At 39.5% G+C, this 121,737-nt stretch overlaps 12 protein-coding genes and 1 long non-coding RNA gene across 26 annotated transcripts; 10 read left to right on the top strand and 3 right to left on the bottom strand.

The window, feature by feature from the left end:
- Nucleotides 1-5,159: 5,159 nt before the first annotated feature.
- On the top strand, nucleotides 5,160-8,652 carry si:ch1073-303k11.2 (LRRN4 C-terminal-like protein). Its single transcript, XM_067599428.1, has 2 exons — nucleotides 5,160-5,634; nucleotides 6,511-8,652. The coding sequence occupies exon 2, from the start codon at nucleotides 6,513-6,515 to the stop codon at nucleotides 7,278-7,280; it is 768 nt and encodes a 255-aa protein (XP_067455529.1). The 5' UTR covers nucleotides 5,160-5,634; nucleotides 6,511-6,512; the 3' UTR covers nucleotides 7,281-8,652.
- A 306-nt stretch (nucleotides 8,653-8,958) lies between these two features.
- tstd1 (thiosulfate sulfurtransferase like domain containing 1) lies at nucleotides 8,959-11,232 on the top strand. The gene is made up of 4 exons (XM_067599429.1): nucleotides 8,959-9,065; nucleotides 10,153-10,281; nucleotides 10,574-10,736; nucleotides 11,022-11,232. Exons 1-4 carry the CDS (start codon nucleotides 9,059-9,061, stop codon nucleotides 11,074-11,076), a joined length of 354 nt encoding a protein of 117 aa, XP_067455530.1. The 5' UTR covers nucleotides 8,959-9,058; the 3' UTR covers nucleotides 11,077-11,232.
- Nucleotides 11,233-11,969: 737 nt separating this feature from the next.
- Nucleotides 11,970-19,879, top strand: zgc:195212 (DUF4554 domain-containing protein). Of its 4 annotated transcripts, XM_067599432.1 has the most exons (9): nucleotides 11,978-12,678; nucleotides 12,880-13,003; nucleotides 14,205-14,258; nucleotides 14,379-14,503; nucleotides 14,719-14,802; nucleotides 14,889-14,944; nucleotides 15,452-15,523; nucleotides 15,722-15,880; nucleotides 15,994-16,111. In XM_067599432.1, the coding sequence occupies exons 1-9, from the start codon at nucleotides 12,658-12,660 to the stop codon at nucleotides 16,025-16,027; spliced, it is 729 nt and encodes a 242-aa protein (XP_067455533.1). In that variant the 5' UTR covers nucleotides 11,978-12,657; the 3' UTR covers nucleotides 16,028-16,111. The 4 variants fall into 4 exon arrangements, with proteins under 4 accessions (XP_067455534.1, XP_067455533.1, XP_067455532.1 ...); XM_067599433.1 differs by lacking the exon at nucleotides 15,994-16,111 and having other exon boundaries at nucleotides 11,970-12,678; nucleotides 14,205-14,257; nucleotides 14,420-14,503; nucleotides 15,722-15,972; XM_067599431.1 differs by lacking the exon at nucleotides 15,994-16,111 and having other exon boundaries at nucleotides 15,722-15,972.
- Nucleotides 19,880-20,608: 729 nt separating this feature from the next.
- Nucleotides 20,609-28,149, top strand: pola2 (polymerase (DNA directed), alpha 2). Of its 2 annotated transcripts, XM_067599437.1 has the most exons (19): nucleotides 20,609-20,692; nucleotides 20,795-21,013; nucleotides 21,522-21,646; nucleotides 21,815-21,903; nucleotides 22,028-22,085; nucleotides 22,370-22,479; nucleotides 22,990-23,189; nucleotides 23,556-23,644; nucleotides 24,069-24,221; nucleotides 24,627-24,689; nucleotides 24,862-24,913; nucleotides 25,145-25,263; nucleotides 25,388-25,426; nucleotides 25,601-25,674; nucleotides 26,003-26,108; nucleotides 26,505-26,611; nucleotides 26,790-26,846; nucleotides 26,945-27,071; nucleotides 27,464-28,149. In XM_067599437.1, the coding sequence occupies exons 2-19, from the start codon at nucleotides 20,929-20,931 to the stop codon at nucleotides 27,614-27,616; spliced, it is 1,806 nt and encodes a 601-aa protein (XP_067455538.1). In that variant the 5' UTR covers nucleotides 20,609-20,692; nucleotides 20,795-20,928; the 3' UTR covers nucleotides 27,617-28,149. The 2 variants fall into 2 exon arrangements, with proteins under 2 accessions (XP_067455538.1, XP_067455537.1); XM_067599436.1 differs by having other exon boundaries at nucleotides 20,631-21,013.
- Nucleotides 27,718-32,258, bottom strand: LOC137189521 (uncharacterized). Of its 2 annotated transcripts, none has more exons than XM_067599435.1 (7): nucleotides 31,993-32,258; nucleotides 31,158-31,667; nucleotides 30,883-31,024; nucleotides 28,730-29,626; nucleotides 28,487-28,645; nucleotides 28,366-28,400; nucleotides 27,718-28,277 (listed from the first exon to the last, which is right to left on the bottom strand). In XM_067599435.1, the coding sequence occupies exons 1-7, from the start codon at nucleotides 32,078-32,080 to the stop codon at nucleotides 28,189-28,191; spliced, it is 1,920 nt and encodes a 639-aa protein (XP_067455536.1). In that variant the 5' UTR covers nucleotides 32,081-32,258; the 3' UTR covers nucleotides 27,718-28,188. The 2 variants fall into 2 exon arrangements, with proteins under 2 accessions (XP_067455536.1, XP_067455535.1); XM_067599434.1 differs by having other exon boundaries at nucleotides 27,718-28,280.
- Nucleotides 32,259-34,805: 2,547 nt separating this feature from the next.
- Nucleotides 34,806-39,889, top strand: zdhhc24 (zinc finger DHHC-type containing 24). The gene is made up of 3 exons (XM_067599438.1): nucleotides 34,806-35,425; nucleotides 36,862-37,139; nucleotides 38,336-39,889. Exons 1-3 carry the CDS (start codon nucleotides 35,121-35,123, stop codon nucleotides 38,626-38,628), a joined length of 876 nt encoding a protein of 291 aa, XP_067455539.1. The 5' UTR covers nucleotides 34,806-35,120; the 3' UTR covers nucleotides 38,629-39,889.
- Nucleotides 39,890-40,148: 259 nt separating this feature from the next.
- On the top strand, nucleotides 40,149-45,824 carry LOC137189527 (protein KASH5-like). The gene is made up of 12 exons (XM_067599444.1): nucleotides 40,149-40,317; nucleotides 41,513-41,560; nucleotides 41,675-41,833; nucleotides 42,395-42,506; nucleotides 43,464-43,514; nucleotides 43,780-43,857; nucleotides 43,960-44,016; nucleotides 44,154-44,213; nucleotides 44,923-44,987; nucleotides 45,090-45,225; nucleotides 45,386-45,450; nucleotides 45,589-45,824. The coding sequence occupies exons 2-12, from the start codon at nucleotides 41,538-41,540 to the stop codon at nucleotides 45,785-45,787; spliced, it is 1,005 nt and encodes a 334-aa protein (XP_067455545.1). The 5' UTR covers nucleotides 40,149-40,317; nucleotides 41,513-41,537; the 3' UTR covers nucleotides 45,788-45,824.
- Nucleotides 45,825-45,959: 135 nt separating this feature from the next.
- LOC137189524 (sodium/potassium/calcium exchanger 3-like) lies at nucleotides 45,960-60,637 on the top strand. Of its 2 annotated transcripts, XM_067599439.1 has the most exons (18): nucleotides 45,960-46,859; nucleotides 46,965-47,562; nucleotides 47,866-47,964; nucleotides 50,111-50,187; nucleotides 50,295-50,369; nucleotides 51,461-51,545; nucleotides 52,558-52,661; nucleotides 52,807-52,881; nucleotides 53,424-53,449; nucleotides 53,583-53,636; nucleotides 53,835-53,971; nucleotides 54,261-54,430; nucleotides 56,527-56,797; nucleotides 57,976-58,142; nucleotides 58,233-58,347; nucleotides 59,072-59,184; nucleotides 59,411-59,476; nucleotides 59,741-60,637. In XM_067599439.1, exons 2-18 carry the CDS (start codon nucleotides 47,454-47,456, stop codon nucleotides 59,849-59,851), a joined length of 1,854 nt encoding a protein of 617 aa, XP_067455540.1. In that variant the 5' UTR covers nucleotides 45,960-46,859; nucleotides 46,965-47,453; the 3' UTR covers nucleotides 59,852-60,637. The 2 variants fall into 2 exon arrangements, with proteins under 2 accessions (XP_067455540.1, XP_067455541.1); XM_067599440.1 differs by having other exon boundaries at nucleotides 45,960-47,562; nucleotides 54,261-54,349.
- Nucleotides 60,638-61,982: 1,345 nt separating this feature from the next.
- Nucleotides 61,983-72,713, bottom strand: LOC137189525 (zinc finger protein ubi-d4-like). Of its 3 annotated transcripts, none has more exons than XM_067599441.1 (11): nucleotides 72,480-72,713; nucleotides 70,567-70,727; nucleotides 70,060-70,167; nucleotides 69,692-69,888; nucleotides 68,343-68,435; nucleotides 68,010-68,094; nucleotides 67,397-67,531; nucleotides 66,626-66,757; nucleotides 66,058-66,170; nucleotides 64,994-65,075; nucleotides 61,983-63,916 (listed from the first exon to the last, which is right to left on the bottom strand). In XM_067599441.1, exons 1-11 carry the CDS (start codon nucleotides 72,509-72,511, stop codon nucleotides 63,831-63,833), a joined length of 1,224 nt encoding a protein of 407 aa, XP_067455542.1. In that variant the 5' UTR covers nucleotides 72,512-72,713; the 3' UTR covers nucleotides 61,983-63,830. The 3 variants fall into 3 exon arrangements, with proteins under 3 accessions (XP_067455542.1, XP_067455543.1, XP_067455544.1); XM_067599442.1 differs by having other exon boundaries at nucleotides 69,692-69,885; nucleotides 72,480-72,711; XM_067599443.1 differs by lacking the exon at nucleotides 67,397-67,531 and having other exon boundaries at nucleotides 72,480-72,676.
- A 12,538-nt stretch (nucleotides 72,714-85,251) lies between these two features.
- LOC137189529 (high-affinity choline transporter 1-like) lies at nucleotides 85,252-101,866 on the top strand. Of its 5 annotated transcripts, none has more exons than XM_067599446.1 (10): nucleotides 85,252-85,331; nucleotides 85,691-85,818; nucleotides 96,111-96,420; nucleotides 96,900-97,013; nucleotides 97,935-98,090; nucleotides 98,655-98,803; nucleotides 99,090-99,233; nucleotides 100,108-100,261; nucleotides 100,347-100,564; nucleotides 100,653-101,866. In XM_067599446.1, exons 3-10 carry the CDS (start codon nucleotides 96,237-96,239, stop codon nucleotides 101,223-101,225), a joined length of 1,692 nt encoding a protein of 563 aa, XP_067455547.1. In that variant the 5' UTR covers nucleotides 85,252-85,331; nucleotides 85,691-85,818; nucleotides 96,111-96,236; the 3' UTR covers nucleotides 101,226-101,866. The 5 variants fall into 5 exon arrangements, with proteins under 5 accessions (XP_067455547.1, XP_067455549.1, XP_067455548.1 ...); XM_067599448.1 differs by having other exon boundaries at nucleotides 85,254-85,331; nucleotides 85,757-85,818; XM_067599447.1 differs by lacking the exons at nucleotides 85,252-85,331; nucleotides 85,691-85,818 and adding an exon at nucleotides 88,799-89,011.
- Nucleotides 101,867-102,298: 432 nt separating this feature from the next.
- ttc9c (tetratricopeptide repeat domain 9C) lies at nucleotides 102,299-106,191 on the top strand. 2 transcript variants are annotated; one of them, XM_067599453.1, is made up of 4 exons: nucleotides 102,299-102,400; nucleotides 104,334-104,691; nucleotides 105,012-105,194; nucleotides 105,645-106,191. In XM_067599453.1, the coding sequence occupies exons 2-4, from the start codon at nucleotides 104,355-104,357 to the stop codon at nucleotides 105,800-105,802; spliced, it is 678 nt and encodes a 225-aa protein (XP_067455554.1). In that variant the 5' UTR covers nucleotides 102,299-102,400; nucleotides 104,334-104,354; the 3' UTR covers nucleotides 105,803-106,191. The 2 variants fall into 2 exon arrangements, with proteins under 2 accessions (XP_067455554.1, XP_067455553.1); XM_067599452.1 differs by lacking the exon at nucleotides 102,299-102,400 and adding an exon at nucleotides 102,847-102,939.
- A 137-nt stretch (nucleotides 106,192-106,328) lies between these two features.
- si:ch211-168f7.5 (uncharacterized) lies at nucleotides 106,329-118,713 on the bottom strand. The gene is made up of 4 exons (XM_067599445.1): nucleotides 118,099-118,713; nucleotides 111,584-111,803; nucleotides 110,152-110,394; nucleotides 106,329-109,918 (listed from the first exon to the last, which is right to left on the bottom strand). The coding sequence occupies exons 1-4, from the start codon at nucleotides 118,357-118,359 to the stop codon at nucleotides 107,370-107,372; spliced, it is 3,273 nt and encodes a 1,090-aa protein (XP_067455546.1). The 5' UTR covers nucleotides 118,360-118,713; the 3' UTR covers nucleotides 106,329-107,369.
- LOC137189532 (uncharacterized) lies at nucleotides 118,318-119,423 on the top strand. Its single transcript, XR_010929654.1, has 2 exons — nucleotides 118,318-118,459; nucleotides 118,709-119,423. It is a non-coding gene; the product is annotated as an uncharacterized lncRNA (long non-coding RNA).
- The last annotated feature ends 2,314 nt before the right edge of the window (nucleotides 119,424-121,737 follow it).

The raw sequence follows: 121,737 nt of genomic DNA on the forward strand, positions 1-121,737 counted from the left end.
GCACAAAACTGTACAAATAGTCATTTTTTTCTAGATCTGGGTACAAGAAGGATCGAATGCAGGTATCATTTGACTGGAGAAGTTTCAATGCTACTTGGCACTGGGTTATTTTGGTGGATACCTTAAAGGCATCAAGTACCAATTCCCAGCCCTAGTAACACCTGTGCTTTTCCAACTATGACAAGTCAAAATGTCTGTTAAAAAAGGACATTTTGTGTGCCCCTGTACCCTGATTATGGTGATTATGGTAGGTTGTAAGCCAGTTGTCATATTACTGCATACTGGTGTGTCTAGTATTGCATGGCATCAAAATGACAGGAGTCACAGGACAAATTAAACTCATGATTTAAAAAATTGATTGATATAAAGTAGGTGGGTTGAAGATGTAATCTAGTGAGATCAAACACCAAAAACGTGCTGCAGTAACATGTACTGTAAATATTGATTATGACCTAGCAGTCATGCTGCCAGGTAACAACACCTACACAATGGCCACCATGAACACGTTCCACACAGAGCTCGTATTTGACATTGTGTAATCTATTTGAGATGTGACACATCCTGTTACTCATCAGAAAACATCCGAGGCATCTCAACATTGTCCAAGTTTGTTGAAATAACTTCACAACACTCAAGACAGTGTTTAATGAGTTGTCTTGTATATCAACAATAAATAAGATAGATAAATGGTCCTTCAGCTATTCTCCTCCCCCTGAAAAAGGATTTCTTTGATCACTATGCCACTTCTACTTCTACACTTCCACTTCAATTCTACACTGTTTATGAGCACACAAAAATGCACTAGAGTTAGGAATGTGGGACTTTGTCATCAAATGGTCGCGCTTCATCATCACACCACGGCTGTTTCCAATTATCCTCAAGAGGAACTGCAACATTTGCACTGCCTGCTCTATGTCCACAGTGTTTTTTAGCTAAAAATAGCCGTTCGCACAACTTCACAAAGTCTAGTTACAAGACTACCCTGAGATTTCTTTTGTGAGCTGGGAAGTCAAAGGTGATGGGGGACATAGCCAATAGTAGCCTAGAGCTTCCTGTTTGAATTGGAATTCTTTAAATCCTCAGAGAGGTGTGGGTAGCAGAGGGAATGAGCATCTGCGTACTATAAGTGGAATGTCAGGAGGCCCCACATTTCTGGGCCTGAAAAGGGCTTGTTGTCACTGTCTGAGAGATGGAGGCTGACTGTCAGAGTGAATATGAAAGTTAACTCTTTTTTTGTTTGTTTTAACTTGCTCATCAGTGGGTGTCGGGGAATTCCTCCCTTAAGTTACTAGCATTTTATTGAGTTTAGAAATAAAGATATTTAGTTTTTTAAAGAATTCATATGGTGAAACTTTGGCGCTATCTACAATCAAATGATGGTGGTGGTGATGACATGCTGAGCAGCATGCTCAAACATGCTGCAGTGGTGGGAGGGATGAATCTGCACTGGCAAGCAAGTCATTATCTAGAGTAGCATGAGTCATAGTCATGGACCTTGGAGCCACAGTTTGTACAAAATTTCTGCATGTTGGCCTATTTCTGGCAGCGGAAAACTATATATAAAAAAAACACTGTCTCCTTAGTGATGTCGCCCACCTTCAAGAAAACCATTGAAGCTTAAATGTGAACACTGTGACAGCTTTACTCATCAGCACATGCAGGCATGTAGGAAAACCATTGAAGACAAAACAATCGTATCGGTGGTACCATCTAGACACAGTTATGCGTCTGCCTCCTGTGCTGTGCGTCGTTTCACCTGAAAGGTGTGTCTACACATTCATCATGACCAACCTGCCCATGACCATGAGTGAACAAGGAGCTGTTTATTAGTCACAGACATGGCACTGTGTACATAAGATATGGCATAACAGAATGAGATTTTTAAAGTAGTTTGAAATGTCCAGAGTCCTTTTGGTTTTTGACTGAGATGAATGATAAGGACATGACAGCGAGAGCCAAAGTACAAGGGACAAAAAAAGTCGATTAAATACAGATTGTTTGTGATCCATGTAAACATTTCGTATACTTGTTTGGGTTTGCCTCTGCTTTTTTTCTGTCCTTATTTGAACAAGAGAGGAACTGTTTATTCTCCAGTACCCCAGTTTACATATGAGCTCACTCATACAAAAAGAATATGAGCCTGGCAGCGTCTATCAACCATAGACTAATTTTGTACTAACAGCAGAAACCAATCAATGTATTTGTATGTGTGTTTCTTTGTATTTGAAACTTTGTTTGTTCAAGAAAACAGGCTGAGATGGTTCAGCATTATTAGTGTCATAAATCCAAGATTAAAACGATGCAGTATGCTTATTACAGTCAGAACTTAAAATATTATGGGAGGAAATGACCATATAAAGCTGGATGATGAAATGCTTTGCTAATACTGTGCTGTGAATGTGAGAACATTTCTTTAAAGAACAAAGACTTCAAACTCAGAGTTCCTGGAGATGGATTGTCTTGTTTAGTAATGAATGCTGAAATGAATCCCTTAAACCTTTGATAAGTCACAGCAACCTGTACCACCCACTTACAGGCTTTTGAAACTTATCAGCTCCTGGTGTTGTGTGGACAGGAGAGCACATATGAGGTGGAAGAGATGGTTGTCTCATGCAGCCATAACAACCTGAAACTCAAAGCTTCAAAAAAGCCGTTGAGTTGAGGGCAGACTAAAGGAGAAGCCCTCCTCTATCTGTACACTTGGCTATAGATTATCTGTGTTTCAGAGTTTTCCAAGTGTGTTGCATGATAATTTTGAGGTTTGACAATGAGAACAAAAATACACAAAGGAGTTAAACAGCTACATATTTGAGTCCAACAATCAACACTGTAAAATCTTTAAAATTACTGGAAACTATGGTCCTAAGATCTGAAATGTGGGAGTGATATCAGCTTCATGCAGACAAATTAAAGTTAAAAGGTTCAGTCTGTTGGAGGAAGTGTAATTGTACTTTTCTATTCAGTCCATCTGTTGTTCTGTCTTGATGTTTGTTTTGAAGCCGCCTCCAGTCAGGTTCCCAAGTTGCATACAGGCAGCGCTGTCAGTGTTGTCTTTCACAACGGCCACCTCCTTTTACAAGCATTCTCACATATTTCAACAGAACTTCAGCGTCTAGAGCGTGCCTCGTCATCAGAGACAAAGATCTTGTCATTTCTTCTGCCTGGATTTATTCATACTTCCTTCAGTGATGCACATATTACAGTTTTGGATATTAGAAAGAATCCAAATTGCGAAATGGTTTACCACACACTCAACTCAGCTGTAGAGCCACTCAGAAATTGTAGTTGTTGATTTATTTCAGCAATTTTGCAAGTTCTGAAAGGGCAAACAACATGTCCTGCATGAGCTCAAGCTCAATCATTTTTTAGGAGACAGATTATAGATGTGATGGAGATAGTTTTGATGTTTGAAATACCTTTTTTATTTTGGATTCTTTCACATTCAATCTTAATCTGTACATCTGGACAATATATTCATGCGTGTACACAACTGTACAAAATATACATGCCGTATATTGTGTGTAAACAGAACATTTATACATAAAGTACAACTCTGTACTTTATGTCCATTTCCAGCAGTATAATTTGGCTGTTTCTTCAAAGAGTTAATTAGTCTCTCATAGTTTATTGTTTCTGTTCACTCAGCCTCATTCTGTGTATATATACTATTAAATCATTTTGCTTCCATGAGAACACAAGTTGATTTATACATGCAAATATACTTTCTCACAACCTCACTAACGTATTTGCTGTTGTAAAAGAAAAATTCCTTGTGTATGCATGTGAATTTAAAATATACTAAGAAGAAGTCTGATAAATTGTCAGTTAAAATGTTCAGACTGTTGCAGGAAGTGTAATTGTACTTTTCTATTCAGTCCATCTTTTACTTCTGTACTGATGTTTTGCTTGAAGCAGCCACCCAGTGTGAGAGAGCAGTGTGTCATCTTATTCAGAAGAAAATTTTAGTTGGATTTAATGTGCCATTCAGTCTCGATCCCAAGTTGCATATAGGCAGCGCTATTACTGACATCTCTCACAACAGTCTCCACCTTCTCCGAGCATTCACAGAAGTTCAGCATCTTTCCTAGAATCTCACATATCACCAGAGACTTTTCCAAAGAAGCAGCCATTTATTTAGCTTGGATTTAGTCATACTTCCTTTAGTGATACACATATGTTACAGTTTTAGACATAATGCAGAAGAATACAAATTGCGAAAATGGTTTACCACACACCCAACTCAGAGCCACTCGGAAATTGTAGTTTTTGATTTATTTCAGCAATTTTGCAAGTTCTGAAAGGGCAAACAACATGTGTTGCATGAGCTCAAGCTAATTCATTTTTTAGGAGACAGATTATAGATGTGATGGAGATAGTTTTGATGTTTGAAATACCTTTTTTATTTTGGATTCTTTCACATTCAATCTTAATCTGTACATCTGGACAATATATTCATGCATGTACACAACTGTACACAATGTACATGCCGTATATTGTGTGTAAACAGAACATTAATACATAAAGTACAACTTATGTCCATTTCCAGCAGTATAATTTGGCTGTTTCTTTAAAGAGTTAATAAATCTCTCAAAAGTTTATTGTTTCTGTTCTCTCAGCCTCATTCTGTGTATATATACTATTAAATCATTTTGCTTCCATGAGAACACAAGTTGATTTATACATTCAGATACACTTTCTCACAACCTCACTAACTTGTTTGCTGTTTGTTAAAGAAAAAATCCTCATGTATGCGTCTGAATTTAACAAAAACTGATTTTAATTCCACTAAATTCAAATTTAGGCTATTCTGAGAAGAAGAAGAGAAAGAAGAAGGAGAAGTGAATCCTTTGAGATTAGAAGTTGGGAAAGAAAGAGACTCTTGCCCTGTTTTTTTCGTCCTCATCTCTGCGGGCACGGGTACTTGGAATAAGAAAGAACTCGCTTACTTTGCCAGCTTTACCCCATAAAAGGATGAGAGAGGAGAGAGCCTTTATCGTCTCCCTCCAGCTTGTCACAATGGGGGCTTCAAGAGGTGGAGGGGGTCTATAATAAATACACATGCATGCATTCTTCACCCCCCACACACATAAACACACACTGAAGTGACCTTGTGTTCCTGTTCGTTTCACGAGAACACCTGCGGAGTGTGAAGGAAGTTTGTAACTTTTAAACAAGTAATCAAAAACGGACAGCTACACCTTAGACTTGCACAAACACATTCTGCAACAAGCACAAGCCTGCCTCCCCACTGCTACTAAGCAAATTAATATGCTGAGCTGCACACAAACACATGGCGACCGTACCCCCCTACCCCGCCTTTCCCAGCACACATTCACACAAAAATTCCACACAAAGAAATATAAAAGAGCAGCGATAGCTGGGTGGAAGCCCTGTTGAGACAGAGAGAGAGAGGCGAGAGGTGAAAAAAGACAGAAAGGAGAGAGTATGAAGGGGAAAGAAGAGGAGAGAGAGGCACTGGGTTGAGAAAAAGAGGGGGTGTTGAGGAGGAGGAGAGAGTCTGAAGGCAACAACTTAAAACAGTGAGAACAGAAGACGGAGTGGGTAAAACGCTGAGAGCAGACGGAGTGGGAACAAGAAAGAAAGAGAGAATAGACTTTTATCGCCATCAAACAGGTACAGTAAACCATTTACAGCTCTTTGCTTGCTTTGGTTTTCGTTCTCTCTGTCGCTACAGTAATATATCTATTGGCCAGATGCAGAACACTGAAGTGATTACATGTTTATTCCTAGAGATTCAGTCATCTTCGTTGTGTTACGTGTCATTCAAACGAATGAGAAAAGATCTTCTGACTATTACAGTGAGTGAGTCCTTTTTTAAAAAAAAAGAGAAAACAGAACAGGGTGTAAACTGAAAATCCATTTTGCACAGTCTGGGTTCCCACAGAAAACATCTGGCTTGCTGCCAGGAGAAAACTCAAGCGCTGACAGGCTCACCCCAATAGTTGTATTTTATCTCCCGACACTTCATATTTATTTATCTAAATCGGTTTCAGCCTGGAAACTAGAACATGATGAATGTTTGTCTATTCACAAAGTCATATAGGAGCTATAAATGTTAATGAAATAGCATCCAGGTGGCTCAAACCTGAGCAGAGAAGTTTATTTTTTTTGTCTTATCATTGCCAACAAACCTTTCTTGTCTTTCTCAACAGTGACATATTGAAATATCTAAAGAGAAAAAACATCACTGTGGATCCCTGTTGGCATGTCTGTTTTCTGTCACCATGATAACTACTACAACAATAACTTCAGCTTCTTGATTTCAGTTCCTTATTTCAATCTTTTTTGGCTCTTCAAACACCATCTCAGAATTGGCCTCAAGATAAACTTTTAATATAAACTACAAGGTCAATTGAGAAACAATCAGTGAAGATTTATCTCTTCACTTAGACTGAATGGATGAACATAATTGCACGAGTTGAGGATTCATTTACAGCTGTATTACTTTTGTACTTACCGTCTCATCACTCCTGTCATTTCTGTCCACAGAGATGATGTCACAGTGCAGGAACCTGGCTTTGCTTCTTTTTCTGAGTGTCTCACCTCTCCTCCACTCCCACCTATTCACTCACGCCGCCTCTACTTCCCCTCCCGCCACTCATCCACGGATCATAGTGAGAGATGATTATTATGACTATGATGACACAGACAACCACAGCACTCCTCCCAAAGTGCTGACCCCTGTGAAAACTCCAATTCTGCGGTCCCAAATCTGCCAGTACAACCCCTGCTTTGAGAATCAGGAGCCCTGCTCCGAGCTTTCAGCCAGGACTGGGTGCCTCTGTCCTGGGCTCAGCGGGGATGACAAGCCTCCTCATGCTCCACGCATCCAAGACCTGCTGCTAGTCAAACAGGGGGACAACAGAGGGAAGGTAGAGATCCAATGGTGTGCTCCATCTTCTAAGGTGTCTGGGTACAGAGTGGTGGTCGAGAGGAGTGAAGGAGATGTCCTGGAGTTTGGGGACACTTCGAGACGAGGTTTAGTGGGGCATTTGGAAGTTGGAACCAAGGTGTGCGTGGAGGCGGTGAACAAAGCAGGACACAGTGAGCCCTCAGAGTTCTCCTGTAAGCGGTATGACCCTCCTACATCTCCAGACCATAAACTGCTGGCGGGGATAGTAGGAGGAGGAGTCGCCCTGCTTGTGCTCCTCATCATAGCAGCCGTGATCCTCTGGCAGTATCAGATGTTCAAAAAGGCAAAGAGAGACTCCAATGATGGACTTGGGAACCCTTCTTATAGCAGAGAGGGAACTCTGTGATCCAGTTCAGTACTGACAATCCATCTCATTCTCAGCAACACTAAACAGGCCCTTTGAGACAGAGGGGGATGACAGTGTGATCAGGAACAAAAGCAAGTTCTGAGGTGATGTTTTTATTAATTATAGAGTCGAGAAGATGTTTACATTCATGTTTCAAGGAATATGTAAATATATTGGAAAATGAGCTGAGGTGATCAAGGAATACCACTAACAAAGAATTAACTTTGGTTATTTTAGGGCTCGATCTACGGGTTTATTTGCAGGCAAATTAACCTCTGTAGGTTTACTTTAGTGTTTTTAATTCTATTGTGGCTCTATTTAATTGTAAATATTATTTTTTAGGATATAACCTTAAGACTAAAACTTTTGTAATAAACTAAAACTTATTTTAATAAAACTGTGTAAAATGTCTTGGTTGAATCTTTGCTTCCACTAGAAAGGTTTTGCAGATATACTGTGCAACGTAACATGCAATTATAGGAAAGTCTCTGGAGCTTTACTAAGGTAGACCTAAAGATATTCTTTCATTTGTGTTTGTTTCCCCTCTAATTTATTCAGATTTTAAGTACACTTACTCAAGCACTGAATTAAAGTGCAATTTTAAGGCACTTGTACTTTACTTGAGTAATGTAATTTTATGTTACTTTGTACCTCTATTCCACTGCATTTCAGAGGGAAATATTGTGCTGTATTGTACAATTATTTAATAGCTATAGTTTTTAGCTATTTTGTCAGATCACTATTTTATGCATTAAATATAAGATCAGGCTATAAAATATGTGTTGTTATAGATTAGACTACCCAGTAGTTTAAGTTGTTAAAATTAGCTTACACATTAAAATGCTGCTTACATGTATATGTCAATGAATCAATATTAATATTCCAGTTATGTTATATATATGATATATAACTCTCTAAAATAGAATCTATTCGAGCTTTGATGAAGGCTGCTCAAGAGCTCAAACTACTCCTTTAATCTTTCTTGTGTAAACAAATTTGGAGGGCCAAGGAGGGGAGGAGGGTTCAGTTTCTTTGATATGCTGTTTTTCCATCTGGGTGATTGGACTGGGGATTTCAAGATCCTGTATACTCTGCAACAGTAGACATATGCTATGTATCTAAATATGTGTGTACAAACAGATGATATAAGCTTGGCAGCTACACACTATGGTTTTTGTTTCTTTCCTTTGTTTTTTTCAGTTTGTTTCAGCTTGTGGTCAGAGGCCGCTCTTTGTTGAGTTGTTTTAGTAATGTAAAGACCCTGGACAGAGATGTTGATACATCTGAGTTTTTGATTAATGTAGAATATTCTTTGTATGATAATTGCTTTTGTGTTGTGTGCCCTGTATCCTTACCAAACTACATGGAGGGGGGAGGGGGGGGGGCAATAAAGTTGGTCACAAAAAATATATATAACTCTCTAAATGATGCCATTTTGCATAATGAACACTGTTACTTTTGATACTTGAAATACATTCTGCCGCTGATACTTGTGTACTTTTACCTGTAACAAGATTTTGAATGCAGGAATATTTTTTCATCGTGGTATTGCCACTTTTCCTGACGTAAAACATCTCAGTACTTCTCACTGTGTAAGGATATCAAAGCTGCCACCACCAGTGTCATGTGAAAACAACGCTAGTGAGAGATTGATCTTATTGGTCATTCAGGGTAAGTCCCGCCTTCCTTCGACGTCTAAGCCAATGATTTGTCACCAAACAACGTAACCAGGAAGGTGTAGAACTTCTCATTCATATACAAAGCTTCATGCTGCCAGGATGGCAGGTGAGTTTACAAATGATATTTTACTCACTTCACACACTGCTACAGTTCAATCTTAACCAGTTTTAGCCGTTGAGTTTTATGAATGACCTGAAACGTCCCTAACGTTAGTTGAGAAACTTTAATTAGCTACAGCTAAGTAGTTAAGATAGCTAACATCTGTAATTTAACTGTTATAGTCGGTTAATAATAAAACTACCACAACTATTGTGGCATTAGCATTATTTTTAGACTGCGTTTAAGGTTATGGTTTGTTCACTTAACTATCTCGCGCAAGAATTCCACATTTTAAATGAGGAAACAATTCCTTGTGTAAATAATAAGTTATTTATTATGCATATATACCCGCTTCAGCATGACTCAGCAGACAGCAAAGGTGTAGATAAGCTGAAGCCGGAGGCAGCTGCTAGCAGCACCATACAACAAACCATGTTCATAATTTTACCCTTAAATGAAGCAAAACATGATAAGTGCTCGCATACCGTGCATCAAATGACTGTGGGCATTGTACTCCCCTTTTCACACACACACTCACTACTAAAAAATGTACCAACATGAGGGAGCAATCTTCAGGAGTAGAATGAACCCTCTAAGTGGAGGTGGGTGCCAGGGTTTATCTTGTATATTTGCCTGGTTCAAGATTTTTGGTTATTTCAGCAATGCAAGCACAGCCAAGTATGAGTAATGAAGTGTGATTTGGTCTCCTGTTTCCAATAAACTCAACTCAGGACATCTGCTGATACCAAACACTGATCAGATACTAGTGCTGTCTTTTTCCTCAAATTCAATGTGGATTGGTCATGTAATTGGCTGAAACCAATGCACTTATGGTTTGGTCCATGCCTAATTATCCAGCTGTTTGTATCCATGCTTGCAGCTCTTTGTGCAAGGACCCCACAGAGCAGGTCTCATATTAGCTTTACACAATCACACAAACAATAGTTGCTTCTCTTTACAAAGGGCGGTTGATAATAAAATCATGTCTCAGACTGTTTTATCGCTCAAAGCCTAACTTGAATGGTGCAATTTTATGGAAGCATTAAACCATTGAACCATTGAGCCTTTCATGTGGTTCCTCTCTCATTACCAGTCACCAAAGAAATCTCCTACGAAGATCTGAAAGGGCTTCTGGGAAAAAGCCAGAATCTCCTCCTGGTTGATGTCCGCACTAAAGAGGAAGTGGATAAAGGCCGTATTCCAGGATCCGTCCATATCCCAGGTGAGCTTCTTTTAAATTGTGTTAAAATAAAATGGTGTGTAGCACAGCCTCATACTGAACACAGATGTTTTATTCCCTCAGCGTCACCACTTATCATTCTCAAGTTCTCCTGAGTGTCTTGTTGATCATACTGGATTATGCAAAAATGCACAGTGGTGGATAAGTCAGTGATCTGTTGTCTGTTTTTTTTTAGGTTCTGCATGTTTTGCATCAGTTATTAATGTTCATGTCTATCTGTTTAATTTTAAAATACTTTTATGCCTCTCCTCCCTTCCTCTCTTCGAACATTCAGTCGATACAGTAGAAGCTGCTTTTGCAATGGAGCCGGAAGAATTCAAGGCAAAGTATGGAGTAACCAAGCCGGCGCTGGACGCCCCAGAACTGGTGTTTCAGTGCCAGATGGGCAAGCGAGGGGGAATCGCCACAGCCAAGGCCCACGAAATAGGATATATAAAGTAAATAAGTTGTGTTGCTATGCATAACACTCACAGCCCATCATACTTTAAAAGAGACAGTCCAAGTCTCGTACAATAATAGCCCTCGCTGTTTTTAGATTCATGATGCCCCAACAAAAGACTCCCACACACTTGAGACTCAATTTCTCCTCTGTTCCCTCACAGGAAAAAAAGTCTTTGACTGTCTACATGCATTACTCTGTGTTCTTAAATATTTATAGATGTATGTATTTCATATGTAATGTTGACAACTTATACATTCTGTGTCTCTGTCTTGTGTTTCAGTGCACGTAATTACACGGGAGGATACAGGGAGTGGTCTGAGAAAGAGGGAAAGTGATTTGTGTTGAAGGAGAACCTCATATAATATCCATAATATAAGTAAATATGTAAGCTAGACACATAATACAGAGATATTGTGGTGTTTGTTTTGTTTTCATAGTTCATCACTGTATTTTAAATGGATGAATAAAATAAATTATGTTATTTACTCAGATTTATGTGTAGTGTCTATCTAAACATGTAAAAACTGGGAACATCACTGACTGGAAAAGGTTTCACCAGACTTCCTATGTGTTAAAAAGATGTGGAGCATCAAATCCACAACAAACACACAGTATTTTTCTGTTATAGGTGCCTAATTACAGTGACTCATGGTCATTTTACACAAAAATAAAATATTAACGTTGGTATTTGCGGTGAACTCACACATTTAACAAAACTTGTGCTATGGGGGTGTAGAAAGCTTTAATGCACAAAAATATTCCTCTTCTCCAGTGATATAAAGTAACCAAGTACATTTACTAAAGTGCGGTACTAAAGCACAATTTTGAGGCACTTGTATTTAACTTATTTCCATTTTATGCAAATTTCAGAGGGATATATTGTACTTCTTGCTCCTCTACATTTACTTAATCGCTATACCGTGATTACTTCTCATTTTGGTTTTACATAAAAACATGATTAGCTAATAAAATATGAGGCAGTAATACAAATTAGAAGCTCTGCATACCCACACAGGTGTTTCCAGTTATTGTGATTCATTAGACTTACTCAAGTTGGAGTTATGCACGGCTATTTAATGTTTTATGTGAGATAACCAATCTCTATGTGCTTATAAGAATAATAAAGGCGTAACTTCACCAGCAACAAAACTAACAAAAGTGAGAAACACATCAATCAGGCCCAGTCTGTGCACGCCCACACAGTCCTGAGTAAAGCTTTCAAACAAAATGAATGAAAATACTTGTGGGATTGGACCATGACTGTGCAGGGTCTGCGATACTAGCAGTTTATGTAGATAGATAAGTGTATTTTGATAATCTCAATTGGGAGTTACAGCATTACAACAGGCTTGAATCACTAAACAAACAATTGAACAAACACTCAACTGAATAATGAAAACAAAAGTTAATAAAACTGAACCACAAGTTAAAAGTAGGACCAAACCGTAGTGCCAGGTCCTTGATGTGAAAAAGTTTGAGAACCACTGGTGTACTCTATTTGTGAAAACTGAAAATATGTGGTCTAATTTGGTCTGGATGGGATAAAAAGTAGTAAAATCTCCCTTTTTCAGTTTCCACAAATAAAATAAGGTTTCACAAATCGGAAACTGTTTTAATGAATCTTTGGAGTCATTTGACAAGACTAAGTGTGTGGTTTTTGATCTGGATGGGAAATAACAGTGAAATTACCATCTTTTCTGTTTTCATAAGCTAAGTAAAGGTCTCATAAATCTGAAACTTTTTAAACAGCGTTAAGGCTTTTGCTACGTTGTTCAACATACTTTCACAAGTGTAAGCGGTGGAAAAAAAACTGAGAATCAGCCACTAAATATCATATTTATCTGAAGATAACTTCAGCTTCTTCCTCCTTAAGCCAGTTTGCCGCGAAGTTTAGCTAATGTGTCCAAACACTGAAGATGCTCAGAGAAATACAGCAGGTAAGTTAATGCTGAAGGGTTATTCTAGCCAGAAACACAACGTTACAACGTTTAGACATAAAAAAAAAACATTTGTTATTAGATAGTGGATCCGAACTCATTAGAAAATAGGACTGACCCATCTAGCGAAGGTTTGAAGCTAATTAACGTATAGCATGCTAATGCTAATGCTAAGCTAGCAGTTTGATATGACCTTCCCAGGTGCTGCGGTTGGTCATGATTTTGAGAAAGCAAAGACAACAGCAGGGTGTGAAGACTGCTGGGGGGCTTTTGGTGCTGCTATGGCCTGAAACAGGAGCTCCAGTTCAAAGCCTGAACTGCACTGGTAAGTTTTTAGTGTTTGAGTGAGCTAACAGTGGAATAAAAGTGCCTAAAAGTGAGATATATCAGAATGTCTGGTGGGAAATATCTATCAAAAGAGACACCAAATGTGCTTCAACAGAGGTAAGTTGTTTTATAAAGTGACATAGTGCATTATGTCAGGAAAATATACATTTTACTATCACTGTATTTATTGTATATAAAGGCAAATCATTCTGTTAAGTGGAAGAAGGCATCAAAACGTTGATACAATGAGTTTCCTTATTCGTAAGCACATATATGTTTGTTTAATGTTTGAGAGTACAATTATAAACACCTATCTTAAAACACAAGCGGGCACCATGCCTGATTTCAGGCATAAAGCAGTTTTAAATTCATATAATAGTTAATTCAATACATTGTACACATTTCCTCCTGGACAACTTTTCAGGCTCACAAATCTTTTCTTACTTTAATCCCTGCAAGCAGAAAACAGTTGCAACTAATGATAATTTTCATTATCATAGATATATCTATTTTAATCAGTATTTGCCTGGAAACCTCAGAAAACAGTAAAAAAAATGTGCATCAAAATATCCTGGAGTCCAAGGTGATTTCATCAAATGTCGTCTTTTGTCCGACCAATAATCCAAAAACCCAAAATATTCAATTTACTATCATTTAAGACTAGAAAAAGCAGCAAATTCTCACATTTTACCATCAAATATTTTGCATTTTTGCTTTAAAGATGTCATAAACGATCAATCAATTATCAAAATAACTAGCTAATGTAGTTAAGTTGTGATTAATTGACTTATTGTTGCTAATAAGATGTTTTTACAGTATATAACCAGAGCTACTTTCCACAACTCATGCTTTTATGAGTATTATAAAGTAAGCAATACATTTTATATTGTTTCTGTTTGAAAAATGACATTGATAACATGATTATTAACCATCCATATAATAAATAAAATGAGATTTCAGATAAAGATCTGCAAGATAATTTCAGAGAAATCTGACAACAAATTGCAATCCATCCAGTAAGTACAGGTTTGGATACATTTCAAAATGACTACTGTAACAGTGGAGGAATATTATAGCTCTGAATTTAGTTTTATTTAACTCTGTTCTCACGTTGTAAAAATGATTCAAATTGAAGTGACATTAATGTGGCCGGCAGCTGTTAGCATTTCATTCTGACAGTTTTCTCATTCGTAACGCAGTTGCAGCTGCTGGTCCATGGTGCACAGGGATTAAAATGGAAGCACTCCAAGCTGGCATGTACACACACACACACACACACACACACACACACACACACACACACATCTAAACACATACTGTACATACATCCTTAGTTTGTGTATATACTGTATAACCTCTCTTTGTTGCATTAGTCCTCACAGACTTGAAGGAGAGAATCATGTTTCCCTGTGCGGGGCCGTGTCCTGAACCTGACCCTGAGGAGCTGTGTGCCTTCACTGATCTGCACGGTTCCCTCAGATTACTGCTGTCCTTTCAGGTACAAACAACAGTGATTAGTTACAAGCATCTTATTGGTCTGGATAATAATTACTGATGTTAGAGGCAGATCATTCTTAAAAAATTTTAAGCAGTTCAGTAATTCTCTCATCTAAAACAAAAAAACATTAACTGTAACATTTTTAAATTGAATATACTGTCTTTCAAATGAGACTTTTCATAGATGATCACACATTATCTTTTTACACTATACAGATGAAGGATGCAAGACTTGTCGGTCCAGATTGGCAGCCTCATATTGAAGCTTTCCTGCACACATTCAGTTTAGCTAACGCCGGGGTAGGATCAGTTTCCTTCTGACATCTTTCCACAGTATTGTTCCAAAAGTATTGTTCCAAAAAGTTGACTGTCCTTCATTTTCACAGATCAGAATACACCTCAAATCCAAATTCAATCAGCAGACCATCCAGCAAGAATTTAGGTATGACTCAACTATGTAGGCAAAGCTCTTAGCCTCCTTTTCTGGTAAATCTAGCAAATCTCCCACCCTTCTGGTAACAGTTTATGACACTTTAATCTCTTTGTTTTTTCCTTATTTATAAATTTGGCATGAATTATATATTCTGTAGTGATTCATCCAGAGTGACAAAGTGTAATTAACAGAATTTATCTATTTGTTTTATAAAGTATGTGTTTTATAAATTGTAGGGCTACAACTAACGCGTATTTTCATTATCGATTAGTCTGTCAGTTATTTTAAAAGTAAACATTTACCTCACAAACAAAGATGTAGATCAGATTTTGATAGTGGCTACTGTGTTTTTGGCTTGTGGCAGTTACAACATAATAACAAAAATAAGATAACAAGATAACAAGATAAAGGCTCACCAGTTAAATCCCCTCAGGTGTAAGACAGTTCGTAAACTTTAATGACCAATGGGAATGTCTGTTTTTATGAATTGCTAACATTATGTTTATTGTCTTGCAGAGTGAAGATCAAAAGTAAAGTTGCTCGTGCAGTCCAGCCATCACTGCTCTTGGATGTCACCAGCAGTACACAGTCAGTAGTGCTGGTTGTTTGTGTGGATCAGTGTTGTGTTGATTACAGAACCCAAAAGGCTCACGAGTATAACCAAACTCAACTTTATCTTCATGTATGAATGCTACAAAAACATGTTGGAAATCGTGCTGTCAACAAGTGGACTCTTGGCTGCAGAACGTTTTCTCTCTCTCTCTCTCTTTCTCTTTCGATTTGAAGTCCCCCGGTGCATGTGAAGAAAGGAAACTGGTGTCAGGGAGGTCATCCTGTTCTTGGAGGCAGGTTTCCACTAAGTATCCCACCAGAAGCCATGGACCGAGGCCTGTACGGAGAGCTGAGCGTCCAGTTTGTCACACTTCTGAGCCCTTGCGTGCAGCAGTACCCTAATCTGGCAACGCGGCTCACTCAAATACAAATATCCTTTGCTGATTGTATCACATAAGAAAACAGACAAGCACACAGATTTTTTCCTTGACTTCACATGTGTTCAGGTGTTGGTATACAGCCCCAGTAATGTTCCTGTAACTGGCCCCTCCGCCTTCTTCCAGAACCTCCCTGCTCATCTGGACTGTCAGGAACTGGGCCTGCAGGGCCTTCACTGCTCCTCCTTCACAGGTAGACCGCAGCCACTGCAGGGTAACACACATACTGATGGTCAGGATAGATTTAGGGTCTTTTGCTAGAGGGATTGTAATGGCCAGTTTTCCTGGACAGTGTGGAAACTGAACCTGGAGTAGGTCCTAAATACAGAATAGGTAAACCAGTCTTAAAAAGTGACTTTCTGAAATACTCAAATTTACTTCTTGAATATGAGGCCTGAGTTGCACATGACTAATGTGGACCATTTGTGTTTATTCCATCGAGAGAGAATGTGCACACAGCCCAGCCTGAAGCTGCTCATAAAAACTTTAATGGACCACAAAAAAGCCAGTAATCTGAACCAGAGGAATAAACAAGACAGAACAATGGAAGTTGAAAAAAAGAGCACTCGCACAACACAAAAACAAGTACCTTAAAGTGACCAGCTCTTGGAGTGGTGACATGCTTTCCGCTCCGAGACAAAAATGCAAGTCCAGGCACCAGCAGGGAAACGTTCACCGCTGATTTGTACAAATGTGTCTCATGTGAATTACATTCATATGCAACTAATCTGCACTGATTCACATTGAAATTCACAATGCAAGAAAATAGAGCAGAAAGTTTGGTGGTGAAGTGGTTTACAATGTATTTGAGTTGGTTACAGATTTCCATCCCGTTTTATACCAGAAATCAGTGTTTTTAATTGCCGTATTTAATTTCGACGATGACCTTTCTTTAATTTTAAATAAGTGGGTTCAGCTGGAAACACCTAATTATACTTCAATCTTTTTTCCGTAATGGATTTTGTAAGATTTACAGATCGGAAAAAGTTGAACATTTTGCAGATGTGATCATGTGAATGTTTTGTTCAGTATTTTGATTCACAAAAAGTCATCTGGATAGTATTAAATTTCCCCCAAAGGGTGTGGAAAATAGTTGAATATCAATGTAATTCTTGTGTAAAAGTGTAAAATGTTCCATTTTCTTCACACATGCAAAATGGTTTTGGAAAATTCAATTCAATTTCAATTCAATTCAATTCAATTCAGTTTGTTTTGGATAGCACCAAATCACAACAGATGTTATTTCCGGCACTAGACTGTACTCTTTAATATACACAAACCCAACATTCCTCTATGAGCGACAACAGGAAGAAACCTCGAGCAGAACGGGGCTCTGGGTGGACGGCCATCTGCCTTGACCGGTTAGGTTGAGAGAAAAGGAAGGAGGAGGAGAGGAGCGAGAGAGACACAGAGAAGCACAACAACAATAACAATAACAGCGATAATAAAAGTAGAAATATGACGAATAATAATAGCAGTGGCAATGATTTAAATGATTTAATCAGTATTACTGAGTGTGATTCTCTCTACTAGCTGGTGGTTGGTCTTCTGTGAAATAGTTCAAATAATTCTTTAGTGTCCAGTCAACAGTCAGCGTATCTAACTTAACTTCTGCCTTCTTGAAGGTGTAATGTAAACCTTCATTAAGTTCAGTTAATTCAAAACTAATCTAAATCTAAGTTGGTTTGGTGAACTGGTTTACTGTAAAGAGACACTTTACTCTTGAACTATGTAAAATAGTTCAAGAGTAAAAAAACTATTTAAAATAGTCAAATTTAAGAATTGGCCTGATTTCTCAGAAACTGTTGTTGCATAATGCTAAGTGTTTCTTTTCCTTGTACTTTACACAATGAATCACAACCACAAGCAAGACCACAGATCTACATTAATCACAAGTAATAAATTCATTCCTTCACACAACATAAACTTCTCACACTCTTTGGCCCCCAGAGATCTTCTATCACAAACATTATCGTAGTAAAGGTTGGTTGACCTGGAAATGGGTCACATTTTGAGATGCTAAAGCTGTTATTTCCCCACTTACATATAACATCTGCTGAATCACTGAACTTGAATGAACTCAAGACACTAGAGCTGGAAAACCAACTGTCAAAACAATGACCTGCCCAACCCAAAGGTTTACTTTATCATTACCACAATGTTAAATACATGTGCATTTTCTACAACCCACTGTTTTACCCATGTTCCTTCAGCCTGTCCAGCCTTGCCATTTGTTTACAGTTTGCAGTGGATTTCATCACCAATAATTATGTTTTTGTTCCTTTTCCTTCAAAATTTCTATTGGCAAAAATATATTTTGGCCTTTTACTGGAGAGTCATGCAGTGAGACAGGAAACAATGAGAGAGAGGGGTGTGACGTGCAACATGGGTCTCTCGGCTGGCAATCAAACTGTGGATGTTATGGTTGTGGTATGTGACTTAACCATTAGGCTACCAGGGAGCCCTGCAAAGATGTTTTTAACCTTTGCATTTTTCCCTCTGCAGATCTTGCCCATAGCAGCGGCATTGTGTACACAGTAGAACAAGAAAACTGTGAGGAGCCACAGCGAGAATCAAGTCTTCTCCCCATGAAACAGAAGCTCTTGATTTTCCTCTTCCTGCAGCACAGCGACTCCTTCATCTCCCAGCTCTCTGATATTATGGGTTAGAGACAGCTGCAGTATGTTTAATCACACAGTGCTGCATTGAAGCTAGCATTTGGTCACTTTTGGTATCCTTCTACTATGGCATAGTACAAGAAGAAGTTACCACTGCAGTTGTGGTATCAACTGGGTTGTCTGTAATCCTACTATAGCTACTGAGGCACTGATAGAGCACCACCTGGAGGATATTCTGAACAACAACAGCCGAGTGGTCACAACAGCACTTCAGACTGAGCTGAAGAACACACTGAAAGCCCAAAATCACAGAAATAAGGCAAGCAAAGTCTGAGATACACAGACACACACTAACTGTAAGAGTTGAAATGTCTCTGCGGCTGTGTGGTTTTGAAATAATGTAGTGTTTGTTCCTATAATAGCGTGTGTTTGGGTGTTGTGTGTGTGTGTGTGTGTGTGACATGTAAGGACCAAGAGAAGCTGCAATCAGCTGTTGAAGTGATTCTCAGTTCGTCCATTGGTATCGTGAGCTGCAGCAGTAACGTGGACTTCAGAAATGCCTGCCTGAACAGCATGAAGGTGTGAAAATATTTGAAAATATATGTGTGGATCTAGTCAATTATATACAACATAATTTGACATGACTGGCAAAGATGTTATCAGGTCATCTGATACACTGCAAATATACCTGTTACATACAGTACAGGGATACATGTATATGCGTTGATAGCATGACAAAAGTCAGATGTGCATCCATAATGTATCTGTTCGTCAGGTGCCTGACACTCATGAACTGTCGGCCTCCCTCCATGAATCACTGCGGACGGTGACATCATGGAAATTCATTCCCAAGGGCAGGTGTCACACTGCTCAGGTGAGCAAGATGAGATTGTTGATCACCAAACTGATACTAAAAAAAAACACTTTAATCCTTCTAGATGTTGGATTTTGAACGTCACCAAAAATGTGTTATTTCATTGCTTTTACAGATGGAAGAGCATCCTGAGAGTGATGAAGAGCCCACAAGAACAGAAATCTGAGAACGTTGTGTGTTTTAAAAGAGTTCTTTTTCTGGTTGAAAGCTGTTAATATAATAATATAATATATCTGCAATTTAAGGCAGGTAGCAATGCATTTAGGAATTGTGCTGAGAATAGAAATATCTATTTAACTTTTAATTTTAAACAAAATACATCTTTTTCATTATAGTTTGTGTGTTACAGTAGATATCATTGCTTTAACATAGTTTTAAGACCAACATTGAACTGCAGTTTTGGATTTTTTTTTTTGACATAATCCTGTGTTGATACCCCTAAATAAACAATATGGTACAATAACATGAGTATCTGTACAATATAATGTCCTTTAATACTAGTTGCAGGTTTCATGAAGTGTATAAAGCTTTACTGAGACTGTAAGGTTGTATTATATAGTAATGTAAGTTGTGGTATTGCATCTAGGTTCAAAACAAGTTAAACTGGGATATCAAGACTGGTTAAACAAATATATTTCATTGCTATGAGGGCAAAATTAGAATAAACACTAACAGTAAGCAGCAGCAGTGGCTTTTTGTGGCGCTGTGTCAGACTCCCGCCAGGCCATGGTGATTAAATATAGTTGATGTGGCGAGAAAGCTTTTGGATATAGTGGAAATTCCTGGATTACAGGAAGTGCAGGAGCTGTTGAAAGAGGTTTCCAGGCCCTCTCAGAGCCTAGAGTGAGAAGTTACATTAGAGAATGGGATGAGGGGTGGGGATGAACTTTATTTTATTTTATATATAATGATTTAGATATGAGAATTGAGTCTTACTTTCAATCTAGTAGAAGGCAGTAAAGCAACATTTTATATGCAAATCGCCTCTAAAAATCAACAAAGAAGAAGACAACAATTACAGGTTCAAAGGGCTTTATTTAAGTATTTAAACAAAACAGGTTTCATGTCCAGAATATACCTTCTTTGTAATGTTTTTTTTTCGTTTATTTGTTAGTTTTTGTTGTTTAAAGTAATGATGTTACACACTCCGGTACAGTAGGTGGCGGCATGCACCTCTAACTTTGGTTTGTAGTCCGACAGTAAAACCACAGAAGAAGAGCATTGTTTCGGATATGACGTAAATTCCGGCCGCCAACAGCGAGAGCCGTTTTTCGCGGTAAAATGAAATTATGTTGAGATTTACTCCGAGCTCTTGTTTCCAGCACTTAACTCGAAGCTAATTGTTGTGATTTCTGTTTTAAAAAAATTCTCTTTCAAGCGGTCGGTGTTGTTATGAAGTGAGAGCAGAAGCTAACGTTAGCCACTGAAGCGTCGCCACAGCTCTGGACTTAACCAACGGTTGATCTCCAACACACTTTCGTCGTAATTTAGTAACTATAAAACTTAAAAACAATGTCAGCGGTAACATCAGAAAGCTTAAAGTCAGAACTGGAAATGTTCGACATACCCTGCCATGATGACTCCGTCCTGGACAAGAGTAAGAAGCTAACTATTGTTAGTGATGTTTAGTCTCATCTGCTGCTAATTGATTACTGTCATATAACGTTACAGTATGTGACTGTTTTGTAATTACTTAAATTGGGTTTCTTGTCATTTCTCTATCATTACATGGGCTTTTGTGTTGTTTTGTCTTGCTCATTAACATTAACTTAGCTTCTATCCCAACAACATCAACCTCCTCTGACTGCCAAGTAAAATTTACCTTTTGGCCAAATGTGGCACATTTGCATCATGCCAGTGTTAATTAGTATGTACTGTCTGAATTAAATGAAAATATGATGAAGAATTTAAGAAAAAAATACAATTTAAGCCATTGTTATGTGAATCATGTGCTCAAATAGTCAGCGTTGACCCTTCACTTCTTATATATAATATTAGTCACAGTCATTGTTGTAATATCACATTCATGTTGTCTCTGTGTATGTACAGTCGCCTTGTTGTTTACCGGCTCTGCTTCCTTTCCTTCATATCTCCTCTGTCTTCAGTGGTGGAGCAGTGTATCTGTAACAGGATACAGGCGGATGAGATGGTGCTGGAGTGGGTGGCTTACAGCACCACGAAAGATGGACTAAAACTTACCATGGTCACTCTGGAACAATTTGAACATGAGGTGACCATGTTCATATTTTCTGAATAATTCATGATATATTCAATAAATACTTTATGTGTCACTTTTGGATTGTGTTTCTGATATTATTGGTTTGACCTGGGCTCTCTACTGTGAGTGCACTGTCCTCAGCATCAGTTTGTATTTACAGTGTGTCCACTTTCTTGGCAGGTCTTAAACAAGAAGAATAAATCCAAACAAAGCTTCAAAAGAGAAGAAACTCTTAACAGAACTAGAGACATCCACTCACTACAAGAATTGTATCCTTTGCAGTAAACTCTAAGCAACATTTTCACGTTAAATATCCAGCAACACCTCTTTCTGGAGTTCATCTGTCTGCTGTGATGCCCTTGTGTTACAAACCTTGACATATTGTGTGTTCAGAATCAAAGCTGAGGAGGAGGAGGAGAATCTACTGGATGCCTACTCTACTCCTGCTAAGGTAAGCTGTTACTTTGACTTCAGAGAGTATTGTCCACAGTTTACTCTTCAAAAAAAAACTGTTTGTCAGAGTAAGAACTAATGAAATTGCTGTGTGTAGTGGTATGATAGTGGCATGCTGAAACTACAGGGTTTCTTTTGGGGTCTGCACTTTTAAAGCTAAGCTGAGATAAAAGAAGTGTGGCTCACTAGCTGCCCCTCTTGTTTACATTTTCTTTATATAGATATGTTTTTAAGAGCTTGCTCACTTAGTATCCTCTACCCTGTCTTTGTGTGTTTGTGTAGGGCTCTCAGAAACGAGCGTTAACCACCCCAGAACACCCTCAATCGAAGAGGAGTGTAGCTCTGCTGGCCAGCCCTGGCCTGCTGCTGTCTCCTGCCAGCTTCTCTCCCAGGTACACAACAATACACAGCAACAGTCAGAAAGCTGCTGAAAAACAGCAGTTTCTAGTTCTGATGGTGGTTCACTTTTATCATATCCTAACAACTATTTAGTCTTAAAATCATTTTCTCTCTTCAACTAAGTAGACATCAGCTTGTGTGGTCATATTTCTTGTTTCCAAATTAGTATACAGTGCTGCTTTTTGTTACAAAGAGACTTAGTTGTTGCTGGTTTTATTCTTTCTTTAATTTATATAATAGTAAGTGTTAAACCACAAGTATAAATACCATAATAATGGTGAGAATCCAAAGATGCAGGATAGTCTTTAATTCTTACTACTGACCTGCTTGTTCAAATGAGTTTGACACACTCTCCAAATGGTTATTTAACAAATTGAAGTGAAAACATCACACAGCCTAAGCGTCAGGATAGTAAATTACACTGATCACTTAACCACCATCACTTGTTCTGGTGAACATTAGTTGTCACCTGACTCAACTTTTCTCCTCCCCTGTCTTTGCAGTGCAACTCCCTCACAGAAGTACAGCCAGCGTGGTGGGAAAGGAGAGGTGGTGGTCACGTTCGGGGCTGTGCAGGGAACTCGCTGGGTTGGCAGGAAGGCTCCTGGTGTAGGAGTCCAGCTGGAGCTGCTGGAAGGGCCCGAAGACAGCCTCCGCTGCAGCTACAAGTACATGTTCCAGAGGCTACGCGACGTTCGAAATGGTGAGAGAAATTTTTTAAAAAAACACAAAAAAAACAGAAGTGCCTGTGAAGTCATAAAACTACAAAGAAGAGAGTTAATTGTATGATGTTACAGTTTGGTATATATTTTAGAGTTGTAGTAAACACTAACAAGTGGCAGTGACCGTGGTGGACTTTTTCCTTTTTCATGTAACCATACATAAAAAGTGCCATACATACCCAACACTGAGTTCATTATAAACTGAAAACATGCTCGCCTGAAATGTATTGAGGTTACAACTTAAAAGAAACTGTACAGTCTGATTATATAAATAAAGACAGTACCTTATGACTTTTTTGTACTTATTGCCCATTTATAATACAGATCTTTGCATTTGTGTTCCTCAGTGTTGACAGAGAAGATTGAGGAGCTGGGTGAAGGCCTCCGGACGCACTTTAACATCGAAGAGTTCTCCCCTGTCTCTCTGCCAGCACAGGTACAGAGGTGTAACTGTTATTAAAAATGGTAAAATCACAGATATTTTGTATTTTCTCTATATTTTATCATCTTAAAACTTGTCAGACTCACATGTTTGTTTGTTGGGTTTTTTAACCAGTCAGCTGATTTACAGGCTTTTTAAAAAACTAAACTAAATGATGAGTGTACAGTTTTGCTGCTCAGCACTGAACTTTGTACATTTGAATCATCTGTTCATTCATTTGATGCAGGCAGATGTTATTCATGAATGTAAATGTTCTCATCTGTTATAAAACAATAATTGTATAAACATCATGGTATGTGGACCCCTGCCAGTAAAAAGTGCTCAGCTTGACCACACTAGCTTATTTATATATATTACATTTGTATAATTAACACTTTTCTGACTGCTCAGCTTGATGTTTATTTCTCTCCACCTGTAGGACAGTATAACTGTGTTGGGTCAGGTGTGCTGTGACAGTAATGGAAAACTGAACGCACAGTCAGTTCTGTTGGAGGCAGGACCAGAGCAAGGTGGTCAGCAAGTACCTGTGGACCTATCAGAGCTCAAAGAGTACTCCCTGTTTCCTGGTCAGGTGAGCAGAAGGAAACGTCTTGTCTTGACAGATTAACCTACAAATGAAACTGCTTTGAAAGCCCTTTTTTGAAAAGCATTAAGAAATATTTTTGACATCAATGACTCTGTGCGATTTCTGCCATTTAGTAGTAAATGGTGGTCTCTCCTTTGCCTGTGCACTGAGTTTGTGTGCAGCAGGTTATATGGCCACCAAGAGTAACAGAGCATGCCAAGGACCTGGGCTGGAGACTCACCCAGCGTCTGACCGAGAACTCTGACAACAACAACCATTCCCAGCCTGTCACAGGCCAAATGCTCCTGCTTCTTATTCATTTGTTGCCTTGCTTGCATCTCTTTCCAAATGTGTCAGGGAGCATTTATCTTGGAGTATAGATTGATCTCCTCGTCTGTCATATTTTCTCAGGTGGTGGTGATGGAGGGGATGAACACAACAGGAAGAAAACTGATGGCTTCTAAACTCCATGAGGTCAGCTACAGTTTAACCCATTTCCTAAGTTCTTACAATGTATTGCAGTCTAAAATAATGCAATATTTATCGAAATATTGTTTGAACATTCAAATTAGATGGAACAGAGTATCTCAGCTTTTAGAGTGGGGTGTGTCTGAGTATCTTCTGTTAATATTTTTGTCTTTTTCAGGGAGTCCCTCTGCCCTTCTACACTTCTGAGGTGAAAATGGAGATGGATGAAGGTAAGGAGTGATGTTGGTTTTATATTGCACAATACAGACATCAATGCATCCTGCTACTGACTAACATAATTGTACTATGCACCTTTCTCATGGTTTTCTGTCTGTAACATTTGCTGTAAATCCAGTGACTAAAAAAGAACATGAACATACAGAAAGCTTTGATCTACAAAGGAAGGCATGACTGCAGTCGCTTTCACATCCATGAAAACACAGTTTCTTATGTAACTCCAGATCCCATGAATGTCCTGGTGGCCTGCGGACCGTACACACCTTCTGACAGCCTGACCTTTGACCCTCTGCTGGACCTTATCAATGTCATTGTCAGGGACCGTCCTGATGTCTGCCTGCTGGTATGGTTTCTCTTTTTGCTGCATTGCAATCTGTAGTTCTTCCACATATGCTCATATCTGTTCCTACGTCACTGTTGAATAGTTTACATGACTGTATGTTATATGTGCGTCTTCTCTACTCCAGTTGGGCCCATTCGTGGATTCCAAACATGAACAAATTGAGGTACGTTCAACAGTTTGTGTCCTCGTCCGAGATTACTCTCCTGTTCAGTAACTAATATTTAGAATTCAAGTCAAAAAAAGGCAACGTGAAATCCTTTTGTCCAACATGTTAATTGCTCAAATCAAGCTGGTTGATGATGAATATGTGTGACCGTCTCCTCTGTTTCCCAAACAGAAAGCCCAGGTGACTGAGACCTTTGAGGCCATTTTCTCAAGATGTATTGAAAGCATCGTGGATGGCACCAAAAGGTACGTTTCATATCTTCTTACACTTTTTACTAGAATAACACTGTGGCTCAGTCGCTCGATTGTTTGGCATCTTCATCCAGATAGCTGCAAAACGAATAACATTTTCATCATCCTCAGCTTGTTTGTGTCAAGTGCTGATTAGCAAATGTTAGCATGGTAACATGCTAAACTAAGATTGTGAACGTTGTAAACATTACATCTGATGCATTATGTCATTGTGAGCATGTTAGCATTTAGCTCAAAGCACCACTGTATCTCATTACAACCACAGCTGTAGACTCTTCTTGTTGTCTTGTTCTATAATGACAATCATATTTTCTTTTGCCAGTGTCGGCTGTCGTTTGGTGTTTGTACCGTCCCAGAGAGACATCAACCATCATTTCATCTACCCACAGCCTCCCTTCACCGTGCCGAACCTCAAGGACCAGGCCCAGGTCAGACATACAAAGACTCGACTGTAGGATTTTATATGTAGATGAAACAAACTGCTTGTCACTTTCTAATGACCATAAACATGTAATAGGCCTGTGAGTAATCATCCCAAGCCTCATTTTTAATAGTATGATTCAAAACTTTGGATTTGGGGAGTTATTGGTCCTAACATCAGTCAAGTAGCGCTCTTTTTTTTTCTTCTCATTTTGTCAAATCTAAAGAGGTCAGAATTGAGTCTTGATTCAAGTCTCAGTTGTCTGACTTGAGTCAACATCTGTTTCATACAGGCTGAAACGGACAATCTAGCAGAGGAACCAATTGTTGGGTTTTTTGTGGGAAATGCAGACAGTCACATTTCATGATCAGCTAAATGTAATGTTTCTCTTCATACTGTGCAGCGTGTGACGCTGGTCCCTGACCCCTGCACCCTGCTGATCGACGGCGTGACCTTTGGCTTGACGTCCACTGACATCTTGTTCCACATGGGAGCAGAGGAGATCAGCTGGTGAGGAAGACGAAGGGCATTAACAGAAATTCTATTTGTAGTATTCACATACACACCTTCATGCATCAATGCAGTTGAGTTAGAAATGAATTATTAGCAGTGTACAGTCTGTGATAGTTTTACAAATATGTAAATGCATGCCGTCAGTAACAGTAATGCTGTCGGTTTTGTGTTGCAGCGGCACTGGATCGGACAGATTCTCACGCATACTAAAGCACATGTTGACCCAGAGGAGGTGAGAGTAAACAAGACTTAAAACAGGTTATTTATTCTGTTTTCTATGTTGACGTTGTTCGGCATTAACAACCGCTATGTTTCTGTTTTAACTGTCAGTTATTACCCACTGTACCCGCCTGTGGAGGAGGTCAACATGGACTATGAGAAGTTCCAGGGCTTCGGTCAGATGCCGATCACCCCCGACGTTCTCATCATCCCCTCTGAGCTGCGCTACTTTGTTAAGGTACAGAGCTCACATACAAGACTACAGCCTGTTAAATAAATTTTTATTCCTCTTTTTTTTTTTTTTCTTTTTTTTTTTTACAGTTTTAATTAACAGGGAGTGCAACAGTAGATTGGATGTCAATTCCATTTTTAATTATGCAGAAGACGATATAACGAGGCAAGAAACTATTTTTAAGATTTTACATCATGTTAACTCACTTAAATAATTCTTCTTGAGTTTCTCAAAATTCTTGAAACCAATAAAATGTCACCAAAAAAGTTTCCTTCCTTAAAATGGAAGAATTTTTCATTTGCAGCAGAGTTTATGTCCATGTTAGACGGCTCTATTTATCTGTGACGTATTCACACAGTGTCTTTTAAAACCTCATCTTATCTTCATTTTTCACTCAGGATGTGATTGGCTGCGTGTGTGTAAATCCTGGACGTCTGACCAAAGGCCAGGTGGGCGGGACGTACGGCAGACTTCTCATTCAGCGCAGCGCGTCGTCAGAGGACCAGAAGAGAGTGAGCCCCTGTTTGGCTGCTCAGGTGGTGAAAATCTAATCAGAATAAGGACTTAAATTTCTTATTGACACCAGATATGAGCTGCATTTACCAGGAACAAACAGAAAATGTAAAATATGTATAAAAAAACAGTTGAAACCAACTGGCTTATTGGTTTATTTTTATATGACGAACAGACGTGTGGGGTGACCTGATCAGCAGTTGTGTACTCTGGATGATGATGATGATGATGATGATGATGCCTTGACTTTGAATATTGGTCACTCAGATACAGCAGCAATAACAATCTCTTCAATAAATTATTGTTACCTCTTGTATAAGTATTCTCTTATATCTACTAGAGAGTGTTGTTGTTACTCTGTAGTTAAAAAGCTTCTGTGGTTCTGATTGGAGGAGACGGAAACCTGATGAAAATTGAGTCCAAGAATAAAATCCATCCTTGTTGAATATGTGAGCAGCACAGTTTAATGTGATGGTTATTCCAAGTGAGAGATGTTGAATTATTGATGACAAATTTGAATCCACTTTCCCTTGTTTGAATAAAAATGCTCTTGATATATTACAACTTTTAATGACTGAAGTATGTTTTGGTCCTTTGTTCTTGGGTACATTTAGTCGTAAAAATGGTCGAACTCGTCAGAGTCGCTCTGCTGATCTGTCTTTGTCGATGTGACTTGAAAAATCTCCACTTTGTCACAAACTGCTGGAAAACAAATTGAACATAAATCAGAATCAACATAGTTTTGTATCCACTTAACCTTAATTGTAATTAAATGATAATGCTGTACCTTCGGGTTTCTCTTCAGTTTTCAGGTCCTTTTCTCTAAAAATGTAAAAGTACAAAAACAAAAGTGAGATTCATATTTCAGGATGTTTTTTACCAGCATAAAATCAAAAACAACCACTCACTCATTTTTCTTTATCTGCATTTGAGGTGCGAGGAGATTCTCAATATCATCCTCATCACTGATTTCATTTGAGTCGTCCTCAGATGATCCTGTTTTGCTCCCATCATTCCCGTCATCGTCTTCAGCTGATTCCTCTGGAATAATGTGAATCTTTTTAGGTCTGAAAACACAAGTTTGCACGTCGTTCAGGTTCTTTTTCAGGTTTTAATTGATAGGAAAATCACAAATTCCTTCTCTGTCTTACCTGTTCTCCTGTGGTGAGATGATACTGTCCTCTGAATCTCTTTCCTCCTCTAGTTCTCCTGCCTTGTCAATCCTCTGCTCTTCATCCTCCTCCCCACCTCCGTCCTCCTCTTCATCTGATCCCTCATCATCCTCTTCTATCTTGCCCTCACTTCCCTCACTCTCATCCTCATCCAACTCTTCATCCTGAGGAGACGCCTGTTTTCTGATCTCACCGTCTTCATTCTTCAGCCCGTCTGACTGCTCTTCATCATCTCCGTGGTCCTCATCTGACTCCTCATCTGACTCATCCTCTGCTCCTGTTTCATCTTCTTCTTCTATGGTATTCTTTCTTGCAGAAACCTCCTCACCATCCTCCACACATCTGTCCTCTTGTTCTTCATCTCTTTGGCTGTTTGGCTCTTTTTCCTCACCAGCTTCATCGTCATCTTCCTCTCCATCTCCCGGTTCTTTCTCCTGCCCCTTTACTTCCACAACCTTTTGTCCTGTTCTGCTTTGTTCGGAGCCGCTACTCTCCTGCTCTGATTTATCTGCATCTCCATTTTCAAGTGGTATACTGACACTCCCTGACCCCTCCTCCCTCTGGGATTCTGACTCGTCCCTACAGCTCTCTGATTTTTCGTCAGGACTTTGATTCCCCGCATTTTCACTCCTGGGTTCCTCTGACTCCCCGCTAGTACACTGACTCTCCTCATTGTGACTTTCTTGGTTGTCTCCTTTGCTCCTGTTCCTTTTCTTTGCTACCTTCTCCATCCTTGGTGATTCAGCAGCCACTTCTTCAACCCTCCGCCTTGTCTTCTTACTTCTGGTGCTGCTTTTCCCTGATGAGGCTTCACTTTCTGAAGTTTGGGCTGCTGGAACCGAGGCAATGACAATGGCACTGGAAGTCCTAGATGACCTGAGAGGGAAATTGATGAAAAAAAAGTTTATTGGGCAAATTAAAGTATGGTTGTATGGTAGTTAGAACATAGCTTAATGGTACAGAATATGGGGGTCAAAAGGTACCCAAATAAAGCAGGTGGACACCCAAATACTACACCCATATGTGTGATTCTTCACACAAGAAGTTGGTATCTGGTTGCAGGGATTTGCTCTAATGTAAATACAAGAGCAGTCGTGAAATCAAACACTGATGTTGGCAATAAAGCCGACCCGTACTAGGTGTTGACAAAGGTAAAGTTCTTCTCCAAACTTCTGCCACAAAGTTGTAGACACTCTATTGTCTAAAATATGATTGTATGCTGTTGCATCAAGATTTCCCTTAATTGGAACTAAAGGACCATGTCCACATCATGGAATGTGTTTCCACAAATGAATGTTAATGGGCTGCATCTACAGTATGTAGCACTTTTACCTGAACTGCTTTACAATTTGCCTCTTATTCACACACCGATGGCAGCGAGCTAACGTGTGAAGTGTTGACCTAACTATCAGGAGCAACTGGGGTTCAGCATCTTGCTCAAGGACACCAAACCTGCAACTAATGAACCACCAAGTCTACATCCTGAGCCACAGTCATGAAGGAGAGACAACAACAACAACAAAGGAAATAAGTTGAAAAAAACACATTTTGTGTATTTTTCTGTATGATCATGAAATATATTTGTGTTGCTCTTCTTTTACTATTATTTGTACATACTAATTTAAATTCCTCAATATTTTAAATTCTTCTCTAGTATTACATGGCTTCTCATCAAAGCCCAGGGAAACACAATTTCATGTGATCATATGTAATAGTGAAAAGTGTAAATTTAACTAGGGAGATGACAATCAAGGGCTCAAGGGCCTTTACAGTCCGTACAGCATACAGACTTCCCTCTATCCTCAGACCCTTTGGACAAGGAAAAACTCCCCCAAAAAACTCTTTAACGGTGACAAGGACATTGCTTGACTCTTAAGGGTCACATACCAAAAAAATGCTGGGAACCACTGACAAAAACTGGCATCTAAGATAAGAAGGAAAGTACATAAGTAAAATGAGGGCAACACTAATAATGGGCACATGGGTTTTTTAGCTGGTAGGAAGAACTAGTAATGATGTAGAAAAGCAGGGAGGGAGAGAATATATAGAAGAAAAGAGGGGTAGTTGAATGGGTTGCAGCAAAATACAAAGTGGAAATCCATGATAAATATATCAAGAATATAATTACGTACTCCTGAGAGCTGCATCTTTCACTCTCTGAGGAGGTACGCTGTGCTCTTCCTCTCTTCTCCCTCTTCCTCTTCTTCTCTCTGCTCGCCTGACTGGAATCTCTGCCACTCTCGCTGCTCTCTGTGTGGCCACTGGACAGACGGACTATGGAAAGGATGTACACAAACACACAGAAATTACAGGAAGATACATTTATAAAAAAATATCTCACACATACTGACAGAAGATATGTGCCTGTTTGATGTGTTACCAGAAAATGTCAACCTGCTGTTCCCACCTGGTTTAATGTCCAGCTCCTGGGATAAGTGACTGCTCCTGCTTCCACCACCTCTCTCCGTCTTTAGGCTTGGTGCTCTGCTCATCTCAGCCTCCTCTGCTACAACAGGTACCACCCCTCTCTCAGGAGGAGGCTCCTCCATGTAGAGCTGACCCCACAAAGCCTCATAGCCTGAAGGCATCCCGGCTGCACCAGAAGTCCAGAACCAGGAGTGGTCGGGCTGAGTGGAGGCCCAGCCTGGTGGATTCTGCCTAGGCCGGGGTTGGTGATGACCGGGAGTGGCAGCGAGGTGCTGGAGCTGGAACGGGTGAGGATGTGGGAGGAAAGATGGAGGAGCTTGAGAGGAACCCTGACCCCGATAGGGCACTCTGACAGGAAACCTCACTGTCTGGGGTTGAGCGTGAGTCAGCCAGGTTGACTGAAGGGTGTCATCTTGGTTGTAGTCCACGTGGCTGTTTTGACTGTAGTACTCCTGAGGTGCAGAAACTTTTTGTGGCTTTTTGGTAGCACCTGTGGACAGAGATACATGTTAGATGGGAGTTTGTAGAGTATGTGTGAAGTAGGACTTAATGAATGTGTGATGCTCACTGTAAATATCTGAACAAAACATTTCCCCACACAACTGAGCTGTGGAAAATACTTTGTGGAACATTCTTGTAAAGTAAGTAATTTGTTAAAGTCCCTTGTGTTCCCTGAATTGAGGAGTGTTTTCCAGACAATTTAGGAGTGTTTTCCAGACAGGGAAAACACTCCTCAATTGTCTGGAAAACACTCCTAAATTCAAGAACAGATGTGGCAATAACCTTTCTTAAATCAAGCAGGGAAGAGGACAAACCTTGTGAAAGTAAAGGTCGATCTACAGAAGACTTTGTCACTTGTTCTTCTTCTGTATTTTTCAGACACATCTTCAAATACTCATCCATCCTCTGTCCAGGAAACACACTTTTTTGTTATATTGATAAGGCTGCATGGCATACAGTGTACAATTGACAGAAGAGTGTGACAAGTGACAAGCAAAAACATTATTAACACCTGTGTGCATGTTTTGTTTTTTTTAAACAAATGATAGCTCATATTTAGCCACAAACTGTTACAATTATTAAGAGATGTCTCATGGTTTATGCTGTAATTTTGCAAATTTTACACTAAAAATTCATCTTAGTGTTTTTTCTTTCATAAGAAGCGGGTTGAGGAGATGTTTTAGGTCCAGTTTCATAGACATTTTTTCAGTCTCTGTATTCTTTAGCTACATATTTCTGATTTCCAAGTACTGTGAGTTGCTTGTACCTTCCTCTGAGCAGCCTGTGTTTTCTCCTTGAGTTGCTGCTGCCAGCGGGGGGAGTTCTCCTCAAGGTACCTCTCATACTCCATCTGCAGGGTTCAAAGGTCGAGATGAAGGTTCAGCATTAGGGCATTAAATAAGGCAAGAGAAGGTTTCTGTGTGTGTGTGTGTGTGTGTGTGTGTGTGTGTTTCTACCCGAATAGTTTTCATGGCAGCAGTGCGGGCCATCATTTCTCTCAGTGTGCCCTGAGCCTCCTCAAACTGCTGCAGCAGCTGCCTGTTGTGCTGCTGGGCTGTACGCTCTCTGTCCTTCAGCTCCTGCCAGCGTTGTTGCAGATGCATCACCCTGCTGCAGGAAACACACACGCAGAGTCAGATTCACAAACATGTACACAGGTGTTTGTTTGTTTGTTTTTAACTTTAAACCTACATATATAATAGGGCGCAGCATGTTGTCTGTGAACTTACAGATGTTGGGGACCCTGATGAGTTGAAAAATCAGCTTGCAATGTCATTGACCTGTTGAAACTGTGAGAGAAAGGGACAGTGCATCAAAATACAGCATCACAAAAACCCATGCTACACACACACACACACACACACACAGACAATCTGTTATTACTTTTGTTTGCATTTGCCAAATCTCACTCTAAAAGAAAACTACTAAAAACTTAATACATTTATAGTATTTTATAGTGTAGTATTTCCAGAATATTTCAAATACTGTAGTTTCCATATAAAAATACCATAAACTACACTACACTCCCTCTAGTGCCGAACAGTACAAGTCCTTATTATAGAAGAAGTGCATTATGCAAATTTTTTTGGAGGGTTGATATTTTTTGTAATTACATAATGAATCAAATTGTGATTTAAAGGAAGAAAAAAGCCCCAAACCCACATCTGTCACTCCTTGTCTCTACAGCAACATAAAGGGTCTTACCTCTTTTTTAGACTGTTCTCTCTTCGATTTGTGAAAGTGTCTCTGTCTGTGCCAGTCAGATGCCCAAGAGATAGTAAATTCTCCCTCGGTGCAGCCATGACTGCATACTCTCAGTAGATGCAGAGATTAACAGGGATTAAGATCTGTGCTTTGGGGGAGGGACCAGGAACGTGCTGTCAATCCTCACATGGGTGTGGTGATGCAGTGAGAGCTCTTACAGGTAACCAGGTTATTAAAAAGGTCAATTTAAATGGACTTTCCCATGAAAATGTAGACACACAACATACATATTAAACATAAAGTCCCAAATAATAAGCATTATAAACAGTATATTTACTGTTTCAGGGGCCATGGTGAACTAGTTCTAGCCCAGGATTTCTAGCAGGACCCCTGGTCAAGGCAAATCCCCCTTTTGGGATTTAAAGACTAGAGCCAACAGGCAGATGTTCATTAGGTGGAGGAAGTAAACGCAAAAATTTTCAGCAAAGCAGAGAAGTAAAGCACAGAGGTTATATACGAGCCAAGACAGCCAATTGTGAAAAGTAAAGTAATTACATTTACTCTGGTACTGACTGGACTTCAGCACAATATTAAAGGTACTTGTTTTTTTACTTGAGAATCTCCATTTCATACTGATATATACTGCTACCCCACTACATTCCAGAGGGAAGTATTGTACTTTATATGTATTGTTACTAAGATTTTATTGACAAAAATATGGTTATCTTTTCAAGTGAGACATTTTTATACATCAGCTACCCAACAGTATATAAAGTAATACACGTTAGCTCCAACCTGGCCACTTGGTGAGATCAAAATACTGTCTGCATATTGTTGCATCAATAGTAATAATGCAATAATATAATACATATAATATCTGAGATGGACCATTATGCATTAAAAATATTTTTGTATACTTAAAGTTAAAATTTTGAAGATAATAAATACTTTTGTACTAATACAAGTCAATTATGAATGCAGGACCTTTACTCGTTACAGAGTATTTTATTTTGTTTTACTTTTTATATTGTGGTATTACTAGTTTTAGTGGTATTTTTCCCCACTGAAGAATATGTAAAATTTAATATAAATCTTACACTCTTACCAGGCACCCCATTTTCGTGCACAACCCCTAAAATAATGTACCCAAAATAAGAAGGTTACTGTTCTTCAACCCTTTAGATTACAGTCATAATCCTGGCCTCATTTAAATGGTAAATCTTTAAATTTTACAACCAGAAAGTCAGAATGAATATAAGTGATTCTGAAAATAATGCCACCAGGGCGAGAAGTGTCCCACAGTGTCGCTTAACAGGTAAAATATGCAAAAATGTCCACCATTTGAATACAAAACCACATTAAAATCCTCATTACGCGTTTATTTGTATTTTAAGGCAAGCGGAACCACATCATCTTGCTGCCTTACGGATGTATTTTCATGTAACATCTGTCACCAGAGGCTTGATTCTGTCCAGCAGCAGAGATGGTTGTAAAGAGGGAGGTTTTGTAGAGAGAATTGAGTAAAATTGCAGCTCTTATATCACAGTTATTCGTCCCGAAGATATATTAAATATTATAAATACGGTTAATTTCCCGCTAACGTCTGTAACAATGCTAATTTGACTAACTAAGCTAGCCAACGGTTATTGCGGTGCGTCGGTTAAATGAGTCCCTCTACTAAACTGATCGTCAAACTGTGAATCAAACAACAACACGTAGAGGTGAACGGGCAGAAAACATGACGAGTTTTGGCAGTAAAGTGTTTTGCAGGGTCGAGAGGTTGTGTCACCACCTCCCCGTGCTCCTCAACACCTTCCTGGTCTTCTCCATCACCGGGGAGGTGAGCTACCTGGTCCTGGTCGAGGCTCCGCTGGAGGCGGACCAACAGAAGACTGCATGGTCGGCTTTGTGGAAGGCGGTTCACCTGCTGGCCCAGTACTTCATGCTGGGAAACATCTGCTGGAACGCCATGCTCTTCCTCAAAACCAGTCCCAGCATCAAGGGGGTGTTTCTGGGAGGAGAGGGCATGGGTCAGGGGTGGAGGTGAGGGAGAACTGTGGAGGTTTTTAGCATAAGGCCTCAATAATATGGCTGTACTGTAATGATATAACTTTATATTTGCATGGCTGCCATAGTTGTACACTTAAAGGACGGGTTCACAATTTTTCAAGTCTGTTATAAAACAAGAGTGAGGAGCCGAAATGAACATTGAAACAGATTTTTTTTTGCCATAATCATTCCTCCTGTTCATACTGGCCATTAGAGAATCCCTTTATAATGCACTTACAAGCCTCATATAAGCTTCAGATAAACTTTCAAATGCATTTAAGCACAAAATGACTGTGGACACAATGTGGATTTTGGCCCCCATCACTTACATTGAAAGTGATTTGAAGAGGATCTTTTAATAGCCAGTATGAACAGGAGGAATGATTACAGCGAGGAAAACCTCTTTAAGTGTTCATATGGACACCTGACTGTTGTTGTAAGATAGACTTGACTGGAGTTTTCATGCAGCAATGCATTAAAGAAAAAAAGATAATATAAATTCCAGCAGTCAGGTGTAGTAGTGTAGTAGTAATAATGATAATAATAATAATAATAATAATAATAATAATAATAATGATAATACAACTACTTCAGCAGTACTGAATGAATAATTTGTGGTTTAATGAAATAGTGTTACACTCACATAAAGTTGGGGGACCTGCGAGGGACAGATTCAGATTCTTTGCCCCCACTTTATAATGTAGGTTTTCACAAGTTGAGAAGTACTCTCCATGGTATTGATATGAAATTTGTGGAAGCTCTCATCATGAATCAGAATACCATTAAAACATGAACAAACAGGTGACATATTTAAGGAAAATACCAACACAAAGTGTCTTGGTGAGGTGCTGGGCCTCAACAAACTGCCATAACTGCTTTTAGAGAGTCTGAATCTCCCAAAACATATTTCCTCATTCTGTGCTTTGATGATGGTGGTGGCTGACACATTGGTCAGAAATTTCTCCGTGATGTGGTGACTGCGAAGGCAATAACATATGATTCAAATCATTTTCGTACCATTGAGTGAGTCCCTGTGCCTTATGTGGCAGCCTTTGCATTTGTTGTGTTTTCTCCACTCATTTATTCAAGTTTTTCCTCTAGTTTGTCACCTGTCTGTATGTGTGTGGAAATTTTGGGGAAAGAAGCAGGAAATGTGTGACAACATAACAGCTTATTGGTAAAAAAAAGAATTTTCTAGCATGGGTAAAACGCAAAATTCTTCTTATTCACAGATGTAAAGATGTTTTAGGATGAACACATGTCAACTATTTCTATGGCCCCAACTAATGATCACAGTGTGTTTCAGTGAGATTATTAAAATTTATTTGTACTTTTAATCATTAAACTTCATGTGTGAAATGTCATTTAGGAGCATCTCTGACCATAGATAATCAGTTTTGTCCTCTCCCCCCCCCCCCCCCCCCCCACAGGTACTGTTATACATGTGAGACACACACTCCTCCGCGCTGCTCCCACTGCTACGACTGCAAAGTGTGTGTGCTGCGCCGCGACCACCACTGCGTGTTTTTCGGCCAGTGCGTGGGTTTCCGTAACTACCGCTACTTCCTGAGCTGCCTGTTGTTTATGTGGTCTGGGCTCCTGTACGCCACGCTGATGAACGCCGAGGTCTTCATTGTCATACTGAAGGAAGGCGTGACCGTGCACAGCGTCCTGCTGCTGCTCATACCCTGGATCATGCTAGTTTCAGGTACCATTTATTAGGGTTACTCCTATGTTTCAATAGGTAGAATGTAATATTTCCATTCTGCTTTTAAAGTTGAGTGAGCTGCAATGTAGAGACCAAGTATGTTAACGAAAGAAAGAATTAAAATAATCCAACAGAAATGCAACATTTGTAATATTTGCAACATTCTTTGCACTACAAAGATTTGACTTATTATTTTAATTATTCCAGAGAAATGTATTTTAAACATGACTGCACATATACAACAAAGATGTCCCTGCTTCATGCTGCATACCTCTTTTTTTTTTTCCTTGTCTGCTCTATTTTTATCTCCCATAACTCTCTTGAGAGCGAGCTCCGGTCATAGTGTCCCATTAATCACTCACAGCAGTCCACAGGGATCAGTAGTTACATTCATAAATACATGAAGATGACACATTAAAAATAGTGTTGAGTGATATGAAGATATTTACGACGATGAGATTGTATAAATGTTTTCCCATACTGTTTATAGCTTGGTATCTATCACTTTAATATCTCTGGGTGTTTCAAGCCTTTGAAGGCAGTGTTGCAAATAGAGCTGCAATGATTAGATGATTTATTGATAAGTTGATTGATAGAAAATTTATCACCAACTATTTCCATGATTGATTAACTGTTTTGAGTCATTTTTTTAAGAAAAAAATGTCCAAATTTTCTGATTCCAGCTTCTTAAATATGATTTTTTCATGGTTTATTTAGTCTTCTCTGACAGTAAAATAAATATCTTTGGGTTATGGACTGTTGTTCTGGACAAAGAAGACATTTGGGCTTTGGGTAACAGTGATCGCCATTTTTCACCATTTTCAGACATTTTATAGACCAAACTAATTGACTAATTGCTTAATATAGATAATAATTGACAGATTAATCGATAATGGAAATGATCATTAGTTGCAAATCAGGGAACAGGATTATTTGATGGCAATTTGGGATTTTTATAAGATTTTTGTACTAATGTCAGAGATGTAATTTGCCTCTTTAGTTAAAAAAAAGTGTAAAAAATGGCATTACTAGCAGACAATTGCAAACTTTAAAGGTTACTTTCTTCTTAGATCTCTTTAAATTTTAATCAAAAAGGATGCCTTCTTTATGCTCTTGATATCTGAATCTATGTCAAGAACTAATTCAAGTGTTCACCCTGTGATTAAATCAGTGTTCCCATCCCTTCTCTCTCCCAGGCCAGGTCTCAGCACGTGCCTTTGCCTTCGCCTTCATCGCTGACACGTGCGTAGTGGGCTTCCTGTTAGTGTCCGCCTTCTTCTTCTTCCATCTCTTCCTGCTGTTTCGGGGACAGACCACCAGGGAGTGGTACTCTACCCGCAGACCCTACAGCCTGGGACTCCTGGGCAACCTGCATCACACGCTGGGCGCTCGCTGGTACCTCTGCTGGCTCTGCCCGCTCATCCCATCACCTCTCCCCGGGGACGGGATAAACTTCCACGTCACAGGATCACTGGAACCCACCCGGTAACCGCTGAAAGTCAGAGTTTTATCAGCCCTTACTATGTCTTTACTTTAGTGGTGATGGGTAATATTATCGGGGGGGGGGGGGGGGGGGGCAGCAAGGAAGATCACCTCAGTTCAAGAAGTAGCTTGGGAGGGAAGAAGCAAGAATAGTTTATGGTTGTTTGGGGTGTTACTGGGTATAATGGTTTACCAGTATCTTCTTCTTGGCCTTTACCTGTGCTGCTAGTTGTGGGTTTACTATTGTGAAGATACACTGATCCTGCCTGACCTGAAGGATATCTGTACACTCAGTGAGGCTAGCCTCAGAATATTAACACAGAAATACGCAGTGTTCATTTGGAATACTGAGCACTAAAAATGTTTGTTTAAAGAAATGCTGAAAAGAGAATGTATTTATTGACTGTGGAAAAATTAAAATTTTAAATCTTCGTTAACAAGCAATCACAAACACTGACAAGAACTCTTTGGTGGCATCACCTCGAAAATGGTGGCGGCTTCTTAGCTGGGCTGTCCCCAAGGTGCCTGACCTGAAAGTCATAAAAACGTGGCTTGCACTATTCCTAGGTTCACCCGAGGATTATAAAATACACCATCATTAGACTCCTGTATGCTGTTGTGTGTTAGGTGCTTAGACCATGTTTTGCTGGTGTTTTCCACTCCGGCTCCAGATGAAGTCCTAAATGAGCTTTTTATTGGATATTGTTTACACCAAGTGGGACATTGAGAGGGGATTCACAATGATGTCTCAATTGTTAAATTACAACAATAGGACGGCATGTGTAAGCCCTGAAGAAAACAGAAATCGTACATGCTGTTGCAGTTTACAGACTAAAGTAAAGTCATTTAGTGAATAAAGTTTTTAAAATCTAACTGTCAGTTTCAGTAAGGGACTACTACAGGCAAAACCTCACCTGGAGTGTAACACTATGGCAAGTACTGACTCAAGCAACGTGTCTTACAGCTTTTAATGACAACTGGACTGTTTACCTCATTAAACTCCTTTTTTTCCATTTGCACTTTTGGAACCACTTTTAATTCTCCTGGCCTTAAAATGTAGTGACAAAATTACTTTGTTTTTCGGATGCTCTTGCTTGTTTTTGACAAAAATTATATTAAAGCCAAAAATATTGTATTGTTAATTGTTTTACTAAATATATATGTCTCTTTAATTTCTTTTCACTTTTTTTGTATTGTTTTGTTAGATCACCCCGTTTGATGTTTGATTTTGTCATTTGAAAGTGCTTAAATAAATTGTGTCAAAATTGTGTTATTTTATTATTTTCTACCACTCTTTGAACTATTTGTTTCATGAAGTTCAAATGATTTTAAATGAATATTTATTCACATTAGTGCAGATGTCATTCTGGCAGAAAAACAATTTAATAAGTAGCTACACACACCATTTATAATTAATCACTAAGAAGTTGAGATGAAAGTTTCGATAAAGAAGCAGGATGTAATTTAATACGTGGAAATGTTACCATGGAAACCTTTACGTGTTTCATTTCTGACGTCATCACAATGTAATAACCGCCGTTTTTTTCATTTCTTCATTTCATCACCAGCTAGCATTTAAACTGAAACATTACTGCCAGATAGGTGGAACCTGTCAGCTCGGGCTTTTTGCGCTTGGTTTGACAGTCTGAACTACTATTCAGTGGCAATAACTTTATTAGTGTGGATTTACTTGCTGGTAAGATTTTTTATTGTCTATTTTAAAGCTGTTATCAGTTTAAAACCGTTAGTGCGCCACTATCAAGCAGAGCAATATCAGCAGTTTGCTAACTAGCTTAACCTACGATAACTTTGAACTTCACTAACTTCAGCTAACGATACCGTGAAAGAGCTGACTTTATTTTGTCCAAATACAGTTAAAGTGTCTAAACAGTCATGTAAAATGTTAGTATTTTAGCTAGATAAAAAAAAAATACCCCAATGCTCTTTGTAAATAATAACTGTCTAACGTTAGCTATCGTCGTTAAGACGACCTCACGTTAGTAATACTATTCAAACTTTGTCTGTTTTGAGTGAACATCTCCTCGGTTGGTGTGTTTATGCTGCATCAACTGGCTTTTAGATTTTGTAGAAATGTATTATGTGGAAAGGGCGGTCAACCGGATTTTTTTCCTGATATTTATGATAACTAACGTTTGCTAGTTTAATTTAGCTAAAGATCATTTCCGTAAGAGTTAACGTTAGTTTGAATTAAACTGGTCTAAATTAGTTTTCTATAAAATATCAAAGGTGAAATCAGGCTCAGGTTTGGCAGAAATGTTTGAAAATATTATTGTGCAATACAGTTTATTTGTAGGTATTTATGCTTTCTGCAAAGTTAGATTTACAGAAAATTATGTAAGTTATGTTATAAGTTAACAGTTTGTAGAGCTGAAGTCCTTGGTTGATTAATGGATTGCTTGATCAACAAAGTTATTTTTTAACAGTTTTGATAATTAATAAATAACTAATTAAAGTAACGTAATTCTAAGAAACATGCAAATAAATCAGTGGCTCCTGTTTCTCAGATGTGAGTGTCCTTAGACTTCTATGATATTAAAATAAATACCACTAATTTAATAACTTGTTTGAACAGTTGGTCAGGAAAACTGATGGACAATTTTCATTATTTTCTGGCATTTTATTGACCACCAAACCCATCAATTAAGAAAATAATTTGCAGATTTATTAGTAATAGAAATAATGATTGTAATTGCCGCCCTAGATTACTACATCAAATACAAAGTTAGTAATGTTTTGTTTGTTTATTTGTTTGTTTTTTAAATAAATGTCATGTTTTTGAATACATGCTGTTTAGAAGAAAAATGGAAAATATATCTTAAAAGTTGTTTGTTGTTCCTCATGGTAATTTTGAACCATATGCTGATGACAAGCACCAGGAAGGAGAAAGCCAGCAAGATGGATTTCACAGAGGAAAACATGTGAGTGATGTTCACTGAAACCCACACAGGAAAAATCTTGTGGTTGAGTTACTTAGCAGCAATATATGAGGCTTTTTCTCTGGCGTGTTTGTTTGTGTGTGCGTGTTTGTGTAGGACACCAAAGGAGATGCTGGAGAAAATAGCTGAGCTTGATTACAGCCAGAGTCAGCTGAGGGAGCTGAACACTGAGATGAGGCACTGGCTAGATGTAGCAGATGATGATATGGCAGTGCTGCGCTCAGACAACACCGCTCTGAGGAAACAAGTGAAAGTGTAACTAGTCACACATTTATTCTGTCTAGTAGCAGTCCCTGTGTTGTAACTATCAGACTTCACACTGAAATTCTCTGTTAGCATAGTTCTGAGTTATACATATGTTGTGGAGTACCGCATGGTCCAATTTTTGGTTGTACTTTGCTCTCAGCTCTATTTTTTTTTAGAAAATATAACATTCTATCCTATTGATGTGAGGCTTAAAATCACTGTTCTCATTTAAGGAATTCAGAGACCTCAGTACATGCTTTTATATCTTCTCATTAAGATTGCAATTTCCTTTATGTAGGAATCAGTCATTCAGCCTATTATCTGCACCAAGAAGAGAGACTGTATCTAACCTGTACTGACCTCCATTAACTTATTATTAGCAAAATACAGAATTGATTCTTTCATTTATTTTTAAAGCACTGCATTGACTGGCACCAGTTTATAGTTTGTCAGTCAATCAGCTTGACCCATCTTTTTTCTTTGGCTTCTCAACATGATTGGTCATTTTCCGACTTAATTGTTCAAGGGTTTTATGTAGACAAGCTTGTAGATGTCTTTGTATGTCTGCAGCCTGGAGAAGATGGTGAGTGATGTTCAGCAGGTTGAAGCGGAGCCTTGCAGGTTGCTTCCGGCTGATGACCCCGATGTAAAGAGACGCAATGAAAAACATATTCAGAATCTGGTGAGTGGCCAGAAGTGTTATTGTATTATTATGTGATATCAGTAAGATATATTTAGACATAAAAATGTAACCATGTGGAAATGATATGGTATTCATTTTTTATTTTACGCAGCTATAACGGTGAAATAAGTTCAGGAAATTGTATCACTTAATTGTTTTGCTTCCTTTAAGATCACACTCGAGCTAAATCATAAAATTAAGCATATCAAAATCTGTGATATCTGGTCTTATATTATGCTATTAACATTACACATGATAAACTGCAGCTCTATTTCTTTGGTTCATTTGCGCTTCATAGGCAGAACTCATATTCTTTATTGTCAATTTTTAACTTGGACTCTGCACTCAGAGCTGACTTGAACAAACATTTGTAATTATTTTTGTAATATATTTTTCAGAAACCACTTTATTCTGGTCATTTAGTGGCAAATCGTGTCTTTTACTATAGTCTAATCTAGGTTGTAGGCCAAAGTATTTAACTTGGCCATACTGCTTTGGCATCTCTTGTAAGACCGCGCAGTATATGGCAAATATTTTACCTTTTAGATGCTTTTGTACAGCTTTTGTACCAAGAAATTCATCTAGGAGATCATGTAGAAGAGAATTCATTTCCACAAGGTTATTTGTTTCAGATTTTTAAATAAATTATGTGTTTAATCTGAAATCATGGATTGCAAGTTTGTTGATGTAAACATAAGATAGCAAATTCAAAAGAGTAATGCCAGTTAGGGATTTATTACTACAGAAGTTTGACACACATGGTACATTAATGTTATGTTTCTCTCAAAGCCTACTATGTTACAAAGAAGTTCAGACTACTTTTGAGACTTAATAACATTCACATTAACCTAAACTACCCTTATATGTAGAATTTAAACTTCAGCCAGTCAAATAGCCTGATGATTGTCATTTTAAATATTTTCAGGTGACCTTTCATGTTTTTATCTTTTTGTGTAGGAGAAGGAATACACCATTATAAAGGAACACAATAAGAAACTAACTGCGGAGGTAAGAGGTACTTTTCACATAACAACTTCAATCTGTCAACATATACTAGAGCACTGGTTACAGTGTGGAGTCACACTGTACATGCTCGGTGTAGAAAAAAGTCCTAAGAGTCCAGTGTTCTTGTGGAATCACAGCTTTACTTGGGAATGTGCTGATGGGGTTTGATCTTGTTTATTGTGATCACTTCATGTTCAGGTCAGAAGTTTTGTTTCCGAAGTGCTTTTGGACAACATTGAACTTTTATCCTGACTTGGTTCTTCTTCAGATCAAAAGCGTCCAGCAGCAAACAGAGCGGGACAAGAACAGCTTGAGCAAGTTAACTGTTGCACTTCAAACCCTCGAGGTAACACTGAATTATCACCATGAATCTGTCTCTCTGTTTATCTTACCAGTGTTGAAATTTCACCAACCAGCTCCTGTTTTGTTATGTTGTGTGTTTGTTCAGTATGAAATTGAAGAGGCTCAATTAGGGCTGCAGCACAGGGAAGAGTTAATTAATCAGGTAGGAATAGACAAGCAGACCCAAAAGTCAAGATTTTGTCATATAAATTAACCTCTCTTTGAAGTTCAACATGAACATCTTGATGTTTTTCATTATTTTGAACGTCACATTTTTTCCCTTATGTGTGTTTGTGATAGAAAAACTTGATGTTGAAGCATGCAGAGGAAACAGTAGAAGAGTGTTCTGTCATCATACAGGTAAAGATGTTCAGATCAACTGCTGATTAGTTAAAGCAGCATCAGTAGATTTTGCCACTTGGGGACAGCAGAAACATACAACATTGAGATAGTATTGTTATGAGTTGATATAGAGAACATGTTAGCAAACAGTCGCCCATTCACAGATCCAGAGGACAAAGAGCAACATGAGCATTAATTTGTAGTCCTGTTTGTCCAATATTCAATTTTTCACAAATACCTAAAGAAAATATCTAAGTCTTTAGCAACTCAATGCTCCACTGTGTTCACCAGCGGGTCACTGACTTTGTCTGTTTGCTCTTTGGTGCTGAGCAGGTGTAATATAGTTGGTTCATGAGAGCATTTTCACTAAAAACAGCTGCCTGCTGCAGTTAGAAATGAGGTTGATGAGAACAGTTAGAGAGAACCAAAACAAAGCTGTGGGCTGTAAAACCAAAACAATGAGATGAAACATGCTACATGTGATGTAACCCTTTATTCATCACTTAAATTACTTATTCTGAGGGCAAATGTCTCTTTGCATCAGTACAGAACAGAAATTCATTACAGAACACAGTGAAGACTTGAAGACTGATAGCAGATTTACAAATGTGGAATACAAGAACAAAATGTGCAATATTGGCAGCTATTGACTGCTGTCAGAGGAAGGTCTGGATGTTTTGAGCTGCTGACGTGTGTTCTGCTGTCTGACCATCTTTCTCTGCTCCAGGATCTCAAGCTGACAAATCAGGAGCTGAGGAGGCAGTTGGATAACCAACAGGATGAAGCCTCGTTGTAAGAAAAACACACAAAATTCTCTCGCTCTGTTAAAGTAATCACATACACTGAGTCATCTGTTGGTACTCATACTGCACCATGTCTGTTCCTTGTTTTTAGTGCTATTCTGAATGACATGATGGGAGAAAAGGAAGGATCACATGTTCCTCCTCTGTCGTTTGCAGAAGAAATTAAGCTGCTGGCCTCTTTAGCTGAGGTGAAAAGCAGCATGTCACACTCCACATATAGAAGACATGTAAGAACTCACTCTCCTTTGTTCAGTCTGTTGAACTTGTAATAATATTTATACACGTAATTCCACTAGTGGCCACTAGAGAACGCCACTAGAAAACTGAGGTTTGACAGTTGATGTTGAAATTAGGAGATTAGTGATGTATATCGGACTCTGTCGACAGGAGGAAACTGAGACTGAGGAGCTGCTTGTACTTGGAAGTCTGACATTCAACCCTCAGTACAAAAGGTAAAGGTTTCACACTTTGGTTTGTGATGTTTGACAAGTCTAACTATAAGAAGAATATAACCTCAAGTATCATATTTACATCTAGAGTTTTCTGTTTCCTCACTAATTATCCTCCGTCTGGTGTCTCTGTTGTTAAAGGTGTGCAGTTGCCTTGGAGACGGCTGTTCAGAAGGCAGGACTGTTGATGCTGTTCATCTTCACTCTCGCTGTTTTGGCTTTTGTGGCTTCAGGAAGCTGCGCAGGAGACTTTTTTTCCATCAACACCCTCTGGAGCAGTACACATTTGATGTTACAGCCCTACTGCAGGGTGCACTATGGAGCCCTTCCACCCGTCTGATCTAAACACTCCCAGTTATAAACATGTTAACTCTCTTCATCTGGCTGATTTTGTTTCCATCCATTATCTATACCCGCTTATCCTGTGCAGGGTCGTGGTCTTGTAGTTGAATATTAATGTGTTTTCTACTCTGAAGTCTAAAGTTTTTTACAAATATTTTCATTTTTACAGAAATGCTAGCAAAAAATTGCATTGCACATTAATTAGGAATTTGGTAAAAAGTTAAAATTGTTTTATAGCAGTGAGTTTAGTTCAGAAAGATATGTTCATATTATATAAATGACTATTGAGTGGGTGACAATTCATGCAATTTGATTGCAAACACTGAATTCAGAAACCTGTGTGAACTGGATATTTTGACATACAGTAACTTGCTGGAAACCTTTAGTGAAAAAGTTTAGTTTTCCAACAGAAGACATATATTGAGTTGTCCCAGTAGGAACAGCTCAGGTGTTACTAATAACAACTATTGAATTGTCCTGGTAAGCCACATAGTGTGATGGTGATCCAGTACACACAATACCAGAACCCTGAACCTGAACCAGCTAAATGGAATTCAGTCATCATTAGTTTGATCACTTAAACCTGTGATTTTCCTGCTGTGACACAGCAGCATGTTTTCTGTTAAAAAATCCAACAAGCTTCATTTTGGTTTAGGAGAAATAATATATGAAATATTTTTAAATCAGAAAAACAAATGTCAAAAGTAATCAAAGATGTTTGTGTACAACGTTAGGATTTTATTTACTTCTGATTGAAGTTTTACTCAGAAAATCTGTCCCAGCTGCTACAGCAAGATGTCATGTGACTTAAATTATTGCAGTCACATGTTGATTCTTTCATGTATTAATTCACAAGAGATGGGTAAAATAAACAGATTAGCTAATAGTTTATCTCCTGTTGTGAAAACTGTCTTGGCCTCACCTCTTCCAGGCTTTACCTCATTAGACCCTAATTAGGAAGAGTGATTAGTTAAGTTGGTGTTAACTGCATAATCAAACCCTTTATTTTTCATTACAGCAAGCAAGACAGATCAACCATGACAACTTCAAGCAATCCAGGCTGCAAGAAAGTCAGTTATTGATAACTTTTAAGACACAAAATAGATTTTATTATTCATTTTTATTACTTGCATGTTAAAGTGTGTCCATGCCTCCATGCCTTCCCATGCTGCCAGTCGCTCCAGTCGCCCCACCCAGCTCAAGGCGCTCCCTGGTGGTCTTGTCTGTGACTCCAGGAAAACACCTCCTCCCGGAGTGAAAAACATTAAAGAAGGGGAGGAGGGACCAGATTTAGGACAGGAGGGATGTGAGCACGGTCTGAATCGAGGGATATTTTTATATAGGAGGAGCTGGCGGCTGACTCGTTGTCTGTGTTTCTGCTGGAGCTTTTAGTTTCTGGACGCGGATGCTGCGTTGGAGCGGACTGACTGGTGCAGGATGCTGAGATGCTGATGACAGGCCGAACCTCTTTGACAGAATCCTGGATCGTGGATGGAGCCCAAAGCCAAAACAGCTGAAAGACGATAAATCAGAAAGAGAAAGCAACAGGCCAGTCGGATCCAGTCCGTAAGCAGGATATCATCAGGCCGGCGGTGTGTGAGGGAGCAGCGGCGGCGGCGGCATGTTCTGAGCGGAGAGCCCGGCGAGCGGCGGCGGCTGGCGGGATGAAGGCGCCGAGGAGACCGAGGCAGACGCTGCTCCTCCCCCGGCTCTGCTTCTGCGGAGTCGGTCTGGTCGCAGCCGCCTGGATCCTTCACTTCGATGATGTTACAGGTGCTTGTCGAAAATTATTACTTGAAACTTCTATGATTTGCATCTTTAGTAGGATTATCTGTTACTAAAGCTGTCTGTAACCGTGCTGTTTATTATTTTAAAGCATTATGTTGTAACAATATAATAATAATAATATAGATAGGCTAATAACGAGTAATGCAGTGAGTGAAGGGTTTTTTTTATAAACTCACCATGTTTCACAAACACATTGGTGCTCATTCTGTAAAAAAAATCCATACATGAAAATAATAATGAATCAGTAGGTTTAGTGTATGTAATTATATGTAAATAATCCCTTTATAGGCTCCCATGGACCCACTGTGAAGGGTGGCATCTCCTTTTCCAAGAGAGAGCTCATCCAGCCGAAAGATGACAACAATCAGTCCAGGGACAGTAGAACTGGTGAGACATGCTGCCCCGTGTTTATATGTGTGTATGTTTATATGAGACAGGAGAGACAAAAATAGAAAAAAACACTCACAAAGTCACTTGTGAGCATGAAGACCCGGTGACATTTCAACCATTAAAGATTAAAGTTTGGATATTCATGCAGTAATGAATGTGTCGTCACAGTAACATCATTCTGTGTGTTTAGTGTGCCGAGGCAGCGCGAGCGTGTGCGATCTCCTCTGTGCATCGACCCACCTCCCCAGTCTACCTCATTCTTCATTTCTTCAAACTCTGCACATCTAGATGTTTAAACACAGTTAGGCCTTTGAGGGACATGGTTGCTAGGAAACTGAATGTTGAATTTCTGGTTGGATGCCGTGTACATCTGGAGCTGTTCAAAGTGCCTGCCCTGTCGTAATGACCTGCTGATTAGTACCCTCTCATCAGCAGCTCGCATGCTTGGATCTATTTAGCTGTTTGAAAGACTAAGAGAGAGACATGGTGATGAGAGTCTTACAGTCTGATGCTGAGATGAGGAGATTTTGAAGCCAATTATAGAGAATATATTGAGCTGTATATCAAAAAAAAAAAAGGTTTTCCTGACCTGCTGCCTCGGGGAAATACAGTGCAGACTCAAACTTAAAGGCCTCAAAGACATTTTCTTTCAGTTACCGTATAGCTATTTTCAAGGATATTATCTTTTTCTTGATGATAAAAATATATCGTTTGATCAGGGTGTCCAAACAAAATCATGTGACATGTTGTCATAAAATCGCACCATATCTGTGTCCCCGTCGCTACACGTGATGCGTGTTAGTCTCTGACTGCACAATGTTCCCTCTGTGCAGAATCTTATCCACTTTTGTCACACTTGTTTCACTCGGCTGTTTGTGACCTTCATCATCTGTGGCGGTATTAGAAATCCTGTCTCACAACTGAATCAGAAAACCTTGTGGGTAAAGTCATTTGGGAAGCAGCTTCCCAGATTACTGCCGTGCGCTGCCTCATAATAAAAGCTTTTTTTATGGCGCAGTGAGTCGTGGCGTTTGTTTGAGCTGATGCGCAAGACAGCACATTCTAGGAAAACATTACCTTGCAGCTAGAAAGAGGATGATTGTGATGCATTATCTAAACCAGCCAAAATAAATGCTTGTTAAGGTTAAAGACCCCCCTGCAGACACGTTTTAAGATGTGGAAGATAATCTGCTTTGAATGATATGTTGTGTCTGATATGGTTTTTCCACTAAAAGTTCAATATCCTTGTTAAAAATACTTTAAATGAATTCTCCCTCATTGAAAAGTCCAGAATCTATGAATATCTAAATATTTCAAAAGTGTAACAGTTTGATACAAGACGTCTCCTACTTTACTGTGAAGTCCACTCTCAGTGTATGTGAAGTAGAGGCTTCAAGTTTCCACATCACACTTGTGCAAATTGCATATTGGACCAGGATTGGCTCCAAACTAAGTGTCACAAATCATGCTCACATGTACGCACCTTTAACTCAGATTTAAGGCGAGCGCAGACAAAACGTTCAGCAGATGAATGTGGCTGCACATCATTCTGCACAGTGAAGCTCAAACATTCAACTGAAGGAACGAGAAGAAAAGCACATTTTTGACTAGAGGGGGACTTTAAATTCTTAAGAGTCGCTGCCTTTTGGAAGAGGTGGAAAAGAACATAAATATAATAACCAGGGTGTAGGTGGAATGAAGAATAGTGAGAAGTCACAAGAGGAGTGATGTCAAAGAAAATGAGCGAAAAACTGAATTACAACTGAACTGGTTTAGTCACGAATCCACTAAAAAACATGAGTGGGATTTAAGATGAATTTGAGAGATGTGCTCTGATCATGTAATGCCTTGGATGTGAAAAGTAAATATTTTAAATCTAAAAGTGATAAAAACAACAAAGAAAAAGAGAAAGAACAGCAGCAAATACTCACAACTGAACTGTAACAAAGGCATTTCTGCTTGAAAAATTCATCAATTATGAAAATAGTTGCTGATTAACTTTCTGTCCATTGACTAATAAATTAATCAACATCATCGTCATTTATTTTCCTCTAGTTCAGGGTCTGCTGTTTCTTGTTTCTCTAAATGATTTAAACCTCCCTCATTAAATTCATCATGTTCTCTCTATCCATCTCTTTCTCAGCTATCAGTGAGTTTCCTGAAGACATCTTTACTCTGGAGCAGAGGAGACAGGGAGCGGTACTCCTTCATGTTCTCTGCGTGAGTGCTGGAATTTAAGCCAAGAATTTGAAAAGCTTCGTTTTGTTGCGTTAAAGCTCACAGAAACACAAACCTGGACCTAATAATGTGTCTCCTGTACTTCACAGGCTATCTACATGTTTCACGCGCTGGCCATTGTGTGTGATGTTTATTTTGTGCCATCACTGGAAAAAGTATCAGAGGTATGAACTAACATTCATAATGTTGTTGAGAACACAATAATAAGACATTAAGTGTCATTTTTGGGCTTGATTTAGTTGCTGTTTTGGAGCTTTTGATTGCATCACTTGATCTTTTTCAGCAGCTGGAGATTGCCCTGTCGTCATGTAATTGTAGATGTTCAAAGTTCTTCTGAGGAAGATCATGTGATATGATTGAAAGCTCCATAACAGCTACAAATGGACGATGTGGTGACATTGTTTGGCTAACTGCTGTTTGTAAGGTCAATAATGAACTTTCAGCTTCACCCTGATAAAGGTGATAATCCTCAGGTGCTAATCTGAATTATACCAAAGCATCAGTGTGTTTTCTGAACCCCAAACTATTTAAAGTCACAGTGAAAATGCAGTAAGAGTGTATTTAGTTTCCATACTGTGACTTATTTCCAAGTGAAACAGAGTGAAAAACTAACACAGGGACATGGGATAAGAACTTGAACAATATTTCATTTCCCTGTATATTTAAAGCATTAAGCCAGCATGATTCTATATTTTTATTATTGTCAACAAATTCCATGAAAGACCAAAACCAACAGTGTGTCTGTCCGTCTCTCAATACTCAATCACTTCCAAAGCCTGTCTGTGGTCCTCAGACCTAAGCCCATTTATAAAGCAAAGACAAAAAAGGAAAAAAACAGCTCACAGATATATAATTTCATTTTAAAAAACACAGTAGATTTTCCTAATACAGCTGGAGACTGTAGTTTTTCTCACACAGGAGTAAATGCTGCATATTTTCTGCTGTGGGTTACTAAGCATTTGGTGTATTCGTGAGTATCAACAGCAGCAGGATGGTAAATGTCAGGTCGACTCAAAATAAACTACAGTGCCCAAGTTCATCATAATCAAGGAACCAGTGCAACAGTGTAGCTCACTGGTGTGTTTATTAGTTTTCGGACAACAGTGGAGGTCTACAGCACAAAGGAATAAGTTATCAGGCTTTCACAGGCAGTACTTGATTTATTTGTTTTTTTTCATGCAGTTTGTTAGCAATAAGAAAAATGTCGAATATCACCTTTTAATTTAATGAAACTCATCTGTCTCTGTCCCTTTAGAACCTTCAACTCAGCCAGGATGTTGCCGGGGCAACCTTCATGGCAGCTGGGAGCTCCGCCCCCGAGCTCTTCACCTCTTTGATTGGTCAGTCTGATGCTCATCTAATCAATTACTCACTCTAACGGGTTGTCACAATGATTGCTCCATCGGCACTCCAATTACCTGCAATCACATAAATCTTCACCTGATTAGGACTGAGAGGAGTCAAGTGTACGCAGGGAGCAGCACTGATTGGCTGCTTTCCAACATTAACTAGACGTGAACAAAGACGACGAGTGCGTTTCATTTTGCTTGATGGTTTGCCAGCTCACCTGCAAATTACCTCTGACCCAGATGTTCTCACAAGCTGTTTTTTCACAATTGAATAAGGCTTTTGGAAAAAATTCTATACTATAAAAGGAAAACAATGTGTCTCCAAATTTGGATTTTGAATTTTTCAGATGGACTAAAGCATTCCTTTACAGGTTGAGTAAATCCTCCTACTTCTTAAGCTAAATAACACATTTAAGACTGGTTGAACGTTGCACTGTCACAAAGCTGACAGCAAGACTATTTTTCTTCAGACAAAAGAAGGATGAACAACAGTAGTTTGAAACTGGAACTTGGAAATAGTGTCAGGGATTTACAGCAGAAACAATCAAAAAGGTTACAGGGATTGGTAAACACTGCCTGGGGGACTCAACTCTACTGTCTTTTGATAGAAGACACAAGGTACAGTTGATTAAAACGTCATTGAAACTGGAAGAAACTGAAAGAATGAAAACTCTGCTTCTAAATTCATGTGTCTCAAAGAAGTTTATAAATCCTTTCATATATCACCTCTGAAAAAAAATATTCCTCATAAGGAAAAAAAGACTGTTTGATAAGTATCAGAGTGACTTTAGGCAATATTCACACAGTCAGTAGTATAAGATTAAAGACGTCTGCTCAGCCCCTGTGGTTATGAACTGAAGACACAATATTTCTATTTGAAGGAGAGATATTATGTACAGCTAGGAGGGAGATACAATCCATCATTTCTTGCACTGTTTCACATCATTGCTAAATTAATTGTTTCTGATGATTTATGGCTTGCTCTTTCTTTCTTTGTTTTTAGGAGTGTTTATCACGAAAGGAGACGTGGGTGTGGGAACTATCGTGGGATCGGCTGTGTTTAATATCCTGGTCATCATTGGCCTCTGTGGCATCTTCTCCGGACAGGTACGTACGCTGTGTCCTGTTTCTTTCAGCATAAACACTCTCTTTTTGTCCCAGACTTTGATCGCAGGATTACATGTTTCACCATCTGCCTGATCTGACTCTACATCCCATGTACAATGTGTGTGTGTGTGTCTGCTTTCTCCAGCCGATCTCTCTGAGCTGGTGGCCTCTGTTTCGTGACGCTGTCTTCTACATCTTGTCCATCTTGGTGCTTATTCTGGTGAGAAATCTTGAATATCCTGGCAATAATATAACTGGCAAGTCCTTCATGTTTCATGTAATTTCTCGTTTTTTCAGTTGTAATTATGCACTGACCCAAATACAGAATATGCAGGAATAAATATGATCCCCTAAGAAATCAATTTGTTTTCAACCTAAACTGCAACTTATATCTGTCCATCACAGTATAGGACTAGAATAAATAAGGTGGGACTTATTAAAAAGGATTGTTAACACATAACACACACACAAGTCCTATAGTCTTCTTGCGTGCTCATGTATGGGCTTAAATTATGATGTTTCTTTTGATAAGTAATAAATGTGTCAACATTAATGCAAGAGGCATTGATCTCATGTTGCAAGTTGCAGTTTGCATGTTGCACATTGGGTGAAAGTACTTATAGGCCAAAGTATACACTTTAATAGATATATCGATGAGAAAAAATGTGCAGTTTCTTTTACTGTTTTCTGTTTCTTTTGATAGGATATGTAAAAAGTGCATGTTTGCAATGTAATTAAAGTATATGTTAATTATATTTGCAGGTGATCTATGATGAAAAAGTCCTGTGGTAAGACTGTGATGAAAAGCTTTTAATATTTCAGCAGCCTGTGTTGTTTTGTTATCAGATCTGTTTTCGAGACACAGTCGCAGACTGTCATTGTGATGCATGTGGAGTTTATGAACGTGTTTATGTCTTGCAGGTGGGAGACCATCATCCTGATCTCTATGTATGGAATCTACATAATCATCATGAAGTAAGTCTCATTCTCTCACTCCAGTGTTGTTTGTATCAAGCCACTAAACGATTTATAGGCAACAAAAACACTATATCTCTCAAGCTTTAATGCCGGTGTGTGTGTGTGTGTGTGTGTGTGTGTGTGTGTGTGTGTGTGTGTGTGTGTGTGTGTGTGTGTGTGTGTGTGTGTGTGTGTGTGTGTCTGTCTCTTGTGTAGGTTCAACAGATCTCTGTGCAGCCTGGTAGAAAGACACTGCAGCATAGCAGGTCAGCCATGTCTGAGCGGCCTGCGGCGGACGACTGCTGTCGGAAACATTGGAGACTGTGACAACGACATGGTGCCGCTGAAGCCAGGTACATGAGTCTGTTTCTGTTTGTAAATGTGCATCAAAAACATCAAAGAATTCTCTCAGTTTCTGAGCAGCGTTCAACAGACCTAGTGACACAGTTTAGGCTGCCAGTCAAACCCATTTCTGTTCCCCGTGTGGATTCTCAACCGGCTGAATTAGAACTAGACCACTTTGATGGACAAGCTTTTTATCACTCTGTCCTCTTTGTCTCCTTCCTGTTTGTCATTCTCTGTCATTCTTTTACTAATTTGATCTGTTCTTTCCTTCTAAAATCCGCTCATCTCCTTCCTCAGACTCGTGCGTGGTGGCCGGTCAGGACTCCGGGGTTGTGATGGTGGATGAGCTGATGAACCTGCACCCCCACCAGCTCTCCTTCTCAGAGGCAAGCCTCCGTCTTCTCATCACCCCGCATTTCCCCCCCTTCACCCGCTTGCGCATGGCAGGACGCATGGTCATCAACGAGGTACACTGTACGCGCTCTCACCCTTCACCTAACGCCAAGTTCCCCTGGTTTTTCGGCTAGGTTGGTGGGTATTTAAATGTGCTTGTGCAGCATTTTAAGTGTCAATATGTCACTGTCAAATTAATTGTGACATCTTAATAAGACCACAAGGGAGACAAATGTGTCACATCAGTGGTACTCTTAGTGGTAATGTTTCTAAAAAAGTCCCTAGGAGCGTCCTGGTGTGCACACATGTACTTTATACTGCAATCGCAACATCCCTAGTTCTATTCAAGTTCTATTGTATGTCAACCCCCACCCCACACACACACACACACACTCTGTCTTTCTCACCATTGGTTCCCGTCACCTCTCCACTATGCTACAAAAATTACTCAAAAGACCAAATCTCTCTTTAACCCATTTTTCTTTGACTTCTCCTACAATCTGCCCTCAGGAGAGACTCTGATTTGTGCTGGAAGAAAAGTGAAGCTGTTTATTTTAAAGACAAAAAGCAGCAAACAGCAAATTTCTAGAGGAATCGAGCTTAATATTGACGGCAGTTTAGAGGCTAATAAAAAATGTTATTCATCTTGGTCTCATTTGTTTATTTTAATTACATTTGTAGTCATTATATTTCAGCCCCTCCAGGATTTTGCAGTTGTTGTTTTTTTATTGCAGCCAAAAATGTTTGATTTTGCAGAGGCTTTTCTCAAAAAGTGCTCTCATTCCAGTAAAATTGCAGGAATTGGGAAAAATTGCAAGCAAAATAAATAAATAATGCGATTTGTTTAAAAACTACTACCGATGATGTGTCCTATGTGATCACTTCTTTCGATAAAAAGTGTGATACTGCATATCACAGAAAAACAACTACATTTCAGTGCTAATATTTAAATGTATTTTCTGAACATGAGAACAATAGACTCAAAGTTATATAAAAAGAAAATACTGTTCTTGAGCTCCATTTATAAGCCTTTATTAAATAAGATTTCACCTCAACATTAGCATCAAATAAAGTCAGTCAAAAATGCCATTAAAATAAATCCATTAACATAAAAATAGAGGTTAATTTCCAAAGTGTTTGAGGTAGATCATGTCTTTCTTTACTGTCTGAACAACATCAACTTGTATTCTTCTGACTCACTGAATGCAAACCTCATGTGGGAACATTCAGGAATTGTTTTGCTTGGTCTATGGCATCATTTTTGTTTTTCCATCCTCCACCTGAATGCACTGCGATGACTTAAGTTACCACAACCTGAAAATATGACTATTGGTCCAAATCACAAGCGGACTGTTTATTTGGCCACTGCAAGTGGAAAGCTTGTGGTAATTTAACAAAATTGCAAGCTTTTAGCAAATATTGCCTGGATTTCTTGAATTTATGTAAATTATTGCAATCGCAATTTCCTGGAGGGACTAATATTTATGGATGTTAAAATACTACTCATTTTGTACAGTAGTTTGGTAAATAGTGGAGATGCACCGATCTGATATTGACCTTATTTAGCAGATCCCAATGAGTTCTATGCAGTGAGATTTTAAATTTGGGGGAAAGGAGAACACTGGTATCAATCAGTACTCAGTATGTCAGATGACTTGAGGTATCAGGAGAGAAAAAGTTGGATCCCTTGTTAATAGACAGAAAGATGAGGAGAGAGATCTTGGCTTCCATATCCAAAAATATCCTGTAACTGTGGAGACCATCTAATAAGCTCACAAAGAAAACACATGCACACACACACACACACACATACACACGGAGTGCTGCCTAATGCATGATATTATCCCCGACACAAAAGCAGACAGGAACTCAATCTTCAGATCTGCTTCCTCACACTCTCCTGCATGTGTGCTTGACATTTCCAAAGCCAAATTAAAGTGCGACTGCCAAATCTGCCCCTGCTCTCTGCCATGCCCCCAATCAGCACTTTCCAAATCCCCTCTGGTGAATGTGAGGACATGCCTGGCTGCCTAACCGCTCCTCCTGCCAACTCTCATATTGTTAGCTGCAGTAAAGTCAGAGATGATTCATATAAGCCCGTCGTGTTTCTCATTTTGTCTTTACTCTTTCCTTTCCTTCGCTCTGATGTCACCCCTCTCTCCCGCAACAGAGGCAGAGGCTGATCCGGGCTCGGGTCGGCCCTGAAGACGGGGGAGCCTTAGGGGAGGAGGGCGTGGGTGGTAGCGGGACGTGGGGGAGGGAGAATGGGACGGTGGCCGAGGGAGACAGGCCGCCGCTGGGGGGAGAGAGGGAGAGGGCTAAAGAGACGGGGCGAGAGACGGGAGGGGGAGCACAGCCTAAAGAGGAGGAGGATGAGGAGGAGGAAGAGCAGGAGGAAGGAGAAGAGGAGAACACTCCTTTCAAACCTTTCATCATACCAGGTGAGTGGTTAATGAAAGTACACAAATGCAGAGGCTGAATGGGATTTTAGATGTTTATGTCACTGTTGGATCTGTCACAGACAGACCCACAGTAGTCTTAGACTTCTATCTAATTTGATATTTTTCTTATTATTCTCAAATCCCATGAAAAGATCAAAACCAAACAATAAATTGATCCTATCAAGCCTGATATATCTTCCTCTGTGCCACAGAACTCCATTGTTGTCCAAAAAGTAATAAAAACACAACACACCGAAGAGCCACACTGTTGCTCGGGGTAACTGTTGTTTATTTCGAGTCAATCCAACATTTTTTTATTTAACCAGGAAGTCTCCTGAGATACACAAGCTCTTTTACAAAGGAGACCTGGCCAATATGGCACTTCACTGTTTAAAACAATTACATTCCTCATGAAACACACACTGTCCTGGTGCCCAAAAATAAGGAAAGTCAGGAAAATAAGGACTATAATGCTTAAAAGATTGTCTGCTTGTTTTTAAATTTTAATGAGGCACCTCTGGAAGTGCAAAAAGAGACTCAAGTTTTAGGATTACACACATCTTTAACATCTTTCTACAAAGAAAGAGTTGTACTCTACTAACTATAGCTAAACAAATCTTGCAGGTACTAATTAACAACTTCTGGGACAAGTTGCCATAGTAACAAGTAGGTCTTAACCAATCATAATTCAGCCTTAGGAAGGAGGAGGTTCATTAATATTCATATTTATTCAATAAGCAAGTTTTATACTCATTAATATCATTTATGTAACTGGCCTCAGGACATGATGATGTAATCTGTTGACATCTAGAGATGTTTTCAGCAGCCAGTAACTAGCTACTTTCTATGAAATAGTGCTGACAACACTGTAACCTAAATTTCAGTCTTCTGTACAGTTAAAAGTTGTTTTGTGATTTCATGCTGCTGTAGAAAACATTTCTGCTTCCTGCTTCACCTGTTTAACATGTTTTCCGCTGTAATAGATGCATTTATTGCTAATGGAGCTAATTAAAAAAAGATAAGAGGAAGACTCACAAATACTTCCTCATCCGTCGGTGTGACATTAATCATTTATTTAAAAGATCTGTAATGATCCCTGTGGGGAAATGTGTGTGTGTGTGTGTGTGTGTGTGTGTGTGTGTGTGTGTGTGTGTGTGTGTGTGTTATAATGTCCTCAGATGGTTGGTGTGTGCGTGTGAAGTGGCTGCTCTCCTGGCCGGTGAGCGTCCTGCTTTACTACACCGTGCCCGACTGTAACCTGCCTCGGTGGGAGCGCTGGTACCTGCTCACCTTCCTGTCCTCCACGCTCTGGATAGCCCTCTTCTCCTACCTCATGGTCTGGATGGTACGAAACACACGCACGCACCCGCACACACAAACACACCCACAAACACACACACATATGAATATAAACAGCCTCTGTATCTCTGTCCAGGTGACTATAATCAGCTACACACTTGGAATCCCGGACGTCATTATGGGGATCACCTTCCTGGCAGCCGGCACCAGTGTCCCTGACTGCATGGCCAGCCTCATCGTCGCCCGGCAAGGTGTGTGTGTGTGTGTGTGTGTATGTGTGTGTGTTTGTGTTAACCCATCTCAACACATATTTACACTGTTGCTTGTTTATACATTGTGATATGTTACAAAACAAAATCAAAATATTGCACCTGAAGGTTAATTTGGTTTCATTTGAGAAAACAATCTTAACTCAAAGTCCGTTAACTAGCTTTTTCTGGAGCTTTTAATCGTGTCTTGTGGTCTGAATCAGGAGTCAGCTGGAGTTATCACAGCTGAAAGTGTTGGGAAAAGCTAATAAATGGACCTTGATTGAAGATTTGTTTGGTCTTACTAATTAAAACTTTTACATGACGTCTAGGGCTTTCATTTTATGTAACTACCCTTTTCTGTAAAAAGCAGAAACAAGAGATAAATAAATAAATCTGCAAAAGTGTTTACACACGTTTTTGTTTTCTATCTGCAAAAACATTTCATGACATATTTTTCTTCAACTTTGGGTTGACATTTTGGAAGAAAAAAAAGCATCATCCCTTCATTACCTTTTTATTTGTATCACCATACATACACATCCGTACATAACACCTTTATGAACTACATTTAGCTTGAGATTCTAAGATGTCACATCGCTTTTAGTGCATCGTTTTATGTCTTTGTATGTTCACCACAGGAAATCAGGATGTAAAAATGTGCACAAAGTCCTTCCTTCTAATGATAATAATTGTGTGTGCAAACATACATGTGTGTTTGTTGCAGGCTTGGGTGACATGGCCGTGTCCAACTCCATCGGCAGTAATATCTTTGATGTGCTGCTGGGTCTTGGCTTCCCCTGGGCACTGAGGACTCTCATTGTCAGCTACGGATCAGTGGTAACACCAGCTGCTTTCACTAGCAAATATCTTACCCAACAGCATTGAGCCATGATCCTAAAAACAAAGCGATATCCCCACTGGTGTTCTCCTTACACAAAGCAAATTACTATAGAAGAACAAAATCACTAATAGATAAAAAAAAATATCTTTGTAAGACATGGAATTAAACATAAAGAGATGTTAAAACAACATGTTAATGTTCAGTTTTATGTGATTTTTTTAGGTGACAATCAACAGTAAAGGTCTGGTGTACTCAGTGATCCTGCTGTTGGCCTCAGTCACACTGACTGTAAGTAGATCTCCACCGTCCTCCCTAACTGACCACTGCTGTGAAAAATTGATCAAAGAATTAATCTTCAGAGTGTGACATCAGCTGCCTGTTTTTCCTCACTTGTGATCATCTTATCTGGGGGGAAGGGGGGGGGGGGGGGGGGGGGGGGGGGGGTTCGGCCTTTGACTTTGTTCTCAGACTCTGGAAATGGGAAAGGTGATGAAATTGGAAATTAAATCTTGGCTGCAGCGACGTCACAGTGACTCTATCTCCGTCTTTCAGGTCCTGTGCGTCCATCTGAACCGCTGGAAGCTGGACCGCAGGTTGGGACTCTGTCTCCTGCTGCTGTACGCCATCTTCCTCCTCTGCTCCATCGGCTTTGAGAGACTGTAGAGGACACACACACACTCACACTCGCATACACACACACATACATACACAGTCGTACAAATGGTGTATGGTAAAACACACGGACTTATAGAAGTAGTCCAACTTGTTTTCCACTTTTCACTGCTGCCATTATTAATCAAGTGTGACAGACAGGTGAGTTTCATTTCATTTCACGGTGGCTGTACATGTTCGAGCTGCCCGAGATCTACATTGTTTACCTTTGATAAATGAGTATTTTACATAGTTTTGTACCGAGCACCTCCAGCCCAGATTTTACACCCAACTGTTAATGCACTGTATCTCACAACAAATTTATAAAACACTGGATTTGTATTCTACCTACAGTACTATCTTTGCACCACAAGGTGTTATTCTGAAACCAAGAAAAAATCCCAAAAGTGTATTCGTTTACTATTACTGTAACTGCCACAAGTAACCTCAAAGACCAGATGATTATACATGTAAGTTTCTATAGTTGCTTCTTAGTCAGTGCAGTTATTTTATGTATAGTTTAATGTCAAGTTTTCATCACGCCTTTGTGTGTATTGGTGTGTATTTTCCTGGCATAGCATGGCTGATCATCACGCTCCAGATAATTGCACTAAGCCACTGTTGTCTTGGCCTTGTACATAACGTAGGCCCCCTCTTTCCTAAAAGCTTCTCAGCACGTCATGTTTTTGTGCTGGAACGGAGGCGATTGTACGCTACGAGGTGTTTTTTGAATGTTTGTGTTTGGCGAGAGTCCCTGGGTGTAAGTTGTTGAGTGCAATAAAACGCTGTGTCCTGTGAGATTTCTCCTGTACTTTTCACACGGCTGCTCTAACTGATGATCTTTTTGAAATTTGCCCCACTTGCACTTGAATTTAACGTGGTAAATTTGACAAGAATCAGACAAGACGCACTTTAGGAATCGATCCAAAGTAGCGTGGATTTCAACAGAGGGCTGTTATGTTTTTTTATCTGCTGAACTCCAAACAGTGTCTGCATTTACTCCATCAAATGTATCATCAATTACATGATTAAACCAAAGGAAAGCAAAAAAGATGCATGATGTGTTAAAACTATACTTAAAAGAAGCACATTTCAGTATCTTTTATAAAGTTGTATAGTTAAGCGAGACGTCTCGTCCATCAGGTTTTCAGTGCAGCTAGTCGCTACAATAGCTATTTCATAGACAAAACACATTTTCAACAAGAGTGGAGGAGCTAATCACAGAGACATGCTGCTGTAGTAATAAGACATGTTGACTCTGGCCTCAGTGGTTGGGAAGTATTGTCATAAACATAAAGGATGATGACTGAAATAACTTAGTTAAACAAATTCAGCCTATTCTTCCACTGAGATTAACCATATATTGATAAAACAAAACAGTCCAGACAGTATTTACTCCTCATATTAACAGAAAACTCCACCTCAATCTAAATTGCAGCTCTCAGATCATGTTTGAGCCACGTCTGAGCTCTTTTGTGGATGAACTAATGGTGAAACAACACACAGCTTTTATTTAACATTTAGTAGAAACATCCAGTTACGTTTGAACCCCTAAACTTTGGGCACTATGTGTTAAAAGGGTTTTATCTCCTCACAGTTCTTTCCATGTTAATATAAACCTACTCAAATTAAAGCTGAGGCTTGGCTCTTCAATTTAGTATCCATATTTTTATTTCAAACTGAATGTGCTGAAGGACAAAAAATGTCACTTACAGTCTGGACTGTATTTCTCTGGAATTTACTGCTTTAGTTGTAGTTGTAGAAAACAAGCAGTAAAAAAACAAATAGTGAAGGATAATAGTAAAATAGGTTTCACATGAAGCAGCATTATGGATGAGACACAGACCAACAAGGTCTAAGTCAGAATCACAGTTGAAGATGAGGTCTGGTTGTACCTGCTGCACTTCAGCACCACGGACAGCTCCACAGCCTGGCTAAAGAGAAGGGAGCTGTCCAAGTGCTGAAGCCAGGAAACACACACCACTAATAAACTGAGGTTTTTCTTGTGTTTTGTGGCTCATTTGATCTTTCTCTCTATCAAACCAACATATTTAAAGCAGGTCATGAGCACCACATCCGCTGATCAAAAAAAAAATTTCTGTTTAACTTTACTGAATGCTGAAAAACAACAATGGACACAAGATTCAAATTCAAAGTGATTTTTATTTCAGTCAGGCTAAATCGGCTTCATTACCAAAGAAATGTAAAAAATAAAAATAGTACAACAAAGTACATCATTTTACAAATACTCATAATGGAGGTCGGACATATCAGAATAATCAAATAAATTCAAACATGTCACAGTCATAACAAAAATAGAAAAAGTCAATACAGTACATAGAATGCATTAGGAGCTATATACTTGAAGTGTTTGCTATACCATAGACTTTACAAAATTCTACTAGAAAAAACTCCCAATACCAATGACATAACAGGTTATATAAAATGTAAAAAAAAAAAAAAAAAAAAAAAAAACAACCAAAAAAAAAACCAACTGATGTGTGTGTGCATTCATACAGGTGCAATCTGCATGCAAATCTGCCTCAGTGTGACGAATGATAAAAGCAGCTACAGTTTGTCATCGACTGTGTGTGTGTGTGTGATCAGTTTGACAGCGGCTGTTTAAGAAATGACTCGTGTGAAGGTTGACGTCGCTGCCAAACCGGTTTCTAAAAACGCTAGCACAAAAGACATCTCTGAGAAAAAGGAATGCGCCTTCATGGTTACAACTTTCATATATTGAACACACAGCAGGCTAAAATATGGAACCAGTATCAGTTTCCCCCGATAAGAACAGCATTATCTAACTTCTCAAAAAAAAAATCTTGTTTTTCCCATATAAGACAATGTAGCTCTGTCGGATGAGGAAATAATGTAGAAAATGTGATGAATGTTTTAGTCTCATGAGCTCAACCGACTTACAGTGTATGCTCAGTGTTGTAGTGTTTCGTTAAATAACGGAATCAGCAATTAAAAGATGGTTAAAGTAGCAAGGCCAAAGATTTTGTGCTACCAGCTTAACGAGTCGAAGCCAAAAAAAAAAGTTGTTGTTTTTTTGTTGGCAGGAACTTAAGACTCAGTTTTGACCATCTTTGATGTGGAATGAAACAAAGCTGGTTTAAGTGACGATGAAAAGCTCTGCGTGGAGCAGAGTGACTGGTCGTTGTCGTGTGTCATTTCCTGTGACGATGGACCTTGGCACTGACCGGCTCCCCTTAAGGGAAACCTCATCGAACAGATAAATGCTCCGATGGATGAGACAAAAGTACACAGACAAATGTCACTACAAAAGTCCACTAGTAACCAGAACAGTACTATCAATAATAATAATAATAATAATAATAATAATAATAATAATACTCCTTGACAACAGGATTCATTTTGAAAATACATATACAGTATGTGGTGATGTTTTCTGTTCCCCACATCCAGGGAGTAAAAATAGATAATTTGGCAGAAAAAAAAAAACAAACAAACTGTGGTCTCCACAGTCCACACTGTGTCTTTGAGTGTGAAAGGGTGCAGATAATTAGCTGTGATGCTAATCCGTTTGCTCCTGGGAGCTCCCATGGAGACAGCAGTTACTATGGTTACTGCATGCTCTCTTGTCTCTGTATCTAGTGTGTGTAACAGTCCAGGAGAGAGAGTGTGTGCGTGTGTTTGTGTGTGTGTGTGTGTGTGTGTGTGTGTGTGTGTGTGTCTACACTGTATATACACGCACAATATTTACTTGTTGGACAGCAAGCCTCGGGGGGCTTTGCAGGCAGGTTGGTAGTGACGGTTTGATCCCCACGCTGACTGGTCTGAGGTCTGTTTTGGTTTTGAGTCCCCCCGGTCGACACTTGTGAAGCCGATCTGCAGTCTGGCTCAGCTACAGCTGGACAGAGCCTGAAACTCTGTCCTGAGAGAGGAGGTCTGACGTTTTTGCTCGGGGGTGGGGTCCCGTTGCAGAGGGGGCGGGACTGGGGGGGTGGTGGTGGTGGATGTGATGTCACTCTGGGGTGGAGCTCTGGTTCTGCTGGTATATGGAGGCTTTATCCTTCAGCAGAACCAGGCACAGGTGGCAACTCCAGCTCCCTGCAAAAACACACAAACACAATGAGATCAGCCTTGTTACTGTACAATGTGGTGTTGAAATAACCTGCATCTAAAATTTAGTGATTAAAGTTTCCCTCCACGGAAGTCTTGTGTCCAGTAGTCTGTGTTTGACGATCGCTTTCACCAGTTAACATAAACGTCGTTACAAATCACATCAACCAACGCTATTTAACATTATTGCTGTGAGTTGACAGCAGGCCAAAATTAATCATTGGCTATTTTCTCTCTGCAAGTTTGTGTCTGTACTCAGCCGAAGATCATTTGTGAGGGAAGAGTTTCCACTCTGTAACACCGCTTTTCAATTTCTGAGTGTTTCTGTATCTCGAACCACCCCAACAGAGTGAGACATCGTCTCTCTAGAGGATCATCAATTTCAGGAGTTGCATTCTCCAGTTAGACATTCATTCACGTATCAATAATTTAAGCTGATCAACTTAATAGTTTTTGGAACCAGGACCTTCAGTATTTGGATTAAGTCGCTCCACATGTCTTCTGCTAGGTAAATATAGGATATTGGATCGGACTCAGAATCAGAAAGTCAAGCCAATATTATATTAAAGGACTCCGATCAGGGCCAGAAAAATGTGAGCGGACCACTGTTCACCAGAGCTGTATTAAATCACTTTTAATGCAAACCCAACAGTTCCTACTTCAGCTGCTTCACATTAAAACCATTTAACTGGCAAATACAGGGCAGATTTTATTGTGAAGGGTCACAAACACAATATATTTGGCAACTGAGGTCAGCAAGTCAGCTGTTATTTTCAGCATTTTCTTAACAGTAGATTACTTTTAAATATTTCAGGGAGTGATGGAACAAGACAAAGTTTCCCCAACCTTATCCCCAATCAGTCATCTTCTAACCTATACACGTGACAGTCTGATCGACCTATCAGATCAGACCAGATGGCACGTGGCGTATCATTAAGATGACCTTGGACAATCTGGGCAGCGACCTTCATGGCTTCTGACTGTAACCCTGGACTAAGTGATGATATCAGGTACGACCAACACAGTGCACATGACTCTTGTTTAACTTGTTGAGTGTCAACTTACCCTCTGGGGGTTCAGTCATGGGGGGAGTTAGACAGTACATGTGGTAGCCTCGGTCGCAGTCGTCACAGAACAGCAGCTGGTCCTACAAAAAGGTCAGAGTGAATTTCAGTCAACCAATTATACAAGTAGAGATAACTGAGCAGGCACAGATTGTGAGACAGACTTCCCGCCTACACACACCCAAAAAAACTGGACTAAAGGCCAAACTAAAGCTTGATTTCATGCACTTCAATTCTAATAGAGCAAAACCACCAACTAGGATTCAAGAAAACTAGCGAATAGCTGCAATATCCACTGACATCATGGTTTGTCATTTCATATTGTTTTAAAATATTAAATTTACTTTCATTCTAAGATGACTTAATTCATTTATTTAAGATTTTCATTATTTAAAATGAATTGTCCTCCTGCTTGATTTGTGTAAGTTTAAAAAATTAAAGTGTAATATTATGAAGACAGTGCAGAGTAATCGAATATTCAGGGGACTGACTGACTGATTTTGATGTTTTTAAAGGATTAGACCACATTGTTGACTTTTTCCATCATCTGTCACTACCCTGCTAGCAGGTTGCTGCAAGTTTTGTTACATGTCTGACATTCACACTCTTGGACGGTATGTGCATTTGTCTGTCTCAACGGGGACAGATTTTGGTTGGACAAAAAGCAGACAAAACCACTGTCAGCCTGACACATCCTGCAGTTATGAACTCACACTCAGGAATGAGAAGAAAAGTCTGTTATTAAGGTATTAGGTTGTGTTCTAGGCAAGACAAAACATGCAAAAGCTGCAATAACACTGAGTGTAAGGACGTTTTTCTCTTGGTTTCATGAGCTGCTGTAAAAACAAACTTTACATCTGTATATACCGCAACACTGCCAACATTCTTTCACAGCAAAATGGCATCTGCAGTACCGTCTACAAGTTCTACCACGACTGCTGTGAGACTTACATCAGTGACCAGTAAAGAAGAAGTAAAAGGGACAACAGGAAGATACTTTTTAAAGGGAAAAAAAAAAAAAAAAATCAACATTTTCTTCAGCAGCAGTATCATAAAGGTGCTCACATCATTCTCTGAGGTGCCGCAGACGTTGCAGCACTTGCACTCAATGCACTGCCAGCGGTAGGTCTTCACTGCAGCCATCATCACAGGTGTGAACTGCAGGCATGTTGGGTGGCCTGGAGGAAGGAGAGGACATTTTTCATTATCGTACTAATAATACGAGGACTAAGTAGCTCTACACTGCAACACAAGAACGATGCTGTTTCTGTATTTCTTCTACATGGATCATCATCTTTCAGCCTGCAGCTTTAGCCTCAGTCTTTTAGCACAATATGCGTGTAGCCATCAAGTGCATATTTAAGACCCTTCCTACAAGAATCTCCTTTTAAAACATGTCAGCTGGAAACATTAAAACTCAGCCAGAGACAGTTTTTAATAGTGTTTCTGCTAGCTAGCTGCAGCTGATAAAATCCACTAGCGACAGTCGTCATGTCTGGACTTAAAGCTTCATCACCGTTTTCATTGTAACAACAGAACGGAAAGCCTGACAGGTGTAGCAACAGTAACTATGGCGGGCAGGGCTTAGCAAACAAACAGTCTGTTAATGGAAAGAGACATGACAGGCTCGTACCTGAGCGTCCACAGTCTGAGCAGGATACCAGCTCTTCTGATTGGCCAGTCTTCTGGTTTAAGGTGGAGTCTCCCAGACAGAAGTCGCAGTAATCGTTGGGCAGCGCCAGTCCGTTTGGACCCTTCTTAGTTGCTGAGAATGAGTGAAGAAACCGTTCAGTGCACATTAACACTGTCACTTTAAACTGGGCTATCATGGAAAACCAGTTGAATACCACTAACTTCCTCCGGATGAATATATCAAAACAGGACTCACTTATTGTGTAACTTCAGTAAAATATATTTTACAAATCAAATATTTTTGCAGTTTCACAAACCTTTTCCCGACACGTCAGCCGACAACACCCCTTTATCTGAGAAACTACTGTAACTGATGATGTATTGACTCATGACCCAAACTAATGAATGTGTGACAACTAACAACACGCACTTGTTGAATGAATTTGATAAACACGGTGTCGCGTGCAGAAAAGAAAAGCAATGCGATGGATATGTTGGGGGAAAAAAAAAAGATGGATGATATGCTGGAAAAAAAAAAAAAAAAAAGCCAGGAATCCCAACTGTGCAAGCATGTTTCAGTCAGGAACATTGAGTCTAATCCCAGATTTGGGATTCAAAATTATGAAAATCAAAAAATGAAAAGAGCAAAAAAAAAAAAAAAAAAGAATGAGAGAGAGACTTCCCTTTTATAAACACACACATGCTACATCGCATGCAACCAAACCTCCCGCCCCTCTCTCTGTCTCTCTCTCAGCACTAGAGAGTGACTCACTCTTCTGCTCCTCAGGCTGGCGAGGAGTGGGTGGTGCCTCGATCTCCTCGCGGTCCTCGCCCTCCTCCTCGGCCAGGTGAGAGTGTGTATAGTGGTAGCTCAGGCCAGGACGGTTCTTGTAGCGCTTCCCACAGACTGACACACACACACACGGTGATACAAGAGTGTTATGGTGATGGCGGCTAACTACCGTCCAAAAAGGCCCAAGGTGGAACAAGAAAACAGCGCCGAACATCAACCCACAACCGGCTTTATTTATGGAGGTTTTTTTTTTTCAAAACAAGGTTAATTTTTGACTGACGCGCTAGTACATACAGCGGAGGTGAGCATTTGCGCAGTGAGCTATGGCCAGCAGGAAGTTATACAGCACACACGGAGTGGCATCTCAGAGGGGGGAAAAAAACAAAAAACAAAAAAAAACAACAAAATGCATCCAGCAGGGCAACTTTTTCAATTTCTATATTGTCAAACTTTAGTTCCAGATGGGGTCTTTCAGATCTCACCATGCATAGCAGAAGGCTTGTCTTTGTCTTTCAAGGGGAAAAGCAAAAGCCTCTCTTGCCGACATGCATGACACACACACACAGGCGCTACGCAGGAAGCTTGTACTCACTGTCGCAGGCGTAAGGTTTGTCCCTCTCCTCAAGCGCTGCGGCTGCAGCCTCCGTTTTCTTCTTGCCATTTTTGTCACTGCGACCCTGAAGGACCCATGGAGAACACGTTACAGTTGAGATGTACGGTGATACTGAGAGAAAAGCGCTAAACATTTACATATGTATTTGCATGTTCATGTGTTTTCTGATGACTGCCAAAAAAAGCTGTGACATTTGGTGAAATAAAACATCAATATGTGCTGAAGCTTTAGCTCCGGCGCTTAAACTGACCCGTGATCATACCTCTGGCATCCTAAGATGGACCTGACTGCAGATTAAGATACAGCACTCACCTTGGACTTGCTCTTGCCTCGCCTCTTGGGGGTCTCATCCTCAAAGTCTTCATCGTCAAGGTCATCCAAGTAGTCGTCGTGGTCCAGGACTCTCTGCGGTGAGAGGGTCTGGATTAGGTCTCACTGTATGAACTCTTCATTACCTCTGAACCATCATTTAGAGTTTGATGCTTGGTAAGAAGTTTTTAAACTGTTCAGATATTTCCTACATACCTTCTACATTTGTTTTCAAATATGTTTTGGGGCATTTTAATGCCAGGGACAGTGTAGACATGACAGGAAATGATGGAGATAGGGGGGCGACATGCAACAAACATCAACAGCTGGATTCTAACCGCAGACGTTGCAGTTATGGAGCATGCGTCTTAACCAGTAGGCTACCAGAGCACCAGCTGTGCCTGCATCTCTATACATACTAACTTTATAAAGATGTTGCTGATGCAGGTAGTAAGGACAGACAATCAAACAGTGCTGAAATGATAACATAGCTCACACTGTGAGTTAATCAATAACAATGACTTTTGTAAAATGTTATTTCAATGATACTTTTAAAGCTGTTAAAACAACTATTTTCATACTATGTCTCTTGGTATCTAGCTGTGCAGATAAATCCGATTTGATCTGTCTCTGAGTTCGAGGTGGATGAAAGGAGTTTTGTTAGTGGTGCTCACCTCACTTCAATGAAAAATGACTTCAATGAAAGATTCTACATCAATGTGTCTTTCCAGAAACAGTTTTTCTTTGAAATTACTTAATAGTAAAGAAACTCTGAAAACTGCTGACAGTGTGTTCTGTTGATTAAGAATTATTTTGTGTCAAAGGAGGGTCACAGAAGTTTATTCCTGTACGCTAGTGAAAGAAAATACTAAGTTAAGACGCACAGTTGTCTGTTCCAATGTTTTGAGCATCTGACTAGACAAATTTTACCTTTACAAAGGATTGTATAATTTGCTGTGGAATTCATGTGATATGAGAATGACTGTAGAAGAGCCGTGGTAATTTTGTTATTGTTCATTGTTTGTTGTCAGTTTTATATATTAGGTTAAAAAACATTGAGGCAGTCTGCCAGTGGATATGTGGTTTGGCTGTGTAGCTGCGTTGACAATCTGGAGATCTCAGCAGACTGAAGGAGTAGTTAGAGGATACAGTTGGATGATTTGACATTTACATCATGTTTAAAGAGGATGGAGAAAAACGTACATGATTTAACCGAAAAGGAAAACATTTCAATTGTGGCTAAAGATTATCAATAGATGAGAAAAGATTTGGAGGAGAAATCTGTCGTTCCAACTACAAACTGTGACTGATTTGGAGGGAAAGAAGAGTGTTAAGCCAACTTTGAGTCTGACCTTGCGGATACGCCCAGAGGACGTGTGAGTGGTCGTAGAGGTGGCAGGAGGCTCCACAGTGGCTGCATCATCCTCAGGGCCGCGGAGGTCCGTTACTCCACTCCTCCTATCAAGGGGCTCCCCCTTCAGCAGGGCCTCCAGACTGCTGCCATCCACCGCCCCCAAAGCATCACGCTTCAGACCCAAATCCAAATCTGCTACACACATTCAGCAAAATAGTTATGCTCGCACATCAGGACACAAATGTGAAAACAGACCTACTCATGGGGCAATAAACAGATCATTTTAATGGTAAAGTTATACCAGCATGAATGAACCCAGCGCCTTCGCTGTTTCCGTGACAGGAAAAGTTCAACCAGTTGTGATACCTGCTTTGAGAGAAGGGAAAGCCAAGCGGGGGTCCTCGGGGGGATGAGAACGCCGTTTCTTCCTCCAGCGACGGGCTGGGTAGGTGTACAGCTGCCCCGGAGCTACACCTGATGTCACACAGCAGTAATAACGGAGGAACCAACAGGTGAAGTAAGTCTCAGTGTGATATATGGCACTTTGAAAATACCCTGAGAATAAATTAGCCTTTTTGTGTCTTGTAAGGTTTGTGTTCTGCACAGATGGCATGCTACTATTTTATTGATGTACATCACGAATCGATATGACAAAAATATTTAAAAATCACATATAGAAAATCAGTTTAATGTTCAATGCAATTAACTGTGTTCCACTGTGATGCATTACATCAGAAAACGTCTACAAGCAGGTAAAACAAGACCTTTCTATAACTTGATTTGTTTGATAGTATTTGTAAATAACATATGATTCTATCATCATGATAAATATAAATGATAATAATGAATTATCATTCAGCGCTAATTATATACCTGCGCTCCGGTGTCTCTTCTCCATCCAGATGTAACAGTTGGACTGGGCCACACCAGTCTGAGAGTCCAGGAAGGGCATGAGGATGCTGCGCTCGGCACACAGACGAGCGTTGTAACTATGACACTGCTCCATGGCATCTCTGTAATACTGCTCGCCCAGCCTGAAATGTGGACGTTGGACACTGACAGGTCAAATACCACAGAGCAGGACAGGCTGTTAATAATAACTTCTGGATAAATATGGCAGAATTAAACTGATTAAACAGAGTTAAATTAATAAAAATTGTAGGGCTGCATCTAATAATTAGTTTCATTCATTGATTAATCTATCGATTATTTTCTCGATTAGTTGTTTGGTCCAGAAAATGTTGAAAGATATATCATTGTTTCACAAAGGCCAAGATGAAGTTTTCAAATGTCTCATTTTGTCCCGACCAACAGTCCACGACCCAAAAGTATTCAATTTACTGCCACAGAAGACTAAAGAAACCGGAAAATATTCACATTTTAGAAGCTGGAACCAGATAATTTGGACAATTTTTGTCTTAAACGACGACTCAAACAATTAAGAGTCAGCAATTAATTTAATAGTTGACAACTAATCGATTAATGGTCTAATTGTTGCAGTTATTTATCTTCTATTTTATTCATTTTTATATTCAGTTAGTATATTTAGTTACTGTATATAATTTAGCCTTTAATTGATTTTTTTTTTCTTTTACCTACCTCATTATATTTGTATTTTAATTTAGGTCAAGTGGCTGCTGTAACGCTTTAATTTCCGTTTGGGATTAATAAAGTTCTCCATCAACTGCAAAACACTGTTTTTACCTCAAAAATATATTTGGCATTTCTGTACTTCAATCTGTCGACTCGTACGCAGATACCAACATAGCTGCAATAAGTTAATATCAGCTCAAATATATCAAATCTATCAGTCTATGATCATTTATCAAATGTTAAACTCAAACTCTATTAAGAGTTGGGAAAAAAAATGTATACATTCACATTAAAGCTCGTTTTCACGTTAAAACACATTTTCTTGAGTGGTTATGTGGCTGCACATATCAAACTTCTCTGATTATGGGATCACACAGATTGGCTTTTTGTTTGCTGCAGTGTGTAATCACTGCAAATGGCTCTTCTGGACGAGCCACTGCTACTTTGCCTGCATATTACAACGTCCTCATACAATGTAATTCATCATTCTCACTTCCACCGCTTTGTAATATCTTTAACATTATTATATTTAGGACACGGCAGCAATCTTCGCCGTATCGATGAGGAGTAATTATCACAGTATGGTACTGGGGGGTGAGTGCCCTTCCTCTCAAATACAGTATTAATTCTCGGCTTCACCATTTGTCGCATTGTTATAGCAGGGCTGCTCACAGACTGTAGCTTTGACTGTAAGATCTTGAATGAACTCACACATATATTACCAAAATATGACTTCAGTACGACCCTTCACACCGACAGCTCCGGCGGAGGGACGTAGGAACAAAAGGTTGATTGTTAGCGAGCCTCTCAACAACAAAGCGCCCGCCAAGCTGACAGGTTACTAGAGCAAATTAACTCTCTCCTTCGTCTGCTGGCGGGCGACTAGCAACAGTTTGGTAATATTGTGTGTCACACCATGTATACTCAATCCTGAGGAGTTCAGTTATTGAATGAGTAGCGGCTGAAATGTAGCTCCACGACGCCTCATTTCTGTTTGCCTACAGCTAACAAGCTAACCGCAGCTCCGCGGATAACGTTATCCTCTTGGGACAAACATTGTATTGAGGGATACGTGATGTTTCTAGCTGTTTACACTCTCCTGCGTTTTACAGCAAAACAATGATTAACCAATTTCACATTCGCCCCTGTATGACTGGTCGTTTTACTCTCACAAGAAATAAATGTAAACTTACACTTTCACAACACTGTCGACGGCCGCCGCCATGTTTGCTTGTTGCGGTTGTGTGAAGTGCCACTGCGCCTGCGCAGAGCCGTTAGTGGCCGTTACTGCCTCCCGCGGTGGAAAACAGGAAGTGCAATTTCTTCATGATGCTGTTGGATCAATGGGATCAATGCAGCAGAACAAGAGGAGGGTTTTCTTCTTCTTTGAGGTTTGTTGGCGGTTGAAAAACAACGAATTGGCGCATTACCGCCACCAACTGGTATGGAGTGTGGATCACAATGTGGTATTCATAATATTTATTTAAAAAAAACTCAAATATTCTCAAATTAGTTAGTCTAAGATACTGAAATAACACTTATTTCTTGAGTTCTTTTGCAGAATATCTATTAGATCAAAGTGTACTTTTATGTTTCTGAGGTTCTGAATTAGATGCCTTCTTTCTGCCTCATATTTCTGACAGTGTAGCATAACATGCTCTACTGTTTCTTCTTACCCACAGCGTTCACATCCACTTATATTATGTTTACCTATTTTGAACAGTGTAATGTTTAGTCCAGTGTGTCCAAATCTAAATCTTGATATTATTATCTCATCTCTTTCTCCCACTTTCCTTTGAACTCTGTAAAACCATCGTCCTTTCCTCTCTTCCTCGCATCGCTTTTGCCATTTTTCCTTCACCTTTCCGTCTCTGTTTAATAATGCTCCTGATTTCTGTCTTGCTGAAGCTGATTGCCAAATCAATGTGATTATTTTTTGTGGCCTCTTTTGCAACCTTATCTGCCATTTCATTTCCCTTGTTATTGTCCTTCTTCTTTCTTGTCCTTATTAAATATGCCAACTCTGTTCCTCTACCCAGATCTCTATATTGTATTTCTTCCTTTAAAAATATCATACACCCTCCTCCACTGCCCTCATTTCTATCTCTGCGGATACAATCATAGCCTTTAATAACAAAGTCTAACATTGGCTTAAACCAGGTTTCTTGAGCACATATGATTTCTGGTTTCTTTGTAAGATCTTTAATGAATCCTTTAAACTCTTGGCCACTTGCGATTAAACTTCTTGCATTTCATTGTAGAATAATCAGATTGTCTTATCTTTTATTGATATACTCCCAGGATACATCTTTTATACCCAAAAACTTCACAATTCACAATTATTTTAATTTTCTCTTTTGTGTTTGACTTGATTGATACAATTGATTACATAGGCAATGAACAAAATCATCTTATCCACTGTCAGTGCTGTGTTAGTTTTCTCTATTTGAGCTACTTATGATCTTTAAAATTGGTGAACTTTACCCTCTTTACTGCCTCTTCATAACTTATGTTGTCAACAGCTTTCACTTGCTCAATTTCCACAGCCGTCTTCCTGACTTCACAATCACCATAAGTTATCCTGCGTTGGCCTCCACAATTACAACATTTATGCTGCACATTATTTCTACAGTGTTTAACTCTATAATCACCTCCACATTTGGGACACTTCTGCTTTCCTTTGCAAACCGCTGTTATATACCTCTGGCATTTGTAACAGAGAAGCAGGTGAGGGATATAGGGCCTAACTGGGAAGCTCATACATCCAATTGTAACTTTTTCTGGAAGTACAGACTCCTGAAACTCCAAAAGAACAGAAAAACTATCGACCCTTTTGCCATTAATTGTTTTTAGCAATCTCTCTTTATCTACAGGAATACCTGTTATCAGTCCCCGTCACTCTACTCTTACCCAGAATCCTTTCACTGACAACAATGAACCAGTCTACACTCCTACAACACAAACCAAAACAGTAGCAGCTGCCTGTCACAGAAGGTTGCAACACACCAACTTAATCCAGGCCAGTTTACCAGGACAGGCCGAATTATGCTAAAGCTAATCTACTCCTGATCCCGAACGAGCCCCCACTTGTCACACACAGGCTCAATGCATGTGATAAAGAGAGGAGATAAGTCAGGTTAAAGTGCCAATTGAATGTTTTATTAGAAATAAAACAACATAACTATTTACAAATGTGTATGCAGCAAAAATGTCAAAACAAATCCAAAACCCAGAGAGATGTGGAGCGAAGCCGAGAGAGAGAGATAATGAGACCAGGCAGGTAGTTAAAACCTTGGTTAAGACCTACACAGGTGTCACCATATTATCTTAACTACCCTCCCTGACAACAAGCTCCTGTAGGAAGTGGTCAGTTGAACCACTGCAGGCAGAAAGGGAGGGGTCCTAACACCATTTTCTTGCAAATACTTTCAATATGCAAAGCTTTATTTTTCTGTTCTTCCGTTTTACATGTTACCAACAAGCCTCCATCTCTCAAAATCGTAGCCATTTCCACCTCTCATAGCTTCTTCTCCTTCAATACCCTCGACTATCGGATTTAGATTAACACGCTCATCCTCCTTTCTGAATTTAAGGATTATTGTAAATTCCTCTCTCACAACCTTTTTGCGAACAACTCTACTGTCTTCATCTGATCTGTCCTCTTCAAAGCTTCTTTTAATGACTCGGCTCACTTCGTCTCGCCTGTTTTTTTCTCCTTTTCCTCGTCCTCTCCCACTAGAAACTGGAATCCAGTCATCTAAATCCATATCACCATTTTCATATACTACCTGGGTCGCCATCCTGATGTAGTCACAAACCAGTTTATGCCAACCGCCAAGTCCAAAGTCCTGAAAATCGTTGTCCATGAGAGTGTTGCGATGAGACAAAAGATATTTAAAGATCTTCTAATGGTCAGTATGAATAGAAGGAGTGATTACGGCAATAAAAAACTATTTCAATGTTCATTTGGGCACCTGACTGCTGTGAAAGTAATTTAACAATGGTAATCATTCATATATCTTTCTCCTCTATCTATCTCCTATTGTTTTCTGTATTGTCATGCCCTTTAAGACAGCTGGGTTGCAACATGAAACCTGGGATATCTATAGGACACTTGTAAGCAGGTTATTTGTGTCAGTTGATACCTGGTCCACACACCGACCTGCTGTGTCTATCTACAATATTAGCCTACTGCCTTTTAAACTGTGGACATAAATGGAGATGTTTCATTTATTCCTGAAACTTGATAACATACCTGTTTGTTGTCATTCTTGTAATGTATATCTGTGAAGACATCCTATACCTAGACTAGTGGAGCTTTGAGCCATGATCCTATTTAAAACCTGTTTACTGACCTTTGACAGAAGTAGTTAAGAACTGGCTGAGGGCCCGGTTGGTAGAGTGAAATATCTTAGAAATATTCTCTCTCAGAAATATTCTGCATCGTACTTCTGACTGTATTTTTAATTACATTATTTCAAAACCTGCTGATGCTCTTTTTGTGTGTTCATTGAGTGACAAGGCAATTTTCCACAACACTATTGTTTTAAGACAGGCTTAAAAAATTGTGATTTTTTTTGTTTGTTTGCTTATGTGTCATGATTTATGAGGTGAATGCATCATAGATTGCTTCTTATTACATTTTCATTACTACTGAGTGATTTGCCAAACCTTAGGCATTACATTTTACTATTTTATTTTGATTCTTTGTATATACAGTATCTATATATATATATATACAGTATATCACGTGCAAATAAAGACAGTTTTGATGATAAATAGTTGGCAGTTGCTGCTCATATTGACACATCAACAGCAGTAGAGAAGCAAAAAGTGCTGCACTAAGAGTGTTCATGAGCCAAGAACACGATCTAATGTGAAACAAGATTGTAGTATGTCTGTAGTATAAATATTTTAGGTATCAGTCTCCCCACCTTAATTATTTTAGTTTATATATCCCATGGGGAAATTTGTTTTGGACTCCGCACAGTTCCGCAATAAAACAGCACAGAGCAACAACACAGACATGCACACATTATGAAATCCACCAATCATAAAAAAACATAAAACATGAAACCAGCAGCGTGAAAAAAACAGGAAACAGAAAACCGGCAGCTGCATGAGGGCGTTGTGCAGGGAGGTCGAAGCTGCAGCTCACAAAGTAGGATGTTGGATGCTCACATGATGCATATTTCTAATAAAGTTGTTGTAAGAGCTATTTATTACTTTGGTTGTTATTTTATTACTAGTATTGTTTGATTTTTATTTATTTACTTAAGATTAGATTTCAATAGTATTTTTTTTGTTGGGTATTTGTTTAGTTTAATTATTTGCTTGTTTAGAATATTTAATTTAGTTTAGTTTTCATTTTATTTTGTGAATTGCGTTGCATTATGGGCACCTGAAATTTTGTAGGTAGGCAGGTATAGGACCAGCATGCACCTGGGTGGGTCTATGGTTTTTAACCAGAGCAAGAGAACCAGCAGGTACCATGAAATGCAAAAGTTTTGCAAGGACTTCTTTTGCGTGCGTACACCACATGCCCTTGGTGCGTCAGTGGCCCTTTGATTTCTGTTTGATTTTGATTCTTGACCACTACAGTTGTGTTTGATCAAGTTCCTAAACTGGATCAAGTTCCAGTAGGGGAGAACAGGGTAAACAGAGCCAGTGGGTAAAATGAGCCACCCCCTTTATCTAGGTAACCATAAGCAAAAGTAATCATGTGACCACAGATTAAGAAAGAATAGTTCACATTCCTCAATCCATCTTGGCCTCAAGCACATGGAGAAAGCGGTCAGCAAAACAGAGCAAAAAAATGATTCTTGTCATGCCAAGTGAATTCATCATGTTACTAAAGTTATCAGTCTTGTATCTTAATTAAAAAAGATAAGTTTTGGACATTATTACATGTTAATTTAAGTCAGTATAAGATACAAAACAAGGTCATAAACTCAGCATAACTGTGGATCTGAGCCACTGTGTGAAACAGTTTTTTAAAAATAGAGGTTGTGGGGTAAAACGTGCCAGTGATGTTGGGGCAAGTTGAGTCAATGGCTCAATTTACCCCCAAAAATTATTTTAGGCTAGAGACACTGTTCATGTTTGATGCATGTTACAAGTGTTACAATGTTGACGAATAAATACCTAATTGTTGACTAATGTTAAATTTAAGCCACAAACAAACATGCTGTACATACAGACAGGTGACAAATTAAAGATTAAAGGAAAAGCCGACATAAAGTGTCTTAGTAAGGTGTTGGGCCACCATATGCTGCCAGAACAGCTTCAATGCTCCTTGGCATTGATTCTACGAGTCTCTGAACTCTTCTGGAGGGATGAACAACATTCTTCAAAAAGATATTTCCTCATTTGGTATTTTGATGATGGTGGTGGAGAGCGCTGTCTAACACGTCAGTCCAAAATCTCCCATAGGTGTTCAGTTGGGTTGAGATCTGGTGACTGTGAAGGTCATAACATATGATTCACATCATTTTCATACTCATTGAACCATTCAGTGACCCCTTGTGCCCTGTGGATGGGGGCACTGTCATCCTGGAAGAGACCACTCCCATCAGGATAGAAATGTTTCATCATAGGATGAAAGTGATCACTCACAACAACTTTGTATTGATTCACTGTGACTCTTCCCTCTAAGGGGACAAGTGGACCCAAATCATGCCAGCGAAATTCCCCCCAAAGCATAACAGAGCCACCAGATCCCCTCACTGTAGGGGTCAAGCATTCAGACCTTGAACAGTTTTTCCTTTAATTTGTCACCTGTCTGTATACACAAAAGCACATTTACACACATATTCTTTCTGTAGCTAACAAACAAAGATCACAGTTTAATCTTTACCGAAAGTGTTTAGGTAACATGTTGAACAGCAAGATGCAAACATATGGTTTTACTTAAAAGTACAAGTTTTTGCCTTTGTTAAATTGATGGTATTAATAAAGTTCAAAATTATTTTTAATTTTATAATTAATTTGTTGATTTTGTGTAATTTTTATATCAGTATTTAATGGTAGCACTATTTACCCCATCCCCATGCTCATTTTACCCCTATCTTGGGGTAAGTTGTGCCATTGGACTAACTTTTTTTGATGGGTCATTGTTCTAAAACCATAATAATTAGATAACTTGTTTTAATTTCCATGGATACACAACAACCTGAGGTATATATAGTAACTATTATTTAAAACAAATACACTTTCATTTTGCAGTAAAATCATCAAATGTAAAAAGTGGCTCATGTTACCCCGTTCTCCCCTATAGGAACTAAGTATAATGAAGCTGCATCTATAAGTGTGCACTGCTTGATGGGTATTTTTGGGATAACAGTGGCAGCCAATTTTTGCCCCGTGCCTCCAAACAGCCCTGTCTATTGTTTAATCTCTTTATCTTTGTTTCTTCTTTTTTTCCCCATCATTTAAAATCATGACACAAATCCTCCAGCTGTGGATGAATCAGCTCAGATGCCATTTCAAGTGGGCTGGACAATAGAGTTACTGTACAGTTCTGTCTTTCACCCAGATATAATCATGAGCCTTTCCTAACCGGACAAACACACCACTGTCAACAAACACACCACTCTCAACTGGCCTGTCAACTTTGCTTCCAATTTCCAAACTGGACAAATATATCAGCTGTTCTGGGACTGGTGTCAAAACTAAATAAATACAGGGCAAGATATAGACCCTGCAGTTACATAATCAACCTTCATGGTAATATCACACAGATGTAAGGACATTTTAAGTTTTTAGTCATGTCTCTGTTAAATAATATAAGTCCTTCTTATGAAGCATTCACAATATAATATAGTTGTGATCATATATAATCACATATGTTCAGTAGTTTAAAATACATTTATAAACAGTTTGAAAAGTGCCTGTCAATGATTTGTACATGTTTATAAGCAGTTAAAAAATGAGTTAAAACACACTGTAAAATTGTTATCAGCCAATATATAAATGTCAGGAGACTCATGATAGAAATTTTTAGTCCCTATAGTGTTTTTTCTCTTAACAGCTTGGCTACTACATTACTCACCATGCAATTACATAATGTCATTTCCTAGGCCCTCAACACTTTCACATCCTCCTACTTGCCATGTGTCAAGTGGCTTCAGCACAATTTGTGTGTCTAGTTTAGGTTTTAGATTTTTCCTCTTTTTTTTTTAGTTATAGGATATTTTGTATTTATTTTATTTTAGATATCCGTTTCTTTTTTATTTTAATTTAATGGTTTTATACTGTCATTGTCATTTTTATACTGCAAATATGTTAGTTACACAACTACTGTTTATATTTCAAAAGATGTTTAATTTTGCAACGCTCATCCCTGCTGTCGCTGAGAAATACAGCAAGATATTCACATCAGTGAATCATAGGTAGTTTCACTTTACTTCACAATGACTGGACAACATTAACAAGTATTAAAGTGTGAATGTACAATCATGAAGAATAAACTTGCATAAGGAAATGTTTCCATCATAATGCACCGAGTTCTATATCAGATGCACGTTCATGCTCAACAAGAATAAACAACATGTGTTATAAAATGTCCAAATGTCTCCTGACAAGTACTCTAACATTTATCAGTAAAGCATACATCGTGCACACTTTACTTAAGTTCCCTCTTCAAGGGAAACAAATAACTACTCACATTTGAAAACGCTACTAAGTATTTATTAGTGTATTATTTAGATTTACTGAGTTACCTGGCTGTCAGGACTTTTTTCATGAGTCCACGTTCCAGTTCTGTTGAGGTTCCAGGTTTTACTCAACAGTTATGGAGACAACCTGCACCTGAGCCCAGTTCTCAATATACAGTTAACAGTTATGCTCAGCAGAAAATACACACTGATTTTATCAGTATAATATCCAACAGCACATTGGAAAGTAGTTCATAGTTGCAGGAGGTGGACAAATTAATGGGTGTACACTCGATTAGGGTTTGAATTGTTCATAAAGTGCTACCAGTTTTATTTATTATCAACATTGCCCAATGTTTGGGGTTTGGAGGGATGGAGAGTCACATCTCTATCTACACATTAACTGATTGGTCCAGAACATCTCTGGCAGGGCTAAACTGACTTTAAAGTGGATGTTTTCCAAACCTAATCTTGTGGAAGGAAACTGAGCTCCCAAGATAAAGGTTGGCAGGACGAGGCAGTGGAGTGGCGGTAATTTCCATTCACGTAGAGATTGTTGTCAAAGCCTTCAGTATTTACTCTGTTCCCACTTCACTCCAGGTTTTCTGCTTCCTGTTTGCTCCTCACTCAGGCCCGGTCTCCACAGGATGCAAAGTGGACTTCTGTTCACAGTTCAAAACACAATTCAGTAATACAAAACATCAGATCTGACAAAATAGATCTCACTGTCACAACTGATAATATTAAACTGCACAAGAAGCCAAGATGACAGATAGATATTTTGTAAAGAGTTCATTTTTACACAGGAAGGTAAAATATGAGTCGGTTTGTATTGACACAAGGTGGTTTCAGCATAACTGGGACATTCAAGCCTTTGTATGTTTTACTGGGTAGAGCCAACACATTTTATCTATCCTGAAGTTTAGCCACAACTCTCCTTGTCACAATCATGAGCAACGAACAATCATTGCTAATGGTGTGATGTGGTAACGTTCGGCATTGCTGCAACTGAACAGAGACTGTTTAGCATGTGCTCAGGAAAACACAAATGAATTATTTGACCTTAAAGAACATTATTAAACATGATTTAAATATAAATTGGCCAGCTATCGCAACCATGATATTTAATGAATTTAACTCTGATCACAGTTCAATATAAGAATGCTCAATATTGTCTTTATTTTTCCTGGAAACTGTATTTTTCTCACTTTCCCGCTTGCTGAAGGTGTTAGTGGCACAGTGCTTTCATGTAGAGTGGGGTACTTTTCTAAGTGTGTTTCATATAGTATTCATGTTCTGCAAAAATAGATATTTTAGTTTAATAATGTACAAGTTTGTTGAGACAGTGGCTCAAAATTTTAAAGCTGTTGTGCAGAAGTTGTTAACTGTAGTTCACATCAGATCAAGAGTCTCCTATATATATCCATACATTCAGGGAAAGGCAAGGAGAAAAAGGAATGCAAAAACTTAAGAAGGGAAGATAAAGCATCAACACAAAACATATCAGAAGGTGAAAGAAAGAGAACAAGTTAGGAAGAACAGAAAAGGAGTCAAAATAAGCCAGTGGATTGATATAAGGAGGAGTTGCTTGAGTCAGGGCAGCAACCCAAGTTGAGATTCCTTGCTAGGGCATAAATTAATTTTCTAAAAGAGAATACATTGTCTTGTCTGAAAAATGAACAGGCAAGACAATGTAGCTCAGTGTCCCACTTTAGCAGAAAAGCTGTCCCACTAAACCTGAAAAAAACAAGGGGAAAAGGGGTTCATATTTACTTTTAAATAACAAGCAAATCCCTTCAAAACTTTATATAACTGGCCTATGTTAAGAAGGGTTGTGCCATTTCACAAAAACATGACTGGAGTAAGTGAATATCTGTTGTGATGGTGTCCCAGCACATTTGCAAAAAAGTGTCCCACTTTAGCTGAACCCACCCAACAGTATCTGACCTTTTTTGTCTAAGTTGCACACAGTTTAACCTACAAACACTTCAACAGAGATCTTTAAATGTTTAGAAATGTCTGAAATTAGACCGTAAGTCATTCATTTATCTTAAGCTCAAAACAAAATACCTTTAGGCTATTTGAATTGTGTGTGGGTGCTTGTATTTTTTTTAGACAAGTATACAAGTTAACAGTTTACAAACACGCCAGCAGGTCTAAATGCTGTTATATAAGAAAATAAATAGTTAAATAAATATCTTATAAAGTTCACAGGAGTTATAAGTTATAACCAGTGATGGGGAGTAGTTTCACTACATGTAATTAAACTAGTAGCTTAACTACAATCTGCAGTAGCTTGCTAGTAGTTGAACTAAATTCAAATTGACATGGTGGTTTTAGTAGTTAATGGGGTGGTGCCAAATCCAAATATTCGACAAATTACAAATATGCATTTTTTTTTTACAAATATTTTTTCGTACAAATATTTCTAAAATAATTTGTTTTCATACCCTAGCTGGTTTGCAGAGGTAGTTTATTGTCATGTTATTTGACTTTTGTTTTCTTGTCGGACCTCCAACACGTGAGGTGGGGATTGTTTGCCTGGGAGGAGATTAGCCTGTTAGCTCTGGCAGTGTAGCGCTCACTGCTCAGTCAGCCTGTGTGTCACACAGCTGCAGATATCACACTGAAGAAATAGACCACTATTTATAGCTGTGCCATTATTTCAACTTAGAAGACATTCCAGAGCTTGTTTGACTGGGAGGAGATTAGGCTAGTGCTCACCTGTTAGCCCTGGAACTTAGCCTATATTGTTGACAGTGTCGGCCTACCTTTAGTGTGATTGTTTTGAATTACGTCTACACTTAACAAGGATTGAGATATTTTGCATAGCCTGTTGGGCTGCTCTCCTTTTTGCAGACAGTAAGGTCTATAATTAGGTCCATAGTTAACAGTCTATTTTTGACCACTCATTTACTGTCCCCCTACTCAAACCCCATGGATTTGGAAAACAAAATGCTGAGCCTACATGTAATGACCCCCAGCCCAAAAAAGTCACACAAGCCCTGTCTGGCAGCATTTCACAGTCAATGCAGATCCAACTAAGATGATCTGTATGTGTGCATAAGTCAATTAAGCAGAGGCAAAGATGTTAAACATCTGTCAACATCTGCATTGCACAATCACTTTTCAAGCATCCTACCCTGTAATCCACCAGCACTTCTTAACATAGAGGTTATTAATGTGGATCACACAGCAGCCAACATTCTGCATCACCTCCGGGGGCCTTGTGAAACAATGGCAAGATTATGTTGGAGGGAAATTTTCTGTTGAGTATTTTGTAACAGATAACACTTTTACTTTCATCCAGCCCACATACCGCATGGAATGATGGCACTTGGGCGGTCCGCTCCTGTTTCCCAGTTCTGAGCCACAAGCAAGCCGTAGGTCAACCAAGAACAAACCAGATAAACCAGAACTTGTCCACATCCAGAACACACATACCTGAGAGCACCGCATTCTTACCAAAAAAGGCCCACATTTACTTTGGGATATTTGCTATTTTACATGCGAGCCATTTCAGACTCACATCCATTTTGTCCAGGCCAGAAGAAGGCCAGCAGTGCCACATCATTGGCTGAAGTGGCTAACTTCTGTATGCTATCTGGGGGGTTTGTACATAGAACAAACTTCACCAGATCCAGGAAGAGCTCTGCCTTTCCATGAACACTTTGGTGCAGGATGTGTCTACCAGGTGGAATTCCTCATTCCAGATGTTTCAGAGGTGTTGGAGAAGAGACGGGCACTGGATCTGGGAGGTGTACTTTCACACCATCAGTGAGAGCTGGTGCAGGCTGTAGTGAAAATACTACAACCATTTGAGGAGGCAACATGTACTGTGTGCCACGATGTAGCTTCTCTGTCCTCTGTGATCCCTTGTTTGGAGGTCTCTCAAGGCTCAAGGCTGTGAGGCCGTATGAGGTCTACCAGAGGCTCTTAAACTTCTGACCACATTGCAGTCTCAGTTGGATCAATGCTTCAAGACTGTCTTTGATCATCCTTTGGGTCATTACTATAAGGCCACCCTCCTGGATCACCAGTTTAAGAGCTTGCCCAAGTCACTACTCAGTCCATCAGAGTTTGAAAGCCAGATGTGGTGTCAGAGACGGATACTGAATTCCAGTTGAGCCCCATGGATGATGTTTCTGTGGTCGGCCTAACTGAAGCTGCCACCTGCAATCCATCCTCAGATGAGACCAGTGTGCAAAAAAGTCTCTTTTGGGAGGCTAAGCATAACCGTACAAAGCCAAATGCCAAGTCTGCCTCATCTGAGCATCAACATAGATGAGGCCAGCACGGATTATTTGACCTCGGATCCTGCGGCGACCTTCTGGTCAACAAAGATGATGACACAGCCAGCTCTGGCTCACGTGGCAGTGAAATACCTCATCTGCCCGCTGACAAGTATTTCGTCTGAGCGTCTGTTTAGCACAGCAGGAGATGCTGTGTCTCCCCATCACTCCAGACTGCTCCCATCACATGTGGAGCAGCTTGTCTTTACAAAATACAACTTAGAGAAATTGGTGGAGAGTTTGGTGGCAGAGGATAAATTCTCCCCAGTGAACTTTGGTTTTTCTTGTTTTAATTTAGACATTATTTTGTGGAGAAAAAGAAAAAAATATAAAAGATTATGGTTATATAAATGCTTAAAAACAAAATTACTTTATTGACATGTTGAGATGGAGTCAACTACTGGAACTACAATTTTGGCTGCAGGCTAATAGAAAATAAAGGAATTACATTATTTACTGAGCTGATAGGTGGGAAATGGTCTAAAAGGTGCCAGTTCAAGATAAACAAGTTTTAACTTAACATCTGCATAAAAATGCAGTTTAACAAGTTTACATTTTTGCACTTTTTTCTGTTATTATGTAAATGAGAAGTATAGAATACACTGGTGTTTATCAAACTTTTTCATGTCAAGGACCCCTAAACTGACACAAATTAGATCACAGATCCTAATCTGATAAGATTTTTTGCTTGTTTTATTCAAGGAAATGTAATCAAGGAAGCAAGGAAATCCATGACCAAAATAATCATACATACTGTCATTGTGTTACCTATGAATGGAGTTATAGTGACAATAAATTATTCCCCTTTATGCTGGAGACCCTCTCAAGGACCCTCTTCATTTTGTGTAAGCCTACATGTTATAATTTTGTATTGTTCATTTTTTGAAGTAGTTTGAGCTACTTTTTTCCAAATAACTTTAATTAACCAAACTATTTCTCTTGAGCAAAACCTTCTTCCTGTGTGGTGTAACAGGTATCTGGTAGCTTTACCAACACTGGTTACAACAGCTTTTTTGATTAGTACATTCAGATATAGAGGAAGTGTGTGATATGGACTATCAGCTCTGAAAGGTGTCTTTTTGCTTAAGGATTTTGATTTGTGAGTATAAAGTTTGGTCAAAACAGTATTTAAGCTAATTAATGAAATAAAACAGCGAGCAGGGATTCCTGTCACATTCAGTGAATCCAAACAATACATTTTTTCCAAAGTAATATAAGTGAGGGTTGATATGATCAGCAATAAAACGTGACAATTTACTCCACTGTTTTGTGTGCGGGCAGCAGTGTCTATCTGCGTGATCGGCCCAGTGTGCGCGCGCGTGCGTGCGTGCGTGCGTGTCTGTCACCTGCGTCACGTCCAGTGGACAGCTCACCTTCACCGTGTCTGTGGAGTTATTTATAAGACCCAGCCGAGAGTAGACTGTTGCTGACTCACTTTATTTGAATAACAAACCACAGAGCTCAGAGAGAAGAAGGGGCCAAAATCAAAAACAGAAACAATCAAATCTAAAAATAACTCCGCAGACAACAACCGGAGAGACGGACCAGAGCAGCGCTGATCCCGGTGGAAACACCGGTCACACAAGGTAGGCAAGAGACACTTCAAGCACATTTGATGTAGTCTGGCAGCCTTTTATTTCCTATGTGGCACGTTTAACTATCACTTTTATCTCTTGGAAATGCTTTGTATATGCAAACTACTCTGTGCTTCTACTTTTGCTGTTTTGTTGTTTGTTTGCTTGGTTTTTTTTTGGATCTATTTAGTTTCTTCCCCATTTATTGTGTCTGTGGCATCCCTGATGTGTCTGTGCACTGTCTATGCATGAAAAATGTCAATAAAGGAACACATTGACTTAAAAAAGAAGACACTTAAAGCCAGTCTGGGTTTGAACAGCAGTATAGCATTATTTTTGCATCGTTTTCTGCTCTAGTTTCATCAGAATGTGCTAAGGAGATGAGATGCTTATCAGTGTTGGGGAAGCTACACTGAAATGTTACAAGTCACTTATTACTTCACAGAGGAAAGAGTTGAACTACAGCAAAGCTTCTCTTAAGAGAAACAGAGTTTGTTTAACTGAAGTTACTTGGAAAAGTAGCTGAAACTACTTCATAAAAATGTAATAACATCTGAAATGCAATACAAAATTATAACATGTAGGCTAAAACAAAATGAAGAGAAATGATTGCAAAAAATACCACTCAGTTGAAAGTGCAAACTAAATGAAGAACAGTGATTCTCAAAGTGGGGTCCGGGGACCCCCAGGGGTGCTTGACAGGGAGTCCCGAGCAAAAAGGGGAATAATTTATTTTCATTATAATTCCATCCATAAGTAACACAATGACAGAGTGTGTGACTATTTTGGTCATGAGTTTCATATACTTTCTGTAGTAAAACATCTAAAAGCAAAAAATCTTATCATATGAGGGTCTGTGGTCTAATTTGTGTCAGTTTCCTTGACATGAAAAGTTTGAGAACCATTGGTGAAGGCTACTTCTCACTTTACACAATACCAGGAAAAAAAGTGCAAAAATGTAAACTTAAAACTTGTTAATGTTGAACTGGAACCTTTTAGACCATTTTCCGCCTATTAGCTCAGTTGTCATTAGCTTGAAGCCAAAGTTGTAGTTCCAGTAGTTGACTCCACCTCAACATGTCAAAAAAGTAATTAACAACTAAAGCACTATGCTAATTTGAATTTAGTTCAACTACTAGCAAGCTACTGCAAAATGCAGTGAAACTACTGGTCTAATTACATGTAGTGAAACTACTCTTCATCACTGGTGTTTACTAACAAAAGTGCTCAAAGTATTATGTCTCTATGATTAGTTCAGACCTCAGAACTCCATCAGCCTACAGAAGGATTCAATAAAGCTACTAAAATATGTATGATGCTATATATTTATTTATATTTATAGCTTACTGTTCAGATTGAATCATAATCTTACACTAATACTTGAAATCAGTACAGCGAAAATACAAATACCTGTAGTCTAATACAATGGAAATGAAACCGCAATAAATGGCAGCTACCGCAGTAAATAATATTTAGTGTTTGTTGACTCAGTTATATGGTTTTAGTTTTTGAGACTGTACTTTGTTGTTGTAGTTGTTGACAATCTGATCTGACACAGTACAATAACAATTAGGTTATAACACTGTTGTTGTTGTTTGTAGAATATGCACTGTTCTACAAATGAGCCAATTTGATTTAATCTCTGAGATGTATAATTTAATTAATCATAATAAAACTCTCTGGTCAGTGTCTGTTGTCTTAAAGAAAATACTTTAATTCTGGTAGAATATAACAAGGTCTTTTCTAATCTTTGCAACTGGTTAATCAGGCGGCTGTAACTGGGACAGAGGTAGCAATGCATCTTAAGGTTTAAGACATCTTGACCTTTACAATGATTCAGCATTTCAGTACACATTACATTTCTACAACACCCTGTTTATCAGACAGGCTGAGTGTGTGATAGTGTATCTGCAGGTCTGGTGGGCCACTCCACCCCCGGATTAAACTGTCATAATTTTTTTAATACGTAAGTCACATGAAACTTTAGACAAGAGGAGAGATAACGAGAGAGCCGTTCATTTTATTCAGAATTCACTTTTTAACACTTGAGCCTGCATTTGCATAAACAGCAGGCAGAGGATAGAGGTTATTGACATATGCGAACTTCCTGAAACACACTGACCAAATACATACTGTAGTAAACTACTTGTTGGTGCTCTTGTCTTCTTTACAGTAAGTTGATGATGGGCAGCTGTACCTCTCTCAATACACGGGAATGATACTCCCTTCTAACCAGTCAAAATGCCAAAGGGTTAAATATTTGTAAAGTAAAGACTGTGGCTTATGCCTTTGATGACAAATATGTATCCAATCACACAGTCAAAGTTTTTTTTCCCTCTCTGGTACAATGAAAGTCTTAAACAAATATCTATCAAATAACCAAGAATCACTGACACGCCAGAATAGGTTCAAGCTGAAGAGCCGGGAGCTCAAACTGTAACTGTAAGCTCTAACTACTATTTTATTCAAACAGTTTCTTCCCCCATTAAAGGGGCCCAAAAGTGACATGCGAAGTGAATACATAAATATATAAATAAATGACCATGATTAATTAAAAATAAACACATCTTAATTTTGCCAAAAATGTTAAATTATGTATCGATATGTTATCATGTTAATTTATTTCTACATTATTTCTAATTAATTAATTAATTTCTGAATTAATTTATTTCCATATTTACTCATTACCGCATTTATTTATTGCAACATTTATTACATATTTATTTATTTCCACATTTATTCATTTCCAAATGTTTTTATTTCCACATTTATTTCTTGCCACATTTCCAGGGGGCGTGGTTAAAATAAAAAATAAATAAATAAAAAAGTAAAAAGTGTACATACATAAATACATAAATAAATGAAAAAATACAGAAAAATAAATTATTATTTATTTACTGCACTGTGCACAAAAATTAATATTTATTTATACATTTTTAATTAATCATCCTTATTTATTCATTTAGGCTATTTGTTTATTTATAGCGTCCCTTCTGGGCTCCCATACATCATGACTATAACATAGCCATGGTTTTATGGGGACTCGGCGTGATATCCCTCAGTTCACCTGGCTCTTTGATAAGCTCACCCCTCCCCTCAGAGGGTGATTTGACTGACTGACAGGAAGACAAACTGACGCTGGTTGAATTCACACTTCTGACAAACAAACAGCGGGATCAGACCAGACGCTCAGCAGACAAACGCAGTGAGTCAAATTATGAGAGGGTGAAATTCATCCAGTTTTCTCTTCTGTTAAAACCTGTCACAGCTAACAGACTGTTTATATCTACATGTATCGTCAGTTTGGACGCTAAGCGTGGTTTCTTACTCACCAGCGTCTTCATGTTATTATCCGGTCCACCTTAAAAAACGGCATAACGCCTGTAGAGGTCTCTGTCGAGTCAATGTCAAGGTGACCCATGAACTGAAAAATGTCACAAATAAGCAGGCAGCAACTTTGACCTTTTACCTTAGAATTTAATGCTCTTTAATTATTTTACAACAATAAATTTTAATCATTTTCACTGTAGCATTTTATAATATGATGAATATAGTACAGTGTGATTAAATCAGTCTGTTTCTGCTAATTGGTTCCTTAGTACTACAAGGTCTCAAGAACCCAGTACTCAGATGTGACAAGGATCATCACAGACTATTACAATCCTGAATTTTTATTATTTTTATTGTAGCATTTTTGTTATTAACCTCTGAACATGGTACAGTGACATGAAATGGTGGTTTATTTGCTTTTCTATCTCCATATTACAAAGTCTCACGTCACAGACTACTACAGTCCTGAATTTTACTCATCTATGATGTAGCATTTATTTATTATGAATATAGTAACCATGAAAATATGACAAATATCTACTTTACAGGACTGTCTAAATGCAAATTTAACTTGTGTGGCTGGTGATTTTCCACAGCTTAATGCTGATAACACAGAGATCCAAGGCCGGCCCGAACTATAAGCTTTATCAAAAGGTTTTAAGCCCTTTCTTAAACATATAGAGGGTGTCTGCCTCCCAGACCGAATCTGGAAGATGGTTCCACAGGAGAGGAGCCTGATAGCTGAAGGCTCTGTCTCCCATTCTAGTTTTGGAGACTGTAGGAACCACAAGTAAACCTGCATACTGGGAGAACAGTGTTGTAGTGGGGTAAAAGGGTACTATGAGCTCTTTAAGATATGATGGTGTCTGATCATTAAAAGCTTTGCAGATGAGGAGAAGGATTTAAATTTTGCTCTGGATTTTACAGGAAGCCAGTGCAGAGAAGCTAAAATGGGAGAAATATGCTCTATTTTTCTAGTTTTTGTCAGAACACATGCAGCTGCATTCTGGACCAGCTGGAGAGTCTTTAGAGACTTGTCAGGGCAGCTTGATAATAAGGAATTGCAATAATCCAGCGTAGAGGTAACAGATGTGTGTAGTTTTTCTGCATCTTGTTGTGTGCCTGATTTTTGCAATATTATGCAGTCGAAAAAAGGCAGTCCTTGAAACCTGTAAGGTGCAGGAAAGCCTTGGTTCCTCCTCTTCATCTGTTAAATCCTCCCTCAGAATTCTTGGCATGTGAAGTGTTTGATTCTCAGCTCAGGCTTATTGTGTCTGAGACTGACGTGGAGATGATTATTCAGGCTTTTATTGCATCACATCTAGACTGTTGTAATTCCTTTTTCACTTGTTTTAGAAAAACATCCCTGGATCATTTGCAAGCAGTCCAGAATGTGGCTGCTAAGGCCTTGACCAGGTCTTCAGAGAGTCCTCATGTAACTCCAGTCCTTATGTCTTTACACTGGCTCTACATAAAATTCAGGACTCAATTCAAGATTCGTGTGATTACACAAGACCTACCTGCCAACACCAGTAGATCTCTAAGGTCTTCTGATCGCTCCAGATTCAAAACTAAAGAAAACTGCGCCTTTGAAGTCGTGGCTCCTGTTGGACTTAAGATCTGCGCTAACTGTTGACATTTAAAAAGCAGCTCAAGACCCACATTTTTAGATTTGTCTTTGAGTAGTGTTCTTTGTATCTATTTCTGTCTCTCTTTTATTTATTATTTTTTATATTGTTTCACTATTTGCTTTGTTTCTGTTTGTGACATCTGATCTAGAAATGTCAGTGTTTGAAGAAGTATTCAGATCCTTTACTTAAGTAAAAATACCAACAAAGCAATGTAAAAATACTCCATTAGAGGTAAAAGTCCTGCATGAAAAATCCTACTTGAGTAAACTTTCTTAAGTATCAGCAGTAAAATGTAGTTAAAGTACTGCAGTAAAAGTAGTGGTTTGGTCCCTCTGACTGATATATTATTATATATGACATCATTAGGTGAACCTTTTTCCCCTTTTTCCCTTTTTAATGTGTGTACTGCAGGAGCAGAAGTAAATGGTAGGAGGTAAAACATAAAATGGACAGTACAGTAAAAATGCTACAGTAAAAGTGATTCAAATTTAGGATTGTAACACTCTGTGATGTCCCCTGTCACAGTTGAGTATTGGTTTCTTGAGACCTTGTAATACTGAGCACTTAGAAACATGGCAAATAAGCAGAAATAGTAGCAATTGGTTTATAATATAAGACCACAATACTGTGTTCAGAGGGTAATAACAAAAAACTTCTACAGTAGAAATGATTAAAATTCAGGATTGTAAGTTAATTAAATAGTATTTCATGTTAACTGTAATATCTCCCTTAGCTTATTGGTCACATTTCTCAGTTTATAGATCACCTTAAAAATGACTGAATGCCCTGTGCAGGCGTTTAAGGTGGACCGGAAAATTCCAGTAAGAAGCTGCTGCAGCTGAATTCAGCCTCCGGTCCTGATCAGTAACTGAGCTTCCTACTGTTTGCTGACATTAGTCTGATACAGCAAACATCTCTTTCACGGCAGCAGTTACTAGATAACTTTAGTGGACATGCCATAAGCAGAGGTGGAATAAATACTAACTAAGTATATTTACTCAAGTAAAATGTTTTGAGGTACTTGCACTTCACTTGAGAATTTAAATTTTTTGTTACTTTATATTTAAACTCTACTATTTTTATTACCTCAGTGCGTATAGCCACTTTGAAGATTAAGATTTTAAACATAAAATACATTGCATTTTTTACAATAAATGAAATCACCCAAATCATAGTTAAAATGCTTCAGTACCTACAACCCAAAAATAAGTACTTTTACTCATGCTTTAAATACAGTGTGCTGATGAAACTTCTGGACTTTTAACTAAAGTGTTATTTTATTTTTGTTATTTTGAATGTATGACTTTTATGTCTGCAAGTCCTTAAAAAGCAGCTGCAGTATCCAAACACTTTGTCGGTCTCATTAATATATGTGTAGAGTGCTTTAGGGTTTCCTACATTAAGCCTTCATTGAGTAGCCTCTTCACCACTTACGCCTCACTCCTTCAGGCAGTATAAAGAGAAATGTAATATCCTTAACGATGATCAATACCCGGGTCACTCGAGGAGAGATAATACAGGGAAATTGGGATGTAGATAGATGATAGAGGATGTTTGGTAAACCATATTTGGATCAGTCACAATGTAAAGTATTTCACTGAATGTGAAAAAACTGGCCAAAATGTATCTAATTTTTATCAATGAGGATCAATTTGGAGGTGAAACAGGTCGTCCACCAATCACAAAGTTGGCATTCGATCCGCAGCTCCTCCTGTCTACATGTCGAAGTGTCCTTGGGCACTAAACCCCAAATTACTCCCGATGGTCAGGTCCGCATCGTGCTGCCACTGGTGAATGAGTGAAAGAATGAGAGGCAGACTGTAAAACACTTATATATACACATATAAATGTAGACATTTACCGTTTAATAAAGTGGCAACTGAATGTATCTCGAAGTCAGCCCTGTTTGTGATAAATTCAAGTGATACATTGATCCACTGATGTATTGATCTTGTCCAAAAAACAAAAATTAAACTACACTTTCTTTCAACTTACAGTGTGTAATTAAAATAGACCCTCTGGTAGGAGTGTTTGGCATTTAGCTGCTAAAAATAATAATTCCCTTGCTTCCCTTCTGGCATCTTTGGGAAATATGGTAATTTTTGTCTTACGGGGAGTTAGAATAAGCTCAGCAAATAAACTATTTGCTAGGGGCAACACATTTTAGAACTATCAGTGATTGCTTTAATATTGATTTAAGTCCTTGCAGACATATTTTCTCACTCTTAGCAATGGAGCCCTACAGAAACACACTATTATCTGCCAAGGTTAGAACAGTTTTGACTGTTTCACAAGAGATTTCTGTCTGTGTTGTCTTCTGTGCTCAACTCACAGAAATGTATTGGGTGGGGCTCAGTTGTTAAAATGTGACATATGACTATGACACATATGACTGGACAACATTTAAATTGTTGTCATGTTGTGACAGTTGTGGGGTTATTTGCTTATGTTGCCAGGCTACTGGAAATTGAATCTGAAAAAAACACAACCACAGAGTCCTGATGAACCAGATTAGTTGTTTTTATTAGCCATGCTTGTGACATAGCTCTGGGAATGGCAATGTCTGTCTGTCTGCCTGTCTGTCTGCCTGACTGTCTGTCTGTTTGCCAGTCAGTCAGTCAGTCAACCACTTAGGTCCAGACTGAAATATCTCAACAACTGCTGGATGGATTGCCATGAAATTTTGTGCAGACATCCATGGTCCACAGAGGATGAATCCTCTTGACGTTGGTGATCCCCTGACTTTTCATCTAGCACCATCATTAGGTCAAATATTTAATTTGTCCAATACTTTGGTTTATAACCAAATGTTTGCAGAACTAATTTCATTCCCATCATCCTCAGCTGTAATTTGCTCAAATCACAGCTTAAAAATCTCACTGAATAATACTTAAGGATGTTTTATTCCTGAACTTTATCAGCTGCCTTTTTTAAATCAAATGTGAGGCTGCAGTGACGCTTGCATGTACTGGTGCTACTTACTGCAACTTTCTTGGTCTGTGGACCTGCAGCACCAGTGAGGGTTGAAGAGAGAGGTTATGACATCACACAATTTTCTGCAGTCCAAAGCCGTATCTTCTTCCGCTTATTATTAAATTCACATTTAATCTCTCTAATTCTCTACTCTCTGTATCATAAACATCTGCAATCATCCCCTCTTTCTTCTCTCCAAGCTGATTCCCAGACAGTGAAGGTCACAGAAAAGGATTTTACTTTGGCTGAATACATTTCCTGACTCTGCTTTAATAACCAAATAAAGTATAATAGTAAACGAGTACACATATATGATTCATTTACACACATAAAAACAATCTGAAAGATACAAATATGGCAGTATTAGTACTAAAAAGATTGTAATATTGAAATATATCTACTTGATTTGACTAATTTGAAGCCTCATGTTAGCTTCAGATCAAATTTAATTTTCTTTTATTTTTAGATTTTTTCACAGAAGGCGGCTTGTGGATTTTGGCCCCCATCGCTTACATTAAGTGCATTATGAAGGGATCCTCTTATGGTCAGTATGAGCAGGAGGAATGATTATGGCAAGAAAAACCTATTAAATGTTAATTTGAGCACGTGACTGTTGTTTTAAGACAGACTTGAAAAACTGTGAACCCGTCCTTTAACATACTGCTTTAAAATTATTTGAAAAACACAATAGTACAGCTTTATACTGAACAAGTCATCAAAAAAGCATATAATATTATAAACGACCCCACACACATCCTCTATGACTACTTTAACTTGATGTCATCAGGAGTGAGTTTTAGTTTGCCTGCATGTAAAACAAAACAAAGGAAGTTTAGTTTTATTCCAGAAGCCGTTAGACATGTGAACAGATACAGAAGGAGAGAAGGGACGCAAGCCTGCGGTGAGCCAGTGGAAGTGCAAATTGTTTCAGATCTGTAACCATTTATAACTACTGTCTCAGTTCTATTTGTAAGAAGACTGATAATCCATCTGATGAGCTGATGATCTAAACGGAAATAAGATTCAAGCTTTTTTACTAATATGTGAGGTTGCATTGTATTAAAGGCTGACAAAAAACAGACAACAAAAAGTAATCCTGCATATGTGATTGTTCTAAATTTTCATATTCAAAATAAATAACTTTGCATCATCAACATCTCTTTCAGGCCTATACGCAAACTTTTATTCTTAGAGCACAGTCTTGCATGTCTAACCGCTCGCTTGATCTCTTTATTAACCTCTTTATCTTCTTCAAGTGTCCCACAAAATAATATCCTCCTCTTTTTATTTAGGATGCTTTTTAAATCCTTTGTTACCCACTGTTTATTGTTAGAGAAGATTGTAATTTTCTTGGAGGGTATCTGTGTCCACACAGAGGTTAATATGTGCTGATATAACATCAACGAGGGCGTCCCATGCAGTGCGTTTAGAACATCCTATATGGGCCTCGATGTTATTCTCTGACAATACTTAAAATGTTTTAGTGACATGTTTCTCTCTTTTAGATACCGGTTGGTATGAAGGAGCCAGTAAAACAGGGTCATGGTTGGTGGTTCATGTATAAGCACCTCTCTGCTTAACCGCACTCCCGTAGTTCATTCAATTTATTGCACAATGAGCGTACCTTTCCAAGGACAACCGAAGGCACGAGTTTCCATCTAGTGGTGTTTTTCAGCTGCTGTCTCAGACCGGCTTTCTTTCCTCTCTTTCTCTTAGTTTGGTTGTTTAGTGTTTACTGTGCTGATAGTATGATGATATTCCAGTCTGCCGCCATAATGCAAATTGAGAATAAAGTCCTGGTTTAGTATCGGTAGGCTTGTTCCGTGGTGTTGGCTATTTTCCCATCCAAACAGTGATTACAAACATTTATTGTCTGTGGTCTTAAACAAAACTACCCAGGTCAAAGTCTTTCATGCGGTTGTGTACCCAAAGAGGTAAACATAGAGTCGCTCTCACAATGTCATAAAAAGACGACGTTAAAAAGTTGCAGAAAACGACATAAAAAACAATAAAATCTTGTGTGTTCCTGCAGGCCACTGGTCACCACACGAGAAGCGCCCTAATGAAAATAACCCAACTGTAAATTGAAATATTAATTTTGAAATAGTGACTTCTGGTACTCCACGCATGTCTGCATTTGGTCTTGCTGTAACACAGTGTTGCATCACAATGAAAGCATAATGAATGAATGAATGTAAAATTAAAATTGTCATATTATTTATATAAGCACTTTATAACAACATAATCAATCTGCAAGTGAATTGACAAATTTCTGAAAGGCTACAATATACAATGAAAATTAGTAGAGCAATTTTTTTCTCTGTAAAAATGTTCTATTTAGATTGACTCCTGGTGTTTCTTCCCTCTCAGGGTTTACTGATGTTGAACAACACAGTCTTGATAAAGTGACTGGAAACCGGTTCTGCTTGTTTCAAAACGCCATCAATGTGAGAGTGAGAGCCAGTATTCACCGGTCAGTCACTGAGTCCGTGCACAATGAGCCTAAACGTCCCAGGACTGGTGGTGATGGTGCTCTTCTACCTGATGGTGCTGGGCACCGGCATCTGGGCCTCTATGAAGTCCAAGCAGGTGCATAAGAGCAGCCAGGCAGACCAGACCGAGATTACTCTGCTGGGAAACAGAGGGATCAGCTTGGCGGTGGGAGTCTTCACCATGACAGGTGAGTGTGGGAGGGAAGGAAAAACACTGAAACACATTAAAGTAATAATTTCAGGCAACTATTAACGCTCAGGAAAAATCAACGCTATTATCGTAATCAGACACCCTTAAATTCAACTGTGATGCTTGGATTGAACATGGACTGACTTTTAATTAGTCAAGTAAGGTAAAAGTTGTGCTTTGATGTAGTAAATGTTACACCCTTGTTGCACAATGTGACTATAATTACACTGAATAGTTAAATGGGACAGAATTCTGTATACTACTAATTTATGTAATTATGGATTTCTCACAGGTCAGTTTAGCCTAAAGAAAAGGTTACAACATGGTCAATGATGGTCTCTGTGGTGCTGAAAATCATAAATGTAGGGAACTGTATGTATGTGTATACACTGTATTTACTGTACGAGTGTGTGTGTGTGTGTGTGTGTGTGTGTGTGTGTGTGCATATATATGTGTTTATGTGCATGTTTCCTACAGCTACATTTGTAGGAGGAGGCTTCATCGTTGGTCTGACAGAGGCAGTGTACACTCCCACTATGGGACTGACCTGGGCTGTCATGCCAGTAACGGCCGCCCTGTCTTTCATCTTTGGTAAGACAGTTTTCAGGCATCGTAATAATGGCTACATGTAACACATATGAGTTTTCCCTCATCTAAAATTGGTTGACACTGTCATATGTTTTGTCTATACACAAAAACTAACCCCTGATGTTAGTTAGTAAACAAATCTAATCAAAACTTGAAAGGTGTCATGCATTCCACAGATACAAGCACATTTTCTCATTTTATGAACTACATTTTTACACTACTGTATAAATTGTTCCCATTTGATACACAGAGTTGTTGGCAAATGTGCTCAAATGTAGCTGCATTGCCTCATCCACCTCATGATAAAATTCACTTAATGCATAGAAAGTAGAAGGCCCATACTAACCTCTTTGATAACATCATAATTATCAGGATATTTCTTTGTAAAAGTGGAGAAATGAGATGATAAGATGGACTCTGAAGCCACTCTTTAACCTCAAGACAAACTTGACAAACAGAAATTCCGCTTTAACCATATGAAACTATATGATTTGGCAGAAAAGCTGAATAACTGCAGTACAGTACAGTAACATCAGCAGGACATGGAACCTGTATGAGGCCACTACCTGAGCATTGCTGAGAGGTTTATTTGTATTTACACATACCAAATAAGTTTCGACTTCTGTTTAGTTTTGTTTTAATGATCTCTTTTCTCTGTCTCTTTCTCCTTCTTTTTCTCTCTTTCTCGATCATATCTATCATATCAAGGCTCATTTATGTGTTGGGAGGATAAATAGACATTGTGGCTGAGCCGAAACTTACTTTATCTTCCAGCCTGCATACCAATGTGGCAACTGAACTTCACTCCAAGCTATTTTGAACTGTCTCTCAGTATGTTATCACAACTGGAAGAAATAATGACATCCAATATCGTAACACAAAGGGGCCCAAATCTGTCTCCCTTTGTATGATTCAATTATCAAGGTGGACTTTTCTTCGCCAAGACTATGAGAGACAGAAAATATGTGACAATGATGGACCCGTTCCAGATCAAGTACGGGAATTTAATAAGCGGAGTTCTGTCTGTGGCACTGCTGATATCTGACATAATCTGGGTGACAGGAACTCTTATTGGCTTAGGTAAGTGACACTGATGTCAGTTTTCTCTAAAGTCACATTTTGCAGTAATGCAATTTGTATTTCCTACCATTATTTACTTATTGTACTGTAACAAACATACATTTTCAGTTAATTCTTTAGATTTGAAACACATGATGAAACCCGCCTGTAACTTGGTACCAATAAGCCAACACACCTGATATCGTATTATTATGACCCTCCCTTTTTAAATAATGTCCAGGAAAAAAACAAGCATCATATTATTGGGTTTAGGATGGATGGCTGCTTGTTTGTTATTTCAGTGTTTTGCTTCAATACCCGCAATTCTTACACTAGAGAGGAGATTATGAACATCAAGAAAACATTTATTTCTTAAACTAAGGCAAATTCCCTGTATATGCAAACCTACGTGGCAATAAACCTGTTTCACCTATCAACTACATAACCATGAGTTGAGACTAGGGCAGTTCAGCTCATCACATTTTTAGACTTATTTCAATCTCATCATGCTAAACTGATTGCGTTAAATGTTGTGCGTCCATGTAAAGGAATTTGTATGTGTGTGTGAATGTTTTACTTTTATAGGTGCAACATTGAGTGTGATCCTGGATTTGTCCTATACTCTTTGCATTTGGATCTCTGCCACAGTAGCCATCATCTACACACTGCTGGGAGGCCTCTACTCTGTAGCCTATACAGACATCATACAGCTATCTCTTATATTCTTCAGTATGGTGGGTTCCTCTCTTAACGACAAATTCTTTAAGCCTGTTCTGATGTTGACATTAACTGCACAAAGTTAAAGGAACCCTGCAACCCCTCAATGCACATGTCTTATAATTTATTATGTCCACTGAAAACCTTCTGATGCCGCCGTGGTATCCTGACAAACCTCTTTCTCTCTCTGTTCATCACACTACCATACCACAGTGAATACTCTAAAACTATCACTCCAACACACTTAATCAAGTGCATTTGCATTTTTAAAATGTTTATGTAGGTTTATTGTCTTTTTTGCAGTGGCTGTGTGTCCCCTTCATCGTGACGAACCCTCATTCAGCTGACATCACCGAGACCGCTTTCAACTTTACCTACCAGGCCCCCTGGATTGGTTCAGTTGATAAAGAGAGAGCATGGGGGTGGATTGATAATTTCTTGTTATTGGTAAAGGCTATATCCAGAAATTTCTTAAAGGATAAGGCTGTCGATTTTCTATATTTTTCGTCTAGTCAACAAATCTCATGTGCATAGCTAAACCAACAATGAACTCATCCGACTTATAAGTATTGTGCGTGTATCCAAAGCCTGATATATCTTATTCCTCTGTGCTGTCTGTTGTTGTCCAAAAACCATTAAAAACGCATCAATGAGCCACACGGTTGCACAAGGTGACATGAGGAGTTTTTCAAATAAAGGCCTGAAAAAATTCTTTAAAGGACCAGTTTGTAAGATTTAGGGGGATCTATCAGCAGAAATATTGGCAGAAATGGAATATAATACTCAGAAGTATGTTATTAATAGTGTATAATCCCATGAAAATAAGAATAATTGTGTTTTTGTTACCTTAGAATGAGCCCTTTCTATCTACATAGAGAGTGGTCCCTTTCCACAAAGCCCACCATGTTGCAAAACCATGTTTCTACAGTAGCCCAGAATGGACAAAACAAACAGTAGCTCTAGGGGGGCCTTACGCATTTTTCACGAATATCGCGGCCACTGTAGCCTCTCCTAGACGCTTGAAAGGAGAAATAGAGGAGAGGGGTATTCAGTTGGTTGCTATCTACAACCTCACTGCTAGATGCCACTAAATCTTAAACACTGGTTCTTTAACTCTTAACTTTCAAATATTGAAAAAGATGGTTGACAATTGTTCCCCCCTGCTAGTGATTATGAATCCATTCCTTAATTTACTTGAAATGAAGCTACATGCTACAACAACAATATTGCCGTAACATGTTGTGGCAGGAAACTTTTTATTGTGGTCCTTGATGTACAGAGTGATGGCAAGTAAATACTGATCAGATGTGGTTTTTATTAGACTTTAGGTAACCTTGGCTATCAGGACTTCCACCAGAGGACCTTGTCAGCCTCCTCGTCCGCCACAGCCAGGATCACGTGCTTCATTGCAGCTCCCATCATCTTCATACTTGGAATCCCTTCTGTGTTGATTGGAGCAGTTGCAGCATCAACAGGTACAGCAATAGAATAGAATAGAATAGAATAGAAAAAATGTGAAACTATTCTTGTTTATGTGGAAATTTTATGTTTTGTTGTCAGACTGGAACATGACCTCGTATGGCTCCCCATCCCCATACGAGCGCGGAGAGGCCGGTCAGGTCCTGCCCATCGCTTTGCAGCACCTCACGCCAAACTACATCTCAGTTATTGGTATCGGAGCTGTAGCTGCCGCCGTGATGTCGTCAACGGACTCAGCTCTATTGTCGGCAGCCTCCATTTTCTCATCCAACATTTATAAGAACATCCTGAGGACCAAGGTAAGAGTCTGGTCATTTCTTTCTTTGTCTAAAGGGACAGTTTTTCTAGGGTCGGATGTGAGATTAAAGGCTTTTTTTTCCCCTGTAGGCATCAGAACGGGAGCTCCTTTGGGTGATCCGCATCACCGTAGTGTTGGTGGGCTTGGCTGGCACATCGCTTACCTTTCTACACAACAGCATCCTGGTTTTCTGGATCCTGGGCTCAGGCATCACCTACACCATTATGTTCCCTCAGCTTGTCTGCGTCCTCTTCTTTAACATCTCCAATGGCTACGGCTCAATCGTAGGATTGCTAGTTGGCGTGTCGTTGAGAGTGCTGAGCGGCGAGCCATCCATAGGGTTGCCAGTCGTCCTCCACTTCCCAGGGTGCACTTTGAAGGATGGCGTGTATGTCCAGCGCGCACCTGTTATGACTATCTGCATGCTGTCCACCATCTTTGCCACTTTGCTGTTCTCCTACCTGGCCTCACTGCTCTTCAACAAAGGACTGATTCCTGAGCGATGGGACATATTTAAAGTGAAAACTCACAAACACCCACAGAAACAAATATTAATGAGCAATGGCACCACCAAATCAGATAAAGAGGAGGAGAACTCTGAAGCTGAGAATGAAAGTGAAATAAAACTGACAACAAGCAGGACTGAACAAGTAATCATATAATGGGATGCAAACATAAGTTTTTGTATGGTGTTATAATGTCATGTCTATTTTTATACCAAAAACCTAATCATAAAAAATAATAATCTTGGTTGCAGGATAATGCAAAAATTCATCATTGGACACAAGTGCTTGTGTAAGTGAACTTACACAAAATAATTGCTCTAATAATTGCTTTGGTGTAATTTTGTTGTTTTAATGTTAGTGGGGTTTGATGTTTGTCAAACAGTCTATAAATATACAGTCATATACAGGATGAATGGTTGAAAGGAATTGCATCCTGCCATCTATGCTGTGGGCCCATGTTCAGCAGTATGGAAGTACTGGTACTTCAGGTATTTGCTCATTTGCCTATATGTGTTGTATTACTTTTAGGACCCATCCAACAACAGTAATCACATCTCAAACACTCAGTCTGTGTTTGAAAACAAGTGCAATTAAGTTAATTACATCATGTTTTGAGATTTAGGTCAATTTGAATTGGTGGTGTATATAGTATATTCAGCCTTATGTTCCTTTGGTTGAAAGATATCCAACTTTGCATGTCTGATTATTCAAATTATCTTTTGATACCTTTTTGATTTATTTTTTTTACTAAAGATGGCAAGTATATAAATTGTGAATTTATTAAATCTAATTTTTGGGTTTTTTTTGTGAAGTTAGTTTTGTGTGTGTGTGTGTGTGTGTGTGTGTGTGTGTGTGTGTGTGGTCTGCCATAGGCTACTTTTGGGGACAAATTTCAATCTTAGTTAACTGTTAACTGGACAACGTCATGTCCTCAATTGGGAAAAAGCTGATTTTTGGGTCAGTGGTTAAGGTTAGGTTAAGGTTAGGGTTAGGGTAAGTCTCCAGGAAATTAATGTAAGTCTATGTAATGTCCCTAGAAGTGACCATGGTCTGACGTGTGTGTGTGTGTGTGTGTGTGTGTGTGTGTGTGTGTGTGTGTGCGTGTGTGTGTGTGCGTGTGTGTGTGTGTGTGTGTGTGTGTGTGTGTGTGTGTGTGTGTGTGCACCTGTAATTCCCGGTTCGGCCTGCTCGTGGCAGTAATGTGACATCACGTTGAAGTTTTGACCATTTTATATCAGAAAACAAGGAGGCGCCGGAACACAACAGCAGCAGAATGGTTGTCAACTGTAAGAAGTAGCTGTCCGTTGATTGTCTTCCTAGTGACGTTTAAGGTGAGACCATGCATAACAATTTAACCGTTACATGAAACGCACCAAACAGTTAAACTGTACAAACATTTTGAACTTAACAGAATGAGAGTGAGCTTAGTGTGTGAGGAGCTGAAGTTAACTTGGTAACTCTGCTAGCTCGGCTAACTGTAGCTACTAACCGTTCACGTTTGAACGTTAGTTGGAGTGAGTCAGTTAAAAAATGTTACAAATGAATGACGTTTTTCAGTGATGACGTTGACTCTTTATGAGGAGCAACTGAAGTTCCACAAATACACGTTAGTAAGAGGAAAGTAACAGTAGTGAAACGAAAACACACTATTTCACGTGAGGTGGGGTGGAGATGGTTGCTGATAATTTAAAAAATTAACAACATTAGCAAAACCAACAGCTAGCAAATGTAATTATTTTTAACAAGAAACAGGCTAATGCAGGTGCATTCACACTGAGACTAACTAGTTACTTAGCAACATGGAAATACTGCTAAGTAGGCAATATTCACTGGACCTGAATGACCCTACCTCTCTTCCAGTAAACTCAGGGTAATGGTTGATACCAGATCTGTTTACTTTCTCCAGTTAAAATATGTGTAGCCACTGTGTGGAACTGATTGGCATCCATTAACATTAAGCTATAAGTATACATTTTTCCTCAGTTCTTTTGTAAAGACATTTAAATTAGGGCTGCAAGGATTAGTCGACTGACAGAGAATTAATTGGCAACAATTTTGATAATCGTTTTAGTCTTTTTTTATTTATTTTTTTAAATGTCAAATATTTTCTGGTTGCAGCTTCTCAAATGTGGTGATTTAATGCTTTTCTTTGTCATACATGATAGTAAACGGAATAACTTTGGGTTTTCGACTGTTGATCAATCAAAAAAGATGTATAAACGTCTCCTTTAACTCTGGGAAATGATAATGAGCATCTTTCACAATGTTCTGACATTTTGTAGACATAATGATTAATCAATTAATTAAGAAAATAGCTGGCAGATTAATCAATATGAAAATATACCTTAGTTGCAGCCCAATATTATTTTTAGGCTTGTGCAAAATACAATTGTACTTCATCAGAAGGTTTAGCAGTTTTAAAATGACAATGACCATGAAAAGACATTTAATGTGGTCTTTTTTCCCATATGTTTGACATTTTATAGACTAAATGATTAATTGAGAAAATAAGTATTATACCTGCATAAAGTTGTGGAGTTCACAAGACACAAATTGAGGAATAAAAAGATCAAAATGCATCAGAGGCAGAAATATCCAAACTTTTAGTCTCTCATATGAGTCAACCTCCAAAAAACTGATAGCTGAGTCTTTCATTAGATCCTCCCTCCCAGCCTTTTAAGCTTTATGCCTTCAGTTTTTAATGCAGGCACACTGCCAAAACTTTGATCTTTATTTCCAAGTTCCAGGTATTAAATACATACTAATACCTAGCTTTCATACATGTGTATGCTTATAATGTTATCATGCAGTTATATTCTACATTATATTCAGTTGGCCAAATACCTTTCGGTGTGAGAGTGTACATGTTATCATGTATTGGGAGAAAGTGGGAGCTTAATTGTGAAGGCACAGAAAGTGTTGAGTGTGAACATAGCCATTGCCATTAAAGTAGTTGTCAAGTTCAAAAGGTTGTCTTCTTGTCGTGTAACATTTTTAACTTGAAAGGAATGATTACATCAGAGTGTGCAGCTTTCCCGTCTTTTCTTTCCTGTCTACACCTCACTAGAATAGGTGTGTATTTTCCTCCAGTTCTTCATTAAATTGAAGTATTGGTGCCATATCAATTCAGTTTATCAGGTCAATGCAGCACTAAATGTAGAGTAGAAATGCTATAATGTGGCTGTAATGTGTCTGTATATGTATGTACTGCTCACCAGTGGCTTTTTAACACATTAATTTACATGCAGTTTCTCATTTCTGCAGCTAATTAGCTCCACTGCAGAAATGGAGGCTGCAGGAGGAGAGGAGAGTCCAGATGTGCAGGGGGCAGCTGCGGCAGCAGAACCAAGCTTTTCTAGGTCTAGAGCGACCTCCGTGAAGCCAGTTTGGGCTTCGCTAGAAGAAGCAGCCCAAATGAAAACAGAAGGGAACGCTTTCTATCGGGAGAAGAACATCCGTTCAGCCATCGGCCGTTATCACCGTGCTCTGTTGGTCCTCCGAGGCCTGGACTCTGATGTGATGGCGTCAGTGAAAGGGTTTGGACCTGAGATGCCTGCTCTCACATCTGAACAGGAAGAGTTACTGAGAAACACACAAGTGGACTGCTACAACAACTTAGCTGGTATATAAAAAATATAACCATTTAAAGAACAGAGGTGAAAGGAATACTAGAATATCCAAATGGAGTAGAAAATATATCCGAGGTTCTGTTAAAAACTAGAGGCTCCTCAGAAGACCACTCTGAATATCAGAGAAGTAGTTTCATATCATATCATCAGCATAATAAGTTCTAACAAATCACTCTCCAGTTCAGTGATGCCTCAAAGAGGTGACAACATTTTATGAGAGTTTTTTTACAGGTTGTCTTATAAGGGAAAAGAACAAACAGCTGCTGGGCTTGTACAGAATTTTATATACACATACTGTACATATCTCTTTCAGCCTGTTTGCTGCAGAGACAGAGTGTTGATTATGCTCGTGTCCGGGAGTACAGCCTGCGGGTTCTGCAGTGGCGACCAGGTGATGTCAAAGCACTGTACAGGGCAGGAGTGGCCACACTGGAGCTGGGAGACGCACAGACAGCCAAACAGTACCTCACCCAGGCCTGCAGGGAGCAGCCTAATGGTAAGAGATAAGCGAGCACACAAGGATCATCCACAGCAAGCTCAAGCCAGTCTATAGGAAGAATAGTCATTTAGGTATTTCTGGAGTGACAGTTTCTCAGTGCAGTCTCACTGTGTGTTTTTACTAATCACTATATTTTTGATAGTGATTTGTTTCAAATGAGTACTTTGTTCCTACTGGTTCTTATACATGAATATTGATTTTTCTCGTCTCAGTACAAAGTGCAAGCATGAATCACCTCATTTTTGCAACACCAAATAGGTGAGAAGTAAAGCTTAAAAGGTATTTTTGCACCTTTTAAAAAAATCCAATAATTGTTGCATAAAACATATACACACATAATTTAATTGAACAGATTCTCTCCTTGCCTTCTCGTGCATATTTGAAGACCTGTGGGATAAAGGAATTTATTTTTTTCCAAAACAAAACGTCTTCATTTTTCTGTCACAGATGCCAACGTCCGGAAGCACCTGCAGAGGGCTGAAGAGAAGCTGAATCGGGAGTTACAAAAGGAGAAGGCCATGTACCGTGAGATGTTTTCTTCCAGCCTGAAGAGCAGGTCTGGAGAAGGGATTAACCAAACCAACACAGCTGGTGAGGGAGTTTAGCCAAACAGCACAACCCACCAAAATGAAGTCTCAGCCTAAGAGAGACTTTGTTCAGCCTCAGCTGGTCCCCAACCAATTGAAGAATGTTCACAGACCTAATGTTACTGTGTCTTCTCTGGGTGATTCTGAGGTGAGAAAGTAAAAAGGACGCTGCTGAAAATAGAAAGGAGAGGACAGAAAAGTTTGTTTCCTAGCAACAGGAAAAGCTTTTTTTTTTTTTTTTTTTAGCTCAAGAGAGCTGGAGTTTGGATATTTCACAAAGATGCTTCTGACGGCTACCGTGAGACTCTTCATGTGCTACTCAAAGTCCTGATAATGCCTTTATGATTGCAGTTGTCTGGTCAGTGTTGATTTTGTGAGTTTTCAAGTAAAATATTTTGTATAATGAATGTCCAAGCTCAGACGTGTTTCTATCAAACTCATGTGATTGTCAATGTTGTACAAACCACGAACTATAGTTATTTCAGGCACATTACAAGTTTAGTTAAACATTTCTTTTATTAATCATAAGCCATGAGAAGCCACATTTTGTCTCAAATATTTTAATCATTCAATATTTATTTCAAAATCCTGAGCACAATATCAAGTTAAAGAGTATTTGCTTGGTTTTGGTCATTATCTGGCCAATATGATTGTACTTCAGAGGCATTATTGCCTATAAACCAAGAGGAATATCACATTCTCACAATAGCTATAATCACTGAACAAGTCACAGAGCAGCATGCATAAGGGGAGTGTACACATACACATTCATACTCATGGTTTACAGGAAGATTCAACCAATAGGTTTATAAGGAAGCCGCTTATAGCCAATATGGGTATGTTTAGTGCCTTTGAATTGGGCAACCTTTCAGCCAACAAAAGGTAAAAGGTATTTCCCTTTGTTTTAACCAGAGCTGTGTTCCTATCAAGGTGTCAAAGCCTTTGAAACAACATTTCTTCAACACTCACATAAGTGAAATTCATACAAGGTTTGCAGCTCCTCAAAGGAATTCTTCACCCCAAATAAAGTTGTCTCCTTTGTTTGTTTGTTTTTCACTGACATTTCACTATGAGCCATCCTGTACCCTACAGTGGTCTGCTTGCTACTGTAGGTTGCACTATTTAGAATAATGCGGTGTCAGTGAGGAATGATTTTAGGACATGCAGTTCAATCATTTGGCTACAAAGCACTCTGATTGTGCTGCAGGACCTTTTTGAAGAAATCTGACAGGCATTGTGTACTTTGTTGGCAGCTATAAAAGTGGATAAATGTCACTGTCATTAAAAATTTACAAAAACAACTAGAATGAATGAAGACGGCCAAGAAAAAAAATGAATAGATTTTACAGACTTTTTGTGCCTGAGAGGAACTTCCATCTTACTGGTGGTGGATGAAGGAACTGGTATTTTAGCCAGTATTATAGAACCAGTGTCTTATCGGTCTAACCAGTCAAAAAGTCTTTTACATTTTAAAATTAAAAATGATGGAACTTCCTTTTACAATGAAACACAATACCAGCCATTACCGGTGTTTTATAACACATGGATGTGGCATCCACTGTGATGTTCATTTATTGTACAAATGTCACTTCTTTGATGGTTTCCGCTTGAGACTCAGGGACCTCATGGAGCCAAACACTCTCCTCCCCAAGTCCCGCAGCGATCGAGAGCGCTGGAGGGGCATCCTTGGAGGAGGTGATGGAGAAAAGGAAGGGGAGGAGAGCGGGGAGAGGGAGTGGCAGCTGCCCTCCAGGCTCTGAGAACGGGAGAGGTTAAACAGACTGGCTGTGGAGGACAGACGTTTGTCCCCCTCCTTTGCTCTCAGCAGTCTGACCCCTTCGTCTTTGTTGATACCCATGCTACCATGCCCCACATCTACAGAGGAGACCCAGTGTGCCTGTTTTCTGGGCTCCTCGCTGTGGTTACGAGGAACCAGCAAGCCTTGGGACTCACTCCTGAAAAGAGCCCTCCTGGATAGCCTGAGGCTGGAGCTACGTCTCTCCACCTCCTCTTTCCCCCTCTTCTTTGAGAAGATGGGAGAGCTTTCTACTTTTGGCCTCTTGTCATTACTACTGGACCCCGACTTCACCCTCCGGTGTTCCCTTCTCCAGCTTCCACCGCTGTTCCTTCTCCTTCCATAGCCATACTCCGCTCTATCCATCTCCTCCCTTTCACTCTCTGACTCTTTGCTCCAGAGGCGACCCTCAAAGCCCCTCCAGAGTTTGTTAGAGGTCTTTCTGGGTGTTTGGGCTGCTGTTCGCTCCCTCTCCTCCTCTTCACCCCAAACAGAGCTGTAGTCCTCTCTCTTAGTATAGCTGTTCACTGTTGCCGCCCTGATCAACTTGTGGGAGGCATGCTTCCCCCTGTAGAGCCCCTCCCCCTCCACCCTCTTCCACCCACCACTACCCCCACTTCCTCCTCCACTCTGCCGAAGTGATCCACCCCTTGGCTGGATGCCGCCATGCTCCAAAGGAGAGGTCCTGGTATTGGCACGAGGCAGGGAACACTGGAAGGGCGCATCCCTTCGGAAAACAGAGAGAGGGGTTGCACCCAAAGGGGAAGGCTGGAGAGGCCGTGGAGGGGAGCGGCCCCTCGCTGTAGCGCGGGAGGCAGGGGAGGAAGCTGTGGAGGAAGGAAGGTCAGATGGGGAAGGGGTCTGCTGGTAGTGGCAGTGTGAGGAGTAGTGGGCAGAGGGAATATGAATGGACTGGTAAGGGTGAATTGGGCTGCTGGAGTGGGAGAGAGGAGGAGTGAGACTGGACTGAGACTGGGGAGAGTGGGTGACACTGAGAGACAGCTGTATTGGTCTCTGAGGGCTCAGTTCATTCAGTCTAGTGTAGTCATGTGACTGATCTGTCTGGGCTGTCAGGTGACTTTTACCATGACCCCTCACCTCACCTGCTGTGTCTGCTTGGAAGCAGTCGATATCCAGCTCCACACCTTGTTCCATCAGCCCAACTACAACAGCCCTTGACAGGCCGGAGAGGCGGGAGATCTCTCCCACCATGGGGGAGTCTTCGCTTAGCTTGGGACTGGAGCTGGACTCTTGGATCAAGCTGCTGCGCTGAGACCCAGGAGCTGATCCAGAATTCGTGCCAAACGCTGATGTACCAGACTCAGGGGGAGCACCGCTGCTCCAGTCTAATGATCGACAGAAGGCGGTTGACCCAAATCCAGAACTGTTTCCAGACCCCGAAGTGACCTCCAGGGAACTGCGGTGGCTCAGGCTTGAGGGACAGGTGGAAATGCGAGGTCGAGCTCTAAGTGCTGGGGTGGGTGTAGAGGAAAGTGATGTAGCAGAAGCAGTGGAAGCTGCAGCAAAGTCACTCCGCAAAGCTCCACAACTGCCATGTTTGGGATTGTCTCCCAGTCCCTGGTTAGAATTTAAACCAGGAGCAAGGTTCAAATTGAGGTTGAGATGCAGATTTATGTTCAAATCCTCTCCAGTTGCAGAGGGAAGGTTACCCAGGTTGATTGAGTTCCTGGTGGCCTTTTTCCCAGTAGTGCTAAGGCTGACTCTAGCAGAATTTCCCAGAAGTGATTTGCAGGGTGTGATGCTGCCCCCTGGCAGGGTGGAGGGTGTACTGCGGTTCTCGAAGGCAGACAGGGACTGAGTGGAACCGTGACTTTTGCCGGGGGTACAGAAACCTCGGTTTGTGACTGAACAAGGTGTAGCAGCTGAAGTGAGATCAGAGGTGGAAGAAGTTACCCGATTATGATATTGGCGAGCTAGCCTAGAGATGTACTGCTCCAACTGGGTGAAAGAGGCCTGGGATGTGGGCTGCTGAGGCTGGAGAGGCAGACTTAAATCAGCAGTGGATTCTGGTGGTTCATCTGGTTGGGTTCCTTCAGGACTGGGAGAGGCTGATTGCTCCTGGCTCTGGGAGGTGAAGAGGGGGCTTTGGAGGGCGACGGCATGCAGTGGGCTAGGGTAGGGGTATACCTCTTTTGTCCGACGGGACACCAGGTCTGTACAGTAGCGAGAATCCAGCTGGGGTCTCGGATAGACAGAGGAGGTGGAGGAAGAAGAGGCTGGATCGAGAAGCGGGAGGAGGGAAGAAATCAAGGAGTCACCGAGGCCTGAGCAGAGGTCAGACAGAAAGCTCAAACCAGTCGCTTCAAGGTCACTTGAGACTGTAAGAGACAAGGGAAGAAGAATTTTAGACCAAACATTCATTTTAGATGATTGTTCCCTAAATATTTATATCCCCACCTCTTTCCAGACATAATACTGGCATTTTGTAGCCACAACAGTGCTGGGAACCATCTTCAGTTGAACTTTCTGAACCACCTTTTGCTGAAAATTTCATATTTCCATGTATGGATTTACATGACTGATGGATCCATTATTTGCATTATTTGCTCACCTGAGACTGGTATCCCTTCTGTTTGTTCAGCATCATTGTGGCTGCTGTAAACTGCAGGCTGCTGTGGCTGCTGCTGCTTCACTACACCATCTGACCACAGGATGTCAGTGTTGTCAGCAGACAGAGGAACCTGCTCCCACAGCTTCAGGGGTCTGGCCAGTGGCGCTGGTCCTCCCTGAGTGGCATCACTGGACACAGAGTAGCAAGAGTCCGACAGAGAGCTCCCGCTCACTGAATAGAAACCTTGATGAGAGAGGAAATAAACTCACTCTGCATATGTATACATATGTAACATTTTGTGACAACATCCAACAATTTCTTAATCATTCTTAGAGGGGCTGATGATAAAGGTGCGGAAATAGGGGCCCCCTAGAGTCCTGACCTGTCTGGTGGTTATGTAATATACTGGCCATTATTTGAATTGTATTGTTACTATCATCATTAGTATTATTAATTCTCTATTACTGGGATTCTGGTTTTTCTTAGACCTGTACTCATTTTTTGTTGGTTGGTTTTCTTTTTTGTCTTTTGTGGATTGCTTGCATAGGCCTCTGTAGTCAAGCTACCATATGACACAACTTATGTTTATTTAACTACAAATTGAAAAAAACACAAAATCCACCATTTTCATAAACACGGATGTCATCAGTGTTGCTACTTTGTGCTGTCACACAATGGTGATTTTATGTATAGGTTTTACATTTGCAGTTTTATAGTCTCTGTCTGGTACTGTTGGTTTTTCCTGAGAAAAGTCACACACAAAATATTTCCAGTAGCTGCAGTGTTTAGTTTGGATATATATAAAGGAAAATGGTCAGTAATAACAACCCTCGCTAAACACAGACAAGACAGAAACTCAACACATAAATTCCAGGAAAAAGGCGTCACAGTACTAGATCCAATATTTAACTAACAAGTAACATCGAGATAGTCAGCGCCAAAACAGTACAGTCACTCCAAATAAGAGCTGACAAATCAGAATTAAGATGAAAGTTTAACACATTAAGCTGTGAAAATAACTTCAAACCTAAGAATGTAATTAAATAATGCCTTTCCTGGTTTCAAGGTTTAACTGAATCAAGTGCTAGATTTTCGCTACACCCAAGTAAAGTAAGGCGTGTATGTGTAAGTGCGTAACAGCAGAGGAATGTCTGAGTTGGGTGTAGAGACACAGGGATCACAGTAACAACAAGAGTGGATAAGACTTTGGCAAACTGAAACTGAATGAGTCAGTGCCAAGTGACACAGTGCAAGTAAACCAAAGTTTTAAAAAAAAAGAGGTGGTTAATGTTTAATTGGACCTCTCTCACACAGGTGAGCTCTCACACTGTGTTGGTCATTGTACAGGTCAGTGCTGTGGATCACACACTGTCTTCAATATTCACAGCTGAGCACAAGTGTGTATCTTGAAGTGTAGATGTGTCTTTTTTACCTGAACTAGGTCTGGAGTCACTATCCAGGTGGACTGCACCGCTGGGGTCTGGTGTTGGGGGAGACAGCAGGTCAGACGGGGCATCCCAGGAAAGAGTAGACCAGCGTGAGTTACTCCCCCTACCAGATGAGGAGTGAACTGTCCCATCCCCAGAATTACTGCCAGAGTCCTCTGGGCTGCTCTGACAAGGCGATACCATTATATCTGAGGGAGAGGGAGCCTGAAAAAAACAAAACACGAGACAGGTTAGGGCTGAGCGACACGGGCAAAATCAACAATGTTTTTGAAAGAAATATCTCAACAGTGATAATGTGATTACTACTCCTAGATTACAATATTTTTATATTAATCATTTTTGTGAAAGAAGTATAGTTCATGTAAAGACATTTGCAGCATTTATTTTACAGCCTTTAGGACCAGAAAACACATAATTTAAGCTTTAACACAATATTACAGTTGCCAAAATCTCAGACAATACCTGTTTTGTAAATGGGTGTAATAAGAGAAGGCAAACAGTGAGACATTACTCATTGTAGTACACAATGCACAGCTTGTTTGTTAAGGTGATATTTCACTTCAGTGACAGATTGTAATGTGCTTTAGTGGCTATTCATCTGTAGACACAAGAAATACGGCCCCTTGTACACAGCTCAGGTTAAAAACTGAGTCGGGCAAGCTGTAAGATATGGTTCAAATCAATATCAGGATAATTTATTTTTCCATTATCAATATACTATATAATATACATGGTAAATGTAAGCAAAATCATATTTAAAATGCTCAAATTGATGAATAGTGCTTATTATTACATCAGAAAAAAAGTCTTCAAATGTGTAAAGCAAAAAAAGTCGCTGAGTAATTTTGTCAACTTTTAATTACAGTTTGCTCAGAAACATAATTTAAGCTACTTTTACACAACCACTGTACTTTATGTTGTTCTTAGTTTGAGGATTTTGTTTCCATTTTATACTACCTTATAATTATACTCCACTATATTTCAGGACGAAATGTTGTACTTTTTAATTCACTACATTTATTTGACAGCTATAGTTACTCACCACAATAATCACTGAACAATATATATTTATTTAATTTTACTGAAGTAAAAATTTAAATGCAGGAATTTTACTTGAAACTAACTTCACTAGGTTAATGTACCACTCAAATATCTGTAGAGGCCTGATACAAGAGCGTTTCTAATGAAAGTGAAATACTGCTGTAATGTGTAACAATCACACTCCTTAAAAGACCAAGTTATATCCATGTGGAAAAAACACATGTAGGGTTGTGTGTCTATGACGTCATTTACCAGACGCACACCCCGATGATGTCACCGATGTTACCGTAATGGTCAGGAATGAGGGCCCCACATAATACCAAGAATAACAATCACCCCGCCAAGTTAGCAGAGTGCCTCAATTTCCTAGATTAGTAAGGGCTTGGTAGAGTAACCCCCACCACCCCCCACTACCCCCCCACCCTTCAATTATCCTCTAAATCCCCCCCACCCACCCTCTCAGACCGCAGCCAAGAGCCCCCTGCATTAGACCGATTGAGCCCAGACAACAGAGAGCCTGTGAGTGGCACTGATCAATCCTCTTGTTACTGAGGAAACAATACAGGTGGTGACTCACTGCTGGGGTGACAGGAGAGAGAGGAGGGGGGGGGGGGCTTCAGAAGATAATGAGAGAAGACAGATGACGTAACAAAGAGCAGCCAGAGCGGCAGAAGGGAAGGGGGGGTGGACTGAGAAGGAAAGAGGGAAGGAAGGAAAAGAGTTTCAGACTTTGACCTGTCTTAATCTTATCCTCTCTTCCTCTCGGCTCTTGTGAGAAGAAGAGAAGACTCATTTCTGTCCCTTTTTTTTTTCCCCTTGTGAGTCTAAAGTGAGTCGTGGCTGAGTGGGTGACCAAAAACAAGCAAGAGGGACAAAAAAAGAGACAGTGACTCACTCTCTTATTTCTCGGTCTCTGACTGAGTGAAGGCGGTGAGGTGGGGAGGGCGAGTGGTTGCCGGGTGAGATAGAAGGGCATCTTGAAGGACCCCTACCTCCCCCACACTCCCCTTGACAAATAATCACCCCCCTACACCCCTACCCCCCCCCCCCCACTTCTATAATATCCTTCGTGCCAGCCGCCCCCTACTCACCATAGCTACAGCTGCTCGCTCTCTAACTCTCTCTCTCTCTCTCTCTCTCTCTCTCTCTCTCTCTCGCTTCTCCTCCCACACACAGAACCACAACAGCACAACAGGCCTGGCGAAATATTTAACTCATCCTGAGCCTGAACACACACAATCCAGTCTTGTTGTGACTTTTTCTTCCTCACATGTATGTTCGGTTGTCTGTTGTGCCGCCAAAGCCCACTCATTGCCTTCACCTCCTGTTGCTATAAAAGCACATATGTCCATCTTTCTGCACTTGTAAGAGCTTCAACTTAAGTTTTTTTTCCCTTAACTTCTAACTCTGTCTATTTAAAGATATGAATTAACCCTTTATAAAGTCCCTCGGATGTGTAAATATCTGCAAAAATGTCCATCTCTCTCCAGATTATCCATCAACAACATAATACACATTACAGGATATGGTGTTACACAGAGACCAGTGCATGATCAAATCATAGGGGGCTGACAGACAAGTGGGTGGGGGTCCGCTCAGAGCTATGTAATGTGATATTCCTTCATGTGAGGGAGGAGCGCAGCCCCTCCGGAACAATATGTTGGAAACGTATGGGTCGATTGGATAATAATGCTACAGTGATCGCAGCTGCACAAGCAACACACCTCCTCTTAATGAGTGCATTATGTCATTACAGTGAGACAAACTGCAGCGGTTGCCATGTTGAGGCCAAACAGCGTAGGATGGAGCTAGTGTTCGATGAGAAGTACAGCACAGTATTTATCGTTCATGTGTTATTAATGTGGTATTGAAATTTAAAGAACAGCCCACGCTGTGCTGTCTTCATCTTCACCGCCGAGTGATGTGATGAGCTCCAGCGTTTCTGAAACATTTAGGTGGATTTCACACAAACACATGAAAGTATCAACGTTACAGACTTTTTTTTTTTTCTTTTTTCTGTGAGCTCAGAAAGATCTTGAGGCAAGAACCAGAGACAAAAGCTTGTCTCACTCCACAAGTCAGCCTAATGGCTCTCCATGTAAGATGATGCTTTCCAATACTAAACCTAATTTGAAGACAGGCTGGCTTCAGTAAAAGGGCACATCTGTAGCACATCCCCTTATTCTCTTATGTGTTTCATTCAGTTTATTTTTAAATACTGAATGGCAACAGTGGGAAGGATCAGTTTTTCACCAACTTGGCCTTGACACTTGTGTTGAGGGCAAGAAGAGCTGTTGAAAAGTATAAAAAGATTAAAATGTTACACACTGAGAACTTGAGTTTTTTCTTCTGTATATAATGCAGAATACTTAATTTGGAAATTAAAGTTGGCTCTATTTATAAAAACAGATTGCATATACAAATGTAGGGCTGCAACCAACTGTTATTTTCATTATCAATTAATCATTTGGTCTATAAAATGTCTGGAAAATCACTATTTTATGAGTCAAAATTACATCTTCAGATGTTTGTTTGTCCAAAACCCAACGATATTCAGTTTACTGTAAAGTACAGCAAAGAAAAGTATGAAATCATCACATTTGAGACGCTGAAACCAGCAAAATGTTGGCATTTCTGATTCATTTCCTGTCAAATTTTCTACAAATAACACATTTATGCTAATTAAATGTGCTTTCATTCCACAAATAATATTACACAAGCATTGTTTTTGCCACAAGTGTAATTACTTTAAAAAAAAACCTGTCCAACCCTCAAACACTGAAACACATCACATGGTTGAGAAGATTAAGATTTGCATTTGTCCATCACAGATGACAATGTGCAGCCATAATCCCGACCTGCCAAATATGGATTTGCACAGTGAGAACTTTCTCTGCTATTAGAGAGAGAAAAGGTGAATCACATTTCGAGAGTTTAATTCCAAAATGGAAAAAAACCACAACACAGCAGAGCTGGTGTTAAAGTAGAGCACATTATGTTATGAGTCATCTAATCCTTGGTTTACAAAGTAGATTTTTTTTTTTGAAAACAGAAAAACCTGTGTTTTTTTTTAAAGCAGTGAATAATGAATTTCAGGTAAAATTGATATATAAAGTGTTTAGGAATGAAACCTGTACAATAAGTGCAGCTATTTCACCTTTGTGGCAGTAAATAAAACAACAGGTGCTCCGTCTGCTCTGACTTGGTGTCTCTCCAGCTGCTGCACTGTTTAAACTACATGTGGTCACTTTTGCAACAACATTTTGTCTCCATTTATGCAAAGGTTGGTGTGTGTTTGTATGTGTGTGTGTTGGCGGAGGCCGGCCTGGGCAGAGGGCAGGGTGCCAGGCTGCTCTGCAACACTGGCAGCTCCCTTCAGAGGTGAGAATGAGCAATGCTGCCTGCCCTCTCCACGGGATGTCTCAGCACCACGGGGGGAACAACAGAGATGTCGGTGGGTGGGTGGGTGGCGAGGAAGGCAGCGCAGTATGAGCTGCACTTCCATGGAGATGCCCTTGCTCGGATCGGACTGCAATTTCTGCCCCTGCACTGATTTTATTACATCAAGTTATTTTCGTCCCTCTAGTTCTGCCTAGGAGGGATATTATTTCACATTATTTCGTCTAATAAACACACCGTTCTGCAAAGGTGACCCCAGCTGTGGCCTGATTTGGACTGAATATGTATTAATGTGCTGCGGGCTGCTGACTAATACTGCTCATCAGTATCAGACACCCATATTCACAGTGTAATAACAGTTTGTGGAAAGTGAGAGCGATGAAGTATCTGTTGCTCTCTCTGAATAGCAATAAAATGCTATTAATGTATCTAATGGTGACTTATTACATATCTGAACTGGTAAAAAAATCCCAGCACCAGAGGACCTTGAACACAACATAAACCTGTCATGTTACTGGTTACAAATCAAATCCGGAAATTATCCAGAGATAGTTCATGTCAGAGTGATTTAGTAGAGAATAACAAACACGCTCTCTTTGCAATGCAGAGAATCCCCTTGAAGTTTATCTCCATAGAAGACAAGATATTTCTGCACATCACTAATTATTTAATAATAAATATGATTATCAAAGAGAAATTGCTCCACTAGAAAGATCGTATAGTATGTCTATGTAGTTGAAATGTGCAGTTATTGTTAAAATTGGTGCCATATAATTGGAAAAAACTGAGAAAAAAGGTTGCAACTAATGTCTATTTCTTTATCTATTAATCTGTTGAGTATTTTCCTGATCAATCATTGCTCAATGTCGGAAAATAGTTGGGAAAAAATGTCCAAATCATCTTCAAATTGTATGTTTTGTCCAACCAACACTCCAAAACCAAAAGATATTCTCACAGAATAATAAAATCAGATCAAGAAAAGCTAGAAAACGTTATTTCACTTTTAAAAAATGACTTCAAAGATGAATCGATTATCAAAATAGTCGTTGATTATATTTCTATCCATCGTCTATTGATGAATTGACTGTTTGGCTCTTAAAACATGTATTTTCTTGCCAATAACAATTCCAGTTTTATCAATAATCCTGAATAACCAGAAAACCATGCCAGCTGCTCTCACTGTCAAATTTTATCTTCTAAATTTCAATGTAGAAACAGAAGATTTCACATTTTGGTGACTTCACAGGTTCAGATCTAGTTCATGCTCACACATAATGGACTATACACCACCTACAGCCTCAGTATCCAGAGGCCTCAGGATGGGACCTGTTCACATCCTGTCCCACTGTATTACATGTCAAACCACATTCTCCACACCGTGAACACAAAAACACCTCTGTATCAATTTCAGGACCAGGTTGGGAGATGGATTTTCTTTATATGTTTGGGTGTCAGCCTGAAATCACACATCCTGACCGGTAAGAGTGAGCCACACTGCACTGGATCATTCAGGATTTCCCAATAAAAGATCAAAACTCAGGGACAGGATGACAAAGATGAAACATATTGTGATCAGACTGAGTGATTTGAATGCAAACTGTGTGCAGTGACCTTTACAGCTGATGAGCTTACTGGCCAGAGCCAAAAAAACGCAGCAGCAGTGTCTGGTTGCTGGCTCGTGTAGGCTATTAATACCTGCACCTGATTTTAGCGCTTGTATCCCACCACAACCTCCTTTATAACCTTGAGCTGGGGCACAGAGCCAGCCAGTCAGTCCTGGTCCTGTAGCCTGACCTCAATGACATTTGCTCCATGTGACGGTCACACTGCTGCTGTATATAATGATCTCGCTGCATGCTTGGCTGCTCTATGGCACCATCTCAATCAATTGGGTATTCATCTCTCGGCACAGCCATGCGCCGCCAGGCAGAGATAAAATCTGTCTACTGAGCCGCAGAGGGACCGGCTTGTTGGCAGATCACCATCATCCCCGCATCCATATTTAATAATCTCGTCATGTAGAGATCCGGGCTACGAGCTGACAGACGCACTGACTGACCTGTTGCCTGCGGGATGTCGCAGAGCTCTGCTCGGCGTCCGCGGCGGCGCTCTCCGGGGTTCCGCTCGCGTCCTCCGCCCGCGGCTGCTCCTCCGCGTCGGCGGCTCGGTCCTCCAGAGCGGCGTCCACCATCCCCAGGTGTTTGCACCTGAGCAGCTCAAGCTCCAGCACCCCGGCCAGCGTCGCTTTGAGGCGCTCTCCGATGCGGACCCGCTCGGTGCCCGACCACAGCGAGTTCACACAGCCGCGGCGGCCGGCCATCCTCGTCGGGGTGCCGGCAGGCGGAACCGGGGGCGCACCGCTGACCACCGCTCAGTTACCGTGCAATGAGTGCAATGAACGCGCTAAGGTCCAGCACCAGGTAGCGCAACGCGCGTCCAGACCAGCGATAGCAACATAGTAGCCGCTTGAATTAACGCAATACTGTGCAAAATATAACCATCTCTAACGTGCCATGCAGCCTTTAGCTTCAGGCAGCCCCGCTGACTGGAACAACACTAGAATTAATGAATCCACTGGCAGCCTGGAGCAACATCAGCGGGCCACGTCTCATATTAATCCAGGCTTGATTTCCTGTTGACATTGTCTTTTATTTATGTCACTTATAAAGCTTCCCGGTCCGCTGGAGTTGCCATGGTGTTGGGCTCCGTGCGCTGCGTCCCCAATGAGACAATGCAACAGACAGACGGAGGGTGATAACATGTGGGAGCAGGCAGCAGCGAGGAGGAGCCACTTGCACCAGAGCTGCACAGGGATTGGTCGGGGAAGTTTTTCGAATGGACGCATGGAAAAATCCCCGGAGTGTCCAACTTGAGTGTACAGTGTGCCTGAGGACAAATAGTCACATTCCTCAAGTGTTCCCATAGGGATAGTGTGTCTGTGGTGGTGAGTCTGTTAGTGACCTCATCAGATTGTATCTCTCTTTGTATCATTAGGTATAAAGGTGCTGCAGAATTTGATGTGAAATAGGCTATGTTTGGAAAAGTATCCTTCTGAACAAGGCTGGATTACTAAGAAAGCAAGGCAGGCTATTGTGCAGGGCCCCCAGACCCTCAGGGGCCCTAAAAGCCTCGTCCAACATCACAAGTTTAAAAAAAAAAGAAAAGTATCGGTTCTTGAGTGCCTCTTCAGCTTAGGGGTTAAAAAGCTAACCACAAACCCGGCCAGGGACCTTTACACTGTTATATATTGTAGTATAATGCACATATTTTTACATATTTCTCATTTTCCTTATAATTTCCCTGTGCATATTTCTCACATGAACATGAGCAACTGTAATGTGACCCAATTCCCCCTCAGGGATCAATAAAGTATTCTGATTCTGACCTTTGTTTCATGCTATCTCCCTCATTTCCTCTTTCTCTCTGCTCTCATGGTAGTCATTTGGCCCGAATCCAGCAAATACTTTTTACTTTTTACAAGTACTATTTTCCCTCCCGATTAAAGCTGAAGTTTCAACTTTATATCATTGTTTATATTAAAACCTTTATAGATATTTTTCACAAATCTGCTGTAAAATGAACACAAGGCTCATGTTAATAATATACTGTATATAATATAATGTAATATAATATAATATAATATAATATAATATAATATAATATAATATAATATAATATAATATAATATAATATAATATAACCCTGTTACATCTAATACTGCCGTCACATGAGAAGAGGCATTGAAAACATTCTTGTGTCATGCTATTTGAACAGTACATGGTGCTGAAATTAAGTCTAATAAACCTACTAGAAGTTAATTATTAATGTATGAATTCTGACACTGTTTCAGTTTCACAACTTTTCAATCAGAACAGATTTGTTCTTCACAAAGACAAATAGCTGGCAGTTGAACAGAAACGGTGTGTTGATGCCATTTTTTTCAAAGGCAACAACAACAACAACAGACTTTCAGTCAACTATAAATGAAGCAGGCTACTGTTTACTGTGTGTTGACATCCAATAAAGTACGTCTGTGTCTGGAAGTGCAACACAGAACATACTGTACAACCACGTATGAGTCATTTTTAGCCAAATGAGTATTAAAATAAGCTGTTAGCCTTCACTTACTGATGGGAAAATGACCCTCAGACACAATCCTAAATACTGTTATAAAGCAATTATATTCTTAAATGAATTGAAATATATAAAGCATTTAGGGTTAACAGCCCTCTGATGAAAAAACTGGTCTGTGGTTGAAACTAATTGCTGACCTAAATAAAAGCATAAATTCATTTGAAAACAGAGAAGATCAGTCAAGTTTTCTCGACTAGTCTCATTCCTGGTGAAGCAGTGAGTGGAAATGCACATTCTGCACTGAAATGCATATCTGCATCTATCAGACAGGTGCAGCGCGCTGATGTCACCTTTCAACCAGCAGAGGGTGATCTTCTCCCTCTGGCTACATGTCTCCTCAGGCTGATGGGTCCCAGACTTTGACCTCACTGTAGGCCCTCTTTAAAGAGCAGGAAGTGGTCCAAATATGAGTCAAACTATAAATAAACCCAGTTTCCAGTTTACTGGCAAATAAGAAATATAGTTCAATAAACTACTGCTTCCAAAATGACCTAAAAGTTGAATAATCTCCAAAACATTTTCAACAGAAACTCAACATTATAACCTTCCTCAATGTATAATTTGTTGTGGGATGTTGTATTGGACTGCAATAGTTTTAGCTATAGGTGTAGGTAATAAACTGGCAACTGAGTGCATAGAGCACGCAGGAAAAGAAACACCAACTCTAGAGCCCTTACTCTATTATTTGCTTACACAAGAAATAATAAAGCAGCAAAATCTGTCGTACATGTTGTTAAAATGCTTCACATCAAAATATAATCATTTAAATGCTGTTGAAATAACAGTTTTATGTAAGAGAGACAAAAAAATACATCAACTTTTCAACCAAATTTAATCCAGTTGATAAAACAATCTCACCTCAAGGTCCATGTCATTTGCAGGCCTTCCTGGAGCTTTTGACTATGTCACATGATCTTCATCAGCAGATGGAGTTTGCTCAGTTCCTCTCTGACACTGAGTCTATAAAGTGCTGAGAAAAAAAAGGAAATTTGAAAATCTAGAAAGACAGCTGAGCAAACTACATCTGCTGAGGAAGATCATAAGATACGATCAAAAGCTTCAGAACAGATAATAAATGGACCTTGAGGTTCAGAAATGAACTTCAAACCTCACTTGAACCTCAAATTTAGTCCCGTTTGAATTTTACATTTGGTGATTTGACACCAAATCAATACTTACTGGGCTCAGTGCCACAAAATCTTTTTATTTCTGGACGTCACGCAAATAGAAAAAAAATTATTGGAAATACGTTAATAGCAGATGAATAAATGAGAGTAGACAGATCAATCACTGCATGGAAAACAGGGAAATGTATGCTGTGCTGAAGATGACGTCTCTTTGTGGAATTAACTTGCACAATAAACAAGAAAAGGAAAGAAACAACCTGACCATCCCAGACAAACAAAACTAGATGTTTTCCTGATTTCTGGTTTTTATTTTCTGTTTTTATGTCGAGCTGAGAGCAACAGTTACATAAGTTCTGACACGACACACAATCCAGTCGGTGTCATTACTGATCATGATCATCATGAGTCATCAGTGATATAACAACAGAGTAACGAAG

The sequence above is a fragment of the Thunnus thynnus genome, chromosome 9 (assembly GCF_963924715.1).
Source record: "Thunnus thynnus chromosome 9, fThuThy2.1, whole genome shotgun sequence".
Taxonomy (NCBI): domain Eukaryota; kingdom Metazoa; phylum Chordata; class Actinopteri; order Scombriformes; family Scombridae; genus Thunnus; species Thunnus thynnus.

Coding starts and splice junctions, on each gene's coding strand:
- LOC137189524 (XM_067599439.1), top strand. CDS start 47,454: ATGAAGGCGCCGAGGAGACCGAGGCAGACGCTGCTCCTCCCCCGGCTC. Junction 47,965..50,110: donor GTCCAGGGACAGTAGAACTG/GTGAGACATGCT, acceptor TCTCTTTCTCAG/CTATCAGTGAGTTTCCTGAA. Junction 53,972..54,260: donor CATGGTGCCGCTGAAGCCAG/GTACATGAGTCT, acceptor CTCCTTCCTCAG/ACTCGTGCGTGGTGGCCGGT.
- tstd1 (XM_067599429.1), top strand. Junction 10,282..10,573: donor AGGATCCGTCCATATCCCAG/GTGAGCTTCTTT, acceptor TCGAACATTCAG/TCGATACAGTAGAAGCTGCT. Junction 10,737..11,021: donor CACGAAATAGGATATATAAA/GTAAATAAGTTG, acceptor CTTGTGTTTCAG/TGCACGTAATTACACGGGAG.
- zgc:195212 (XM_067599430.1), top strand. CDS start 15,620: ATGAATGCTACAAAAACATGTTGGAAATCGTGCTGTCAACAAGTGGAC. Junction 16,118..18,429: donor TCACTGCTCCTCCTTCACAG/GTAGACCGCAGC, acceptor TTCCCTCTGCAG/ATCTTGCCCATAGCAGCGGC. Junction 19,122..19,317: donor CCTGCCTGAACAGCATGAAG/GTGTGAAAATAT, acceptor TCTGTTCGTCAG/GTGCCTGACACTCATGAACT.
- LOC137189527 (XM_067599444.1), top strand. CDS start 41,538: ATGGATTTCACAGAGGAAAACAT. Junction 41,561..41,674: donor GATTTCACAGAGGAAAACAT/GTGAGTGATGTT, acceptor GTGTTTGTGTAG/GACACCAAAGGAGATGCTGG. Junction 43,858..43,959: donor TTGCACTTCAAACCCTCGAG/GTAACACTGAAT, acceptor GTGTTTGTTCAG/TATGAAATTGAAGAGGCTCA.
- ttc9c (XM_067599453.1), top strand. CDS start 104,355: ATGGAGGCTGCAGGAGGAGAGGAGAGTCCAGATGTGCAGGGGGCAGCT. Junction 104,692..105,011: donor CTGCTACAACAACTTAGCTG/GTATATAAAAAA, acceptor TATCTCTTTCAG/CCTGTTTGCTGCAGAGACAG. Junction 105,195..105,644: donor CTGCAGGGAGCAGCCTAATG/GTAAGAGATAAG, acceptor TTTCTGTCACAG/ATGCCAACGTCCGGAAGCAC.
- LOC137189525 (XM_067599441.1), bottom strand. CDS start 72,511: ATGGCGGCGGCCGTCGACAGTGTTGTGAAAGT. Junction 70,728..72,479: donor GTCGACAGTGTTGTGAAAGT/GTAAGTTTACAT, acceptor TCCACATTTCAG/GCTGGGCGAGCAGTATTACA. Junction 70,168..70,566: donor GAAGAGACACCGGAGCGCAG/GTATATAATTAG, acceptor GTGTGACATCAG/GTGTAGCTCCGGGGCAGCTG.
- si:ch1073-303k11.2 (XM_067599428.1), top strand. CDS start 6,513: ATGATGTCACAGTGCAGGAACCTGGCTTTGCTTCTTTTTCTGAGTGTC.
- pola2 (XM_067599437.1), top strand. CDS start 20,929: ATGTCAGCGGTAACATCAGAAAGCTTAAAGTCAGAACTGGAAATGTTC. Junction 22,086..22,369: donor CCTACTCTACTCCTGCTAAG/GTAAGCTGTTAC, acceptor GTGTTTGTGTAG/GGCTCTCAGAAACGAGCGTT. Junction 24,690..24,861: donor TGGCTTCTAAACTCCATGAG/GTCAGCTACAGT, acceptor TGTCTTTTTCAG/GGAGTCCCTCTGCCCTTCTA.
- si:ch211-168f7.5 (XM_067599445.1), bottom strand. CDS start 118,359: ATGGCCGGCCGCCGCGGCTGTGTGAACTCGCTGTGGTCGGGCACCGAG. Junction 111,804..118,098: donor CGACATCCCGCAGGCAACAG/GTCAGTCAGTGC, acceptor TGTTTTTTTCAG/GCTCCCTCTCCCTCAGATAT. Junction 109,919..110,151: donor AGAAGGGATACCAGTCTCAG/GTGAGCAAATAA, acceptor TGTCTCTTACAG/TCTCAAGTGACCTTGAAGCG.
- LOC137189521 (XM_067599434.1), bottom strand. CDS start 32,080: ATGGATGAGTATTTGAAGATGTGTCTGAAAAATACAGAAGAAGAACAA. Junction 28,401..28,486: donor ATGCAGATAAAGAAAAATGA/GTGAGTGGTTGT, acceptor TTACATTTTTAG/AGAAAAGGACCTGAAAACTG. Junction 28,281..28,365: donor AACTGAAGAGAAACCCGAAG/GTACAGCATTAT, acceptor TTTGTTTTCCAG/CAGTTTGTGACAAAGTGGAG.
- LOC137189529 (XM_067599446.1), top strand. CDS start 96,237: ATGAGCCTAAACGTCCCAGGACTGGTGGTGATGGTGCTCTTCTACCTG. Junction 98,804..99,089: donor CTCTTATATTCTTCAGTATG/GTGGGTTCCTCT, acceptor TCTTTTTTGCAG/TGGCTGTGTGTCCCCTTCAT. Junction 100,262..100,346: donor AGCAGTTGCAGCATCAACAG/GTACAGCAATAG, acceptor TTTTGTTGTCAG/ACTGGAACATGACCTCGTAT.
- zdhhc24 (XM_067599438.1), top strand. CDS start 35,121: ATGACGAGTTTTGGCAGTAAAGTGTTTTGCAGGGTCGAGAGGTTGTGT. Junction 35,426..36,861: donor GGCATGGGTCAGGGGTGGAG/GTGAGGGAGAAC, acceptor CCCCCCCCACAG/GTACTGTTATACATGTGAGA. Junction 37,140..38,335: donor CTGGATCATGCTAGTTTCAG/GTACCATTTATT, acceptor TCTCTCTCCCAG/GCCAGGTCTCAGCACGTGCC.